A 144,179-nucleotide genomic window follows, 5' to 3' on the forward strand; every position below is an offset into this window, starting at 1 on the left:
CTGGTCAGGGAACTAGATCCCACATGCATGCTGCAACTAGGAGTTCACATGCCACAACTAAGGAGCCCATGTGCCTCAACTAAGGAGCTGGCGAGCCACAACTAAGGAGCCCGCCTGCCACAACTAAGACCCAGCACAACCAAATAAATAAATATTTAAAAAAAGAATGGAATATTCAGTAAACGAACATCCTGTGTCTTCTGATACCATGCACTGAGAAGAATACATCATTTCAGTGATATTCCTGCCAAAAACATGTAACCTGAATCTAGTCATGAGGAAACGTCAGGCAACACCAATTGAAGAATGTTCTACAAAATACAAGAAATTCAGGCAAAAGAAAGGTTGAGGAACCTTTCAGATTAAGGAGACTAAAAAGACATGACAAGTGAACTCAATGTGTGATTCTGGTTGGATCCTGGATCAGGAAAAAACAGTTATAAAGATTTTGTTGAGACAACTGACAAAATTTGAATATGGACTGTGGATTAGAAAATAGTATTGTGTCAATGTTAAGTGTCTATATTTTGAAAATTGTACTATGGTTATGAAAGAGAATGTGTTTGTTGGGAAATGTACAATGAAGTACTCATGATGTCTACCACCCATTCTCAAATGGTTCAGAAAAAAAAAAGCGTTTCAATCTATCCATCTAGGAGTGACAAAGGTAATGGAGCTGCGAATTTCCTGGAATTCTTTTTAAAGACACCAGATCCAGGAATCTCAATAAATTTCTAGCAAGGTAAATGGAAAGATATCCACATTTACATATATCCTACTGGAACACCACTTAAAAAGATCTCTTAAACAGCCGTAAAGAAAAGAAAAATAATGTGTCAAACTGGCAGAGTTACAACTGACTTTTCAAAAGCAATAATGGAAACCAGAGATAAGTAAGGAAGAGTATGTTAGGAATACAGGAGACCCCTGAGGATGTCCTTAGTTTACCTTGCCCTCTGATTAGGGTCAATGGAAAACTATGACAACCCAATCCAGGCAGGCTTAGTAATGGCCAGACCCTTTAGGAATGAAGGCTTGGGTCACCCTACCACATAAAGAACCATGACCAGCTGAGGTGCTTGCCGAAGGCAAAAGGAATACTACAGAATGAATAGTAGAAGAAGGTAGTTATAAATACCAGCTACAGTCATGGGACCAGCTACAGAAATGATGCCTGTAATTATCATGAATTTTGTTACGTTCATTTTTTCCATATGGGAACCATTTGTCCCCAAAGCTTATTTTATTATGAAAAAAATTAATTTTGTTATGAATACATTTGTGTGTATATACACATATATTACACAAATATCTTTGTCTTCTTTCCACTCTTATTTCCTTTTATCATGTAACATAAGATGTATTGACTTTATATCAGTATTATTAATTTCACATCATAGTATCTGAGTTGTAGGATATCAGGAGAAGAATAAACATCACTCAAGGATTTTACCTCCACTTCTGGGGAAGAAATTAGCATGTTTTCAGTTGTACATAGGGGAGTTGTATCATGTCGGCAGAGTTATGATCTCATTATTGTTTTTATTTAGAGATTAAACATAGTTTAAGGAGATGTATATGGGTGCCAAGTTCACAAGGGGTAGACTTGTGATGGTCAATTTTTATGTGTCAACTTGACTGGGATAAGGGATGCTCAGATAGCTGGCAACATAGTATTTCGGATAAGTCTGTGAGGGTGTCTCTGGAGGAGATTAGCATTCGAATCTGTAGACTGAGTAAGGAAGATCACCCTCACCAATAAGGGTGCCATCATCCAGTCCAATGAGGGCTTGTAAAGAACAAAAAGGTGGAGGAAGGGCTAATTCCCTCTCTGCTGCTCTCTGACTTACTCCTGGTTCTCAGGCCTCAGACTGGGATTTAAATTACACCATTGTCCCCACCCCCTTCTCAGGCCTTTGGATTCAGACTGAATTACACTGCAGGCTTTCCTGGGTCTCCAGCTTGCAGACAGCAGATCCTGGGACTTCTCAGCCTCCATAATCATGACAGCCAATTCCCATAATAAATCTCCTCTTATCTCTCCTCTCTCTCTCTCTCTCTTTCTCTCTCTCTCTATATATATACACCCACATATATTTACTTATTTATTTATATTTATATCCCATTGGTTCTGTTTTTCTGGAGAACCCTAATACAGCTAGTTACAACAACTAAGAGTGGAATATTCAATAAATACAATAAATAGCATTTGGGACAAATGGCTCCCCATATGGAAAAATAAAATTGTGTCATATGCCATATATAAACATAAATTCCAGATGGATTAAGGGGCTAATTTTTTTAAAGGTACAAAAGCATTATAAAAACACAAAAATTATTAATTGTGGAGTTTTTCTTAAGCAAGACACAAAATGCAGAAGCCATAGAGGAATAGATTGTGAGATTTATCTAAAATGAAAATCCAAAATTTAAATTAAGTAAAGGACATCATAAGCAAAGTTAAATGACAAGGGATACAGTAAAAGAAAATATCTACAAATCAAGAAAAGAAGGCAAACCACTCACTAGAAAAACAGGCAAAAGCTGTACATTGAATGGGCAATAAATACCTACAAGAAGATGCTCAACCTCACTGGTAATGAGGGGAACCCAGATTAAAGAGTTATTTTTTCTTTCGCCAGACTGTCAAAAGCAAAATGAAAAAACCCTGATATATTACCTTGGCTCTTTCATTTATGCCACTGGTGGAAGGGTACATTGGTAAAGTCTTTTGGAGGGTGATTCAGTGGAATCCATCAACACTAAAAGTTAACTCCCTTTAACTCAGCACTTCACTTCTGAGAATCTGCCCTTCTGAATATCTACGTACGTGCACAAAGATGCACATAAAAGGATGTGTGGTCAATCACCAGAACTGTGAAATCTAGCACTGTCCATCCCAACCAAAATGCCTCTGTGTGTCCTGTCATGCAAGCATCCTCAAGACCTCAATTCATTTTGATCAGGGAAAAAACAAATCATGTCAACAATTACCCATTTCTGTAAAACTGAAAGAAACCACACACGTACAGTTGCATGTATGTGATACGTGTAGGTAAATGTCTAGAGAAAGGGCTATAAGAACATACGCCAATCTGGGAGGTGGTGGAGAGAGATGATGACTTGCGTCAAAGAGGGTGTTCATATTTTCTTCCAGGACTTTGGTGCTGCTTGACTCATTCACACCGCAAGTGGAGGGAGAAGGTTTAAAAAGTAAACTGTTCCATAGTACACAGAGCAGTGTTCCCAACTGCCACTTGCAAAGGAAGGGGGTGTTTTCAGAACTTAGAGCCACCCCTTTCTAGATCCCTCCCCTAGCTGAGTGAGCGCAGTCTGGGTTGGGAGTTGTTCTCAGGGCTCTGTGAACCGGGCATCTATCCTTGTGGACATGAGTGAGCCAGGCTCTGAGTGGGCATAAGACTCCACGCGTGAACACCCCAGTCATTTCCCTTAACCAGGATGTCTCATCCCTTCCCCGCTGGACCCTGACGGCCCAGTGCTTCCACCCACCCACCCTGCTGCATCTCAAACCCAAGGCTGGCCTTTTTTAGGAGCAGTGAAACAAGTCCTGATGATGGTAGTTTCTGGGCCTGAAATTTGTCTCCTGGAGGAGAGTAAGATCAACCAAAGTGACAAGCAAAACCAAGAGCGGGGGCAGTGGGTGGAGCAGGATGACGACTGTGGCCTTCATTTCCTCCAGGCAAAGAAACCTCAGAAGGCTGAGGTCAGGGCTTCCCAGCATTTTCGCACTGAGGCTTATTGGGAAATTTCAAAAGTTGCCACCCACACCCTGACCCAGGAGGGAGAGGGGACTCCTTCTTCAGAGATTGGTTGGGTGTTGTGTGAGACCAAGTACCCTGCAGAGGTAGGAGAGACTGGGAACTGGTTCCCCCTCTGGGCAGTTAAAGTGTCGGGAAGTCAAATTTTTAATCTTCAGAAGTTAACATTTGAGTGTAGATTTGAACAGGTGAAGGATGAAGCCATGTGGATGTCAGAAGGAAGAGCATTCCAGGAACAGCAGTGCAAAGGCCCTGAGGTAGGATCATGTCTGATGTGTTGGAAGTACAGCAAGGAAGCCACTGTGGCTGGAGCTAAGTGAGTAGGGGGAGAGTAGAAGAAGACTAGATAGGACAGGAAGGGAGGAAGGTGAAGAATGAGAACTGCCTTGACATCTTGTAAGGACTTTGCCTTTTATTCTAGATGAATTAGGGAGCCATTGGCAGTCTAAGAGGCAGGGAGTGACTTGATCCAGCTAAGGTTTAACAGGATGGCTCTGGCTGCTGTGCTGAGAACAGACTAAAGGAATAAGGGGAAAGCAGGGGGTCAGTGAAGTGGCAGCTGAAGTAGTCCAAAAGAGAGATGGTAGAGCTGAGATTTTCTTGACAGAGTGGCCAGCATCACTTGGAGGGCCTGTGATACTCTTTGGGGGACAGGGACTCCTTAGAACAAGTGATGCAATGTGCATACCACTTCTCTGTGTGTTGCTACCCCTTGAAGTTGTTACTTCTGTTAGTCTGGGGTGGGGCCTAGGAATTAGCATTTTTGCACATTCCCAGGTGATACTACTATTGGTCTGGGAACATTGACAACCACTAGCTTTTTCTTCCTAGCACTGATGAAAATGTGCAATTGATGTTTATCATACCTCCTCAAGGAAGCTCCTTAGTCACCCCTGCGTCCCAGGGCCAACCATGACGCCTGGCATTAATGTCTTGAGCTTGGCTCTGGGCCAGGCATGGTGCTACCTGGAATGAAGGTCTTGAGGATCCCTGGTCTGAACGGTTGGAGATAACTGGTGATGAAATTTCCAGGAAGTGGTCATTAGAGGGAAGACGTTAATTATAATAACAACAACAATGGATGTGACACCCACCCAGTCCGGTGTCTGCCTAGGTGTTTTACTGACATCTTCTCCAATTAAATCCTGTAAAAGCCCTGTGAATCTGGCATTATCTCCCTTATTTTATAAATGAGGAAACCAGAGGCTCAGAGAGTTTAAGTAATTTTCCCAGGGTCACACCACTAACAAGTACCAGAACCCAGCCAGGCCTGACTGCCAGACAGTTCCATGCTCTGCTGACACCACACTCCACCTCAAGAAGTCACTGATAAGAGGAGATTGCCTTGAAGACAGGGGCTTCCTTACATGGGGACTGTGAGTCATTTAAAAAAATGCCGGGAAGATGCCATCCTTTAAAAAAAACTCCTGTCTGAATTGAGAGCCTGTTCGCACAGCACATCACCAGCCCCAAGCCCTTCTTGACAGAGCCCTGGTCCCCTAATAAGTAGCAGTGGCTGCCCCAAGAGAAGTATTTTTGCTGACCTTTGTGGCTTTTTATCGTTCTCGGGTGGAGCACTTTTCCTCAGCCCTCACCCTCTTCTCAGCCTCCTCCTGTAGAATGATGGGCACAGTATTCTGCGCTGGGGAGTTGAGGCTTGACAAATCAAGGCCGGTTTATCTCTAAACGCAATCCATCCCTCTCAGTAGAGAAGGAGAAAATCGAGTTCCAGGACTTCCCACCTCATCAGCCAGGCTCTTCCCCCACCCACCCCAGAGGATTAAAATAGCAGCCTCCCAGGGCCTCACTGCTCTTGCAGCAACTGTGCACTGAAGCTGGGCCTGGCCGGAAGCAGCTGTTCCCAGAGGCACAGGCCTGGTGGGAGGCACAGGGTCAGGGCAGGGACCTGCCCACAGTGGCTAGGTGACCCGGGCCTGGCCGGGATGCTTGGAAACCTCACGAAGAGAGGCGGTACCTGGAGCAGGTTTGACCGCGACACATCAACAAATACATCACGAGGTGCACCAGCTCGCTGGTCGGCCTTTAAAAGAGACGGTGTATCCGTGATTCTTAACGACTTTCAGGGACAAGGACTCCCTAGAACAAATGAGGAGAGGTACATATCACTTCTCTGTATGTGCTCAAGCGTACACACAGCACACACTGAGAGACAGACACACACTTTTGCACACAACTTCATATGGGGGGGGAGCTGTCAACGTCCAGCATGGACCACGGGTTGACAGCCCCAAATTCAGGTTGATTATAGAGACGCAAAACGATTATTAAAAAAAAAAAATTTGTAACGTGTAGGAATAAGGTTAAAGTTTGCTCAACAAGATCTTCTTGGAAAATAAAAGTATATAATATATATCCATCAAAACAGACACAGAAATGTTAATGTTGACCTCCGTTGGTAGGATAAAAGGTCTTTTCTCTTTTTCTCTCCAAATAAAAAGCATGTTTCTCTTTTGCCATCAGAGCGGCCGCATCCAGGCATTTCCCTGAATCTGGAAGCCTACTCGGCTGCAGGCGCGGCCCGGGCCTGCCTGCCTGGACCCTCCATCCCGGGGTGGGGTGTGTGTGTGTGTGTGTGTGTGTGTGTGTGTGTGTGTGTGTGTGTGTGTGTGTGTGTGTGTGTGTGTGTGTTACAGACAATAGACAAGCAAACATCAGGCTGGTGACAACGTGGGGCGGGGACGGGCTCCTTTACAGGGTGACCAGGAAGCCCTTCGCCTTCGGAGGACCTGGAAACCCAAAGCGCTACTCGCCGGGCTCGGGCCCGCACGGAGGAGGCGGTCCGTGCGTGCGCGCTTTCGAGGCGGCGGCGGCGCGCGCACGCGCGCCACCGCGGCCCGCCTCCCGCAGCGGAAGATGCGGCCGAGGAGGCGGCGGCGGCGGCGGCGCGCTCCGGCGGTCTGAAGCGGCGGTAGGCTGCCACGGGCCGGCGGCGCGATGAGCTGGGCGGCCGCCCCCGGCTCGGGGCTGTGAGGGGCTCGGGGCCGGGGGTGGGCGACGGCGGCGGCGCAGCGGGCGGCCCACGCTTCTCCTCGGCGGCGGCGGCGGTGGCCATGCGCAGGACGGCGCGGCCGGGGCCGCCGGGCCGGGGCCGCCTCCCGTGGACCCGCGGCCTGAGGGCCCCGCCGCCGCCGCTGCTGCTCCTGCTCGCGCTGCTGCCGCTGCTGCTCGCACCAGACGCCGCCGCCGCCCCTGCCCCGAGGCCGCCGGCGCTGCCTCCCGCGTCCGCGGGGCCCAGCGTGAGCCTCTACCTGAGCGAGGACGAGGTGCGCCGGCTCATCGGTGAGTGGGACCGCTTGCGCCGGGGCGGGCAGGTAGGGTCGGGCCCCGGTGCTTCCGGCCGCCGGCGGCCCAGTCCGCGCGACCTGGACCGCGGGCGGGCCGGCCCCAGCGCCCCGGGTCGTCTCCGGGCCCCGGCCTTTGCCTGCCTTGCTGGCCGGGAGGTGTGGTCCCTGCCCGGCCCCCGCCCTGGGCCAGCCTTCCGGCCTCCCCCGCACGCCGCGGAAAGACCCGGGGACCCCTCGGCTCCCGGCGATCTACCCCATTCCATACTGCTTACAGCCTCTTTAGCGTTTCGCCTTATTCCCTAGAGGCAGACTCTTCTTCCCTGCCGCTCCAAGTTTCTTTGACCTTTCCTCAACGTGTCACTCTAGGGCCCTGGATTTTGGATACTCGAAATCCACGTTTTATTTAGGTTAAATCTGCTGTGGTTTTGATGCTGCAGTAGAGGCCACACTACGGTGCTCATACTTTCTGGTTATCGTAGTTTTTTGTTTTGTTTTGTTTTGTTTTGTTTTGTTTTTAAATGAGAGACAGAGATTGGTTATAAGGGCACTACATGTTCGTGGCAGTCTCCAAATCTTGGGACCGATAAGCGTATTTTACAATAGTGAATGAATCTCCAGGTAGCCGACCTTTTAGCTTCTTCAGTACCTTTTTGGTTCTTGTCTTGGATGTGTTGGAGTTTGGACTGATCCTGAATTTCTGGGCCACTCTTCTACTTAGAATACCTTGTAAGAAAAGGAGAACTTGGCTTTGGGTCAGTTGGTGGTTCTGTGCTACCTAATTAGCTTTGTCACTGGGGAATTAATTTGAAAAATGTGACTTTGTGGATTCTGGAAATGACCCCTTAGAGGAAGGTCTGATAGAAATGGCCCCAAATGGGAAGTTTTTGGTAGTTGCAGATAGCTAGACATTCACTTTCTTTTGTGTATTATGGGCCAGAAAACCACATTTTTTTTTCATCTTTATTTCATCTCAGATTTTTGGTGCGTCTAAGTGTTTGAGGGGAAAAATTATTCTTTTAAGCATCCATTAGCTGTCATTTTATTCAATTTTTTTTGTTATAAGACTTTCTTGAGGTCTACTGAAGTCCACTCAGTGTTAAAATGGAACTGCTTTTAAGCAGGCTGTTTAGACATTGTTATATATACGGGTTTGTCCCCTTTAACCAAAGAATGCTGTGTTTTTATAATGTCCTGCCATTCTATAATCCTCCTTTTAGTCTAGCGGAATTAGCTGAATTTAATTTAGCTAAATTAAAACAGCAAATTGGATTAGTACTTGAAACAAGACCAAGGTTTAGGAAAAATAATGAATGCTTATAAATTGACTCATAACATTAATTTTAAAAATATTAATGTATTATGCATGGTTTTGTAAAGGTTTTTTAGTTAAAAGCGTGTATATAATTTGTGACTTTGTTTACATGTAAGAAACTAATTGAGGTAGGGGACATGGCACAACCAGAGGCTGACATTGATTGAGTGCCTGCCATATACTTCCCCCTGCATGTTTTATACACATTATTTCCTCTAATTTTCTTGTGACCCAGTGAGGTGAATATCATTATTCCTCTTTTAGAGATGAGCAAAGTGAGACTTTAACTTGCTCAAGGTCACACATTTAATAATCTTTTTTTAAAAATAATCAAACATAGTGTTGACATAGGCCACAACAAGTTTCAAGTTGCAAGTTTCATTGAATGAAATAAAGGTATTTATTTAGAAGTTTGATTATGGCATGGTGGAAAAGAAATCATTGCTAATTAATACTTGAAATGATGTATTTGTTACCTGATTGATGAGCATCCAGTTTGTGCCCAGGAATGAGCTGTTGGGAAGAGGGGAGGGAGGATTTCCTCACTGATCAACCTGGGTCCACATCTGGGACAAGGGGAACCTTCAGTAGTATTTTCTCTAATGCAAACAGAGTTGACCTGTTACAGTGGGTCTCTTGACTCTCCATCCTGCCAGATCCAGGTCCTCTCCTTCCTTCCATCTTCCTCATCTATTCTGACTTTATTTTTTGGCTGCCCCTGGCTGGGGAAGAACAATTAGGTGGGACTGAGATGTATACCAGGCATACTGATTTCTCAGAGTGCGGTTTCCCACAGGAACTCTTATGCTTATGGTGTTTAAGACTACTTGAAGTACTTTGTACCATGTTTTCATATCATTATGGGTTAAATGCCTTCTGAAAGCTGACTTGGGAAACTAACCATCACTTTATAATATTTCTAAGACAATGAATTTGCAATTCCAAGTGTGAGACTTATAAATGAAGTTGGTAATGACATCTTTATAAATTGAACTGATTGTTCTTGACGTGAGAATAAGTTGTTTTAATCCAATTCGTATATGCACATAGTTAAAAAAAGAAATCAAATAGTGCTAAAAGACCTCAAATGAAAAAACAGCAGTCTTCTGCCTTTGGCCTTTTTATCTTCCAGGCCCTGCTTTCCAGTGGAAGCTACTATCCCAAGCTAGCTCTTTTTTTTTTTTTTTTCCTGTTTTTTTTACTTTTCATATTTTGAAATCAATGTAGAATAAGCATTTCACTTCCTAGTATCATAACTGAGCAGTTGCCCTCTTCTCTTGCCCAAACCCCCCCAATATAGTTACATCATTTTTGGTAAAACCAGCAGTCTGTATTTAGATTATTGTGTATATATTTATATTGTAAATTTTTATTATACATTATTATATGTATACATGTACATATACATACATACATACACACACATATATAAACTCACTTGTGAGTTAAATAGTGACCCATGGTTATGTTTTCTTTTCCTGTATGTTATTGTTTTTCCTGGAGCAAATAAGTGACTTATAAACTTTTTGAGTCTTTGCTGTATCTATGGCTACATTCTCTCATACACTCCAAGAAATATGTTAAATGCCTTTTGATATTTTTTTTCCAGGTAACACATCAAATCATCTATCACTTTCACTTGGTTTCCTCTTAGAGACTCCCTGCTTTGGAGCCTTCCATCCTCTTCTTCCAATCTGGACAGTAGGATTATTTTTCCTGCAGATTCTGTACGCTTCTCTCCTGTCTTGGAGCCTCTGTTCCCTGTATCTTCTGTCTTCCTTTTTCTTTGTTTGCTTCATTTTGCTAAAGTATATCCTCAGTAGCTTACTGAGAAGGGTTGCATGGGAGGTAAATAATTTGAGGCCTTACATGTCTGAAGGTGTCTATCCTATCCTCATGCTTTATAGGTGATTTGGCTGAATTTAGAATATTAGACAGAAAAATATATGTATATTTTCACGATTTTTGGTGGCATTTTTACACAGTTTTCTGGCTTTAAGGGTTTCTGATGAAAAATCCAAAGTCATTCTGATCCCTTTTTTTCCTTGTGTGTTTTGTTTCTTTTTTGGTTGTTGTTGTTTGTTTGTTTTCTGTTTTTTGAGCTTAGGGTCTTTGTCTTTTAAAAAATTCTGTAATTTTACCAGCTTCTGTGTGGGTCCTTCCTTCTGTTTGTGGTCCCTCTAGGCTTAGTGAGCCCTTTCAATCTAGAGACTCATATCCTTCAGTTTTCAAAAATGTCTGTTACTTCTGATAATTTCCTACCCATCACTTTTTTTTGTTTGTTTCTGAGATATCTGTTGGTTTGGTTATTGACTTTTCTGGAATTGATCTTCAGATACTCAACGTATGTTGCCTCTTATTTATATCTCTATGTTTGTAGGTGGGAAGAGGGGGAAATTTTCTCAATTTTGTCTTCCAAGCTCTTTTATTTTTAAAATTTTAATGATGGTGATTTTAAATTTTAGAACTCTTTTTGTTCTCTGTTTCCATTTCCATTTCATTTTATTCTAATTTTATGGATGTATTATCTTCACTTATCTTTGAGGCATGTGTTTGTTGTTTTTAATTTTTTCTGTATGTTTAACATTTTTAAAATATTTCTTCTGCTTCCTCCAATGTGCCTGTTCATTTCAGAGTTCTTTTTCTGTTCATTTAGATAGTATCTGTTGATCCTTGGCTGTCTGTAATTAAGAGTGAGATGCTGAAAAGTTGATTAGGGGAGGGCAAGCTTGTGGGTGGGTAGGTGGGTGGTCTACTGGCCTCCCTTGGAATGTGGGTGAACTTTTCATTGGGAGCCCCCCGGCACACACACATATCAGCACCTTCACGTCTTCTTTGGGACTGGTCAGTGTTTGCAGAGAAGACACCTGCAGTCTGCTGCCTCTGGTGTGCTTGGTGGTACACCAGCCTCCTGCCTTTGTGGTTCAGTTTCTTCAGAAAAACTTTGGGTCTCTTGCTGCTCCTGGGGGCCCAACTGCTTTGAATGCCCCTCATCAGAGGCTACCCCTTTGACAGGCCAGAGCCTCAGGCCAGCCTTTGGTGGCCCTTGTTGCATCCAGGGCTGAGTCCCTCCAGAGGTCCTGAGAGGCAGTGACCACTCCTTCAACTGCTTCCCATCTTGCAAAAGTTTGTTGAAATATATGTTGCGTTGTCTTCTTTCCCTTTCTGTGTTTGTGGTTTAATGTCTTTGTGATTTCATTACTGTCATTTTGGAGGAGTCCTAGGAGGATGGGGGTAAAGGCAAGTGGTCATTCCACAATGTGTAAATGGTTGGGCTTTGACTATTGAAGAGCTGGTGATGTGTAGTTTTTTGGTGCTAACAATATTAGGAAGAGTAGTGGTGGTGGTCACAGAAATGGTTGACACTTGAATTTAGAGTGCTGCTGACGTGTGGCAGTCTTTTACCTGTGTCAGGTACAAAGGTAATCCCTGTTTTGGATGTGTATTGTTACTTCCATAATATAGATGAGGAAACAGATTTGCAGGAAGTATGTAACTAGTTCATTCCTTGGTAGTAGGGCATGCAGTCTTGATGGAAGTCCATCGGTATAGAGACTCCAAAAGCCTCAGAAGCTTTATGTGGCATCCCTGTGTCCCCAGGCCCTGCTTAGGCTGCAGTGTAGGCATCCATTTCTCCATTTTACTGATGAGGACTGATCTGGGGCCCTTTGGGCAGTGAGTAGAGGGCCAGGTCTTGACTCAGTCTGGAATCCATATTGCCTCTTTGTCAGCTCTGGAGGAGCTGTGATTAACCAAAATGCTTAAGGAGTAGAATCGGCAAGCCTGCTGCCACATGTGCTCATTTGCGGTCTTGATTATTATCTGCATTCTCTCCTGTTCTCTATCTACTTGATAATTCTAATAGCTGAGTTCCCTGGAAGTCCAGAGCTGGTGAAATCAGTCTGTGTCTGGGGCAGTACTAGGGGTATGGGAATAAAATGCTGATGGGTGGGGGGTATGATATAAACTGGTCATGGCAGCGGTGATGGTGGTGATAGGGAATCTGTAGGAGTCAGGGGAACTTCTGAGAATAGACTCCGCCTCACACCAGTTAGAAATTCACTTTGGATAACTTGCCTCTCCGTTAAAATAAATATCCTCTGAAAGAGTTAAGCATTGTTCACATCTTTTTTAAAATCAGTTCAATACTAGTTGAGATCATTGCTCCCCAAATCAGTCCAGTAAAAATTTTTGAAGCCCAACCAAGTACCATATATTGTGGTAGAAAATGGCAATTCAAAATTACTGAATTCCTTTTCTTGAAGAACTCAAAATTTCGTAGGGGAGGCTAACAGTTGTATCTACAACTATAACACTGAGATAAGAGTTATACTGCTGATTGATATAAGTTGTTGTGGGAATGATTACGTTTGACTGTAGAAGGAGGGGGAGTGGAGAGGCTTAGGGGCTTTCAGGAATGTGTTCCAGGAAAGGAGACATTTGAGCCTCATCTTGAAGGATGAACTTGAAAGACAGAAAAGAGGAGTATTTCATGTCAGGCAGAGAAAATAGCACGAACAAAGCCATAGCTGTATGGAAGCAGATGTGTGTGAATTCAAGGAGTAGGCTAAGGTGAGAAAATTTGGCAAAACCAGGGAGTGGCAGAATATACAGCTGGGAGGTAGGTTGAAATTGGGTTAGGAATTTGAAGTTTATTTTATAGGTAATGAGGAACTGTTGAACTTAGGAAAGGAGAGTACACAGAGAGGACTGGGTTATAGAAAAGACAGCTTCGGCCCCAGTGAAAAGGGTGGCTTGAAGACTGAAAAGCTGGATCTGGGAAATGGGACAGAGTCAGCCTTGTGCTGGTAAGAGGAATCAACTAGGGCAGTTGAGGGGGGGTGGGATGGATTTGTGAGGAATTTTCTGGGAGTTTGGAGATTTAGTGGAGGACACCTGAGGGCTAAAGAAGAGGGAGGAGTCACAGCGGAATCTGAGTTTCAGATTTGGGCAGCTGAACTGAAGGACTCTTTGGGAAATGGTTGAGGAAAAAGAAAGATGAGATGAGCCACGTGTTCCTCTCCTCCCAGCACCTCTCTTCCTCTTCAACCTCAGGCCAAGTGTCTGGGGGAGGACAGTGAGGGTGTCCTCTCTGCTGGTGTCTGGCATATCGTGCCACTGCCCAGACTTTGAGGAGGTGGGTGCTGGTGGAGGTGGGTTAGCACCTTGCAGCACGCTCTTAATCCTGGGCGTTTGGGTAGGGTTCGTGGCATTGATGCAGCATTAATCTGAATCCATGTGTTCTTCACTGGGAGAGCAAGACTGAGACATTGTGCAATTGTGGGTTTTGAGGGTTTTTTTTCCGTCTTCATGCTACACATGTGGGAGAACTCTGTCCAGTTATGGCTAACCTGTCCCCTATGAGTCATATCCTGAGTTGACTAGTCAGTTCTGAAGGTGCTGCCTGAAACACTGTTTGGATTTTAAGGATCATTTTAGAAACAAATGAAACATGTGGGTATTTTTTTGAGCATCACAAATTGAGAAGTTCCACAGCATTACTTTTGGGGTTTTAACACAGTTATGCCAGCGTTCTGAAAAAACTTGCCAGCTATACATACTAAAACAAAACAAAACAAAAACTTGACATGAAGCAGAGCCATTAGCTACTCTGAAATTATATTATGCTTAAAAGTATGCTTTTTTGTGTTATTGATGTACATCAAGTACAGTGTTTTCTAATCAAGATGTTATTAAACAGCTTTCATTTATGTAGGACCTCTAAAAATGTGGTGTGCCAAAACAAATGTGTGTATTGCTGAATTAAGTAATAAACACTTATTAATTGATTCTTCTTAACTGTGCCCAACAAGTGACAGTGCTGAATGGTAGAATATTTCTGAAAAGTAATTTAATAGGTCCCATTCTTGTTCATAAGACCAGATATGTTGTGTCTTGTTCATAAATAATGAACATGTTCTTATATAAATATGTCTTGCTCTGTGTCAAGTATTTCACATATTTTCTTTTATTTTATCAACCACTGGAAGTAGATGGCATTGGCATTTTTCTATAGATAAAGCTGAGGCTCTGGGAAATTACAGAATTTGCTGGAGGTCACAGAGATGTCTAGGGCTATATGACTCTAAAGTGCATGCCTTCTCTACTCTGCTGTCTCTGAAAGTTAACAGTTTAGTCTTTATCTAACCAGATCATCTGAGGGGCTTAAACAAAGTACAGATTCCTATACCTACTCTGAGCAATTTGTTTAGGAGATCTGAGATGGGGCCCAGCCAGTGAGGTTTTTGAATGGCATGTTGCATGAATTGTAAGATGTACGGCTTTTTCACATTTGAACATCTCTGAAATTGGAACCATTTTACAATCAGTGGTGAATCATCAGTTAATTGACAGCTTTTTTTCTTTCTTAGTGGCATAAAAAATAATGGTACATTTTAGATTAAATGAAATATAGTATTGTAACAAGGTTTTTTTTTTTTTTTAATACATTTATTTATTTATTTTTGGCCACATTGGGTCTTCGTTGCTGTGCGCGGGCTTTCTCTAGTTGTGGCGAGCGGGGGCTACTCTTCATTATGGTGCGCAGGCTTCTCATTGCAGTGGCTTCTCTTGTTGCAAAGCACGGGCTCTAGGTGCGTGGGCTTCAGTAGTTGTGGCACGCGGGTTCAGTAGTTGTGGCTCGCGTGCTCTAGAGAGCAGGCTCAGTAGTTGTGGCGCATGGGCTTAGTTGCTCCGCGGCATGTGGGATCTTCCCGGCCCAGGGCTCAAACCCGTGTCCCCTGCATTGGCAGGCGGATTCTTAACCACTACGCCACCAGGGAAGTCCCAACAAGGTGATACTGTGAAGGAGACAGACATAATTTGCCACCTTTCCTTTTTTTTGGGTACCTGTCACAACTTTCTTTCAGAATTGTAAAATTCACTGGTGGTAAATTATTTACTTATGGTAATGGCTGTGTAGTAATGTCCTTGCAGGGAAGGCAAATGATGGCAGTGAGATATTACGTTAGGTTTAAGAACAATGGCAACTCACTTTTCAGCTAGGAAGTTGCTGGCAAGAGAAATATCAGTGGTTCTCAACCTTATTTTGTGAAAGCCTTAGGGCCTTTTCCTAGACAAGGGTGTGGATCCCACACATACTAAGTTTTGCACACTGTGATGGGGGTTCTTAGACTTTGAGGACCTTACAGGACCCCCTGATGAAAGCTTATGGGTACATCTGAATCCCTCAAAAGCTGGTTCTGGAAGGGGGCATCTATTAACATTCTGTATTTCATCCTAGGATTCTTTGACCTCCTACGTGATTTTCTTTCCTTCCAGTTTTATTGAGATTTAATTGACATAAAGCACTGTGTAAGTTTAAGGTGTCCAGCATAATGATTTGACTTACATACATCATGAAATAATTAACCACAGTAGGTTTAGTGAACATCATCATCTCATATAGATAAAATACTAAAGAAAGAGAAAAAAAATTTCATTCCTTGTGACGAGAACTCTTAGATTTCCTCTCTTAACAGGGTTCATATATAACATATAGCAGTGTTAATTATCTTTATCATGTACATTATATCCCTAGTACTTATTTATCTTATAACTGGAAGTTTGTACTTTTTGATTACCTTCATCCAACTCCCCCTGCCCCCTGAATTTAAAAAAAATTTGCATACATTAAGGTTTATTCTGTTGCAGTTATATGGGTTTTGACAAATGCATCCACTATAGTATCATATAGAATAATTTTGCAGCCCTAATAAGTCCCCTGTGAAGGGGGGCATTTATATTTATTAATACCTTTCCTTATATTTTAAATAAGTTTGCTTTTAAAAATGTATTTATTATGTAAAATTTCAAACATTCAAAAATAGACAGAATAGTATAATGAACCTCTATGTATCCATCATCCTGCTTCAACAATTATCAGCTCATGGCCAGTTTTGTTTGGTCTATACCTCTCCACTCCCCAATCTGCTCCCTTGTCCTACTCCCCCTCATCTTCTGCTGGGATTATTTTGAAGCAAACTCAGACATAAAATTTTGTAAAAAATTTTTTGGTGTGTATCTCTAAAAGATAGGAATTCTTTAAAATTTTGTAATAACTATTATCGCACCTAAGAAATTAACAGTAATTCATAAATACCAAATATCTAGGCTTAGATCTTCCTGATTTCTAAATGAATGTTTATGTAGAGACTCTTGCCTGCCACCTGTTTCTTGTCCCTGCTCCCCACCATACCACCATTCAGTTCCTTTGGTGCCAAGCTTTTCTCACCCTAGGGTCTGCATTCGATGGTTGCTCTGCCTTATGTACTTTTCCTAGATCTTTACATAGCTGGAGCCTTCTAGATCTCAGCTTAATGTTACTTCCTCAGAGAGCCTTACCTTCCTAGGGTTGACCCTCAGTGCCACTCTGTTCTGTCACCCTGTTTTCTTTTTTTTTTTTAATTAATTAATTAATTAATTTGTGGCTACATTGGGTCTTCGTTGTTGCATGCGGCCTTTCTCTAGTTGCGGCGAGCAGGGGCTACTCTTCGTTGCGGTGCACAGGCTTCTTATTGAGGTGGCTTCTCTTGTTGCAGAGCACGGGCTCTAGGCGCACGGGCTTCAGTAGCTGTGGCACACAGGCTCAGTAGTTGTGGCTCGCGGGCTCTAGAGTGCAGGCTCAGTAGTTGTGGCACAAGGGCTTAGTTGCTCCGCGGCATGTGAAATCTTCCCGGACCAGGCCTTGAACCCATGTCCCCTGCATTGGCAGGCGGATTCTTAACCACTGTGCCACCAGGGAAGCCCCCACCCTGTTTTCTTTTAAGTACCTGATACTTTTGTTGTTTCCATCTCCCTCTGTAGGAAGGCTAATTCTGTTTGAGCAGAGACCTTTTATATTGTTCCACTCCGTATGCCCAGCACCTAAATCAGTACCTGGCATATAGTAAGATATTCAGTAAAAGTTCAGTGAATGAATAAATGAATGAATCATATTTTCTTTTTTTTTGTTGTTTTTTTGGATTCACTATCTTGTGCCTTACTGGGGTCATCATTCTCTTGATCATTTCCCATTGCCCACTAAGTTATTATCCAAAAGGGGATTGGACTGAACTTATGAATGTAAGTTTAAATAAATTAGTTTTAATAGCTTATTTCCTTTGAAGTTGCCTAATTTTCCCAAGTCTCTGTCCCCTGAACCCCACCTCTGGATAAGGTGCCCCCCATCTTGGCTTCCATAGCTCTATACCATGTACAAACACATCTGTATCACTGTACCCATCATGTTCTATAGTTTACCTACTACATTAAGGCTACCTCATGGCTTGGCACGTAGCTGTCTCTCAGCAGACTGCTGGTCCACACTACAGTTGAAGGATGTAAAATATTCAAGAGAGATTCTAGCAAAATAATTAAAAGCTGGAAAACAGAATTTCTAATCTTTTCTTCTGAAATGCTAACCTGCTGTTAATCCTAGCCAGTGTATTTTTTCATCTCCTACATTGTAGTTTTCATCTCTAGGAATTTGATTTGGGTCTTTTTATATCTTCCATGTTTCTACTTAACTTTTTGTGGGGTACAGTTACAATAGTTGTTTTAATGTCTGCTGATTCTAACATCTGCCAGTTCTGGATTGGTTTCAGTTGATCTGTCATCTATTTGTCTATCTACTTATTTTGCTTTTTTACATGCCTGGTAGTTTTTGACTAGATGGCAGACATTATGAATTTTACCCTGTTAGGTGCTGGATATTTTTGTATTCCTGTAATTATTCTTACATTTTGTTCTGGGACTCAGTTAAGTTACTTGGAAGCAGTTTGATCTTTTCAGGTCTTGCTTTTAAGACTTGTTAGATAAGACAGGAGCAGTGCTCAGTGTAGGTCCAATTATTCCCCACTACTGAGTCAAGACCCTTCCATGTACTTTCTCCATTGACCTGTGACTCATGAGGTTTTCCAGTCTGGCTGGTGGGAATAGGTGATATTCCAAAATGTATGAAGTGCTATGCACTGTTAACCTTTTATTTTTTCTCTGTCCTTGTGTAGTTTCCTTATGCATGATCAGTACTCAGCTGAAGGCTCGAGGGGCAACCCTCTGCAGATCTTGGAAATTCTCTCTCTGTGTAGCTCTCTGTTCTCTGGTACTTTGTCCTACGTACTCTAGCTGTCTTTGTCTTTCTGAACTCTCATATTTTGTCTGTTTTTTGATTATTTCAGATGAGAGGGTTAATCTGGTCCTGTTATTCTATCTTGTCCAGAAGTGGAAATGGTCAAGTATTATCTTTTTGATTGTTTGCATCTTTTCTAAAGTTGTTTAACTCCTTAGATTATTTGTTAAAGGAGAGAATTTAGTCTAATTTCAAGAAAAAGCTCTAAGGTTGTATACCTACGCATGCATGCACATGTGCACAAATGTGGGTTTATAGTAGATAACATGGTGTGGGAAAATATTGGATTTGGAATCTGCATATTTGAGTTTTAAGTCCATCTCCTCCTTCTGTTATATGTGGGTAGGCAAGTAATTAATGTTTCTGAGTGTTGGTTTCCTCATATATGAGATGTATAGCAGGATGTCTGTTATCATATTGCCGTAATGTATATGAAAATGCTACTTAATCCTCAAAATAATTTATTTTAGTTATTGGTGGGGGATTTGTATGTTTTTGGATAAAAACTCAAATCGTAGAATGTTAGAAAGAGAGGTCACTTAGCCATCATCTGGTTGATTGCCTTGGGTAGCAACATTTATCACTCGCTGAGCAATTACTTATTGAATGTACACTAGGCCTTATTTTAGGGGCTTGACATGTTTTGGTGAATAAAGCAGATATAGATCCCTGGCCTCATGGCACTAACTTCTAGCAGAGAGCTAAGTGACTTGCCTTAGAAAAGAATTCAGGTAGCTTTGGAACTGGACTCCAAGTTAGCACTTGGAGTTGCTGGCAGGGAGGAACGATGTTTGTGAGTTCTCCATTGTGCTTTGAGCCCCTGGCCATAATAGCCAACTCTAAGTTACTAATGGCCTCCACGGCTGACTGAGAGTGTGTGCTCCTATTAGGAGTTGGCTATGAAAGAAATTGAATGGTGGTTATGTCAAACTGTGAGTAAATTACTCCGTCTCTACTCTAGAGCTGTACTTGCAATGCATGCATGAGCTTGGTGAGATCATTTTCTTCTTTAAATAGTGCAGGAACCAATGATAAATTATTTTCCAGAGTATCATTTTACCAGATACTAGAACATTCTCACGCTATGGCAGGGCATGCTTCATATTTTATGTTATAGTGCTAGAGATTATGGGTTATGTTTATGTTACTTACTATTCTTACATAGGAATTGGGGAGCACCTTTAACATCTCTGCAGTTGTGGTACAAATCACATCTTTGGGAGAATTCTTTTATGGATTTTTTTTTTAAGATGACAGCTATATTAATTGAATGTGAAATCTTGTTCCCTGATCCTGTGTTTTAGTGTCAGCCCTCTTTATAATTTCTTATCCATCTGCTGTAGTATTTTCAGATGGGGAAGGTGATGGTATTATTTGAGTCATCCATTTGAAATCAAAAGTGACAATACTCATGAAGAGAAAAAAGAGTGACCACACTCTCCCTTTGATTCCACACAACTTCTCTCAAAGGTCATATCATCACAGGTACTAGAGAGGCAAACCTGAGCACAGCATTTGTGATGGAGAGCTTTGGGTTTCCATTTTCAGGGATCACTGAATTACAGTCAAAAGTTATGTACTGAAATGGAAGATACGGGAGGGGAGATGCTTGGTACTGGAATAGTTGTATCCTGTAGCCTGATCTGTTAAAGCAGTGGCAACTAATAGCCATTCCAGTGGATTGTTTTAAGTGAGCTGTTGATTTTGATCACACATCATGTATTCTTCCTAAAGTGGCAAAGTGAGGAAAGGTGCTCAGTGATTGCAGATGCTGGCTTTTCCTTGAGAGGATCAGGAGGTTCCCTTCCTTGACGCTGACCCCCTAGCCACTTCTTAGGGACCAAAGGATGGACCACTTGCCTTTCCTTTGAAGAGGCCAGTTTTAGGCATGGGATGAGGAAGCAGCCTGTAGGAAGGGGGTGGAGGGGAGGGGCATATTTACTTTGTCTTCCATTGTTGATGTCTTCTTTCTCTTAAAAGCTCACTTTAATTCTTTTTATACTCTCTGTGTGTACATGTGTACTCTCAGCCCATTTCTATCCAGACACTTATGGTTGCAGGAGAAATGTAGGAGGAAAATCTGAATGGGCAGAGATCACATGAAACATCTCATTTAATCTACAAGAATATCATTTAAACAGCTATGGGGATTGAAGATTTATGTGCTTTTTCATTTTTAATTATGAAGATAGGATGCCCCTTTCCTATAGTCTAACATTTGTAAATTCCCTTCTTATGATGTAGTTAAATATTAGGTCTCAGCTAATTTTCTAGGTATAATTTGACTATAGCTAGGTTTATGAGATTTTGATGGACAAATTGTTACTTTATTATATTTATTTCAGTTTGTTAGTTTCCATAAACCAGGAAAATTTGAAGTAAGAGCTCTGTATTTATTTAATTTCAGCATTGATTAAAATACAGAGTATTTAGTGGTTTCATACATAGTAAGTGATTTTGGCTTTTTTCCTCTGGCTTGTATACCACACTGTCCTCAGAACCTAGAAGATTATTTTGACTAAATAAAATTTTAACTTAAGCTTTGACTAGCATTTGGAAACCATTGATGATATCATAGAATAATAGAGTTTTGGCTGACATTTGGAAACCATGGATGATATCATAGAATAATAGAATTTTGGGGCTGAGGAGGGACTTGAACTTTATCTGGTTTAACTCCCTTGTTTTATAGTTGAGAAAATTGATGCCTGGAGAAGGTGGTTAAATAATTGATTGCCAGAGGTCACTCAGCTGCTCATTAGCAAAAACTCTGCTTTAGTTCTGTTTCTACAACATCACTTTTGTTTTTCTACCTTAACTGATTCCTGATGTTTTCTTTAAAACATCATTTCCCTTAAAATCTGTCTTTGATGTAGTTGATTTTTATCTACAGCCAGCCATTCATGCATCTAACATTTGAGTACCTACAAATACCCTAAGACCCCAGCCTTCCTTGTGAGGTGTGCAAGGTAGTGGGGAAGACAGACATGTGAACAGCTCCTGGAATGTATTTTGTTATGTGCTGTAAGGTGGCTCTTTTTTAAAGGGAGGTGGTTTGGTCATTGGCACTAATCGACCATTGTTGTGGCCTTAGGAAACCAATAGTTAACTTTTAAAATCGTTTAGAATAATTTTTAAACTACTGTGTTATTTGAACTTGAGCTACACAGGCCAGGTCATGTAGAACACAGGCCTTGAATTAAGCTTGAGCTTTTTTTTAATATTGTTTAGGGGAAAATGAATATTCCTTGATGGATGTTGAGAGTTTTGCAGAAATAACTTTGGATTTTCACCTTGGAATTTGGGTTGTTTAAAAATAACTTATGAACAAATGTCATATTTTCTAACAATAGAGTAACATTCCTACTTTGCTGGAATTGGCAGTGAGAAATTTAAGTCTGATTATTATAGGCGAAGAACTGAAATGTTTTTCATCTTAGGTTCGAAGAGAAAAATTCTATACATTCTAATAACAAAATGCTACCTCTTCAATCCAGGGGTGTTCACCCTTGTTCCTGCCTGCCTTCCCGCAGAGCCCCTTTCCACCTACCACCCACTCTAGTTTGCCTGCTCTGTCCTCTGTTCTGCTGGTCCTTTCAGTTTTATCTTGTAGAGCTCCAGTTTTGTTTTGAGGTCTCCTCTGACTCTTTCGTAGTGCTGCTTTATCTCTTGAGCTTAACTGAAACCTGATTTCTTCTTGCTAGTGAAATTTTCCTCATAATACTTTCTAGTCACTGGAAGTCAGTTTTAGTACACTCCCTCCCCATTTATGGGGCAAGGGTCAGCTTTTTTTCTTTTCTTTTTTAAAAATAATAATTTATTGGGTGAAATTCACATGACATAAAATTAACCATTGTAAAGTGAACAAATTATTCAGTGACATTTAGTACATATACCATGTTGTGCGACCACCAACCCTGTCTAGTTCCAAAACATTTCCATTGCTCCAGAGTAAAACTCCTCACCCGTTAAGCAGTTTTTTCTCACCTCCCTCTTCCCTCAGCCTCTGGCAAGCACCAATTTGTGTTCTGTTTCTGTGGGTTTATCTATCCTGGATATTTTATATAAATGGACTAATACAATATGAGACCTTTTCTATCTGGCTTCTTTTATTTAGCATAATGTTTTGGGGGTTCATTCACATTGTAGCATGTATCAATACTTCACTCCTTTCTGAGACTGAATAGTATTCCATTTCTATGTATATACCACAGTTTGTTTTCTTCATTCATCTGTTGATGGACATTTGGGCTGTTTTCACATCTTTACTATTGTGAATAATGCTGCTATGAACATGTGTGTTAAGTACTTGATTGAGTACCTGTTTTCAGTTTTGGATATATACCTAGGAGTGGAATTGTGGGTCATGTGGTAATTCCATGTTTAACTTTTGAGGAACCACCAAACTTTTTTACAGTGGCTGAGCCATTTTGCAGTCCCACCAGCAATGTACAGAAGTTCCAATTTTTCCATGTCCTTGATAACACTTGCTGTTTTCTGTTTGTTTGTTTGTTTTTTAATAATGCTATCCTAGTGAGTATAAAGTTTTACCTCATTGTGGTTTTGATTTGTATTTCCCTAATGACTGCTGGTGTTCATGTGTTTGTTGGCTATTTGTGTGTCTTCTTTGGAGAAATGTCTTTTCAAGTCCCTTGACCATTTTTAAATTGTCTTTTTGTTGTTGAGTTGTAAGAGTTCTTTATATATTGTGGATAGTAGACACTTATCAGATACATAACTTGCAATATTTTCCTCCATTTTCTAGGTTGTCTTCACCTTGATAATGACTTTCAATGTGCAGTTTTTTTGTTTTTTTTTTAACGTCTTTATTGGAGTATAATTGCTTTACAATGGTGTGTTAGTTCCTGCTTTATAACAAAGCAAGTCAGCTATACATATATATATCCCCCATATCTCCTCCCTCTTGCGTCTCCCTCCCACCCTCCTTATCCCACCCCTCTAGGTGGTCACATAGCACCGAGCTGATCTCCCCGTGCTATGCGGCTGCTTCCCACTAGCTATCTGTTTTACATTTGGTAGCGTATATATGTCCATGCCACTCTCTCACTTCATCCCAGCTTACCCTTCCCCCTCCCCGTGTTTTCAAGTCCATTCTCTACGTCTGCATCTTTATTCCTGTCCTGCCCCTAGGTTCTTCAGAACCATTTTTTTAATATATGTTAGCATACGGTATTTGTTTTTCTCTTTCTGACTTACTTCACTCTATATGACAGACTCTAGGTCCATCCACCTCACTACAAATAACTCAATTTCATTTCTTTTTATGGCTGAGTAATATTCCATTGTATATATGTGCCACATCTTCTTTATCCATTCATCTGTCGATGGATACTGAGGTTTCTTCCATGTCCTGGCTATTGTAAATAGAGCTGCAATGAACATTGTGGTACATGACTCTTTTTGAATTATGGTTTTCTCAGGGTATATGCCCAGTAGTGGGATTGCTGGGGCATATGGTAGTTCTATTTTTAGTTTTTTAAGGAACCTCTATACTGTTCTCCATAGTGGCTGTATCAATTTACATTCCCACCAACAGTGCAAGAGGGTTCCCTTTTCTCCACACCCTCTTCAGCATTTATTGTTTGTAGATTTTTTGATGATGGCCATTCTGGCTGGTGTGAGGTGATACCTCATTGTAGATTTGATTTGCATTTCTCTAATGATTAGTGATGTTGAGCATCCTTTCATGTGTTTGTTGGCAATCTGTATATCTTCTTTGGAGAAATGTCTGTTTAGGTCTTCTGCCCATTTTTGGATTGGGTTGTTTGTTTTTTTGTTATTGAGCTGCATGAGCTGCTTGTAAATTTTGGAGATTAATCCTTTGTCAGTTGCTTTGTTTGTAAATATTTTCTCCCATTCTGAAGGTTGTCTTTTCGTCTTGTTTATGTTTTCCTTTGCTGTGCAAAAGCTTTTAAGTTTCATTAGGTCCCATTTGTTTATTTTTGTTTTTATTTCCATTTCTCTAGGAGGTGGGTCAAAAAGGATCTTGCTGTGATTTCTGTCATAGAGTGTTCTTCCTATGCTTTCCTTTAAGAGTTTTATAGTGTCTGGCCTTACATTTAGGTCTTTAGTCCATTTTGAGTTTATTTTTGTGTATGGTGTTAGGGAGTGTTCTAATTTTATGAAGTCCAGTTTATCTAGTTTTCTTCTGTTGCTCTTGCTTTTATTGACATATCTAAGGATCCATTGCTAAATCCAAGGTCATGAAAATTTATCCCTATGTTTTTTTCTAAGAGTTTTATAGTTTTAGGTCTTATATTTAGGTTGTTGATATATTTTGAATTAGTTTTTGTATATGGTGTGAAGTAGGGGTCTAATTTTTATTCTTTTTGCATGTGGATATCCAGTTGTCCCAGCACCATTTGTTGAAGAGGCTGTTTTTTCTCCATTAAGTGGTCTTGGCGCTCTTGTCAGAAATCAGTTGGCTAGGGACTTGCCTGGTGTTCCAGTGGTTAAGACTCCACACTCCCAATGCAGGGGTTCGATCCTGCAGGGAACTAGATCCTGCATGCCGCAACTAAGAGTCCGCATGCTGCAACTAAAAAAAAAAAAAAAAAAGATCCCACATGGCTCAACTAAAGATGCCGCAACTAAAGATCCCACACATGGCAACGAAGATCCTGTGTGCCACAACTAAAACCCAGCACAACCAAATAAATAAATAAATAATTATTTTTTAAAAAAATCAATTGGCTAGGAATATATAGGCTTATTTCTGCACTCTCAGTTCTATTTCATCAATTTAGCTGTCTATCATTATGCCAGTACCACACTGTTTTGGTTTCTGTGGCTTTGTGGTAAGTTTTGAAATTGGAAAGTGTGACTCAGCTATGTTCTTTTTCAAGACTGTTTTGGCTATTGGAGGCCACTTGCAATTCCATATTAATTTGAGAATCTGCCTTTCCATTTCTGCAAAAAAAGGGGTTAGAATTTTGATAGGGATTACACTGATATATCCCTTTGGGTAGTATTTCGACCTTAACAGTAGTAATAGTAAGTCTTCCAATCCATGAAGATGGGATGTCTTTCCATTTATTTAGGTCTTTCTTAATTTCAGCAATGTTTTGTAGTTTTTATTGGATAAACCTTTTATCTTCTTAAATTTATTGTAAGGTATTTTATTCTTTTGGGTGCTATTATAAATGGAGTTGTTTTCTTAATTTCCTTTTTGGATTGTTTATTAAGGGACTAGCTTTTATCATGCATTATATCCTTTCTTTCTTACTTTGATTTTTGATTGTTTTGCCCCAGGACAGTGATTCAGCATCCTCGTCTCTTTTGATATCATTGAGATTTATTGATGCTTGTATGACCTTTGACCCATTAGGGTTGTTGCAGCCACTCAGTTGCAAGATGATCCTCAGTGACTATACCCTGACTTGTTTTCATTATTTCTCTCCCTTTATCCCAAAGGATATTAAAATCTACTGTGATTTTTTTTTTTTTTTTCTCAGCTGTTACTCCTTTGACCATGCTGGTGTCCCGGTTCTCAGGTCTCTTTTCTAAATAAGGCACTCATTGAAATGGCCACTTTGGACTTGGTCCTTTTCTCAGCCCTTGGAACTTCCTTGTTCTGATCAGGACACCCCAACCTACTTTCTCAGTCACTCCCCTCTACTAGAACCAGGCTCTGTTTCCTGGTCTCTTAAGGAGTTACCCTTTTCCTGTCTTGTGCCCAGCTGGCTCAATAAAGCATCACTGAATAAACTGTTTCCCTCATTGCCTCTCTAACCATTCCTCACTGCCCACTTCTCCTCTGCGGAGCCTACCACACCACTCCCAGACAATGGTAAGCCCTGCTGTCTACTACCCCTGCTTTGAGATTGCATTTAATTGTTATTGTCATATTTGAAACACTAATAATTAGAAGCAATTAGAAAGAAGTAGATTATCTAGATTCTGTCTTCATTGTCTTTCACTTTTACTTAAAAATTGTTTTGAGCGTGATGGGGAAGGAAAGAAAAAAGATTACATTCAGAAATAAATGTATGATAGTCTCTACAGATTTCATCTTTTTCTAAAAATCAATTTGTTTAAAATTCTTTTTATTTTATTAACTTTATTTCCTGATTATCAGAGTAAAAACATACTGATAGGCCATTTGGAAAGTGTGCAGGACCATAAAGAAGAAGAAAAGTATATGTTATTTAACTGTGCATTGGCAGTCTTTGGTAAGTATCTTTGCAGTATTTTTTCCATGTGCTCATTTTTCTTTATGTAGTTGAAATCTTAGAACATAGGTAACTCTTTGAGATAGATGGTACTTCACAATCTGTAATGTTATGTTTTCCCTCACTCTCTGTCTTCTTACCTGTGGTCAGATTGTGGCCTATACATTTTCTACTCTACGAAACTGACTGTGCTTTTCATTATAGCTGATCACTTTTTCTAAATCTCTTATTGATGCTTTGAAAGAATTGAGTTTCCTTTAGAGTACGGTCTTGGTGTGTTTGCATGTCCACTCAGCCATATTAATTATGGATGGAGATACACATATCAACATGCTAAGATCAGTCATAGACTGATAGTTTTGTACCATGATTATACTTACATTGGGTTCTCTTCATATTTCTATTATTTTGGGAGGATTGTACTTACATTGGGTTCTCTTTGCGTTTCTAATATTTGGGGAATTTTTTGGACTCCTTACATTTTGATTTAGAGCTATATTCATGATGATTATACTTGAATTATTATGTATTATGTAAACCTCAGTATAAAATGATTACCTCACGTTAGAAATAAAAGTGTTATTAATCTTTCAGTATGTTTTGGAGTAACTTTTTTGGGGAAGGATACATAATTGGTGTATTTTTTGAGAATCTGTTGTCTTCGCGTATGATGAGAATTTGTCTGGGAATGTAATTCTTGGCCCGTTTCTGATTTCCCTGAAACCTATAGCTTTATTACCTTCCCTGTCATCTTCAGGATTTCCCATGTTATCCTTATTCAGACAGTGAGCATGGGTAGTCCAGGGATTTTCTTCTCATTTCAGCCCCATTGTCACTGTTGCATGGTGAAGTTCTTTCTGAGCTTTGAACTTTTCACTATGAGCTTTTCAGTTCATAGTGCTTTGCCAAATTTTACGTTTTGGTTGGGTATTTTAAGGGAAAGTTGAAGGAAGGTGTTTTAGTCATTAGTAAATTATTATTACTAGTGTTAATCTTGATATATCAAAGATATTATCTTTACCAATGTGATTTTTTAAAATTGAATTTTGTTGTTTGAGGGCTTTCTCTCTAGCTTTTACTGGCCTTCATGGATTATTCTAGGCAGTATTTGGGTTTTTGTTTAGTGAATTGCTGTAGCTGTATGCATATTTCTTTAAACATGTTTTTGAAAGCTAATTTTTATTTTTCCCAGGTTAACTTAACTTTCATAGGAAATTTAAGAAAAAGAATAAAAGCATAACCCATAATCCACCATTTATAATCAATCACTGTTCATACTTTTTGGTATTCTTTTTTGAGAAATGGAACATACACATTGTGCGTATACATGTACAGTTTTTTTTTAAATGCAGGTCCTCTTTTTTTTTAACCTTTTTATAAATTGAAGTATAGTTAATTTACAGTGTTGTGTCGGTTTCAGATGTATCGCAAAGTGATTCAGTTATATATATAACTGAATATATACTCTGAATGTATATATATTCTTTTTTAGATTCTTTTTCCATTATAGGTTATTACAAGGTATTGAATGTAGCTTTCTGTGCTATATAATAGGTCCTTGTTGTTTATTTATTTTATATATAGTAGTGTGTATATGTTAATCCCAAATTCTTAATTTATCTCCACCCCCCATCCCCTTTGGTAACCATAAGTTTGTTTTCTATGTCTGTGAGTCTATTTCTGTTTTGTAAATAGGTTCATTTGTATCACATATAAGTGATATCATATGATATTTGTCTTTGTCTGGCTTACTTCACTTAATATGATAATCTCTGGGTCCATCCATGTTGCTGCAAATGGCATTATTTCATTCTTTTTTTATGGCTGGGTAATATTCCATTGTACATACATACCACATCTTCTTTATCCATTCATCTGTTGATGAACATTTAGGTTGCTTCCATGTCTTGGCTGTTGTAAGTAGTGCTACTGTGAACACTGAGGGTGCATATACATGTACATTTAACTTTAATTCACCAGACATTTACTGAACACCTATTTTATTCAAGGGAACTATTCTAGATGCCAGACATTATTAAAATTTTGCTGTATATAGTTTGTATCTTGCCTGTTCTTATTTAATGTTACATTCTAAGCAAAACTCAATTCATTAAAATTTATTTGTGACAGTCCTGTTCATGGCTTCATAGTCTTTTTCAGTGTTTTTTTAGTCATTAAAACCTGTCTTCAAAGGGGAAGCTCAATATGTCACATGGATGAACAGGAGAGATTTGACTGAAGGGGTATAATGGCTTAGAGTACCACCTCTCTCCTCCAAAGAAAGAGAAATTGTTGAAAACTGTTGTTCTCTGTTATGGATATGTTATAGTTTATTGATCACTGCTCTATTGCTGTAGTTCATATTGTTATTTTTCTTCAATTTTAAATATTATTTTGATTAATATCTTTATACATAAACATTTGGATCTATATTTGGTTTCCTTAGGATGAATTTTTCGAATTGGACTTACTGGGTCAGAGTATAAATATTTATAAAACATTGATATATATGTTCACAAATTGCTTGCTTGCCACACCCTGCCTAACATTCAGTATTGTATTTAAAGAACGTAAGCATTTCTGTTACAACATCAAATACATTCAAAAAAAAAAAAAAGTTTAAGGTTTTCAAGTCACTGAAAATAACAGGACTTATGGGAAGAAGAAGGTTAAGGGCAAACCATTCAAGACCTCTGCAGTTTTCAAACCAGTTACTAACAAAAGCATAATTGGTACCTTATGAGATAACTTGGACAGCCTGGTCAAACCACTTAGGGTGGCTGAGGCTGCTTCAGAGGAGAGTTTAAGATGTTAAAACATGATAGGTTGGAAATCGCTGGCTTGCATGTTCTTGAGATAGTGCAGATGAGAGCAGCTTTCCAAGCTATTGGGGCTGCCACAGAGTTGGACACAAGAGAAAGTGCAGCTTCCTAGGTCCAGGAACCATGCAGAGACTGGTGGTGCTCCTCTGAGGAGAGAGCCCTGCGTGCAGGTGCTTATTTTTAGTTTTCTTAAAATAGGGCTGAGAGGGCTCCTGCCTGGCGGTAGCTGAGTTGAATGAGGGTCTTTTCCTTTTCCACTGAAAGTTATAATTCTTTACCTGCTCTTCCAGTTCCCCTTGCCTGGGAAAATTCAAATGTAAACTGACAATTTCTGTGTTGTACTGGTATTGTTATTTTATTTACTAACCACTTATAAGCTAATTGGTGTTCAGGAACCTGTCTTATGACAGAACAGACTGTATTTGCTAATTTGATAGGTGAAAATTTGAACCTAATTTTAATGGCTTCTTTGAAGAAATTCAAACCCTTCCAAACTAGGAATAACTACCTGAGTTAATAAAGAATGGCTATTTCAAAACAAATGCTTTCAAAATCTAGTCAGGAAACAGCAACTCTGTTTAACGGTTGTATTTCAGTTTCAATACCTCAATCTAAGGTAGTGAATTTAAAATTTTCAGTTTATTTTGGTGGCCATTAAGATATGGATCACAGGGCTCCAAACTGTCAACAGCTTATGTATATTACTTTATTTGTTGAGCATAGAAGTCATGGTTTTGTAGTGACTCACTTGTGGGAATGACTTCATTCAGGATTATGCAGCATTCAGTTATAACACCAGAGAAGACAAGGAGTAGGGGTGTCAAGTCAAGTTCAAGATTGGCTGTTTTCAGGGTAGGGTATGCATGTCTTGATATAGGCTGTGGGAGAAAGTTGAGGGTACTGGTAAGAAAGTAATTGCGGTAATTGGCGTTGAGGCCAGTAAGAAGAAAATAAGGAAATAATTGCTGTAATCAAATGGGAGAAACAAGAGGATTATGGACACTGGAGATATTATGAGCCCACAGAACAGCTGTTGTAACAATAAAGGGAAGGAGCTGAGGAGCTACTAACTATTGAGATAATTACAGTTTAAGATTTTGGAGGTAGAGCAATTTATATATTGTCACTGTCCATAGAAATGGATTGCTTTGGTATGGATGAAGGTTGTTGGAGTTGAGGAATAAAAGGATCATTGAAGGTTGGGTTGAGAGTGGGTTGGTCTCAAGTACATTGGGAGTCTGCCATAATAAGTCACAGGATAAGGGTGTATAGAAATTTCATAAACTGGTTCCAGAATCCTCAATGAATGAGGTAGCTAAGATACTGGGAAGGAGCTTTATGTGGAGTTGAATTTATAGAACTCCTAGATGTTCTTGACACTTTGAACTGTGTCTGGAAAATTTAAATATTTATACATCGTTGTTATTACCAGTAATAACATTATAACTGTTATTTATTAGAAACAGAATTCTTCATTTCCCTGCAAATGATGTTTGAAATTTAAATTTGGAAGTTGTTGATCACTTAAGATTAATTCTTTTTTTTCTGAAACTTTTTATGTTGGTGATAGTAACATTCTATGGTATGCAAGCTTTTTGAGACTGGAAAAGAGAGGTAAAAACTTGTTGACTTTTTTTCCATCTTTAAAAAAATTTAGGTAAACTTTACATACAATGAAACGTGCAGATACAGTTGGTCGAGTTTTGAAAAATGCATACACCTATGTAACCACACCCCCGTTAGATGCAGAACATTTCCATCACCCCAGGAGGTTCCCTTTGTAATCAGTTCACCAATCTCCCTCCCAACCCCCTCCCAAGCAACCACACTGATCTGATTTCTGTCACCACAGATTAGTTTTGCCTGCTCTAGAACGTTATATAAATGGAATTATATAGGATGTACTCTGTGTACAGCTTCTTTGACTCATATTGTCTGTGAGATTCATCCCTTTTGTTACAGAGTCTCAACAGTTTATTTTCATTGCTGAGTAGTATTCTATGGTATGAATATACACAATTGGTTATTCATTTATCTGCTGATGGACATTTGTGTTGTTTCCAGTTTTGGCTATTCTGAATAAAAGTGCTATCAATGTTCACATACAAGTTTTTTTGTGGAATCATATGTTTTCATTTCTTTTGGATAATTACCTAGGAGTGGAATTACTGGGTCTGAGTAGACATATGCTTAACTTTATAAGAAACTGCCTGTTTTCCAAAGTAGTTGGACGTTTTTACCTTCCCAGCAATGTGTGAGGGTTGCAGTTGCTCCACATCCTTGCCAACATTTAGTCATTCTTGTGAGTGGAAATGGTATCTCATTGTGGTTTTAATTTGTATTTCGCTGATAAGTAATAATGTTTAGCACCTTTTCATATGCTCATTGTCTGTTTACATATCTTTTCTTACAAAATGTATGTTCACATCTTTTGCCTATTTTATTTAATTGGGTTGTCTTTTTATTTTTGGTTCATAAGAGATCTTTATTTATTCTAGAAACAAGTCCTTTTAGGTATATGAGTTGTGAATATTTTCTCCCAGTTTGTGACTTGAATTTCATTTTCTTAATATCTTTTAAGGAGCAGAAGTTTTTAATTTTAATGATGACCAACTCATCAATTTTTTCTCTTTGGGTTCGTGGTTTATGTGGCCAGTCCAAGAAATCTTTGCTTAACCCAGGTTGTGAAGATAATCATTTTCTTCTAGAAGCTTTATAGTTTTAGCCTTTACATTTAGGTCTGTAATCAATTTCAGATCAGGTTTTGTGTGATATGTAAGATAGGGCTCAAGATTTTTTCCCCCATACCTTTATCCATTTGGTTTAGCATCACTTTAATTGAGTTGCCATTGTGCCTTTGTTGAAATTCCATTGACCCTTACTTGTGGGTTTATTTTTGGATTCTGTTTTGTTCCATTAATATATCTATCCTTATACCAATACCACACTGTCTTGATTACTCTAGTTCTTCATCCTGTTGTGAAATAGGATGATAACTGGAATCCTTACATTACCTATGAGGTAGTGTGAGTCTTCCAACATTGTCTTTTTCTTTTCTTTTCTTCCAGATTATTTTGGCATTTAAATTTCATTTTAGAGTTAATTTGTTTCTTCAGAAAATCTGTTAGGATTTTGATTAAGATTACTTTAAAGCTATAGATCAATTTAAGAAACTTGACATCTTAACAGTGTTGAGGCTTATCTAAGAGAATGGTATCTCTCCACTTACTTAGGTCATCTGTAATTTTTCTTAGTCATGTTCTGTAGTTTCCAAGTAAAGAGGTCTTATCTTTAGTTAGAATTATTTCTAGATACTGTTTTCTTTTATGTTATGGTATTGATTTTTAAATTTTATTTTCCAATTGTTGCTAGTATATAGAGATACAAGTAACTTTTTGAATATTGGCCTTGTATTCTGAGGCTTTGCCAAATTCATGAATTGGTTTTAGTAGTATTTTATTAATAATAGATTTCATAGTGTTTTCTCTGCACATGTAATCCTATCATCTGTGAATAATGAACTATAGTTCATCCTCTCTAACTTTTATACTTTTTGTCTTATAAATTGGCTATGACATCCAGTGCAAGGTTGACTAGAAGTGTTGGAAGTGGACATCCTTGCCTTGTTTCTCATCTTAGAAATAAGAATTTAAATTCACCATTGAGTATGATGTTAGCTATAGTGTTTTTGTAGATACTCTTTACCAGACCGAGAAGGTTTATTTCTCTTCCTAGTTTGCCCAGTTTTTTTTAATCATTATTAGGCTTTGAATTTTACCAAATGAATTTTCTGCATCTATTGAGATGATCTGGGTTTTTGCCTTTTATTCATTAATGTGTTTAATTATATTGATTTTTAAAGGTTTACCTTTTATAAACACTTGGTCATGATGTATTAACCTTTTTCCATATTGCTGGACTCAGTTTGCTAATGTTTGATAGAGAATGTGTCTGTGTTCACGAGGGAAGTCAGTCTAATTTTCTTACAACGTTTTAGTCAGGTTTTAATATCAGTGTAACATAAAGTGAGTTAGGAAGTTCTTTCTTTGATTATTTTCTGAAAGAGTTTGTGCAAGATTGGTATTATATCTTCCTTAAATGTTTTGGTAGAATTCATCTGGACATGGAGCTTTGAGGGAAGATTTTTAATTATTTGGATTTTTAATTTCTTCTTGTCAGTTTTGGTAAATTCAAGGATTTTTTTATCTTATCTAAATTACTGAATTGTCATTAGGGTGTTCATAATATTCTTTTTTTAACATCTATAGGATTTGTAACGTTGCCTCTTCCTAAATATTGTTAATCTGGGTCTCCTTTGTTCTTATTTATTTATTTATTTATTTATGGCTGCGTCAGGTCTCAGTTGTGGCATGCGGGATCCTTTGTTGTGGTACGCGGGATCCTTTGTTGCAGTGCGCAGGCTCTTCGTTGCGGTGCGCGGGCTTCTCTCTAGTTGTGGCGCATGGGCTCCAGAGCACTTGGGCTCTGCAGTTGCGGAACGCGGGCTCTGTAGTTGTGGCGCGCGGGCTTAGTTGCCCTGCAGCGTGTGGGATCTTAGTTCACCAGCCAGGGATCAAACCCGAGTCTCCTGCATTGGAAGTCCGCGTCACACTCTTAACCACTGGACTACCAGGGAAGTCCCTACTAATCTTTTCAAGTAATCATCTTTTGACTTTATCCTTATGGTTAATTTCTTTATTGTGGTATTTGATCAGAGAAGGTAGCCTGCATTATTTCAAGTTAGAATCCATTTTAAAAAATGTGTATGGGTCTAATTCATGATGAACCTCCCTTGTTTCATGTTTCATAATTACATTGTTCAAATTATATGTCCACACTAAATTTTTATCTGTTTTGATCTTTTGTTTTCTGAAGGATGTTAGTTTCCAACTATGATTGTGGATTTATTTCTTCTTGATTTTTTTTTTTTTTGGCTTTCTATATTTGAAGCTCGTTTGTTAGTTGTACTGCTGTATCTTATGTTTTTATGAATATGAACTTTTTCTTACTAATAAATTCATATTAATTAATGAATTTATTAATATAAAGTCTTTCTACCTTGAGTTCTAATTTGTCTCATGTCAGTACTGCCATATTTACTTCTTTGTTTTTCTCCCCCTTTTAACCTGGCATATATTTTAAAATTTTGTTCTAGGTATTGTATATCTCTTGTGAACAGCATCAATCTAGACTAGAGTAAAAAAACATTTTTAAAAACAAGCAAAATATAAGCTATTTACAATTATTGTGTTTGCTGATGGCCTTCTTTGTACCCAGCTTTCTTGTTGCATTTCCCTCCTACCTCTCTCCCACCTTCTTACTTTCTTTCCCCTACCCTCCTTTCTCCAGCCCCACCAGTCCTCCCTCCCCAGTTGTTTGCTAGCACTTCCTATTCTGCTGGCAGGGAGAGCCTTTTGCAGACGGCCTCTAACTTTCTCTCATTGCATTTGGTTTCCTCTATAGGATCAATAAAGCAGTGCTACTCAACCAGTGCAGCAGCTTTCCCCTGTGTAAGCCTCAAATCTCATTTCTGAATTAATGATTGTATTAGATTCAGTTCAGAAATGAGAAAACTAATTTTACAGGAGAAATGCCTATAACAGAGTTATTCATTTCTATATCTGTATCTTAGGAGGTGTGAGAGCCTCACCTTGACCTCTTTGCATACCACAAGGTGTTTTAGACTCATGGTATAAGGCTCAGTAAGTATGAAATTTACATTTCAGTTGGCCTCCCCTGTACCTTTTTCCCTCCCATGTGTGGAATATGTGTCATGCATTACTAGAGGGACACCTAGTCACAACTTTAAACAACAGTAAATCAATTGAGAGAACTTACTCCCTGCTTTCATTCTTTCAGTTCTTTTGGGTTATCATAGAGAAAACCTCTGATTCTTTACCTCTTTCAAGCACTTGCTCTTATCCCCTTTCTCCCTTTTTGTAAAGGATGAGCTGGGCTCAGGCTCACTGCCTTGGTGTAGACCACAGTATTTAGTTAGCATTTAGTAATGTTTTGTTTTCCTTTTAATTGATTTTTTTTTTTTTGGTTACCTTGTATTTTTTCACAATAATTACTGGTTTTCCACTCAAGATGGTGATTAAATTTTGCCTTTAAAATTTTTATTTTAAGAAGGGGTATCACAAAATTGAGAAATGTGATGTGTGTTGGAGGTTGGATGTGACCTTGGGCAAGAAAGTGGTATGGGACTTCCCTGGTGGTGCAGTGGTTAAGAATCCACCTGCCAATGCAGGGGACATGGGTTTGAGCCATGGTCCAGGAAGATCCCACATGCCACGGAGCAACTAAGTCCGTGTGCCACAACTACTGAGCCTGCGTGCCTAGAGCCCGTGCTCTGCAACAAGAGAAGCCACCGTAATGAGAAGACTGAGCACCGCAATGAAGAGTAGCCCCCGCTCGTCACAACTAGAAAAAGCCCGCATGCAGCAACGAAGACCCAACGCAGCCAAATAAATAAATAAATTAATTAATTAAAAAAAAAAAAAAAAAAAAGTGGTATGGCAATGAGTGAGATTTGAAATCTCCAGCTTTCTCAGGCATCTCGATTATTTCTCTTTTTATCTGCAGTGCTAACTTGTCTAACAAGTGTTTACTGAGCATCTGCTTTGTGCAGAGGACTGTCCCAAGAATACGAGAAGTATGGTGTTCTCCACCTTGTAGTTCAGGTTGGGAAGAGGATGTGTGTCTGTGTGGCAGTGGTGTGAGTGTACCTTGGTAACATGCCCTCCAAGCAGCCAGCACGTCGTACTGAGAGAAGCCAAGGTCATCTCTGGCTGGGGTCTTGAGGCCTTGGTTCACACTAATATTTTCACCCAGGTGCCTATCTCTCTTCCTAAATCCTCATCAGTTTTGTGGGGTTAAGGGGCTTTTGTTTGTAGGCATTTCTCTGAGAAGGTCTGTTTCCAAAAGGAAGTGTACCACATTGGTGGTTCTCGGAAGACAGCGTGGCTCCCAGAGTTCTGGCTCCAGCACCCCTGTGCTTAGCTGGAGGACCACTTAATTGTCCTGAGTCTCAGTTTCTTAATCCTTGTTGGTGATGATGAAATCCCGTGTTCTTCCTACTTTGTAAGGCAGCACATGTGGGATATGTTTGTGATGTGCATTTGTACATCAATGTTATTTTTATAATAATCAGTATTTGGAATACTGATGGTTAATGCTTTTGAGGGTTTATGGGCATTTAATTTTTTTCTCTATTTTTTTTCTAGGTCTTGATGCAGAACTTTATTATGTGAGAAATGATCTTATTAGTCACTACGCCCTATCCTTTAACCTGTTAGTACCCAGCGAGACAAATTTCCTGCACTTCACTTGGCATGCAAAGTCCAAGGTAAGAGAGCAGTCAACCAAAGATGCCAAGACAGGACCACCCAGGCCCAGAGGCTGAGGCAAGGACTGTATCTGAGGAATGGGCTGCCAACCGCACAAGGGGGTCAGTGGGTGGTGGGCTGTAGCAGTACTGGATCTTTTCAGATTTCTATTTTAAATCTTGAGCCTAGTTCTCTAGACTTTCTCAAATCCTTGAAAATGAAGGTAGTCATCATTTATGTGACTAACTTATGGCAGAACACTTACATCTGTTCAAGCTTTTCAAATAGGGATGTAGCTCTAGCTTGAAGAGGGGACAGTTGGACCTGTTAATGACTATGCTGTTATGATGAAGTGATATGAGTGAGGGGTGGGGGAATTTGTAAGTTAGGTGTTTCAGACATGTTTGAGGTATTGGATACAGTTCTCCCATTTATGGAGAAGTGGTAAAAGTCAGGTACAGCAGACGTAAGCACCTGTGTGTAACTATGACGAACCTCTTGCCTGGTTTGCTTGTTGCTGAATTCTTCACATTTCTTCTGACTGTCTGGGCTTCTCTAACATGATAAGTTTTCTCTTAGGTCAGAGAGTGAGAGGCTGAATGTAGAGCCCACCTCCCCCGATCAACTTCAGTTTCTTTTGGCAGCATTATATGTAAGCTTCTAAGTAGAGTTTTATTTGGGAAATAAAAATAGTTTTTGCTACTAAAAACAAATAAGAATACCTTCTGTACAGTTTATCTTAAAATTATTATAAAGTGGTATTTGTCCTTATATTTGTTGCAAGTCATTTAAGTTCGATCACTTTAATATAGATCTTTTTTTGTCTACTTAGAAAACAATAATGGTTATTGGGAAAATTCAAATATTATAGAATTGTTTTAAGAACTGTTAAGACTTTGTACCTCTGAACCAAGAAGTCATCATTGTTTATAATTTGGTATACTTCAAAGCTCATTTCTTTTTCCTTTTTAAACAAAAAGGGGATTTTCTAACACATGTGTTGTACGGTGTTTTCCCCCCTACCTGATACTATGTCTTGGCATCTTTCCATTTCTCTACTTTCAGATTTAACTCAGTCTCTTTAATGGCTTTATAATATGATATCATATGGATGTACGATGTATTGTTATTTGTTAAGTGCCTCATTGGCACATGGATTTTTAATAGCATTTTACTATTTCAAACAATGTTTCCTTTCACTATTACAAATAGTTTCTTCACTTCATTTGGCAGGCAAAATCCATGGTAAATGGATGGTAAAAACAATTGGTAGTTCATCTTTTGTTGCTGTTTCTAACTTTATTATTGATGAATATAGAAACAAAAAATATGTGTGTGTGTGAATGTTTATGAGTATGTATGTATACATACATTAAGACCATCTTAATTTGTTCAGAAATTTTTGTGTACTTTTGGCATTATTTCTGAGTAGTACATTGTGACCAGGAAGTGAAATGACTGGGTCAGAGACTGTGCATGATTAACATTTTGATTGATATCGCCAAATTCTTTCTCCCTTCCCTCTCCCAAGATGGTACCAATAAGCCAACATTCCTTACAAAGTGAATAAGAGTGCTTATTTCAATTCACCATTTAATGTTAAATATTTTAAGTATATTTGTTTGCCAGTCAGATAAGTAAAAATGATTATATAAATATGCATATATCCACATTATTATATATACTCACATGTACATTAGAGGAACGTACACACATACACATACATGCATTAAAACATAGCTGCAGGAATGCTGTGATTAAAGTTGAATTAGCTTGGATCCTGGGTAAAGCATATGTGCCTTGCTGTCTAGAGCACCTCACCTGTCCAACATTATTGCCTTGGGGTATCCAAATAGGGGGGTGTTCTTTTAGGAGTGGATAGATCTCTTTCGGGTGAAATCTGCAAAAACAGAGGGAGAAAATTCATGTGAACTAAGAACATATAGTAGATGGTAACTTGAATATACTGAAGTGCCAGCATAAGTGATATAGGTAATTCAGAAAAGGTTCACCTGAGACATTTTAATCTGTTAGGTCTGTTAGTTTGAATGGGTAGGCACCTGGACTCTTCAAGGAAACAGCTAACACATTTTTCAGTATTCTTATATAACATTGTGTGACATTATTATTTGGGGCAGGTAACTTTTAATTTTGATATAATTTCAAACGTAGAGAAAATTATAAGAACAGTACAAAGAATTCTCAAAGAATATCCTTTACCCAGGTTCACTAATTGTTACTGGTTTGCTCCATTTACTTACTTTATCATTCATTCGCTCATTCTCCCCATCCTCATGCACACACACTTTTTTCCGTTGAACTGTGTGCAAGTGAATTGCGCGCATTGTGCCCCTTTACCCCTAAATATATCAGTGTACATTTTCTAAGAACAGGGTTAGGAACTTAATATTAACACAATACTATTATCTAATCTACAGAACTCATATTTCATCAGTTATCCCAATCATGTTCTTTATAGCCCTTTTTTCTCCTGTGGCCTTTCTTTGTGTTTCTTGACTTTGACATTTAGGAACATACAGGCCAGTGGACTGTCCCTCAGTTTGAGTTGTCTGTCTGAGGTTTCCTTATGGTTAGATTCCGGAATGTCTCCTTGGTGGTAACACTACAACATTGCTGTCCTCCACAGTGCACACGATGTCAGTTTGTCCCCATACTGTTGATGTTAACTGTGATCACACAATTCACCAGGTTTCTCCACTGTAAAGTTCTCTCCTTTATAATGAACAGGTAATCGTGGGGAAATAATTTGAAATTATATATTAAAATCCCATAATGCAACACCCTTTCAACCACTAATTTTTGCACCTGTGTTTAGAACTAGGTTTCACTTTTAGCCAGTGTGATTGTTTCCTCTCACTGGAAGAGGTGATCTGCACTAGGTAGCCATTTGGTGGTAGTGCTGTAGAAGGAATTTAAACATTTGTGGAGTGGCAGTCTTGAATTTTAAGTTCCCTTGCAACTCTGAGATCCATCGTTTCTGTGAATCTTTCAGGCAGAGAAGCTTTTTATATTCTCAAAAAAATTGATGGTTAGTCCTTTGTTACTTTTCCTATCTTTAATGTTGGTGAATATGAAAACAAATAATACATATATTTTAAAATAGTGAAAAATCTAATGAAATAGTAGAGATTCTATTCTGGGTAAGCTGCTGACTTTGAACAGGATGTGATTGTTTCTGGGACCACTTGGGAAAAAAAAATGCTGATATACCATGAGAATATTTTCTGGGCAAGTGTATGAGTAGTGACTTATGAATAAAAAGGCAGTGTAGGATGTGGCAGTTAGAATTGAACAGAATTAAACATCCTCTTATTCATTCGTTTTTAAAAATATACACTAACTTTTTTTTTTTTTTTAATTTGGAGTGAGTTTCAGGGGTCTGACTGCTGATAGTGGGTGCCTGAGGAGTTTTAGGAGCCTGTCACAAGGAGGAAGTAGGAGTGGAGGAGAGTAGATAGAAGAAGGGGCTCAGATGGATATATATGTTTGAATGGGAAGCAGTGTTGGTGTGGGTACATGTTGGATTAGGAGGAGCCTTGGTATAGCTCTACTGTACTTTCATGTTCTTCACATTATCTTGTAGAGCATAATTTCTAAACTACTTCTGTGGCGGGTATTAAATACCATCATTAGTGCACATTTGGACTGCTCTTGCTGGTATGATAGTCCTCGTAAGGCAGAAGCTCCCTGACTTGTTGGAGGCCATCACATTTATTTACACATCGAGGCCAGAAGCCTAGAAGGGATCCTAGACTCCTCCTTCACCTTCCCAGTCCAGATTATTCTCTCTCATAATTACACCTTAAATTCGTTTCCTATCTCTCTCGAGACTAATGCCTCATCCTTAGTTTGGGCTTTCATTGTTTCTTAACTAGATACAGAAATAGTCTTCTAACTGGTCTTGCCTCTGGACTGACCTCTTGCTGTACCCCCCTGCTGCAAACCTGCCCTAGGGCTCTCGGTTGCCACCAGAATAAAGTTCTATTTCTTAGGGAGCCTTCATGATCTCATCCCTGCCTTTTCTTTTTCTGCCTGCCCTCCTGCTAATTGTTTACTGCCATTTTTTTGGGGGGGGGGTCTGGCAATTTCTGGAATGCCCTGTGCCCTGTTACATTGCCGCTGTTTGCTCTGCTAGAAATGCCCTTTCCCCATTCTTTACCTCATTAACTCTTTTTATCTCACACTTGGTGTCACCTCTCTTTTCATCTATGTCAGGTGCCCTTTTCTGTACCCACAGTGACCTTCTCTTTCCTCCCTCATAGCCCTTATCATACTCTAAGAATATTTTAGTAGTTGAGTTTCTTGTCTGTCTCCCTCCAAGGTGCTGAGCATGTTAAGGGTAGGAACCTCTTTTTGTCCTTCTCTGTGGCCCTTGTGCCTGGTGTAGCACCTGGTAGTTAGTTACAGGTATTCCTTAACCGACTATGGAAGAGATGCACAGGTAGAAGCCACAGGGCACAGCTCAGCAAATGGGGAACTTCTGAGCAGTTAGAGCTTTTCAAAGTTAGAATGTGCTGCTTTAGGAGTGGTGGATTCCTGTATCTAGAAGTGTGAAAACATAGGTTGGGTACACTTGACAAGCTAGTTGACAAACTAGTTGCACACCTGGGATTTTCCAGATATTTTACTCTGAATAAAGTTGTAAATTTGGAAAAATGAATGGAATTCATAGTTTGAATATATAGCTAAACTTATTTCACAGTTCATCTGTAGCAGGTGTAAGAATTTAGAGGAAAGTGCTAATCATGTTATATCTTAAAGTGTTTTATAGTAAAAAACTAAGGAATGTGTGTATGTTAAATCTAATTTCATGTTCGGCCTCCATTGCAGCTCCTAATTCCAGTTTTAGGTCATAATCTCTTCAGTGATTTTAGCACAGTTGTTTAATTGAAGTTTGTCTATTTTAAAAGTTAATCTTCTGAGTATTTCATTTATGCATATGGTACGAAATGCAAAAGGCATAGGGGTATACAGTGAAAAATAAATCCCCTACACCTTCCTAGTACCATCCCCAAGCAATCTAGCCACCTAGTTCACCTTCCATTGGCAACCACTGTTACCTGGTTCTAGTCTCCCCTTCTAAAGATAGTCTGTGCATAGATAAGCATCTCTGTGTGTGTGTGTGTGTGTGTGTGTGTGTGTGTATTTTTTTGAAATGGGAAAATCATGCAAGGGGCTAGGAGAGACATGTTGGAGAGTCCTTCAACTGATCATGTTGGCTCTGGGATGCAATCAGGAACTTTCAAAAGGAGGGCCATGGCTCCCAGGCTCCAACACTTTGTAGTTCTTGCTTTTTGAGAATTGCCAGAAGATGAGGTATTTGCTTCCAGAGATCTCCAGGCTTCTTGGTATTTCACTTCACATTGTAGATATTTTAACATTAGTTTTAACACATCAAAGCTTTTGATCATAGTGTTCTCCAGTGTATACGTGATTCTGTTTTATCTTGCCAAACAGGTTGTGGTCTTCTCAGAGGCTGGAGCTGTGTCTTATTCATGACATTGTGTCACACTGCCTTAGTGAGTGGTTGGTAAATATGATGGGTTAATTGCATTTCCAGATGGGATGAGAACTCTGGTGTTGCTTCTCTTTCACAAGGCCACACACTCAAAAAAAAAAAAAAAAACTACTGGTGGCTTTAACGAATAATTAGTTTCTTCTGTATTCCAGAACATTCTCCAATATCCAGAAAAAAACATGCAACTGCATCTGTTAAGTGTCAGTAGATATTTTAGATAGCTGAAAGGCAAAAATATACCAAAATGTAGCAGAATACAATCCCCACTCACTCCCATCCCATAGCTGTTCTCTGGTTTCAGGAATTCATCATTGTCAGGAGGGTCTGCAGGGAACTTGTCCAGAGTTCCTACAGCAGCCCTGGGGCTCAGCCTGCTGTATCGCCTGCAGAGTGGGGTTTCTATGAGAAATGCAGCACTTCTGGTAATTTCAGAGAAATTAAAAGCCTATTTGGCTGTAAGCAAGTGTATTCACTTTAAATCTGTACTGTGTTCCAAAAGGAAGTGGCTTTACTCAGCAGCTGCCTCTTTGCAATTGCCATTTGTTTCCAAGTAAGGGAAGATTACCAAAAATGTTTATTTCTTAGCTTATTCAAATATTTATATATTCTCTAGTTTCTTTTCTGAAGTATTTTGGCTCATTCTTTTTTCTGATAAACAACTGCTGTTCAGATTTCCTTTGTTCCAGTAGATTATAAATGTTAGCTTTAGAGCAAATCTGTTTCTTCAAAGGATCATTGGCAAGTGAGATTCGATATAGATCGATACATGCCAAAATAGGAAAAAACTGGCCTTTAATAATTGGCAGTTTCTAACCCCAGAAACTGCAATTTAAAATTTTATATTCTGAAGGTTCCTGAGGGAGAAGAGAACTGCTTTGGAATGCCTTTCATGTTTAGGCAGTGCATCAGAAAGGGAGGAAGCAAAGGGCAGGCATGGTGCTTTCACACTTCTTAGTGTTCCAGGCTGCTGTTGGCCAAAGGTTTGGGCTTTTCAGAAATCTTACTCAGCCCCTTCATCACCTCTCTCCGTGCCCCTGACTCTACCCAGCTCCACTCACAAGCTTACTTCTCTCCCTCCTGCCCTTCTCCGCCTCCAACCCCTGGCTGCACTGAGACTCTCCAGAGCTAGTCTTGTTCCCGCCCTCAGCACTGCAGTTAGGGCCTTTGACCCTGTTTGCCGCTGGCTTTGTCTGCTGCCCCAGGGGTTCTGGTCCCTGGCTAGCTGTGCCTCTGCTTGCAATAACTGAGACCTAGAATAAAGGAGACAGCAAGTGTGGGGAAGCATAATAAGTTTGGTTTTGAATCTGCTACATTTGAGAGCTGTAAGATTATTAGGTAGATATGTCTAGTAGGTAATTGGGCATATGGGAGAAAATGAAGATATAGGAGAGAGAGAGATGAGTTGATGATACAAAATCCCATCAGTGGTGAAGTGGGCTAGAGCTAGTATACTAGGAGAGAAGGGTTTATCATTTGGAGAGGAGAACAGATCTCTCCTTGGGACTGGTGTGCAAAGGTTGAGGGTTCTAACAGATCTGCCTGGAGCTGAAAAGAAAGGCAGAAAGGGGGTTCCTGTGTGCCAGCCGAAGGGGACAAGAGCATTGTCTGAGAGAAGGGAAGTGGGGAGGGCAGCAGGTGGTGAAGCTGTGGATCCTGTGAGATTTGGAGTGAGAAGACTAGGGAGAGAGGGATGATTGGGGAAGGGATTGCTGAGCAGGATTAACGGCCTACCCTGAACCTGGGAATCATCTTTGTGTAGGAGCAACTTTCTCTTCCAGGTGTGATTTCCCCCAGCAGTGCTGGGCAGCAGAAGTAGAGTGAGAGGTGGTCAGAGTCCTGATGGCAATACGACTGTGTCGGTAACTAGTCTTCTTTGGGGCACAGTCTGGGGGAAAGTGAAACCAGGTCACTAGCTGGACTGGAGAGGATGGAAATAGCTTTATTGGCTTTTGCATCCCAACTATGAGCATAGCCCTTGGCTTACAAATGTGCTTCATAAATGTTGGTTGAATCAGAGTGTTGGAGACAAAGAACCGGTTTTATAGGAATCAGATGTTATGATGGGATCTTTGATAGAGTGGGATTTTTGCATTTGTTTTGGTTATGGGACAATTCTTCAGTACATAGGAATACTGAATGTTAATATTGAAGCCATCAGGAAGATGGCAGGAGACAGAGTGAGCCAAGCGCCCAGGCCTCTGCAAAGTCCCTGTGTGTCACTGATGATGATGGCGTGAGAAATAGCCGTTATGAGTAGAAGTTGGGAGCTTCAGAGTATAGCGGGTTTTGCATGAGGAAGAGGTGTGTAGGACCTAATGATCCTGAAAGAATGCTGACTCTACTGTCTAGGCCTGAGGGTTGAGGGTTAGGAAAGCCAGGCTGGGGGAGAAGGTGGGGAAGATACCTGTGAAGAGGCTGAGAGTATGGGAGGCCGTGTAGAATAGTGGCGTTCCCAAGATGGGGGACAAAACAGAAGGGCTGCAATATTGTTCTTGGCAGGGCATAGGAAAGCTTGTGTCAGAATCTGGGGTCAGGAGTAGGCTGGTGCTTACGGGGAAGTGCAGCAGGGCATAGGGTAGCTACTCTGGAATGACTGCTGATGCCACTGGGGTCTACGTTTATTAGAGGGGACCTGTGCCAGACTGACAGGTGTGTCATATTAATTATTTTATTTGATCCTCATAACATGGTTGTACTAACCTCATTTTATAAAAACTGAAACTCGGAAAAGTTAGTAATTTACCTAATGGTCACACAGTCTCATGGTTCTAATCCAGTTCTTGCTGACTGTGCTTAATTTTTTTTTCATGCACTTGCCCTTCATGTATTGCCCTGTTTAGAGGTAGCATGGATATAGGGATATAGTCAATGCATTCTCTTAGTCAGTGAGTACTGCTGGGAAAGCCTGCTCATTCTTGGCCCAGACTTGCTAGGCTGCAGCTCTCTCGCACCCCCTGGCGGCAGTGACGGTATTTCGGCATGCTAAGATGAGAGAGAACACTTCTAGCCTAGGTGCAACTAAGTCACTGATGTGCAGCAGCAAGAACATTCCCTTTGTTATGAAAATGGCACTTACCAAATACAGCCTTTAACAATTGTTTGTATACCTATCTTAACTGTAAAGCAATACTTTAATATTTGTATACCCCCTACAGCGTTCTGGGACTTTCAAGTAGAGTGTGAAAAGAGAAACCCAGAGGGGGAGTTACAGTCATTGGATTGAGCCCTTCTTATCCATGGTTTAAACACCTCCTGACCCAGGTGTCCATCCGTTCTTTTATAATCTGGAAGGTTACTCTTTCCCTGTTTCCTTTCCTCTTTGTTAAGTCCTTTTTTGTTGGTTTTTTTCATTAGCATATAAACATGTTTGAGTATCTCCCATCGAAAAAAGAAGAAAGGCTTTGAAATCTACCCCACCACCCACCCCCAGCCCTGCTCCCCACCTATTACCTGATTACATTCTTCCTAGTTGAGTTTCTTGAAGAATGGTTTCTTGAACCTCTTTCCTACTACTGTTTTCCTAACCCACTGCCCTTTGGCTTCTGCCAGTCCCAGCCTCCACCAAAAAGCCCTTGTGACCACTGAATGGGAGAGGGGTATCATTCTTATTGAGTCCCCAAGGGCAGGACAAAGAGTAACGTGAAATATAACGCCTCATTGAAGGTCTTGAAGGTGGCAGCCGTTCTGAATTCCACCTGTTGCTTTGCAGTTTGAGCTCTTTCTTTCATGAACATCTCTCTAGCAACAGGACTATATTTATTGATTGATGCTGATTGGTTCTATTAAGCCACCTATGTAGGCCAGGTATTGATAGAGAATATTGGTGTTCCCAGGACATCTTCCTAGTCACCCCTCTTCCTTTCCTGATTCTGAATCACTTGAGAAGTAGATCCAGAGGTTAGATGGGCATCCAAACATAAACTTTCTCAGTGGTGAAAGCTGGACTAGAGAATGTGGCTTAGATATTCTATGAGAAATTTGTACCTTGGAATCTGCTTGTGAGGTGAGTGGGTCTGTAGAACAGACCTTCATCCACCAGTCACATGCAGGCCCTCAGAGCTTGGCTTTTATCAGATAGAGAAGACATTGGTGACTAGTCATGGTCTGTAAGTTATACATCTCAGCTCCTTGGCCCTTCATATCTATCTGCCTCTCCAGGGCTTCTCTGTCAGTGGCTGTGGTCCTCAGCAGAATTTCTGAATCCTAGATGGCACGTTGTACAGGAGAGTGGTGGTACTGTTCTGAGCATGAAATAGAGGGTGGCTTACTGGATTGAATTTCTATCCAATTGAAAATTCCTAGGAACAAATGAACAAACATAACAAGACAGAAACTGAGTCATAAATACAGAGAACAAGCAGATGGTTACCAGAGGAGAGAGGGTAGAGAGGGAGGAAAGAGATGGGTGAGGGAGATTAAGAGGTGCAAACTTCCAGTTGCAAAATAAAAGAGTCAAGGATATGAAATTTACAGTGTGGGGAGTATAGTCAATAACTAAACAATATCTTTGTGGTGACGTATCGTAACTAGACTTATTTTGGTGATCATTTTGAAATGTATAGAAAAAAATCACTGTGTTGCATAAACGGAACTAATATAGTGTTGTAGGTCACTTATACTTCAAAACAAACATACAAACAAACACATGGGAAAAGAGATCAGATTTGTGGTTACCAGAGGAGGTGGGCAGGGGGAATTGGATGAAGGCAGTGAAAAGGTACTACAAACTTCCAGTTATAAGATAAATAAGTGCTAGAGATATAATGTACAACCTTATAAATAGAATTAACACTGCTGTATGTTATATATGAACATTGTTAAGAGAGTAAATTCTAAGAGTTCTTATCACAAGGAAAAATTTTTTTCTATTTCTTTAATTTTGTATCTATATGAGACGATAGATGTTCCCTAAACTTATGGTGATAAGCATTTCATCATGTATGTAAGTCAAATCATTATGCTGTAACCCTTTTAAACTTATATAGTGATATATGTCAATTATATCTCAAAACTGGAAGAAAAAAATAAACACACCCCCAAGACAGTAGTAATCTAATGGGTCATGTAAGAGGCAACGCAGCCTGGTGGGGAAAAGTCTTAGAATCAGACGCAGCTGAGCTGGATTCCCACTCTAGCTACTTTGCATATATTCAACTTCCCTGGCGTGGTTTCTTCAACTGTTTAAAAAAAAAGGAACATTCCTAGCACTGTTTCTGACAATTTGGACTTTTTAAAAAATAGCTAGATTATTTATTCTTATGAAAGGCTCATGCATTCATTAGTTAATGACCTAAATCAGTGAGGTCAGGCTGTTGGTGCCCTTTCTGTTATCATGGATCCAGTTTGTTTATTTCTCCATTTTACAGGTTGAATATAAGCTGGGATTCCAAGTAGACAATTTCGTGGCTATGGACATGCCCCAGGTCAACATTTCTGCTCAGGGGGAAGTTCCACGCACTTTATCAGGTGAGTCTCAGTGACAGAGTTTAACATACTGTTTTTAACTGTGTCCCATGTACTCTCAAAGAACAGTTAAACTACTGATAATGTAGTGTTCTACGCACACACGTAGGTATCAGACGCGTAAGTACTTTGAAAAGTAATTTTTTAAAATAGGGATTATTTGGACTGTTTAAACCATTTCCTCTTTTCCGTCCCCTCCAGAACTGTCTGCACTCAGCTCTCCTCTGTCTCCTTATATGCATTGTTGGCCCCCAGCTGGGTCCCTTTGTCTGGTCTTGTTTCTCTTCCGTTAGTTCCCACACTGCAGCCCTGATAATCACTGAACACTCACTTCTGACCATGTGATATCCAGCCCCTCAGTGCCCCCACCCCAATGAGCTGAGTACATTGCAGACTCCCCAGCCAGTGTGCTGTGTTTACCATCTGCCCCTGCCTGCCTGTCTAAACGTTATTGCTGCGTTTGCCCCAGTGTTCCAGCAGTGCCGTGCTACATGTAGTTCTCAGAGCCATGCCTTTGCACATGCTGGTCTCTGTATTTCGAACCATGTTTTCATCTTTCCTGCTTGTGAATTTCTATTCATACTAAATTTTCTGCAAGACTCAAAATCTGTACTCTCCTTTTCCTGCCTCCTCTCCCTCCATTTGTTAACTCTTCTGTATTTAACTGTTTTGAACTGATCACATTATCTTGTAATTCTTTGTCTTTGTCTCTCCCTCTAGCCTGTGCCACCCTGAGGGCAGGAGCTGTCTTTCAGCTATCTAGCCTTGGTGCCTAGCATAACATCTGGAACAGGGTAGGCACTCAGGACATGTCTGAGTAAATCATTTAAGTGTCATATTTACACCAATTTAACTACTTTTGAGCCAGCCTTTTGAGAGAGGCTCCTGAAGATGTGAGATTTAAAGAAAATGAAAAATTTTAAAACTTGACAGTATAAGCCCCAGTGTTATGGAACTTTTTTAACAGTCTTACTCACTGTTATTAGTGACATTCATTAATCTAAGCTTTAAGAAAACATGGGAAGGCTGGTTAGTTTTTATGGGCCAGTAAAGAAATTCAAAAATGCCCATATTGTTCATACGCTGATATAGATGGTAGAATGATGTATTCTAAATTTGTAGAAAAAGAGTCTTAAACTGAAAGATTGAAGAAAAAAAAAAAAAAAAAAAGGATGTGCACCAAAGTCTGTTAACCCCTTGCTACATTAATTGATTAAAGCCAATTTCTGTTTAGAAAGGTGTTTTTTTTTTTCTTTTTAATTCATAGTTGAGAATTTATCAGTTTCATTTACAGGTTTATTTTTAATCTCTTCATTAAGAATAATACATAATTGCATTTTGGTGGTGAATTGTCTTTCCTTTTTATCAAGTAATTTTTGTTGTTACTGTTGATTGTGACTGGTGAGGTAGTAGGGTTTGCCTTATGATTCTGTAGCTTTACTATATTATAATAAGAGAACTTATGAGACAAATTGATACATTAAAAATCATGAGCAAATTTGAAAATAATTCTCTTCCTTTATGTCTTGGTTTGTTCTTTAATGCTAACTTTTATATCTATAATGAATGAAGTACTTAATGTCCAAAGCTGTGTAGTCTAAAGATAAGTTCTCTGAAAGTTTCTGCTTAGTATGTTATGTAAATGTATTATTTTTAGTTTTATTGCAACAAAAATAAATTCTAAGTTGTTCAATGGGCATTAATGTTGATTTTTAGAAAATTAAAATATTTTTTCTTTTTTTAAACAGTGTTTCGGGTCGAGCTTTCCTGTACTGGCAAAGTAGATTCTGAGGTTATGATACTAATGCAGCTCAACTTGACAGTAAATTCTTCAAAAAACTTTACAGTCTTAAATTTTAAACGAAGGAAAATGTGCTACAAAAGTAAGGAATTTATTTACCAAAGTATGTGTTTTGTATAAATGTGAGAAGTTCAAAAATAGATTTTGTCACCTTTTTACAGATTTGTGATCAAATCTTGATTATAGTTGCAAGTGAGAAAAGAGAGCACTAACTGATGAAATTCCGAAATAATCACCGAGATAGCTTGTAGCCAGGAATCTCATTCAGGCCCCACTCAGTTCCTGCTTTCTCAAAATCTTTATCAGAATTGCTAAGGACGTTTTCCTTTAGGAGTGTGAAATAGCACTAGTGGCTGAAGAGGTAAAGAAATCAGGTAATTTTGATAGGGACCCCTGAGTAATGGGGTGTTAATTATGAATTACTGTTATGTAGAAGCATTGCCCTGGGGCCAGAAAGACCTGCGTTAGAATTACAGCTCTGCTATTGACAGGATATTGTAACAGGTTTCTTAACCTAAGTCTCAGTTTTTTTCATCTGTAAAATGGCATAATAACCTGTTTCAAGAGGTTGGTTGGTTGATTTTAGATTAATTGAAGCTACTAACCTTAGAATACCATATGTGGGTACTTAATACATGTTGGTAGTTTTTGAATAATCTGTTACTCAAGAAATTACAGTGGATATGAAAGAGCTCCAGCATACTAGGTCATAGATCAAAGAATTTTAGAATTCTCCTTAAAGGTTATCTAGTCCAACCCACTCACTTTAAGTTCCAGAGAGATTAAAGTGACCTGAATTTACAAAGTCACATTGGTAGAGCTGGTTAGTATCTAAGGTAGGGGGGAAAAAAAGCTAAAGAAAACCCCGCTAAACTTGCTGAGTGCCTGCTGTGTTCCAAGTGCTTTACACACATTAAACCCATTTAATGCTTATAGCAGCCCTAGGCAGTAGGTTCTCTCCTTATCTCCATTTTCTGAGGAGGAAGCTGAGGCTCAGAGAATCCAACCAACTTGCCAAGGCCGGACAGTTCAGTGGTGGAGCTGGGTTGCAAACCCGTGCTCTTGCTTCTTTGGCTTCTTTGGCAAACTGTCTCTTAACACATTTCCTAGTCAAAGTTAGTGCTGAGTGTTAGAGAACGCCTGAGGCCAGCACATGAGTTATAATGGCTAATGTCCGGGTAACATGCCAGTAAAAAAGCTGTACTGCATGAGAACGGGCATTTTTTAAGCTCTAATTTAATCTTTTAATTAGAGTAAATATAAAGTAAACAGTTACTCTCCATGTGTATTTTTCCCAGTTTTATTGAAATATAATTGACATACATCACTGTATAAGTTTAAGGTGTACAGCATAATGGTTTGATTTACATACATTGTGAAATGATTATCATAATAAATTTACTTAGCATCCATCATTTCATATGGATACAATAGAAAGAGAGAGCAAAAAAATAAAAAAATTTTTTCCTTGTGATGAGACCTCTTAGGATTTACTTTCTTAACAACTCTCACGTATATCATACAGTTAACATATTGTGTTAAATAAGATATAATGTACACCGTGCTGTACGTTATATCCCTAGTGTTTATCTTATAACTGGAAGTTTGTACCTTTTGACTACCTCCTCCAGTTCCTCCTCCCTCCTGCCTCTGATAATAACAAATCTGATCTCTTTTCTTATGATTTTTAAAAAAATTTTAATTCTTTAGATTCTATATACATATAAGTGAGATCATAGAATATCTCATAGTCTTTCTCTGTCTGATTTATTTCACTTAGTGTAAGACCCTCAAAGTCTATCCATGTTGTTGCAAATGGCAGGATTTCCTTATTTTTTATGGCTAAATGGTATTCCATTATGTGTGTGGTGTGTGTGTGTGTGCGCGTGCACGTGTATTTTCACCACTTCTTTATCCAAAATGGACATTTTTAGTCTACGGCCACACCACCCTGAATGCGCGATCTCGTCAGAATGGAAATTTTTAAAATGAAAAGTTAGTCCCTTGTTAGCTTTGGTATTTTGATACATTTGTCAGTTCTTGCATATCCAGTTATACCTTCATGTAATTTTAAAGCCAAAGAAGACTTTAGAGACTCTAGTTCAACCTAGTCGTTATATAATGTGAGGAGACTGGGACCCGGAGTGGTCACCTAAGCTTGCATAGGCAGTCAGTGAGGAATGCAGAACAGGTGGCTCCTGGCCCCTAGGGAGGTGGCGCTGCCTATACCACGGTGCTTCATCTGTTAGTGCTTAAAGGCAGAATGTTGGACAAGTGTGATGGGGGTCTGTGGAGCCCACTAAGGTTAATGATCAGCCGATATTCAGAATAATCCCATACCTTCTCCATTTTCTTTAATATGTACATGAAAATTAACAGTTGATGTAATTTTCTATTCTGTTTTAGACTTAAGTTTAATATAGTACCACCCTTTTTATTTGGTGGTCATACTTCTGGCCACCCTAATCATCCGGTTTACATTCATGACTCTTTAATATGTGATCCTAATATATTTATATGGCTTTCCAGCTTACTACATTTTGAAAACTGTCTGCCACAGAAAGCATACATGTACTGTATAGAATGTTAATGGGTGTTACTGGGAAGAAAATTTTCCTTTATGAGGGTGTAAATTATTGGATCAGACAGGTTTTGTTACTCTCAAACTCCTTAGAGCCTTTGCACTCTGCTAATGTGCACTGTGAACCTCCACAGAGGTTATAGTATGTAGCTTTCCCCAGACTTCTTGACCACAGAAACCCTTTTTCATTGAGCATCTATCTGTAAGTAATACCCATTGGCTAATATAGGCATAGACTGTTGATTGATGAATATAGTGATGATTATCAGAATAGTAATGTAGCATTTATTATATATATATTTTTTAACATCTTTATTGGAGTATAATTGCTTTACAATGTTGTGTTAGTTTCTTCTGTATAACAAACTGAATCAGCTATATGTATACATATATCTCCATATCCCCTCCCTCTTGCATCTCCCTCCCACCCTCCCTATCCCGCCTCGCTAGGTGGTCGCAAAGCACTGATCTGATCTCCCTGCGCTATGCAGTTTCTTCCCACTAGCTATCTATATATTTATTATCTTGCAACAAATACCTTGTTACCTAGTTCAGGGACTTCTGTTAGAACATAAAGCTATGTTAGAAAAAATTCAGAAAATATTATTTGGTATTTAAGGATTTTCATGGAAAAGAAAGAATTTCTAAAGCATCTTTTATCTCCTTTTTAATTCAGAACTTGAAGAAGTAAAAACTTCATCCTTGGACAAAAACACTAGCAGAACTATTTGTAAGTGTTACTGTATTATCTTTTTCCATCATTAGGGATGAAAAATGATGGATTGCAAATGAACATGGTTTTGTGTAGCTTGGATGTTTTGTGGTTTCCAGTTTGTCAAAAGATTAAATGACGCCATGCTGCTTATTTCACTGATGTTTTGTAGATTGGTATGTCCAGATGAAACTATTAGAATATTGAAAATTTTGTAAAGCAAAATTCTTACATATTTCATGTGATGTAAAAACTTTTATAAGCAAGAATTTATATCATCATTTCAAATGGTCATAATTAAAGTATGAACGTGAAATATGTGTAAGATCTTCATCTGTTTAACAGAAGGATAGAAAATCTAATTCATGGCCTGGATGTAACCCTCAGCTAGTTTCATCCAGGTGAAAATACAGGCTTAAATATCCACATTGTTTAAACCTACAGAGCAGAAACTTGAAGGAGATTTTTATTTTTTGATAATGGTTGTGTAAGGTAGTATAACTTAGACTTCTTTTTCCTTTTCTGACATGGGTACATCATTAACTCTTACTCTTCCTGAAATCATTTTAATAGCAGTATCTTAAAATGTTACTAGATTCTTCTTATGGAAGTAAACTAAAACAAAACCGGGGGAGGGAATTTCAAGTATGCAGAAGTCAAGAGAATGTTTTGATGAACCCCCATGTGACCATCACCCTGCTTCAGTAATGATCAACATTTGCCAGTCCTGTACCGTTGATTCCTTCCTCCTTTTTCAGTTGGGTGCGTGGGTGGGGAAGGATAGAGTAGTACTTTAAAGCACATCCTAGGCATCGTATCATTTCACCCCATAAATGTTTCAGGGTAGGTAACTTTTTAAAAGGCCATTAAAAAAAAAAGCCACAATCACCCAACACCTATTCACTTGTATTTGATTTATCACATGTAACAAAATTAAGTCCTTAATATCTTCTGATAGCCAGTCCATGTTCAGATTAACCTGATTGTCTCAAATATAGTTTCTTCCCTGAATCAGGATCCAAATGAAGCCTACACACACTGTATTTGGTTGACATGTATTTTATATTAATCAGAAACCACCCCCTTCCCTTCACTGTCATTTATTTGTTGAAGAAATTGAATCATTTGTCTCATAGAATTTTCCACATCTGCATTTTTGTGGTGTCATTTAACATGTTTTTCTCTCTTCTAAACTGGTAGTTAGATTTTGTACTTCGTTAGGTTGAGGACCAACTCTTTTGGCTAGAATAGTTCATAGATGGTAGTATGTGCTTCCTATTTTATCTTTTTCATTGCCTCAAGAGGCACAGAGTATCTGGTTGTCTCAAAGTAGACCATTTTTGAAGGTAAAATAATATGAGATTTGTCTGCCTTTTAGAAATATTTCATTTGGGTTTGTCTTTGAGAAGAAAATAAAACTTTTTTAAAATATTGCTGCTCTCCAACTTTACTTGTAAAATTCTGGTGATTTTATCCGTTTCTTTTATGCTAGTAGGGTTATTATTTCTGACAAGCAGAATACAGTATTGCATATCCTTGGTCTCTGTCTGTCTCTTCCTTGCTCCCTCTCTCCTCCCCTCCCTTTCTGTGTATTCATCCATCTAACGTTTACCGAGAGGCTATGATGTGCCAGGTGGTATGATTGAGGCAGAGGATTAAACTGTGAATAAAGCAGACTCTGTAAGCCCCCAGGGGTTTCTAATGTAGCAGAAGAAATGGAGTTGCAGTACCAGTGACGACAGTATCTTATGGCAGGCTGTGACAAGGCCAGCACAAGGGGCTCTGGAAATCCTGAGGAGAGGGGCAAGTAACCTCCTCTGGGAATGAGGCTGAGCTTCCTGAGGAGGGTGGCATCTCGTCTGAGACCTGAAGGGTGACTAGGTGGTGGCAGGTGAAATGTCAAAGTGAGGGAATGGGAACAGTGCATACACAAGCCTTGGAATTTGGAGGTAATCAGGCGGGGTGCATTTGGTGATCTGCCCAGCAGAGCTGTACCCTCTCCTCTGCCTTGGAGTGTGCTGAGATGGATACTGCCAACATCAGCCTTTGGGACCTTCCTTTCCCACCCCTTCAAGGTTGAACGGCCTGTGGCATTCTTAAGGAAAGTCATACCTTCATTCAGGCTGCTGTCAAGTGTAGCTGCCCTAGAAGCCATTCGGTCTCTCTGCATTGATCTGTTCTGGTTTATTATTTGTTGATTCAAAGTTTAACTTTTAGAAAGCAATCTTATTTTTAAGTTTTTGAAAGCTATGACTTTTATCTTTTGTCCTGACCTATCCCCATAACTCCACATTTGTATTTCTGTCAATTTGACATCTCCACGTAGATGTGTACTAGGTACTCTTGGACAAAACAAAACTCTTGATTCTCTGTTTCCCCAACCTGGTTCTTTTTTCTCCTTGTAAAGGTACCTTATCCACCTAATTCTTTAAGCCAAAGCTTTGCTTCCTCTTTTTCTTTCTACCCCGGTTCAGTGCATTAGCAAACTCTGTTGACTGCTTCCCAATCCATGAACTTCTCCCCTTCACCGTAACACTCTTGTCCAAGCCGCTGCTCCCTCTTTCTGGGACTGCTGTAGTAACCTGATCTGTGCCTGCTTCTGCTTTTGCTCCTCCCCACAGTATTCTTTATACAGCATGCAGAGTCATCTGTGTTTCTTGTGTTTTCAAGTATGATCGTGTGTATCATTCCTTTGGCTGAAGCCTTGCAGTGACTTCCCATATCATTTAGGATAAAACCCAAATTCTTCACTAGAATTCTGATGTGAGTACTCATCAAAACTTACATGAATCTCCAGTTACACCAGTTCTGTTTCTATTTCTCTGTCTTCCATTCTGCTGGCTCTTATCATGTGGATCTTTGTTTCTGTGTGTCTCTTTCTCAGTTGCTCCTGTGTGTATGTGTATACATGTGTCTCTGTGTCTTTGAATTATTTCCCCTATTGCTGAGGCTTTCTTTCTTTTTGAATAATATTAAGGTGACTGTTATTTTATTTCATGAGTATAGTCTTGTTTTCCTGCTTTTATCTTTAAAAACAGATAAGCAAAATAATTTCTGTTACTCTCAAAAGCGAAAAAGATGAAAGGTTGGTTTGTTTGTTTTACCTGTGGGTTGCTCTACTGTATATCCCTCCCCCTGTGAGTTAGTGGTCATCGGCAACAAAGATGTCTGATCTCTCCGTACCAGGCGTCACTGTTGAGGAAGGGTCTGTAGAGCTTGCTGTCCAGTATGGTAATTACTAGCCACGTGTGGCTATTTAACATTAAATTAATTGAAATGAAATAAAATTAAAACTTCGGTTCCTGCATTGTACTAGCTACATTTCAAGTGCTTAATAGCCACAGGTGGCCAGTGGCTGCTGTATTGGAATGCACCCTATAGAGCATTCCCCTATTGGACAGCACTGCTATAGATGGTTTATTATATGTATACCACTTGTGAATTTTACTCATTAACCAAAATTTCTATTTAAAATCCCTTTTTTACTACAACAAAAACACTTTTTAAATTGTGTGAATTTACATCAACAGGCTGCTGGTAACTGATCTTATCAAAGAATGGACACGTGAAATGAAAGTCTTTTACAAAGAACAGGGTGCTCGTTGTGTATATTGGGTCACAAAGCAATAGATGATATTTGTTTAAAAAGCTTAATGTGCTGTTCATTTTTATTTCAGATGATCCTGTACATGCAGCTCCAACCACTTCTACGCGTGTGTTTTATATCAGCGTAGGGGTTTGCTGTGCAGTAATATTTCTTGTAGCAATAATATTAGCTGTTTTGCACCTTCATAGTATGAAAAGGATTGAACTGGATGACAGGTATCGTATATATTTTGGGAAAGGAAAAAAATAAAAGCAGTTGTTTGCATTTACATGGGAGCCCACACACACCCATGCCCACTGGTGCACAGTGGTGCAGGGGAAGAAGGGTGGTTAAGCCCTAGCCAAGGGAAAAAAATACTGTCTTTGTGTTTCTCTGATTTTATTTTTAAAAATTTGTGAAGTCAGAAATTAGTTTATTAGTTGGTGGAGAAGTAGTAGAGATCAATTTTTTCCCCATCCCCTTTGACATGACTCTCTTCTAGACTCCTAATACCTTTTTGAAATAGCCCTGTTTCTTCCTCCTAGTTTGTCCCTCCATCACTATCCATCCTTCTGTCCATCCATCCATCCATCCATCCATCCATCCATCCATCCAATTTATTAACATTTATTGAGAACCTGCTATGATTTAAATCATTAGTTCTCAACCTGGTCGCACATTAGAGTCATGGGTAAGCTTTTAAAATACATCAGCACTTAGGTACCCCCTTCCAGAAATTCTGATGTCATTGGTCTAGGGTGGTGTTTGAGCATCAGTATTTTTCTTAAAGCTTTCTGGATGAGTCTAATGTGTAGGCTTTGAGATACACTGGGTTAGAGACTATGCTAAGTGCTAGGAATAAAAAAAAATAATGATATACTTCATGACTTCAAGTATTTAATCTTTGACATTAACCCATAATTACAAAAGTTTGTAAATTTGATGATTGTGGTATGTGTATTATAGTGTGGGAATAAAACAAGTGCTTGTCCCAGCCTGGGTGAGTCAAGATGACCAGGAGGACATTATAGCCAGGATAGGGTGAGAGGTAAAGATGGAATGATAGACAGGTTTATTTTCCTAGTGCACAGTTCTCATTTCCCTCCTCAGTGATTCCCAGTTGCTGACTGAAGACATTCTCAGCTTCGTGACTTGGCTTTCAAGGCGCCCTCCTTTACAGTCTGGAGATGAGCCTGCCTTGTCTCTCATCCTTACTTCACGCTCCAGTTAAATGATTATTTGTTCCTCACTTTTGCCCTACACTTTGCCCGCCAGGACTTTTGTTCATGCTTTCCTTTGCCCACAGGGCTCCCTGCATTTTCCACTGGTTCAAACCGTTCTTCACATTTCAACTCCATTGCCATCTCTTTCATGAACTCTTTTTTAAGCCTCCCAACCATCAAGTTCTCCCTCCTCTCTTTGTCTCTCTCTCCTTCCCTCTCTGTTTCTCTGTCTCTCTCTCTTTTTGGTAGCAATTATTTACTTTTTCCTTCTAAAATCAGTTTTTTTGTACTTGTCTCTCCTGCTAGAATGTAAGCTTTTCCCAGTTAGGGAGCAGTGCATCTTACTGCTGACTCCCCAGTCCTACATGGTGCCGTACATACAGCGGGTAAGCATATGTGTGGCAGAAACAAAAGCACAAGGGGATGGGGATCCTGGTTGGATTAATTCCTGCCCCTAAGTACTCTCTGTTCCCTCTGTTACACTTTCTTTATCTGAGTAGAGAAAGAGAGAGGAGGTCAGAGTGAGAAGGGAAATTCACGGGTGGGGTGTTTCAGAGTATGTTTTGTATATATGGTTGTGTTAGGTAGAATCAGGTTTTGTAGAGAAAGAACTGAGGGGGAAGTGAAGTAACAGGAACATTTTGATGGGACTCTGAGAGGATATGGCAGAGTTAGAGGTCACTGGAAGGCATGGCATTTAGTAGTCTGTCTTGATAAACACATTCTCCTTGAATGCTTGCTTGTGTGGGGGGGGCTCTGAACCCACAGAGATCAGAGTTGTGTAAGAACTTCAGAATCCATGGGGCTTATACCTTTGCTGCTGAAATAATTTGTTACCACCCATGAATTGGTGTTCCAGTTCTCTAGTTTTCAGGCAGATGTTTCCAGACATTGCCTGAATAGAAGCAGCTTTCATCATCACTTGTTTTCAGAGTACAGCCTAGTGGTTAAGAGCATGGACATCTCTGAATTCTGGCTGTGCTACTTACTAGCTTTGTGGCCCAGATAGAGGAAGTTTTGTAGCTGCTTTATGTCTCAGTTTTCCTCATCTCTAAAGCAGAGATGATCATGGCACATACCTTGTAGGCATGTTGTGAAGTTTTAGTGAAAAGTGTAAGCTCTTAGAACAAGCCCGGCATATAGTAAGTGCCATTATTATGATTTTTCTTTTCAGAAAGTTGCAGTGTGTTGGTAGTGATGGACTAATTTCTTCTTCAACTCTTTCCTATTCTACTAGCTGTTATTTATTACATGCCAGGCGAGCTAATAGTGGTGACTAGAAAGTTCCCATCCAGTAATCTAATAGCATTTAAGGGACACTGCTTCTTCCCTCTGCACTAGGGCCACTGAGATAACAATGGCTACCATTTCATTGAGTGCTATTTACCAGTACTGTACCAAGCACTTTACATGTATTATCTTATTTGACGCTCACAGCCACTTATGGGTATGGTACTGTCCTTGTTTTAAAGATAAAGAAACAGGCTTGAAGAGATTAAATAACTTTTTCAGGGTTGCACTGCTAGGACCAGGGCCGAGCAACAGGAGGGACTCATTATTGTTGTAATAGCTGTATTGTAATAACTCAGTATTGTAATTGTATAAAGCACTTGTTATATGCCAGGCACTGTTCCATGTGCTTTACATCCATTAATCCTCTTAATCCTCACAGCAGCCCTGTGAGGTTTGATGGAACCCATGGCTCCATGGAATTGCTTGCACAGGGATGGTAAAGAGTTCTTCCATTCCTGACACTCAGGAGCCAGAGTCCTCTTGTACACAGAGCTTATTTAGAGGCAGAGAATAAAACTGCCTGAGGTGTGCTCATGCCAGGGGCAGTTGGAGCCCATGTGTGTGACTTTCCCTCTCCTGACACTATAAGCTCATCTTTTCAGTCTCTGTGTTGTGCCAGATGCGTGTATTCTGGAGATGCAGAGCTTTTGTAAAGTCCTTCCACAGAGGGATTGGTCTGCACCCTGTCTGTACTGTAGTCTTTCCCTGTTAGCTTGCAACTATAGGAGAGTTCACTCCTTTGTGGGATACTTGAACTTGTTATTTGGCAATATCTTCATTTTCCATTATCTGCATTGCCCCATCACCCTTGCCATTACTGGTGACAGGGTCCCTTTTATTTCCCCTTATTCATTTCTGTATTCCCCTTATTCAGTGTCTAACAGGGATCACTGAATGAATGTTGCATGAAGAATCTGTTGAATGAGGAATGAGTAGAGAGAGACAGGAAACCATTCTGTTAGAGCAATAATTCTTTCCCTCTTTCAGTATATATCAGTAGCTCATGTCAGCAGCAACTCTTCTATGTGGTTTATAGCTTTCTATTCCAAGGAAGGGTGTTTTACTCTGTTTATTGATTGATTGATTCAGTAAGTGTTAATTGAGCTCTCACTAAGAGTTCGGCCCACTTGAGGCCTCTTGTGCCAGGCCCTGGCTTAAGTTCTGGGAAGGGAGGAGTGAACAAATAGGTACTTTTCCTGCCCTCATGGAGTTTACAGTCTGCTTGGGCAAGATAGACATTAAACCAGAAATCCCTGCTAGAATGTAGGCTTCATGAGGGTAGGGATCTTTGTTTCTTATGTTCACTGCTGTATCCCCAGCACCTGGCACAGTATCTAGCATCTAGTATACACTTAGTAAATAGTTTTTGAATGAATAATTAAATAAATGAATTACACAGAAAAATAGAGAAATATAAATTATAATAAGCACTCTGAAGGAAAATGATGACCTTTGCCCTAAGTTCTAACTTCAACGCTAAAGCAGGGTTAATGTCTTCATAACTAATCTTACTTGCTTATGAAAGTCAAATGAGATAATTTATTTAGACTGGTGTTAAACTATTAAGTGCTAGCAAGCGTACATTTTTATCTCATTTTTTACCTCATGTGATGTAGCTATGTAGATATTGAATTTAATGGGTATCAGGGGTCGATCCCCAACTGCTCCGTGCTTCTCACATAACAGTAAGTCTGGGCTTTCAAAGGTTTGTTCTGATCGCTTAACATTAGTGCTATACTCATTGTAGGGACCACTAAATATGGATGAGCGCATAACATCTTTGTATGCCCAGGCTTTTCAGGAATTCTGAGGTGGTACAAGAGTGCCACCTACTGTTGAGCTGCTGAAGAGAAACACAATAACTAGTAAATAATTTGGGGTCTGTGCATATTTATTCAACCTGTACGTTGGTTGCAGGTAATATTTAAATTGTACTTTCACGTATATTATACAACTTGAGCCTCACAAAAATCCTGGGAGGTAGATTTTCTTAGTCCCATTTTATGGGTAAGTAAATTGTATTCTATTATTTCCCCCCTCTTTGGGGATGATAATGCTTCTCTTCTCTCCCCATTATTGAATCCTGGACTTTTAACAGATTTGATTTCCGACGTGGTCTTTGAGTAGTATGTACTCAGAACTCCAAAAACAGGTGCCTGGTGGTTCCAGTAATTAAGGATGCATAATATTGGTAATAATATGCATAATTAGTAATAATAACTTGTAAGTATATGTTTGAGGGCAGGGCACTGCCCTAAAAGGATTATATTTTTCATGTAATCCTTTTAGCAACCTTTTCAGGAGGTAGTATTATGGTCATTTTATCCACGAGGCATTTGAGGCTCCAAAAGCATTTTGCCTAAGGTCATACAGCTAGTTAATAAATGGTGGTGCTGGCAGTTTTGATTTCAAGGTTATGCTCTACATCTCTTCACTGTACTGTCCCATACCCACTATATGTGTAGACCTATATAGATCAATTTTTGAGTAGCAGCTTTTTATCATTATGTGTTTTTTTAATCATCAGGTTATGAAAATACAGAACTATTTTGTGGGGTGTGGTCATTTAAACGATTTTCATATTTAGGAAATTTGGGAGCCTCTTATGGGACTCTGCTGATCCTATAGCTAAGGGAGGCATGGAAAGTAGACCTTCCTCCTGAGGGGATGACATCCTGCCTGTGATTTCACTCTTCATGCTGAATTTCTATGCTTTACTTCTCCACTGCTGCAAAAGTACAAGGGCTGAGGCAGTGAAATTGGAATGTGTGCAAGGGTGACCCTGGGATAAGGTCGTCATCCACTGACAAGACAAAAGGACATTAATCTGTAGTAGTCTTGAGTATGGGGTTCACATTTATTTGAGCCTACCATTTTTTGGGTCTCCTCATTGCTTAAAGAATATGGCATAATAGAATGCTTCACGTGCTAGAGATTTCTAATAAGTTCTGTAAATTCTAAAAAGGTGGGATTGGGGAAGTAGAAGAAGCAAAATGTATATGATTAAACAGATTTGAACCAGGTCGGAAGTCCCTTCCCAAGCTTTGAGCACGTTGGCATGTTTGATTTGCTTTCATACTCCATCATCTGTAGGCCATTTGATTTTGGACCATCATTAAAAGAGGCCTGTCTTTATACTCCTTTTCTTAAAAGCAATCTCATTGAGCGGCATGAGCTCTTTTCCTAAGAGATGGTTCCCTAGCATAACATTTTGTGAGGTTCAGGACTGTTATCTATGGTGTCTGAGGAGTACCACATTTGTGAATGACTATGATATGATGAACCTGCCTGGTGGTTGTGGAGATAGAAAGGAAGGAAAAAAATAGAGCTCTACGTTATGAGGCAGATTAAAATTTCAATATGGAACATTTGTGATAGAGATCCATAAATTATTGTGATCTCTGTTAGGGTTTTAAGCTGGTTATAATGGCTACATGCGTTTTGTATGTATGGAAAAAGGAAATTTCTCATTGAAGCTGACTTGCCAAGTATTTCTCTCAAAAATTGTTTGCAGCATCAGTGCCAGCAGTAGTTCCCAAGGGCTGTCTCAGCCATCTACCCAGACGACTCAGTATCTGAGAGCTGACACACCCAACAATGCAACTCCTATCACCAGTAAGAGTTAATTTAATTCTAAAGATGGTTTACTAAAATTGTCTATGGTCTGTCTTTCCTTGGTCCTGTGTGGTTAGTTACTTGTGGGACGTGGGCCATGCTGTGTACATAGTATATAACATGTACAGAATTAAGCTTTAACTTTTGCTTTCTAGAGCATTGAATGAAACATTCCAAAATTGGAGTATTAAAATTTTAGGTTTAATTGCTAGAATTAGTTTTGGGGAGGTTTCTATAGATTATAATAAGAGGGCTGCTGAATCATCTCTATACAAATTCAGAAGGGGGATTTTCAGGTAGTTAGATAGAATAAGCCACTGATCTCTATGAAGGCAGAGACTTGGATTTTAATGAATTATTTGATGGTCTCATGGGCTGTGGTTAGGACTTTACATTGTTTTCTGATCATGATGGGAAACTAGCTGCCATTAGAGTTGAGAATGGGGTCTGATTTCCTTTTTTTGAACAGATTTTAATGAAAGTTTTTATACTGTAACATGTAGATGTTTGGGGGAAAATAATCATTCTTAGAGTATAATTTAGACATAATGAGGACTCAGTCACCATACAAATAAGAAACTACACAATCATCAGGATAGACAGTGGACCACAAGTCAGGGCTCAACTCAGTGGTGCCATTGATTAATGAGGTTCTTGTAGGCGATTAACTATTATCTCCCCTGGGCTGACATTTACTCTCTAGTAAACTAAAATTAAAGAGTATCTGTTCTTCACCCAGTGCCCTCTTGTGGTCTTTCAGTACTGTTTCTCATTAAGAAGTACCAGGATTCTTTGGAGAAACGGATGATTCCAGGACTGGGTCGGGAATGTGTAAGATAAACCTGGGACATGTGCTGAGCCAAAATTCCAGGAAGCTACTAAAGACAAGAGCTCCCCAAAATGGGACCATTGAGCATCAGAAAGAATAATGACTGCAGTGGATTGATGAAGTGATGTAAATGTGAAATGTAAAAATGTGTAAAAATCCACAAGTTGGTAATGATACTTTTTAGAAAAATTGGTCATTATGGGAGTTAACTAAGGCACCAATAATGCCTTACTCTGACAACTGGCTACGTGAACTATTTCACAGTAACTAGATAGTGCTGGTTTATGAAGGAAAATGTTTTTTTACAGAAGAATCCCAGCTAATAACTGTGGAAGGAATGATAGAATTAGAAAATCATACTTGCATCCCGTAATAAAATATTTGATTCAGGAAAAGATCGTCAGTGTTTTAAACTATACAAACAAAGGGAAGTAGGGAACTTTACCATTTGAGGGATCAGAGTGTCACTGCCTGAATCCACTACTGAAACTTAGCATCATTAAAAGTAGGACAGCTAAGTATTTTGTGCTCCCAGATGGAATATTCTTGTCTCCCCTCCCCCTCCAAGAGTTAACCTGGATCTAATCAAGGCTGTAAAACTGACTTGCAGTTTACAAGAAATACAGGGATAGAGAAACAAGTTAGATGACACTAGAAGAGGCAGATGCTGGACATTCTCCAGGATAATTGACGCAGTTTCTTTAATAAGATGTGGCAAGAAAAACGAAAGGGAAGGAGGGGGCACTCTAGCTTAAAAGAAATCTAAGGGAAATCATAACAGCAGTTAACATCTCCACCAAGGAAAGAAAGACATATGTTCCTCAGGAAATATAATGATAGATGTGAGAGTAGTCCAAACTATTTATAAGAAACACATCATTGCTTTTAATGTCTAGCTGTCAAGATTTGCTCATTACAGTCAATTCTTGATTGTGGATATAACCTTAAAGAGGTAGATAAGTAATTTATTATATATGCTAAAAGCAAAATGCATTTTAAAAAGTCAGTGGAAATACATTTATTTGTTGACAAATTTTTGTATTTACCACCAGTAAGTTTGTTTTGTAGACATTACCTTAAGGAGATAGATACTTCATTTCTTATGTATGATAAAAACAATTAGTGCTTTTACGAAAACCCAATGGAAATATATTTGTCTATAAATTAAAAAAAGAAAGGAGCGGAAAAAATACTTGAAGACAAAATAGCTGAGAGTTTTCCAAAATAACAAAACACAACAGTCCACAGATGCAAGAAACTCAGAGAACTCCAGGAAGGACTAAACACTCACAAATGCACTCATAAATGCTCACATATGCACACGCACCTAGACATATCATGGTCACAGTGCTGACCAGTGGAATCAGGCTTTGTCAGCCGAATCCATCCATTACAAAGTTCTCCAGAGCCGTTCATGTGGTTCTTCTCGCAGCCACTGATGACCATTGTCCAGGTCCACCCATTCGTGAGTGATTCTTCTTCCCCAAAATACTATTCCAGTGGGGATACCAGTCCAATTTCTGCTTGCTAACACTAACTTTTATTCTGACTTTTTTTCTTGCAATGAGAATTTTAATTTATGGCCAGAAATTCTGTTTTGCTGTCATCATATTAAGAATGAATGGGAATTAAGGGAACCGAAAAACAAATATGACTCTCACAGTGGTATGACTAGGCTGTATGGATGCCAGAATGATTAAATCAATTATATATTTTTTTAGAAAATATATTTTTACAAACATCTCTTCATTCGAAAAGGTTTTTTTTGTTAGAAGACTATATTAGAAAATCTTTGGAGAGAAAAGCAGTCCATATGAGGGATTAAATTAAATTTCATGAATCAAAGCTTGTTTCATTTGGCTGAAGAACAATTGAACTGGTAGTAATATAATATTATTTTTAGTGTTTCTTGTTTTAATTCTGCATTTTAAGATTTTGGGATAGGTGGGAAAGTGTTCCTTTAAAATTTAGTATGGCCTTCATAAGTAATTCTCCCTGTTCGTGTGTGTGCCTTTTTCCATTTATGATTCTTACATTGATTCATTCCTGTGACTTGAGTCCTGAGGTTCTAACTGAACTAGTTGACCCTGATGCCATAATAAGGGTATTTATATTTCTTGGTTTGGCTTTGTTGGCTCCTCAGGTTATCCTACCTTGCGGATAGAGAAGAATGACCTGAGAAGTGTCACTCTTTTGGAGGCCAAAGCTAAGGTGAAGGATATCGCAATATCCAGGGAGAGGATAACTCTAAAAGATGTACTCCAAGAAGGTATCTATTATCTCAAAATCAGGTTTTCAAGCAAGATTTAATGTTAGTAGTATAAAAATTTTTTTGTTTCAGAATTTAAGAATTTCATCTCATTTTGAGTTTAAGGATAGAAAGCCGTGCACAATTTGTTTCCTCTATAACACTGATTTTTATTTTCCCTTTCTTTAGATTTTCAATTTGCCTTAATATGGACAGCTTTGGTGCAAGTGTTGATTTTCAAGTATATTAAGGCATGATTATTAGTGTTTGTCACCTTTAAAGTATATTTTCTGTTTAGTTCTTGTCTGAGATGATCACTACCTAGCAGGCCTCTTTGAAACATTCTAAGTAATTCTCTCTGTGATGGAAAGTGTATGGGTTCTAGCAGAAGGCGCATGCATGGGGATTGGAGTTATGCCCAACTTCCAATCCCAGTCCCACAATTTATTACCTATGTGACCTTGGAGAAATCATTTCCTGTTTTCCATGTCCAGTTTCCTCTTCTCTAAATTTGGACTCCGTTGTCTACTCTTAGACATTTATGAAGATTAGATGAACTGATGTTCATTAAATGAACTAACACATGATAGGTGTTTGAGAGATAGTACCCTGCCCTTCCCCTCTTGCTGGTCCTGGCTTTCTTTTTTGAGTTTCAGGGTATTGACTGGGGAGAATGCTGAAAGAAGAAGAGAGAAATTAATAATAAAATACTTTATTGAGCTCTTCAAGTTGTTAAATAGAGAATTACTTTTTCCCCCTTTCCATAACTCAGTTTGGAATGTTTTGGATGCATGTGAGTCATTCTAAATTCATCTGTTTGGTTGAGATGCTTGTAGGTCAGTCACAGCCAAGGGAGGGGCTTGAACTGTCTCCAGTGGCAAATAGTAATTAATGGAAGCAGATTTTTTTGGTGTTTTTGAATGTATGAGGAGAGTCCATTTTTCTCCTTTGTCGTTGCTCTGAGGCTAAGCCTAGAAACTCATAAATGTCTCTATGGATACCCCATTACTGAGCTCCAGTGCTCCTGTCTGTATCATTAGTTTATTTAGGATATTTCAGAATGAATTCTCATATATAGTTTCAATTTAGTATTTCAAAAGGCAAGTTAAGATATTTTGTAGTTAAAAAGAGCCTTTAACAGTCATTAAAAAACAAAGATTTGAGTCTTTTTATGCTAGGGCTGGAGTAATGTTGACCACATTTTCCCTTGTTATGTTTAAGTTGTATTGTGCCAGAAAGTTTTGTACTTATAATTTTATGAACGTTATCATATGATCTCAATAATTATTATTTTTCCTTTTAGGTACTTTTGGGCGTATTTTCCATGGGATTTTAGTAGATGAAAAAGATCCAAATAAGGAAAAACAAGCATTTGTAAAAACAGTTAAAGGTAGGATTTTATTTCCCATTCTGTTTCCATACTGCTTTTCTGTCTAAGGTGGCTTATGTCAGCGAAATTGTTTCAGATTTTCAGTGTGTGCCAGACCTTAATCAGTCCATGTTAATTTAGCTTATACAGTCTAACCTTTTAGGAGATTTGTGTTGTTTTCATTAAGGTATAGAAAATAGAAGCTAATAAATTAAGACATTATATATTTATTATATTATTTTATTATTATTATATTATTATAATTATATATTTATTAGATATTAGGCTTCTAATTAAACTGCATCCACTTGACTTCATTTTTGCTACATCTAATATTATGTTTTTCCTAGGTTAAAATTCTTTGGTTTTTCCTTCTTAAAAAACATTGATAGCAGTTTTCCCTCCATCTCAGCACCCCCCCACCCCCAATACTGAGGACTTATAAAAAAAAAAAATGACCCCCAGACCCACTGTACCTTATGTGAATAGCTGCTATTTGCCTTTCTCTCACTCCCTCTCCTCCCTTTTTTTTGCTGTTATATATAATTTGCAGAAAATCTCTCTGTGTGTGTGTGTGTGTGTGTGTGTGTGTGTGTGTGTGTGTGTGTGTTATTTCTTGGTAGAGTTTTGCAGGTATAGCTGTAGTTGGAATTGCTGCCCCACAAGGTGTTTACATTTAAAATATTGATAGTTGTTGCCAGATTGTTTTCTAAAAGGTAGTGATAGTTTATATTTTCATGAACAGAATACCTGTTTTCACATATTCTCCTTTTGGAGAAATGTGATGCTTAATTTTTCACTTACTGATTTCACTTACTGATTTATATAAAATTTTCAGTTAGAGATTCCCTATCAACATATACTAGAATATGTTTTTATATGGCTTATTGCCTAATACTGGTAAATTAGCAAGACCTTTTATAATATTAGAATTTTAATGATTTATAATTGATTTGTATATTTAAGCTTTGTAAAAGCTTAAATAATTCTTAGGTAAGTCTGTTTGTTCATTTTAAGAGAGAAAATGTAATTTAAAGAGTGCTTAATGTCTGACAGTGTCTGATGTAAGTTGAAATAACTAGTTATTAATTTTGGAAAAACAAATTTAGCATTCCAAATGCAGAAATTGAGGGCAAAATTAAATTCAGTTTTATGAGTAGGAGGTGACAGTTTTATGAAGTTCACAAAGTTAATTTATAAGAACTTATGTTTCTAAATTTAGTTAAAGGAATTCTTAGGAAGTATGAAAGGTTTATGTTTATTGTTTCTAAAAAGTTGGGTTGTACTAATCTAACAAAAAAACTTTGGAATTTGATTTCTTTTAATTTAGCAAAATTGCTTGTTTAAGGATGCTACAAACACACACTTTCTTCTTTCTAAACAGATGGTTTAACTTACTGTTAAGTGAGTAAGTTAACAGTTAATAAAATGAATTTAGTTTATTCATTCACTTCTCCTAACCCCAAAACACTTCTAAAGATTGATTTTTACGTTTGGTCCCACTAGGTTTTCTGACTAGTTTTGAAGGATACTTTACATATTACTCTTTGTAAATGTAAAATTTGAGCCCTAAGTTTAATAATGTCTGCCTTTTGTTACAGTTTCTCCATTTTTTAAAGGAAACATTCCCCCTTAATTGTAATATTTCTTCTGGGGTTTGTAAATATTCTATGGATAATTTAGAACTGGGCTATTATTAATTTGTTCTGAAGGAATGTTGAATTAACAAAAGAGGTTTCTGTATAGAATTGGGTTGATTTAGGATCGGAGGTGGAGGGAAAGGAAATAATAGTGATAAGAAAACACAATGCAGATACTGGGACTGTTTCACAAGATAAGATTTCTCTTTCCGTGTACCTTTGAATTGTAGTCACTTGCTTGTTTCTGTGTCTTACCACTGTAATTATAATGTTCTCTCTGAGCTAGACGGAAACAAGAGAAAGCATAGTGAGTCCTTAGCCAAGATATGGTCATGATTTGCATGGGAAACACAGAGGAAGTGTACTGACCACGGTATTTGCTTTAAAATTGTTAGATAACTCCACATGATTGAGTGTCTCTGAGATTTATTCTTTTGGAATGTTATTTTTATTTTTTAATTGAAGCTACGTAGAGTTGACAAAGTTCTTTCACAAATATGTATGCTTTGTTACATGCTATACAATTAGAAGTACAGCTAAAAATGCAAAAATAAGTTTTTAAAAGATCAGTTACTTTACCTTTATTTATTTATTTATTTATTTATATATTTATTTTATTTATTTATTTGGTTGTACCAGGTCTTAGTTGCAGCAGGCGGGCTCCTTAGTTGCAGCTCACCTGCTCCTTAGTTGCAGCTCGCCAACTCCTTAGTTGCGGCATGCGAACTCTAAGTTACGGCATGTGAACTCTTAGTTGTGGCATGCATGTGGGCTCTAGTTCCCTGATGGAGATCGAACCCGGGCCCCCTGCGTTGGGAGTGTGGAGTCTTAACCACTGCACCACCAGGGAAGTCCCTACCTTTGCCTTTAGGCATAAGCAGGAAATTGGAGTTTGGCTTCTTAAAAGTTATCATTTTTCACAGAGACTTAATGGATATTCCAATATAAATTTCCAGAGATTGAAATTAGGAATCTGAATTTCACACAGTGAATATTGTGAAATTGAATTCCATGAAATAAATCAATTAATTTGAGGTTATTGGTATTAAGTTCTTGTTTTCTTTTATAGCTTCTAATTTTTTACAAATTAGAAATAAGTAGGGTTTTTTAAAAATCATTTTGTTCTTGTAACTTTTAGAATGTAAATTATTGTATAATATTCTTTTCAAATGTATACATCTTAAAGGTAGACCTTTCAGTATTTAAAATTATAAGACTAGGACCAGACTGGGTAAGGAATCCAGGAAAATGATTTTTTCTTACTAAATGTATAAAATTATTTTTTCTCCAAAGTTTCCTTAGCTCATTATCCAGCTCAAGTGTCCCTTGCTTAATAGAACATGCTTATCAAAGTTAAAACCTTAAAAAATTATGCAAAAAATGACACATCCTGAAATTACCTTTCATTTTACTTGGATCTCTGTACCAGTTGACAAGAAGGTAAACTCTTACCAAATGGGTACAGACCTCCAACTATTACTAGTTTTCAGTTCTAAAAAGATCCTTCCAGCCCCCAAATAGTTCTGGCCATAATTTTATTAACAGTTGTTTAGATTACAGAAAGAGTAAAAAGGCGTATTCTGCCATTTACTAAATGTTCCTAAATTTTAAGCAGTTTTTAAACAATTAGAGTTTATTTCAGCAGACATTGAGGTAAAGTGCTTTTTCAAAGAAGTAGCAAGTATTCCAAGTCCTTGGCTTTTTGTCTACCCATTTTGTATTCCTACAAAAGTTTTAACTAAGTGAAGCTGTCTGGAAAGGGAACACTAATATCAAGTAATGAGAGAGGGAGTGATTCCAGGGGTTAGTCTTGGAAGTAAATGAAATTTACTATTTCTCAGCTTTGACAGCTCCACTTTTAAGGAATGAGTGTATAATCGTCGTGCCTGAGTTTAGTGGTCTGGATTTTACTGTTGGTTTAGCATTTTACTAGGTAGGGCTGGGAGGTGTATCTTGGCTTTGCCCATCTTTCTATCTTCTTCTCCCTCTTACTGCATTGATCAGAAGATCTATAAATTATTATTACTGTTTTTTTTTATTGTTGACATACAAATCTATTATTGGCTTCTTTGAAAGTATTTTTAAGGGTATACTGTTAATTTTGTTTTTGATATTTAAAACCCATTTTTAAAAAAATTAAAACTCATTTTCAATTTTATAATGAAAATATACTATTCACTTAATGGAAATGTTCTTTTCAGACAGGGGAGAAAATCCTCTATATTTATTAAAGTAGTGGTCCCTATAAGAGGAGGCATCCTTGTAGATTTGTGCAAATATTTAATGGCTTCAAATTCTTTTGAAGGTGCAGAGTAAAGATATTGGTAAATTGCATTATCATGTTTTATTTCAAAAACATTGAACTAAAAGCCAATTTTAGTTCTGTTTGTTACCTGGACCAAAAACCATGAGTTCAGAAGCTAAAAATAAAATGGAATAATCATGCTAATTTGGGCTGTTATATGAAAATTAAATCTTTTTCTACTAATATAATAGTAGTTCTTTTTGTTTGTTTAACCACGTAGAGGTAAGAAGAAGAAAACAGTAAAATGCACCACAATCTCCAGTCAGAACTCCTGTGGTCATTTTTTTCTAATTTTATGTTTGTAAGGTTAGAAAGTTTAAACAGGACAGAAAGGTGCAAAATATAAATTCTCGCATCCCTAAAAGTAACTCCCGTAAACAATTTCTTACGATTCCCTCTGTGAGTAAGAAGAAAAACACACCCAAATATATCTAATTTTCCAAATAAATTTGATTTTGAAATATAACTGATCGCACAAACACAGTTTTTCACCTTGCTTTTAAAATTTAATATGTCTTGCAGATTTTCCTCTGTCAGTACATGTAAATCTGACTTTTTTTCTTAAGGTAGCTGCATAGTATTCTTACGTGCTAATTTAACTAGCTCTCTGTGATGGGCACTTTGGTCTTTGGTCGTTTTGAGTTTTTTTGCTGTTATAATTGAACACTATTCTTGTTATGGTCTATATAGATGAGCTTTTGTGAGTAGACTCTTAGCAGTGGGATTGATGATGGTAAAAGGTATTAAAAATTGTGTTAGCTGTTGTTTCACCCACCTGTTGATAAGCCTGTTTCCTCACACTCCTGCCCAAACTGGCAGGTGGCTGACTTTTGTGTCTCTTCCAGTCTGATGAGGAAGATGGCATCTCCTAGTTTAATTTGCATTTTTTTACTGAGGAGTGAGGCAGAAAGTCGTTTTTTTAATTTTGCTGGTCATTTGTGTTGTTTTTTTAGTAAACTATATGTTTATATCCTTTGCCTCTTTTTCAGTTTTTTTTCTTATCGTATGAGTTCTTTAAAGAAGGGGGGAAAAGACAAAATCAGCCCTTTATATGCCTTATGTGTTACAGATATTTTTCCAGTCTGTTATTACTTTCTCTACTTTGTTTCTGGAACCTTACTTAATTTCTGATTTTTATGTAGTCAAACTTATCCTTAATGGCATCTGTAAATGTTGACCTTGTCAGTGAGACTCCACCTACTACAATAGAATTTTAGGCTAGACCTATTTAGATTTGCCTGTAACTTTTAATGAAATTTACCATACAGTCTGAGATAGTTACTTACTAATACCAGAAAATATTGATGTCATATGTATAATATTATCATAGTATATATGACAGTGTCTTTTTCTTTATGTAGATCAAGCTTCTGAAATTCAGGTGACAATGATGCTCACTGAAAGTTGTAAGCTACGAGGTCTTCATCACAGGTGAGAGGAGAAACCACCCAGCATTTAAGTGTTAAGCATGGTAGCATTGTATGCTACACTTTTAAGAATGTTGTAATGTGCTCTTAATAGAAAGCATTTCTGGAATAACTTAATTTATTTTTTCCTGAATATAAAAGTGAAATGCATGCTCATTGCACAAAATTTAAAAACACAGTAAAATATAAAGAAGAGTATGTAAGCCCACATCTGGATAATTATAGCTGAGCTTTCAGGAAAGAGTTTATATTTATGTGCATCTTTCCCTTTAAAAAGTAGGATAATGATATACATATGCTAAAAAATATTTGTTATGAAATGTTGAACATGTAGAGTACCAAAGAAAAGAATAATAAACACCAATAAGCCCACCTCCTAAATTCATTGGTGGTTAACATTTGCCATTTTTGCTGTGCATGTTTATGTATCTATCATCTATTTAGGTAGATATAGATAGATATTTGCAAGTGTGGAAGTATTTTAAACTAAATTGGATATCTCAGCACTTTCAATGCATTTTCAGCATGCATTTTCCAAAAAGTTGAGGACATTTTTCTATATAATCACAATACCATTATCTTTAACAAGGTTAACACACTTCTTGATATGGCAAAACAATGTATCTAACTTTTCATGTAAGTAACTATAAATTCACATCCACATTTAAAAAGACTACATAGTAGTTCATTGAATGGATGCACCACATTTTATTTAACCAGTCTCTTATCATTAGTTTGCAGTATGATTTTTAAAAAATATTTACAGTTCTGTATATGAAGAACTTTTTTTAAAAGCTTATTATCAGTCCTTTTCACAGAGCTATAACAAGAGATTCTTCTGAGCCAAAAAGGGCGTAATTATAGTATCACAATGTGCAGTATCAATGTTTGGGCAAGGTTTTTGTTGTTGTTGTTTTAAAGCACTATACAGAGTCAGCTTAATTTGTGTGCCTACTGAAAATTTGATCACATATGTTTAAAAAATGGAATGGTGACCATCATTGTTGGAAGATATTTATGGACTTCCAGGAAAAAAAAAAGATAGAAAGTCATGTGCAAAAGGCATTATGCATTGTAATTTCTGTGTACTTTGAGCAGTTACTTGAGTTCTGCCAAAAAATAAGATGACTATGCAGAGTTTTATTTTTGAATTTTATTTATACTTTGGTTCATAGTCAAAAGAATTTGAGAACCTAAAAAGAAGGCAGCTATAGTAAGATCAATAAAATGGTAATGAAAATGAAATTGAGTTTTTTGGCATTGTGAAGGTGGAAAAGAAGACAAATAAGCCAACATTAAGGAGACAGTTATTTTTATGTAATTGAACATAAAACAACTCTTAGCTTCTGGGCAAGCAAGGCTGAAGGAAACATTAAAGTTTGATACATCTCAGTATTAGAAGGGAAGGAAATGTACATGTTTCTTGGGGGAGAAAACTTTTTCTGGTTTCACATTCTGAGACACATGTCATTAGCTTTATCATATACTTGGGACATTGATTAAGATAATGAACAGATATACTTTTTAGTTTCATTGAAAATAAAAAAGCCAGAGACCTTTGAAAAAAATTGACCACACAGTAATGAGGGACTAAAAATGTTCTTTTGAAGGGTTTAAGTCATGTGATTTAAGAATGTTACCTTCCATTGACCTGATTCACTGATTCATTCCAAGAATAGAACTCATTTGCAGAGGAGTGGATAGATAACTTACCCTTTAGACTATATTTTCTAAAAAAAAAAAAAACATTTTGTTTCCTCTGAGTAACAAAGCAAGAACTGGGTAATGATCAATTGGGAATGTCCTTTTTGACAATGTTAGGAGTACTTGATTTATTATGCTGACCCTAGCGGGAAGAACCAGAGTGTTTAATACTAGTATGTAATGTTAACCTAGTACTTAGGTACTTAGCTAGTATTCTTACCTTGATGAAAGGTCTGTACCACATCAGCACAGAAGTGGGTGGCAGGGATAAATATAGACAAAGCCAGGATTTTCTCAAGAAGCAGTTTTATATCCACAGTAGCCCAAAGGTGCTTTGGCTGAAAAATGTTCAGAGCAAGCATTTGCAGCATTTTCTCAGGCAGCTTTAAGCTATAGGATTTTCCAGCATCCAACTAGGATGAATTAGTAGCCCCAGGATACCCTTAGGTGGTGGAATGGGATGACACACTGAATTAGGGTTATTTGTTACTGTACATTCAGTGATTAGGGAATGTCTTCTAAAGGCAGGTTATGGTTTGATCCTGGTTAATTGTTCTTCCTCATCATAAAGTGATACCAGGACTCCTGGTTTTTAATGAGCAAAACACATTGTCGATATGTAGAAAGTATATGGTTCTTTCTACTCACTGTAGCAATTTATTTCATTTTTAAGGGGACTAGGGCCTATAACACATTTCTTTTGACCCCTGATGTCTAGACTGTTCATGGCTCTGTGTATGCATACGTTCTCATTCATTAAGTGCCCATTTTGCACTTGGAACACTGCTAGGCATGAGGGTTAAAAATGAAATAATGATATTCAGTGATCATATTATAGAATTTATCAAGCAAACTCAATACACTCAGCAAGAAATGACACCTGGTTTCTGATTTTACCTTTTTTAAAAAACTAGTTTTGGTATGTAATTCATCATGTTTACTTCATGTTTTAACATTCCATGATTAAGAGTTTTAAAGTGTTGAAATATTTTAAAGCATCTTGAAATTCTTTCTTTTCATTCCTTTTTCCACTGGAATTTTTGAGAATAATTTTTATTATAAGTTAAAATAGCTGTATAAATAAAAGATAGCTGTCGATCTATTTAAATTCCATCAGACGTGCTTCATAAAAAGTACTCAATCTATTTCTGCTTGTAGTTTGACTCTCCATTGGCCCAAGGGTGCCTGATGACGGGCACTTTGCTGAATGCCTCATGGCTCTCACTCTGCAGGCACGCTCGGCAAGACTGAGAACTGGACCAGTTCTTGCCTCAAGTCCCTGCAGAACCTGCCTTTCCTCTATAGCACCTGCTTCTGCCTCATCCACTCTTCTTATAGATCCCAGATCTTCCTCTTTATCTTCCTTTCCTTTATAAACTGGGCAGAACGAAGAGCAGCCATTTGTTCTTTGAAACATTTTCATGCAGCTTGTTACTTCTCCCGGAGGGCTTTTAATCCTCTGGTGACAGAATAAATGATTTGATCTCATCCAGCAAACTTCCTGTGTTTGGGTCAGATTCCTTAAACTTTGCTCAGTGAATTTCAGTCATGAGGAAAGGTGCAGAGAAATAATTTTGGGAGGGTTAAAGAGATTGGGCAGCTCTTCACATTACTCCTGAAATCATGGTAGGTTCAGTTAAACCTGAGTGCACACCTGCTGTAGTCATTTTTTCCCACTTTTATTGAGAAATAATTGACATACCTCACTGTATAAGTTTAAAACATACAGCATGATGGTTTGATTTACATATATTGTGAAATGATTACCATAGTAGGTTCAGCTAACATCCATCTTCTCATATAGATACAATAAAAGGGAAAGAAAGAAGAAAGAAAATTATCTCCTTGTGATGAGAGCTCTTAGAATTTACTCTCTTACCCACTGTTTTGTATATCACACAGCAGTGTTAGCTATAGTCGTCAGGTTGTACAGTACATCCCTAGTACTTATTTATAACTGGAAGTTTGTACCTTTGACTGCCTTCCTCCAGTTCCCCCTCCCTCCATCCTCCTGCTGTAGTCATTTTAGTATGTGTGGGACTTGGTGTGAAAAGAGGCTCTGTCTTGCTCCCCTGGGAGGGAATGTCCAGTGATCCAGTGGAAAACACAAGGTTTTTAGAATCAGATGAAGATTTGAATTTTTTCTCTATGTGCTTGCTGTTTGTCATTGGCAGATTACTTACCCCTTACCCCCTTCATGGATTCCCTCACCTGTAAAGTGGGACTAATCATCACTGCCACCCTTGGGCTGTAAAGCAAGCAGAAGCCTTACAGGGAAGTTGCCGCATACAGGTTTACTGATCTCTGAGTCCTCATTTTCCCGGCTCCTCAGGGTCAGTGCTTTCCCTGTTAGTAACTCCTGCACAGCAGGAGGGGGGCCCACAGCTTTCACTTCTGCACTGTTAGGCCAGAGTTGTGTGACTGTGGTTTTAAAAGAGATACATACTCAATTGAGACAATTTAGGAAATACAGAAAAGCAAGGTAGAAATGATCTAAAGTCTCACAACTCAAAAACAACAACTCTTGGCATACTTCTGTGCAGAGTTGTATTTGCCACCATATTTGTAATTATCCTGCAAACATATGTGAATTTTGTATCTTGCTTTCCTATAAGTAAGCTTTTACTCATATTCTTGTAACATCCCTTTGTGACTATTTGTTATATACTGTCCTATTATTTGGCTGTACTTCCTTACTTTTGGACAATCTTGTTGTTTGCAGCTTTTACTAGTAATACTGCATTAACTATCCTTGTTCATATAGCTTTCATATGTTTAATAATATTTCCTTATTAATATCCTTAGAGGCAGAATTTTCCAAGTTAAGGAGGAGGAATGTTTTTCAGGTTGTTGTTTGGTGTTACTTATCAAATATTTATTAAATGCTTATTTCTGTGGCACAGAATACAAAGCATTGGGTGTAAAAAAGGAGTTCACTTTAGTTTTTGCCATCTAGGAATTTTCAGCTTAGTGGGGGAAATGAGGTAATTACGTAAAAAGTTACATAGCCTTGGGAAAAATTAACAGTTATTTCCAGGTACCAATGGAAGAGGTGTCATTAGGCAATAAGATGAAAGTATTTATGTGTGCCATGGAGATTTTAAAAGGAACAAGATTTTTTTTTACTGCATGCTTGGCCTTATTTGTATATCACAGCAACATTGTATGGCTGGTGGGATCCCCATGTTAGAGGTATGGAAACTAAGGCCAAGAGAGATGGTCACACAGACAGTAAATGGTAAATTTAGGATTTAGAAATCCCGTGTGACCTGCTAAGAACTTCTTGGCTTTCTGTGACAGTTTCAAGCTCTTGATTATCATATTCTTTTCTGCAGACTTGCGTTGGGGCCCTTTTTTTTTTTTAAAGCGTGATAATGAACCAAATGGGCTGTTATCATGTGCTCATGCTCAAGTCATTTTTTAGGTCCCTTTGATCACCCTTTAGAGTAGAGATTTAGTGTGGCTAGAGTGTGTCTTAAGAGAATCTAGTCCACAGGAAACAACTTCTGAGTTTATAATTTTTCCCTGTCAAGAAAGTGGATATGTGGAAAACATTAAAATCTAGTCTAAAAGAGCATTTATAATTTTACATTTTTAATGGTTATATGTTTTTAAGTAAGTTTGAGATTTTCTTGTTTTGTTTTAGGTTATCTTTATTTTATTACTTTTTATTAAAAATAACCCCCTGAAGTTTCAGATTTCACTTGTGTTTCTCCTGATTTCTTATTATTTTATAGAAATCTTCTTCCTATTACCCATGTCTGTATAGAAGAAGGAGAAAAGCCGATGGTGATATTGCCTTACATGAATTGGGGGAATCTTAAATTGTTTTTACGGCAGTGCAAATTAGTAGAGGCCAATAATCCACAGGTGAGAAATATTTGCCCAAATACCAATTATTTACCAGTAGCTTCTAACAATATCTTTGAAGGTAGATGTTAACATTCCTATATATAAACTGTTTAGAAGTCTGTAAAAAGAAACTCAAGTTGAACCAGAAGATATTGCTAACCTGTTGATTTAGAGGGAGATGGTTTGTGATTCCTGTCTTGAGGCTTACACTCTGCTGATGCTGAAGGTTTTCCGTGTATAACCATTGTGTATTATTCATAATCACCTCAAACCCTCTGTGACACCATCTCAGTCATTTTCCTCCTAACTCTTTGAAGGTACTTGTACTAGATCTCCCTTCTAGGAATGGAAATAGACCTTACAGAGCCATTTGGTCCATGTTGTACAAAAAAAAAGAAAAAAAGCTGGTGGTAGCTGGAGGTGTAGATTGTGGGTGATAATTTGGTAGCCAGGGTTTCCAGCTAGTGGTTGGCAGCCATAGCCCACCAGCATCACCTGGGGAAGAATTTCATTCCTCAACCTACAGTCCTGGCACACTAGCTCTAGAGGAGCACATCAGAGAGAGCTGTAAACTAACATTAGTTTGAAAATGGTCCCCGGGGGATAACCTCCTAATAAAAGCTTAACATTGGAAAAGAAAAGAACAAGTTATTGAATAATAAACATTTGAAATATTACCCTTAGAGTTCAGCATTCATTGAACAGATGTTTATTGAGCCGCTACTGTATATGCTGGATGTTGGGGAGATACACCTAACAGATGAGAGTGAAGTAAATGGTAAATTACAGTACAGAATGATAAGGACTGTAGTAGGTATAAGTATAGGAAGCTATGGGAACATGTTCTTGGTCAAGAAGTAGCTTTTTAAAACTTAGTGTGTAGGTGTATTTTGGGATGGAGTAAGATTGTGGAATAAAATAACTACCATCAAAGTTTTTGTGCTAACTGCAAACATTGTCATTTTCTGTTACCACAGGCAATTTCTCAACAAGACCTGGTCCACATGGCTATTCAGATTGCCTGTGGAATGAGCTATCTGGCCAGAAGGGAAGTCATCCACAAAGACCTGGCTGCTAGGAACTGTGTGTAGGTGCCATGAGCTTGTCACTATCATTTGATATTTAGTGTTCCCTGAATTTGGGTTCTCTCCATGAGTCACAGTGGGAACTGTGTTGTATTTATGAGTGATTGTGGTCCATATTTTTTCAGTATTCAATTGTATTTGATGTTCATGTCTACTTTTCAGCATTGATGACACACTTCAAGTTAAGATCACAGACAATGCCCTCTCCAGAGACTTGTTCCCTATGGACTATCATTGTCTGGGGGACAACGAAAACAGGCCGGTTCGGTGGATGGCTCTTGAAAGTCTGGTTAATAATGAGTTCTCCAGTGCTAGTGATGTGGTAAGTGCTGGGACCCCGGGATATCAGCAGAATGGAGGAGGCTCCAAATGCTTTTAAAATGTTTTTCAATTTTTAAAATCTGATAACTGTTCCCTGAAATTTTTTATTCAGAAAGCAAGTATAGTTAGCTTTCTAACTGTCAGCTAGTTTGTGGAGATAAGCTGTGACCCAAACCATGGCCCATCACTGTGTAATTTCATTTCATCCTCATGATAACCTGTGAGGGGGCTATTAACACTATGAGATAGGTAGACACTATCCCAGTTTTAAAGGTGATGATATTGAAGTTAGGTTTTTTAAGTCTCAGAATGACCAAGTGGCTGTCAGATAGTGAAGATTTATTGTTTTCTTTTTTTCAAATGACCTCTTCCAAGTTTTATGGCCTGTGTAACTTACAGTTCCCCAGATGTCACTCTCTTCCTTTTTGTCAGTTTCTGGGTGGTTCTGTCTATTCAAGCAGATCATATAGTGGGATCCTTTAAACTTAGTGATGTATAGTTTCAGAAGCCACAGTTACTCGCGTGTATTTTGTAGGCATTTTAATTGTTTTTAATTTCTGCCACTTTTTAGTTTGATTTGGAAAATTAATTTATTTCCCTATCTCTTGCTTAATGCACTTTATTATTATAGCTGAATATTTAGAGATTAGGTAAAACTTCTGCTTATAAGGTCCCCCTGTATCACTCAGTATCTGTTAGTGTTACATGTAAAATTTTATAGAGTAATTTGCTTCAAAGTTTCAGCTATAAAAATTGGGCTTACCATATCATTGTATCTTGTGTCTCAGTGATATATTTTATTTATAATATAGGATTTCCCTTTTACTAAGTTTGTGTGGGTTAAGGACTACTCTTTTAATACACAGTTTCCCTCAGTGTATTAGTGTCCTGTGGCTGCTGTAACAGATTGCAACAACCTTGGTGGTAAAACAGCAGAGGCTTATTCTCTCACAGTTGAATTCTGGAAGCCACATGTTTGAAATCAGGGTGTAGGCAGGGCCGTGCTCCCTCCAGAGACCCTAAGGGAGAAACCGTCCTTGCCTCTCCCAACTTCTGATGGCTCTTGGCACTCCTTGGCTTGTGGCTGCATCTCTCTCCATCTCTCTCCATCTCTCTCTCTGCTCCATGTTCATATCACCTTATCCTCCATGTGTCTGTCTCTCGAAACTCCCTCTACATCTCTCTTACAGTGATACATATGATTGCATTTAGGATTTATCTCATAATCCAGGATATGTTTCTACTCTCAAGGTCCTTAACTTAATCACATCTTTTGTCATATAAGGTAATATCTATAGGTTTCAGGGATTAGAATGTGGACATATCTTTGGGGCCACCATTCAATCCACTACACTCAGTAATTGAAATTACCTAAGATTTCCTTATTGAAAAACTAATCTTCCAATTTAAAATCCTTGAAATGATTTGTTAAGGGAGGAACGCTCTCTTGTTATTATAGTCTTTTAATTTAAATTTTTTTTTCTTTTTCAGGAGCTAGGTTAGCTATTTGATATATTGTGCCTTTCTGCATACCAAGTGTTTTGATGAGATGTGCTCACTTGATGTGAATGAACAAGTTACATATATAGTTTTTAAACTTTTTTCCTGTAAGTGAAGGTCTTTCATTATGCATATCTTCAAAATACTTTGTTTTAACTTAATTTAAAATCAACTACTCTCTGAAAAGAAAAAAAAAAAGCTTATCTGACACTTGTGAGATGGGCAGAATAGATATGAGTGATGATGCGAAGGATGTTTTCTGCTTCATGGAGCAGCTGCAAAGGTTAATAGTGGATGGAAACTTGTTGCCACAGTCTTTCCCAGCCAGAGGCATGGGGCCTTTTGGAGAATGGGTGGAGGTGGGAGGAATAAATCCTGATTCTTAGACACAGAGCCCTGAGGGTTCAGCTTGTATAGCAGTGGGAAACTAGGCCTAGTCTGTTCTTCCAGAGCTGTGATAATAAAATAAAACTTCTCTAACATTAATGTCAAGAAGTTAAAATTCCAAGTAAAGCAATACAAATACGCAAAGCAACTTACATAGTTCTCATAGCTATCTAAAGAGAACCTGGACTTCTTTGGGGGGGAAGGAGGGGTTGCTTGTTTTGTTTTTGATGTTTTTTTTTCTCAAATGATGTTTAAAAAAAAGGAAAGCAGAGCTTGATTTAGGCTAGCAAACAGCTGCTGTATTGAATGACAGTAAGGACCAGTTATACTCAGGTGCTTGTTTTTCAGGTTGCCAAATCTTTATTCAGAAGTTCTGAATTGTAGGTGGGATTCTTTACCAGTTACTACATTAAGCAAAGCTGTTTTCATGGGGGAAAAAATTGAGTTTAACTTTGGTTTTAGAACATAGTTCTAAAACATAATATCAGTTGAATTAGAGCTACATGGTTCTCAAATCCACCCCTTTAGTAGAAAAGCCTGCATCTGAACATTTTTGAATGCAGAAAAGTAAAAGAAACTTTCCTCACATCTTCTTTGAAAATATCATTCCATATTTGATTTAAAAGATTAATTCACTCATCTCTTTGGGATGTTAATATTCTTTTTAATGGTTGATTTTAAAATTTTATGATTTTATTACTCATTGAAATATAGCATGGTTGCCTTAACAGAAATGAAGTGGCAGTTGTGGTGAACCCAAAACTAGTCTAACGGGCAGGAAATAGAAGATGTTTCTTAGATGGCAGTCTGTAATACAAAGATGCCATGTAACTTCAAGGAGATTGGGAATTGTTTGATTATTCTCTTAGAAAAAGGAATATTGATAAGTAATATTTCAGAGGGGTATGCAAGATGGCCAGTAGTACTGTTAGCTTGCACAGTGGAAGCCCCCAAAATATGCATGCTTAATTTAATGTATTTGCTTATTTCTATGTAAGTATTCCATTGTATATTTAAGCAGTAATAGGAAATTTTTTTAGGAATTATTTTTTATAACACTTATGATCACATATTTCACAGGAACTCCAGAGTGAAAATTAGATGATACACTTCAACTAATGAGACTATAGTTAATAATACATTTCTAAGCAATGTGATCTACATCTCTTCAGCTGGGTACACTGTGCTTATTAGCTGGTAAAGTCCATGTAGAGGATATATGGCTTGGTTAAGCAAATATTTCAAAATCATACTTAGAATTAGTTTTTCTTACAATTATGATATTTTACAAATTTTGCAACAGTTCACATATTTTATGTAAGAACTTGACTTAACAGGAGAATTACTTTAAAATCATCACCACTTTTAGCATGTATTGGCATAAACTTACTTGAAATGTCTGTGTGACCCAAGTTCTTCTGAGCTGTACTTAGAATGTGTTGGTGAGAATACCCACATTGATTTACGTTTAACATGGTCAGCTCCTAAAATGTTCAGATATTTCTTCTTTAGATTCTTATAAATTCATTTCCTTTAAAATGTATTTTTCCCCAAAATATCTTTTGCCTTGGATAATTGAGATTGAAAGGAATGGGAATACTGTTCTGTTTCCTATGACTGTGATGGGGCTATTTAGTGTAAAAATCCTGCCTTTCTGTTTTGTGGGATTGAGTATTTTTTGAATTCTTATGTTAAAGCACACATGTTAAATTGCTTTTTAACATTTGTATTGAAATGTGTATACATAATCATTATGCTGTGTTTCCACTTTTCATTTATGGATTAAGTTGGGGTTTTAAAAAGCTACATTTAATATTCTACTTTCGGGCTGTAAAACTTCATTCAGAGTCAAATGCAAAATAAGTAATGTAACCCCATTCCCCCCAGAATATCTACACATGTAAAGTACATATTTTAGCTATTAATGTAGCATCTAACAAATGATATTACTGCCTTGGAGGGAACATTTTCCCTGCCCTTTAAAAGACCCTTAACATTTTTGCATTCCTTTATAGTTAAAAATTCTCCCTGATTTATTTGGAAATACATTAATGTTTTCTGTCTTAAAAATAATACATTGCATTTCTGGGTTGTGTTTTAATAGTTTTTACTGGAAGGATTCAATATTTTACTATGTCAAGATTATTATAATGTTAATATCAGCTTTTAACTGTTGAACTTAGGAAATATGCACAACCAGATTTGACTAGTTATAAATCTCTAATATTATTCTAAGATATGACATCATCATAGCCATTATTAAGAATTTCTGGATATTGTTTTTATTCTGTTTTCATCAGATGTGGTACTGCCATAGATCTTTTTTGGTGACTTTCTTTTCCTTTATTTGAAAATAGATTTCTTGATTTATGTCTTCTTTGAATTATTTAGCTAGTTATAGTAGCTAACAATTCTGTAAGAGGCTACCTTCTATTAAGAGACTGAATGCAATCAGGAATACACAATTAAGAGTTTTTTCTTGGTGGTTTTCTTGCCTTTATGGTATTACATTGTGTTTACAAAGCATTTTCTTGGGAAAAAAACAAGTCAAGGAAATGATTTCCATGTGAGTCTTATCAGCGTGGTTTATGGCAATGAGGAGATCCTTTAAGGTATTCGAACAGTTTTTAGGGTGCAGGGCATATGAAAATGTGTTCCTTGACATTATTTCTTTTGTGAACATTAGAGATTATCTCCAGAAGAAGGAGAGAAATCTGTAGTTATGCAGATACTCTGCTTGCTGCAGAGTGCTTCTTATTGCTCCTCTTTGCCCAGTGCCATGGAAAGTCACTGCCACAACCCTGAACAGACTTGTGCAGGAGAAACTCACATTCATAATATGCCCATGAAGAGTGGTCTTCTGAACTACTGTGGTATCAGAGAGAGCTATAGTTTTCAGAGAATGCTTATTATTTTTAAAAGAATAGAAAACTTTCTATTTTACTCCCTTTCTTCATTATTAATTTTAGAATAATACTTAGAGTCCCATTATTTAATTTGTTTCCATTATGGTTGCACATTTTACACATCAACTATCTTAGACGTACTATTTAAATATTCATGTTAAGATGAATTGATTAAAAGACATTAGAAAAAAGCTGGAGAGGTGAAAAAATCATTCAGACATTACTTTAGGAAATAAAGATTTAAAGTTTAATATTATTAACATTAAGAAAATATTTAGTTTTATGAAATAGTCCTAATATTTCCTGGGAATGAGGAATAAATGGATTTACTTTAGGAACAGTTAATATATTTTCAGAGTGACCAGTTCCTGTCTTGTGATCAAGTAGTTGCACTCAATTTATTTTCTGTATTTGGCTCTCCTTGAGAATAGATATTTTCCTTAAGAGATCTTGTGAACATATCCTTCCTTTCCTTTCCTGCCTTGTCCTTATCATTCTATTTAATATCCCCTTCAAATAGCCCCAGTGTTCTGATAGAGCAATGTCTAAGCATCTGATACAGTGGAGGAAAGTACCATATATAGCAGATATGTGTGATGGCTTGGTAGGCATCCGATATTAGATCCTAGGACAGATTTGGTCTCTTTTCAGTCATGTAGGACACTCTGTGCCTAAAGATTGCTGATTTTTGAAGTAGAGTTAGCAACATGTACTAAATTCGATACCTGATGCAGTCAAAATACACTTTCTATATAGTCATTGTACACTTGGGTACATTTGTTTAGCTGGAATAGAAAAGTATAAGCCACAGTGATAAGTATAAAGGATTATTAAGATTTTTAGGTGATAGTTTACACTGAAGAATTGTTTAAAAGAACCCTTTAAAGGTCACTTGTGTAAATTTATTAATTGGATCCTGGCTCCTGGCCCTTGCCTCCACTCAGTGTGCCAGGGGCCTGGCCCACCACTGTGCATCCAGTAAAGCTTTTTAAAGTAACATAATTCTATAGATATATATTTCCGCTGTGGTTATTGGAAAGGCCTGGAAAATATGTGTCTGAAAAATTAAAATTCGTAGAATAGTATAGCTTCAAAAATTGGATATTCAGAAAGGGGTATATACTAATAAAGCCTGTACCTCGAGTACGGCATAGTGTTAGTTTTGGAAACTTGTGAAAATTGTTTAGTTAATGTTAATGAAAGTCGACTGGACTCAAGCTTCCACTGCTTGGAATGTTACTTCATGATACTTTGATCTTCAGAGTGAACTCTTAATTAAAGGAATTGGTAAAGAGAAATCCAAACTCCTTCGCCTTGGTTTTCAGAACTTCTGTTCCTTATCTTCTTGTTTCAGTTTTATATTTTCTACTGTACGTTTCCTTATATTCTGCATTTCAGCCAATCCGGAATTCCTGCTGAGTCCAAACTCACCAGGTGCTTCTATGCCATTTAATTTGATCATCTTTGGATCCCAGAGAATTGTATCTACTTAATGACACCCATAAAGAATTCTTTGTCTACCTAATAATGGCACCTATCACACGCTGCCTTATATTTTCTGGCACAAGTCATTTTTCCCAGAACAGGCAGTGGGGAACTCTGCCTTTAGAAGAGTTTAATTATTTTCCTTTAGAAGGTTTTCCGTATTTACAGAATTAAAGTTGTGTGTGTGTTTGTGTGTGTGTGTGTGTGTTTGTGTGTGTGTGTGTGTGTGTGTGCACGTAGCAGTGTTAATCTTATCCTTAGAGAGCTGTGTACTTGACCGTGTAAAAGAATCTTGGAGGGCCTCACACTGTCCTCTTCTCCCCTCTGTTTCCATGTTGAATCCTCATTTTTCTCCTTGTCTCACTCCTACAGACTTCAATTCAGAGACTCCATGTGTTCTTTTGACTACAGTTGTTATTTATGAGTAAATGATTTATTAATTGACCTTTGTGGCCTAAGGTCTCCCTCTGAAGTATTAGATATATTGCATAGATACCTACTCTGCTTTTGTGCCCAGGGCCCATGTTTCTGAAAACATAAGTGCAATCTTTGCACTGTAAAGATGCAACACAATTGAGGACAACAGGTAGACTGTCTGGTTTGAGGGGAAAACATGATTGATTTGCTATGGGGCATGTTGAGTTCAGGATACTGATGGGTGGAATGTAGGTCTGGAATTCTGGACAGACATAGAAGCAGGATATTAGAAATTGTACATCAGCTTCGTAAAAGTGTGTGATTGAATAAACAGAGTTTGTTGATCTCAGAGGTAGCAAATATAAAGAGAGAAGAAAGCCAAGAGAAAATGTAGGGAATATTTACTTTAGTTAGTGAGAAAGGAAAGATGAACAATGAATAAAACAGAAGGGTAAGAACAGAATCCAGAGAATGCTGTGTCTTAGAAACCAAGGAAGAAAATAGTTTCAAGGAGAGTCTAGTCTCTAAACATATCTGCAGTAGTCAGAAAGGATGAGGAAATCTTTGAGGGCTTTTGAACAGGCAGGTTTAGTAAATCATTAAAGATGGATATGATTGTTAAGGGCTCTGTGGGAGGTGAGAAAGTGGAGACAATAAATAGATTACACTTTGAAGAAGTTTAGCTATGAAAAGGAGTGGAAGGATTGTAGCTTGATGGGATGGCAGGATCAAGAGAGGTTTTATTGTGTTAATGTTGTGTTTTATTTTATTGGGTTTGTTTGGTGTGGCTTTTAGGCAGGGAAGCAATAGGGAGAAAGAGACGGACTTGTGATTATTGGACTGGAGGTCCAAGAGATGATAGGTGAACGGGCTCAGAAACCCACGTAAAGGTATAGTTTGGCATAGGAGGAGGTATACCTCTTGTCTGAGATGGGAATAAAGCAAGAGATAGGAGAGAGAAGGTACAGAAAATTCTTGAAGAAGGATCTCTCATTGACCTATGGGACAACTTCAGGTTGCTGAATATAGTTGTAATCGGGGTCCACAAAAGCATGCATTGGAGTTGCGGGGCAGTGGGGGACTAAAAGAATAATGAAGAAATAACTGAAATGTTTCCAAATTTGATTAAAACTATAAATCCACAGATCTAAGAGCTCAACAAACCCCAAACACAATAAGCACGAAGAAACTAATGCATTACACATTATAATCAAATTGTGCAAGACTAGCGATAAAGAGAAAATCTTAAAAGCAGCCATAAAAAAAGAATGTCAATATACAGAGGAACCAGGAAAATTTCTCATTGGAAGCCATGCAAGGGAGAAGACAGTGAAGCAACATCTTTAACATCTACTGTAAGAAAAAACTTATGTAGAATTTTATACCCAGATAAAATATCTTTCAAAAACTGAAGGGGGAATAAAGACTTTTCCAGAAATAGAAGAGCTGAAAGAATTCATAACTAGCAGATGCACACTATAAGAAATGTTAAAGGAAGTCCTTTAGGAACCAGTAATACCAGATGGAAATATGGGTCTGACAAAGGAACAGAGAGTACCAGAAATGGTAACTGCATGGGTAAATGTATACAGTTTTTTTTTCTCATTACTTAAATCCTTTAAAAAGATAATTGAACACATTTTTATGCCCCTTGTGTAGTAATTGGTAAAATAGACAGAAAATCAGTAAGGATATAGATTTGAATGACAGTACCAACCAACTTGATCTAGTTAACAGTTATAGAACACACCATTCAACAACAGCAGAATGCATATCTGCAGATTCACATGGAATATTTACTAAGGTAGACCACATTCTGGATCATGATCAAGTCAATACATTTAAAAGGATTTAATTCACACAAAGTAGGGTTTTGTGAACACAATGGAATTAAATTAGAAATCAAAAATAGGAATCTAGGACTTCCCTGCTGGCAGAGTGGTTAAGAATCCGCCTGCCAATGCAGGGAACACGGGTTCAATCCCTGGTCCAGGAAGATCCCACATGCCACGGAGCAACTAAGCCCGTGTGCCACAACTACTGAGCCTGTGCTGTAGAGCCCACGAGCCACAACTACTGAAGCCCGTGCTCTGCAACAAGAGAAGCCACCACAGTGAGAAGCCCGCGCACTGCAATGAAGAGTAGCCCCCACTCACCACAACTAGAGAAAGCCCGCGAGCAGCAACAAAGACCCAGTGCACTCAAAAATAAAAATAAATGAACAACAACAACAAAAAGGAATCTAGAAAATCCTCAAATATTTAGAAACTAAATAATACACATTCAAATAACCCATGTGTCAAGGAAGTAATCAAAAGGGAAATTATAAAGTACTTAGAATTGAATGAAAGTAGAAACACATTTCAAAATTTGGGGGATGCTGCTCAAGGGCGACATGTATACTATTAAACATCAATATTAGAAAAGAAGAAAAGTCTCAAATTAGTGACCTTAGTTTTCACCTTAAGAAACTAGAACAAGAGCAGATTAAATCCCAAGTAAGTAGGTGAAAGGAAATAATAAAGATTAGATGGAAGTCAGTGAAATATGAAACAGAAAAACAGTAGAGAAAAATCAAGTGAAACCAGTGCTTAACTCTGAGAATATCATTAATGATGACTCTTTCGCCAGACTAATCAGGAAAAGAAGAAGTTGCAAATTAATGATATAATGAATGAGAGAGATGATATCATTAAAGATTCTCACAGGTATTAACAGTAAAGGAATATTATGAACAACTTTTTCCCAATAAATTTAGACACTTAGGTGAAATGGACAAATTCTTTGGAAGATAAGAATTTTCAAAGCTCACTCAAGAAGTAGATAATCTGAATAGCCATATAAAAATTGAATTTTTTTTTTTTTGGCCTTGCTGAGTGGCTTGTGGGATCTTAGTTCCCCAACCAGGGATTGAACCCACTCCCTCAGCAGTGAAAGTGTGGAGTCCTAACCACTGGACTGCCAGGTAATTCCCCCAAAATTTAATATTTAGTTAAAAACCTGCCCCAAAAGAAAATTTTAGGTCTAGATTAAACTCTAGGGCACTGCTGAATGCCTTCAAACATTTAAGGAAGAAATAATAAAAATTCTATACAATTTCAGAAAGTTGAGAGAATACTTTCTAACTCATTCTGTGAAGTCAACATTACCTTGAAACTGATCTACAGATCATTATCACTCATGATCACAGATGCAAAAATTAAACAGAAGTTTAGAACCCATGAATATATTTAAAAATAATATTATGACCACATAGGCTTTATCCCAAGAATACAAGCTTTTTCAATCATTTGAAAAATCAAGCAGTGCAGTTTACTGTATTACATATTAAAAAAGAAAAACCATATGATCATCTCAGTAGATGCAGAAAAAGTATTAGAAAAAAATCCAAAATTCATTTCTAGTAAAAATTCCTAGCAGTCTGATAAAGGGCATCTACAAAAAACAAAAACAAAACCCTATAGCTATTATCATACTTAATGCTAAAAGGCTGAATTCTTTTTACCTAATAACAGTAACAAGACAAGGGCACCCACTCTCATCAGTATTGTTCTCAAGGTTCTAGCCAGTGCACTAAGGCAAGAAAAGGAAATAAAAGGCAAGAAAATATTGCATAGGAAAAAGTAACTCTTTATTTGTGGGCAACTTGATCGTCTATGAAGAAAATCCAATGTGATATACAAAATAGCTACTAGAACTAATAAATGAGTTTAGAAAGATTACAGGATATAAGATCAATGTAGAAAAGTCAGTTGTATTTCTACATACTAATAAAAATCAGAAATTAAAGTTTTTTTAAAACATAAAAGCATCATAAAATATGAAATTCTTAGGAATAAATATGACAAAAATTGTGAAAGACCTATATGATGAACGCTATGAAACACTGTTGAGAGAAATTAAAGCCCTACATAAGTGGAGTGGTGTACCTTGTTTGTTGACCAGAAAACTCAATATTGAGATGTTAATTCTCTCCAAGTTGACCTATAGATTCAACACATTTCCGAAGAAAATCTTTGCAGGCTTTTAATTTTTTTTTTTTTTTTTTGTAGAAGTTGACAGATTGATAAAATTGATATGGAAAGGCAAAGAACCATAGCCAAAACAGCTTTGAAAAAAGAAAGTTACGGGTCTGATTTCAAATTACAGTAATCAAGACAGTTGTGGTATTGGCATTAAGGTAGATCGGTAGATCAGTGGAACAGAATAGAGTATGTAAAATTTGACCCACATATGTATGGACAACTAATTTGCAACAAAAGTGCAAAGGCAAGTCAATGGAGAAAGGATTCTCTTTTAAACAAATGGTCCTGGAGCAACTGGATATCCAGCTACAAAAAAAATGAACTTCAATTTATACCTTGCTCCATGTACAAAAATTAACTCAAAATAAATCACAGACCTAAGTGCACGACCTAAAACTATAAAACTTCTAGAAGAGAATAATAGAAGAAAATCTTTGGAGCTTTGCCTTAAGCAAAGATTTCCTAGACAAGACACCAACTCAAGATCTGTAAAAGAACAAATTAGACTTTATCAAAATTTGAAGCTTGTACTTTTTGAAATAGTGTTAAGAGAATGAGAAGACAAGTCACACTCAGAGGATATATTTGCAAATCATATATCTGGTAAAGGACATACTTGCAGAATATATAAAGAACTCTAAAAATTCAGTACAGGTATTCCCCACTTTTCAAAAGTTTGCTTTATGCCACTTCGTTTTTACAAAAGACCTATGTTAGTACCTGTTCTCACAAACCAAGAGAAATCCAAAGAGGATTTTTGGTTTTACAAAAAAAAGGTAAAAAGCAAAAATAGCATTCAAGTGTTTGTTTTGTAGCAGCCATTATAGAGGCATCTTGCACCCCAGGCAGTGAGAGTGGCCCCGCCAAGCTCATTCCCCAGACATTACACTCAGCATCTCAGCATCAAGCCACCATGGCTTTGAACTATGCTTGTGAGCATCTGTGATTTATCTCGATTTATATTGTGCATGTGTTAGTAAGATGTGTTCTAGAGTAATTGCTGCCTCACTTTATGGCATTTCTGTTTACAAAAGGTTTCATAGGAATGCTCTACTTTCAGATAGCAGGGGAAACCTGTAATAAAAAAGCAACCCAATATAAAAATGGGCAAAATATTTGAACAGACACTTCACCAGTGAAGATATATAAATGGCAAATAAGCACATGAAAATATGATTAACATCATTAGTCATTAGGAAAACGCAAACTAAAACCACAACAAAATACCATTCCTCACCCATTACTATGGCTAAAATTGAAGACCGAAGTCTTTGCAAGGATATGGAAGAACGGTAGCTCTCTTACACTGCTGATGGTAATGTAATATGGTACATACACTTCGGAAAACAGTTTGGCAGTTTCTTTCTTTCTTTTTTTTTTTTCAAGTATGAGATATTTTATCCTTAATAAATTTTTTAAAATTTATTTATTTTTGGCTGCGTTGGGTCTTAGTTGCGGCACGCAGGATCTTCATTGTGGCCCATGGGCTTCTCTCTAGTTGTGGCACGAGGGCTCTTTGTTGTGGCACGTGGGCTCTGAAGTTGTGGCGTGTGGGCTGTCTAGTTGAGGCCTGTGGGCTCAGCAGTTGGGGCACGTGGGCTTAGTTGCCCCATGGCATGTGGGATCTTAGTTCCCTGACCAGGGATCAAACCTGCATCCTCTGCATTGGAAAGCAGATTCCTAACCACTGGACCACCAGGGACCATTCCCAGTGTGGCAGTTTCTTAAAAAGTTAAACATGTACATACCATATCCAGGTAAATGAAAGCATATGTCCTTACCCATACTTGGGCATAGATGTTCATAGCAGCCTTATTTTTAGTAGCTAAACCTGGAAATAATTCAGTGTCCATCAACAGGTAAATGGGTAAACTGCTGTATTCATACAATGGACTACTGTTCAGCAGTGAAAAGGGATGAACTGTCGATATATCATGGATGAATCTCAGAATCATTATTCTGAGTGAAAGAAGCTAGACAAAATGTACAGTTTTAATAATTCCATTTATGTGAAATTCTAGAAAATGCAAACTAATGTTAGTGGCAGAGAGCAGATTAATGGTTATTTGGAGATAGTGGGGCGGTGGTGGGAGGACTGGGAGGAAAGGATTAGAGCTGTACGAATCTTTTGGAAGTGATGAATATGTTCATTATCTTGATTGTGGCAGTTGTTTCAGAGGTGTATACATATGTGAGAATATATCAAATCGAACAGTTTATTGTATGTTGACCATACTACAATAAAAATACATAAAAACTGTTTTCTGTCTTTGCTGTCTGACCACTGCTGCTAACACATCTAAGACTAGTTCCTAAGTTTGCAGGATCTTAAGACCCAGCTAGGACTCTTAAAAATATTGAGTTCCAGGTCTCAGAATTACTAGGATGGGGCTAGGGAATCTGTAATTTTAACAAACACTCCAGGTGATTTTTCTTATTATCCAAGCTTGGAAAGCACTTGTCCCACATTAAGTTAATTCCACTTTGGTCATCTGAACCCATTTCCATATATGAGAAAGGGATGTTAGGTTTCTAGTGTTAACAGAAAGACCTAGCCATAGAACACTTGATTATGCTTTTACTGTGGTCAGATGAGATCATTTAGAATTGGACAAAATTTTTTTCTCATCATATGTAATATATTGAGGTCAGCCTGAAGTAACAGAATGGAAATCTCTGAATAGTCCCAACATTAGTGAACATTACATCAAAGGGTAAAAAAGAATTATTATATACTTTTTTTTTTATAAATTTATTTTTAAATTTTCATTTATTTATTTTTGGCTGCGTTGGGTCTTCGTTGCTGCGCATGGGCTTTCTCTAGTTGCGGCGAGCGGGGGGCTACTCTTCGTTGCAGTGCGCGGGCTTCTCGTTGTGGTGGCTTCTCTTGCTGCAGAGCATGGGCTGTAGGTGTGCAGGCTCAGTAGTTTTGGCTCACGGGCTCTAGAGCGCAGGCTCAGTAGTTGTGGTACACAGGCTTAGCTGTTCTGCAGCATGTGGGATCTTCCCGGACCAGGGATCAAACCCGTGTCCCATGCACTGGCAGGCGGATTCTTAACCACTGCACCACCAGGGAAGTCCCGAGTATTATATACTTTTTGACAAGTCACATCTGTATATGTTGTTAGTGAAAAAAAAATTTTGTATCCTATATATTAAAAAGCTGTAAAATAACACAAGTTGGGAGAAGAGAAATAAGATGAATAGAAGAACACTGTTATTCTCTACATATTCTTTAAATGGATGTAGCAGGAGCCTTTTATAAAAGTTTTATAAAACTCTGGAAAAAACAGGCTGACCTTCTCATTGCCCCCTTTCCAAAGACGTCAAACAAGAGGAAATTATAGAATAAGTCTGTCTAAATTTTAAATGGTTCAGTTATCAGAAGACTTTAGAGAGCAAGTTTTCCACAAATTATCCTTGTGCTATTTGGTCTTGATTTTTTTTTAGAGGGTTGGTGAGCCAACATGTAATTAATCACTTTTTTTGGTTGTTGGCTTGTAAGGAAATGAAACTGCAACTTTCCCTTTGGCTTTATTGTTCTCTTTTTGGTGTTTATTAGTGCTGCAATATGTAACATAAGAAACTTAGATGGGTGCTTAGTGATAATGTGGATACAACAATGTGAAAGAAGTATTTTTTTAAAGTCATCTTATATATTTTGTACTGTTATGGTACCTGTGTACACTCCAGGTCTCAGATACCACCAGCATTACTATGAAAGTCTTACAGTCAGAAGTTGTTAGAACATCCCTTGTCAGTGGATGGGGTTACCCATCAAGTGGCAGTATCCACTTCTTACCAATTCTCATTGTTTCTTCCTCCAAAATCTAGTTTGGATTGATTATTCCTTCCCCGAAGCTGCTACCACAATCAGTGAATAAGAACAGACCCATCTCATCTTGTAAATAAGGGGTAGGAACACCCTTCCAACTAGCTTCACTTCTTTGGGCTCTGTTCCATCTGTGTAGTGAACTACCTTCCCTGTGGCAGTTGGACACTATTTTATTTATTTATTTATTTAAAAATTTTATTTTATTTATTTTTTGGGTGCTTTATAAATAAATAAAGATTTTATTTATTCTTCTTTGCTGCACGTGGGCTTTCTCTAGTTGCGGCCAGCGGGGGCTACTCTTTATTGAGGTGCGCGGGCTTCTCATTGCAGTGGCTTCTCTTGTTTCGGAGCACGGGCTCTAGGCAGGCGGTCTTCAGTAGTTGTGACTCGCGGGCTCTAGAGCGCAGGCTCAGTAGTTGTGGTGCACAGGCTTAGTTGCTCCGCGTCATGTAGGATCTTACTGGACCAGGGCTCGAACCCGTGTCCCCTGCATCGGCAGGCGGATTCTTAACCACTGCGCCACCAGGGAAGCCCTGGACAGTATTTTAAAAATTAAGCATTACATTGACTAATTACTGTCATTATTAAAAGTTCATATAAAGTTTAAAGACAAACACCTGTATGTCAGCAGGCACCTTCCTTTAACTTTTATTAATTTGAAATCGTTTTTCCATCTTTAAGCAGAATAGAAGATTCCCCTTAAACCAATAGGTTTAGGGAAATTCCAGTAGACTCTGTCTCTATGAAGATTTTAAAAATATACATCCATCTGCATCTGATCCCTGTCTCTTCCCTCCTCCCAAAGCACAGACCTCAAGGATGGCCATTGTTCTACCTTAATGGTAACAATTAATAAAAAAGATATTAAGTTCCAAAAAGCTAAACTCTTTGGTTTTGGTATTTAGGATAATGCTGGCCTAAAAATGAGTCAAGAAGTGTTCCATCCTCCCCTGTTTTCTGAAAGAGTTTGTGTAGGATTGTACTGTGGTTTGAATTGTGTTCCCCCAAAAGATAGGTTGAAGTTCTAACCCCTATACCTCAGAATGTGACCTTCTTTGGAAACAGGGTTATTAGAGATATAATGTTGAGATGAAGTCATAATTAAGGTAGACCTTAATCCAATATGACTAATATCATTATAAGAAGAGACACTGGCATACAAGGGGAGAATGTTGTGTGAAAACAGAGGCAGAGATTGAAGTACTACAGCTGCAAACCAAGGAACACCAAGGATTGCTGGCAAAGCACCAGAAGGTAGGATTAGGCAAGGAAGGATTCTCCCCTGTGGGTTTCAGAGTGAGTGTAGCCCTGCCAACACCCTGATTTTGGACTTCTAGCCTCCAGAGCTGTGAGGCAAATTCCATTGTTTAAGTCACCCAGTTTGTGGTACTTTGTTACGGCAGCCCTAGGAAACTAACATTGTATTAGGAAACTAATATTGTATTTTTTTCTTTCAAGTTTGATAGAATTCATCCAGTGAAATTGGATGCAGAGTTTTCTTTGTGGAAAGATTTTAAATTATGAATTCAATTTCTCTAAGAAATATTGGGCTGTATAGATTTTCTGTTTATTCTTGTATCTATTTTGGTAACTTGTATATATCAAGGAATTTGTTCATTTCATCTAAGTTATTGAATTTATTGGCATAAAGTTGAGTTGCTTATAATATTTTTTGATGTCTATAGGATCTGTAATGATGTTTCCTCTTTTCTTCCTCATATTGGTTATTTGTGTCTTTTTATTTTCTTTCATCAGTCTGGCTTAGGGTTTCTCAACTGGGGGCAGTTTTGCACCCTCCCTCCTTGGGGTGTGGAGCATTTGGCAATATCTGGCGACATTTTCAGTTATTACAACTTGGGGCATCCAGTGGGTGGAGGCCAGGGATGCTGCTGAACTAAACATCCTGCCATGCACAAGACAGCCTCTCACAACAGAGACTCATCCAGTCCACAGTGTCACTAGTGCTGAAGTTGAGAAACCTGTTCTAGGGCTTACAGTGTACACCTTCTACTTTCGAATATTATGCCACTTCATGTTTAATATAAGCAGCTTACAATACAGTATTTCCACTCATCCCTTTCCATCCTTTATGCTATTATGGACATACATTTTACTTCCATTTATATTATAAACCCCACAGTGCATGGGGTTTTGCTTTAAACAGTCTATTAAGGAAATTTTTAAATGAGGAAAAAATACCTAGTTGTTGTTCGTATATTTTTAGCACTCTTCATTTTTGGTGTAGATCCAGATTGCCATTGGTGTTTTTCCTTTCCACATAGAAGAACTGCTCTAACGTGTCTTGAAGTGTAGGTCTGCCAGTGACATATTCTCTCAGCTTTTGTTTGAAAAACTGTATTTTGTCTTCATTTTTCAAGTACATTTTGGCTTAGTATAGAATTCTTCATTGACAGTTTTAAAAAATATTCTAAGATGTCATTCCATTGTTTCCTTGTTTGCCTAGATTATAATAAGAAATAAAACTATTGTTCACAAATATAAGGCTTTAAAAAATCTGTATACTTTAGATAGTATTTCATTATTATTGAACAAAATAACTTAGAATTTGATGCAATGTGCTTAGATTTTATAAACAGACCTGTTCTTGTGTTTTTTTCCTCTTTTTCCCTTTCCTTTTTTCCCCCTTCACTTATAAAAAGTGTTTTTGGGGGCAAGTTATTTCTCTGAACCTGTTTCCTCATCTGTAAAATTGGGCTACCAGTGATTCTCATAGGTTCGTTGTGAAAGTTAAATTAAAAAAATGAAAAATGAAAAAAAAATGTCTAGAACTTGAAGGTATTCATAAACGTGATAGCATGGTACACCGGTATCTTCCTCCTCACCCACCTTCAGCTCTCCTGACCTCAAGGCCTACGCGTGGCAGCAGATCAGTGGGAGCCCCCAGTCTGAGTCCTGCCCTGCCTCATGGCAGCAGCTTTGTGGAGACATATTCCTGCTGTCCACACACTGCCCAGAAGCCACAGGCAAACTGAGGAGCCCTGGCTGGACCATGACTGAGCACTGTTGCCACTGCTTATGATTTCTGCTCCTACCAATAGTTTACATGTTGATTTTAAATAAATCTGATATTTTACCCAAGCAAGGTTAGAAGATATTCTTTCAGAATACTTTCATCTGTTAATTTAAATTATCTGAATATAGTAAAAATCCATGACATTATATTTTACATGATTTGCATTTTCCACTTCTCAACTATGCAGACTAGCTATGGTATTTAAAGTAACACATTTACATATTAGGAAAATTTTAGACATAATTAACAGTTTTGGGTGGTGGGGCTTGTAATCAACAGTAAAAATAATTCTTTCCAACGGCTCTAATTACCTTAGAATATACAATAATGATATTCACATTAAAGGATGCATTCATTAAAATGTTCCTTTCTATCCAACAAGAGAATCTAACTGGGTATGGTAGACTTCTTTTTATAAATAACATTTTGCTTTCATTAAGAGTTGATTGATCTGCTGGGACTTCCCTGGTGGTCCAGTGGTTAGGACTCCACGCTTTCAATGCAGGGGGTGCGGGTTCGATCCCTGGTCGGGGAACTAAGATCCCACATGCCATGCCTAAGAATCCCACATGCCACAAAAAAAAAAAGAAAAAAAAAAATTGATCTGTCTGCATTTTTGGTCCCTACCTGGCCACAGGCAGCAGCACTCTGACAGCTGTTTTAAATATCCCCTCACGATGTTGCCGTTCTTCTCAGTGGGCCTTTGGAGTGACGCTGTGGGAGCTCATGACTCTGGGCCAAACGCCCTATGTGGACATCGACCCGTTTGAGATGGCCGCGTACCTGAAAGACGGTTACCGAATAGCCCAGCCGATCAACTGTCCTGATGAACTGTAAGTTTTTTCTGAGCTTGAAGACATGGATTTCATTCCATTTACAACGTTTGGATAAAAGAAAAAGAACAGGTGTCCATACTCGTACAGAGACTTCCCTTTTGAGAATAATGCCTCTTTGGACTTGAATTATACTCTTGTAGAGAAACTACAAAGTCAGCCAGACTCATTCATTCTTTTTAATGCATTTGACATTAGGACTTTTTGCATCTCATATTTGTAGTGATTAATCTAATCCAAGAGACTTATGTACATAGTGAGAAAACACTGAACACTGTCGGTTTTCCTGTGTAGAGTGAGGACCTACACAGCCTTAAGGACATCCTTAGTTATAAAGAGCCTTTCTCATTGCTGTTGTGCCTTGCCAGCTGGTGTGAACTGATACACGTATAAGGAAGATGTTCTGGTCTGGTGAGTGGGATAGTTCCTGTTTCCTGCTTTTATCACATAGTTCGTCTTCCCATATAATGGGATCGGAGTGGGCAGGAGGCTGTTCAGGGGTGATTGAGTCTCAGTTCCAGAATCCCCCGAAGGTTTTTATACTGTGGCAAGGTGGCAGCTTTTGCACAGATTTTACTGTAGATCCAGGATTCTTACAGTTTAGTTAAAGGTTCCTCTTCTTCCAGGTTCTTTTTTCAGAACTTAAATACAGTTGACCCTTGAACAATGCGGGTTTGAACTATGTGGGTCCACTTACGTGTGGATTTTTTTCCGTGGTAAATACTACAGTACTACATAGTCCATGGCTGGTTGAATATGCGGATGAGGGGGAACTGGGTGTACGGAGGGCTAACTATAAGCTATGCGCAGATTTTTATGCAGAGAGTTGGCGCCCCTCACCCCTGTGTTGTTTAAGAGTCAACTGTACAGGATAACACAGGTTATTATTTTGACTGTGTTTTAGGTAGTTATATACAATCTCTATTTGCTGATATATTTTGACATGTTTCAGAATTGAAATCCACAAATATCATCCAGATAACTCATTTTAGCTCTGCCAACAGATAGTAATATTGATTGATTTTTTTTAATATATCGTCCTCTCCACACCCACATTTAGATAGACAACGTAACTGGTATCATATTGACCAAAAGGTTAGGAGTACTATATCATCACTAGCCAAATTTTCTGGTCTTGTCACTCTGCAGATTTGCTGTGATGGCTTGTTGCTGGGCTTTAGATCCGGAAGAGAGGCCCAAGTTCCAGCAGCTGGTCCAGTGTCTCACAGAGTTCCATGCAGCCCTGGGGGCCTACGTCTGACTCCTCTCACAGTCCCCCAGCGTCAGGAGGAAGGAGCCTGCCAGGGCTCACTTGCAGCCAGTCACGGATGCCGCATACGCCACGCAGCGCCGCAGAAGCACATTTGTCTTCCAGAACACCGTGCCTTAGGAATGCTTTAGAATCGGAACTATCTAAGGCAGACTTAATGATGTCAAATATTTTCTAGATATCACTTTCATTAGGTTGAACTGAAAATGTTTTTGTAAATTTTTTGGCCAAAAATTTTTTTACACATAGTTAACTTTGGACTAGGGGTACATTCTTACAAAATAAATAAACAGTTTTTAAAATTGTTTAAACACAGATATTTGGAATAGCTACCTTAGTGCAACTGCTTTTTATTTTTTTACTTCATCAAGGTAATGTAGGTGATTCACCTTTAAAGTTTTTTTTGTTTGTTTTAATATTTATCACTAGTCTTGGGAATGGTTTGTCTTCAAGATGCAGTACTTTTTCTTAGGAAAAGCAAAACAGAAAAAGATGTCAGTTTGCCTTGTACAGGAAAAGGCAATATTGGAGGAAGAAAACTTAAAGAAAAGCTAGAGGGGAAAAAAAGAGAAAAATACTCACTAGAAACAGAAACTGCCCTTCCATGGAGAATTGTTTTTTATTTTTTTAATGAAAAGGAGTTCTCCTTTCTTATTTTGGGGGAAGTAGGAGCTGAGTTCATTGAAACATCTTAATTTTGGCAGAACCTAGCATTTCTGTGAGCCAGAAGTGGGTTTGGGGCAGGTCAATAGTAAACAGTGGCGATCTTATTTATTTTTACTCTCTGGAAAAGGAGATAACACAATTCCAGAAAGTGAAATCTTGTTTCTAAGGTTAGGAATTCCTTTTATTGCACCTAGAATAGTGCCATGCACAGAATGGGTGCTTGAGTTGTTTGAGTAAAAAAATGTAAACAGGTAGATTTTATACCTATCTTCAAGGCTGGCTTAACTATAAAATGGTTTTTTAAAAACACCTGAGAAATTAAAGGATTTGTTTTATATTATGACAGTATTGAAAATATTGTTCATAGTGAATGATTGGTTGTATCTGGTTAGTCTTTGAACACACAACAGCTAGATAGCCCTGTTTCATTTCATGGGTGTCTCACTCAGACTCCCAAGCCCTAACACAAGTGCAGCTGACTCTGCTCAGCCTCCAGGTTCTAATAAAAAGTTGAGATTATTATTACAAGGAAGTATTACAGCACTGAAACTTTTCTCCAGAGCCGTTAAATTCAGGGTACGTATGTATTTATACTTGGCTAGAGTTGGCCTAAGACAGAGTTGAATGGACCTCTTAAATAGCTAGGCGTGCATGTGCCTGCCTCTGCTCCCATTCTCACAGGTACATAGGAGAGAATGCGTAGCAGTTGGAGGCTTTTGCTGTTCTTAAAGGAGCTTTATGAATCAGCAGCACATCTGGGAAAACAGCTCACATGGTACGTGCTCTGTCACAAGCAGGCCAAGAGCATGATCTTTCTGTATGCCATTTATTAACACTGGTTCTTTGGTTTTATGAAATACTCAGCCCCCTAAGGGGCCAGCTTTTTCAAAGCTCTTTGAACTTTGTAAGTTACAGAAGTTTTGGTTGACAACCTGCAATCTTAGAAGGCATTCAGTCAACAAATATTTATTTATAGCGTTTATTATGTATTATTATGCACATGAAGTGAGTGGTTCCGCTCTAGCATCCCTTCCAACATTCAGTGCATTTTTTAATGTGTTCAGGTTAGTGCATTGTTTATATATCACAGTTCTGTGCACAAGATCGGTTCAAAGAAAAAAGTGCTGTCATTGACTTCTGTCCCAAATTAGCATGTAGTAAGAGGTGCTCTCAGTTTGCTTGGATGTGTGGTGCCTTTAACCGTATCTCTGTTTGTAAGCTGTTTTATTTTATGTATGTATATTTGTTTTAGAGGTGGTTTAAGACTTTAAATAGATTTTTCTTGCGGAACTACTTGGAGTCACTGACTTCAGTGAAAAGAGCAGTTACGAGATTTCCATGGCTGGCGTTGTTCCAGTGGTTTGTGAATATTACTGAATAGATTTTGTAGAAAATGTAATTTTTATAGGAAAGAAGCAAATTAGCAAAGCACTGATGTGGTATAAGCTGGCTCTAGTGACCAAGAGCTCTATTATATTCTCTCCTTTCTCGTAACACCCCCATTGTAAGAAAATTTTATTTATAGAAGTAAGGAGGATTAGGTTATTCATTCATTATGTATTTATTGAGCACCCACTGTATATCTGGCCTTCAAGGTATGCAGGGAACAAGACATGATGTTCCTCCCTTTCTAGATCTCACATTCTGGTTAGAAGAAGCAGATAATGAACATAAGTAAGATTTTGGTAAGTGCTATAAAAAAAAATACAGAGTGGTATCATAGAGAATAACTTTACATGTCTTTAGTCAGGCTTCTCTGAGCAGATGGTATTTGAGCTGAGATCTGAGTAACAAAAAGCCACCTATGAGAAGATCCAGGCAGAAGGGACATAACTGCAGAAGCATTGAAGCAGGAATGAGCTGTTGGCCTCCAGTGTCAGCCCTTCCTGTTCATCCTCCAGCTGCTGCCACTGGAAGAAGAGAACAGGGGCCAGTGTGGCTAGAATGTAGTTAGGGAAGAGGTCTGGGAGATGCAGGAACAGACACTGGAGCAGGGCTGGGGGTGGTTGTAAGCCATGGGACACATTTATATTCTGAGTACAGTGGGATTTCATTCAAGGAGTTTTTAAAATTTTTTTTAATTTTATTTTATTTTTTAACATCTTTATTGGATTATAATTGCTTTACAATGGTGTGTTAGTTTCTGCTGTACAACAAAGTGAATCAGCTATATGTATACATATATCCCCATGTCCCCTCCCTCTTGCGTCTCCCTCCCACCCTCCCTATCCCACCCCTCTAGGTGGACACAAAGCACCGAGCTGATCTCCCTGTGCTATGCGGCTGTCAAGGAGTTTTTAAATAAGGGAGTGACGTGATCTGATTTGCAATTTACAGAAGATTATGCCAACATTTTTGTGAAGATTAGACTGTAGAGAGGCAAGGGTGGAGGCAATGAGACTATAAGAAACTTGCATAGTTTAGGAGAGAAAAGATAGTGGTTTTGGACTAATTTGAGTAAGTAGTGCAGGAGATTGGGAGGGGCAGATTGGACCTGGATCCATTGGATGCTGGAGGGTGGGGTGGAGAAGGAAAGAGAGTGATCAGGAATAACTAGTTGGTTTGGAGCTTGAACACATAGTCTGGCTGCATGGCCAAACTATATACTGAGATGGAAAAAAAAAAAACTCTAGGAGGAACAGGATTTTGCTTTGGCAGGGGGAATCAGTAATTTGTTGTAAGCCATGTTCGAGATGCCAGTTGGTCATCTAAGTGGAGATTTTGAGTAGATAGATGAGAACCTGCAGCTCAGGGAGGTCTCATTGAACATATAAATGTAGGAGTGTAACATACAGACCATATTTAAAGCCATGATATTGGATGAACTTGCTTCGGGAGCCAGTGTAGATGGAGAGGAGGTCTTGGGACAGGGTCCTGGTAACTCCAACTTTTAATGATCTAGTGAAGGAAGAAGAAATAACAGAAAAAGAGAAGAAACCACTACAGTTGGAAAAAGCAACAACAAAAAAACAGGAAAAAAGGAAAGGAAGTATTTCAAAGTGGAAGAAGAAGCCTGTGTGGGTTTTGGCATTATGCAATTATTGACAGAAGCAGTAGGGATTGGAGCAAGTGGAAGTGTAAATACTAGGTGGGACAGAGGAGACCCTACTTGAAAGTTTTGCTGTGAAGGGAAATGGAACAGAACTAGAGGAGGTCAAAGAAGTATTGGGGCGGGGGGTTGCGGGGGCAGGCACGGGCCATGTTTGTTTTCCAGGAAATGTTTCACTGGTGATGGGAATGAGCGAGCAGAGGGAGAAAAATCCCTTTGGGTGTGGAATACTCTTCGTTCTTTTCATTTGATCTGCAAGCATGAAAGCCTGTCCACTCTAGCCACCAGCCTCTCGTGGTAAAGGTTGTGTTTTTATTGGGGGAAAATGCGAGGGTGAAGGGAAGTGGTGCACAGAACTTTAAACATTTCCATTATATGAAAACCTGCCTTTGTTGAGGTTGCTTCCTTAGGACCTGAGACCTGCCATCGTCTTGCTCACCATCATCATCTTTTGGCCTCTTGTCCTGAAACTGCTGGACTGGCCTTGGTCTGTATCCCACCCAGCCAGCCTCTGCCAGAGTAATGCTTCCTAAAACTAAGCTGTCCCTGCTCAGAACCGTTCAGCCCCTTCCCAGAGCCTTCAGAGTAGAGTTCAGAGCACCTAGGTGTACACAGGCTCCACTCATCTCTGCTGTGTCCCCTCCTGCTTCACCAGCTTACCACTTTCCTGCCTGAGCGTGGTGCTGTTTCATGTGTCCTTTCCTCTGCCTGTGCCACACTCTACTCCAGACTGCCTGGTGCCCAAGAGACTCCCCTGACGCCTCACCCCTCTACTCCAGGCTCTGCCATAGTTGCTCTTCAGCCTTGTTCCCTGGGTTTACATTCTGACAAAGCTAAGATGGGGGCTTATTTTTACCACTTGGCTGTTTATATTTCTTGAGGATAGGAACTTGTGTTTCACTCAGGTCTGAATCTCCACTGCTTACTTAGTGCTTGAGACATGGTAGGGTTGAATATTTAGTGAATTGGTAAGTAAAAACATCTAAATTTGCACATGAGAGCAGTTAGGCTTTAAAAAAAATGGTAACTTTGTAAAACATCTCATTTAAAATACTGTTCTATTATAATGTGATATTTATATTCAAATTTAAAGAGTTTAAGTTTTATGCAATATAAACCAATACAGCATGAAATAAAAAGAGACAGATTGGTAGGGAAGACCATATCCCACCCCAGTGCTGGCTTAAGCACCCCCCAGCCCCACCCCCAGCCACCTTTTCATTGATCCTTCATTTTCCCTTCTTTTTCTTTGGTCACAGAAACAATTAGCCTGATTGCAAATTCTGTATCATACTTCTATAAGGTCAACTTTATTTGGAGTTGTACATGAAATAATCATCTCAAATGAAGTAATTCATTGACTTGAGTGGAAGATTCTTTTCGAGGTGTTACTCTCCCATGCCCTTCACCCCCACCCATACAATAAAAAGGTGATATAATTTATGGGGCTAGAAAAGAAAAATGTAAACAGTTGCTTGTTAATAATTTTTGTTTCTACGTTCATTTTTGCCCTTAATAGTTCAGAATAACATTGAACTTAATCCTCTGGGACACATGAACATCATGCATAAGTGTACTGAGAACATACACTTTATACATAAGTAGACTGAAACTCTGGGCCTTTGTTTTCTCTCTCAGAGTACTGTTCTTTAAGCATTAAGGCTGACCAGGCCTAAAGGGTTTAATGGGCGATGTCTTCTAACCCTTCAAAGAACAGATGTTAGAAACGTATTTAAAAAAAAAAAATTGGGAATCAATTATAGTTGAAATGATTCCTCTTTGAGCAAATAATAATATGCCATTTGCGGAGAAGCGACCGCAGCTCCAGGCAGAGGAGGCAGGAACTGGAAGGCGAGCAGGGGCCGGGCGGCACCATGGCCAGGGTCACCACCACCGAGGTGGTGAAGCGCGAGACCCGGTTCTGCCGCTGCAGGCCGGTGACGCGGAGAGGGCCGAGCGCCTCCTGCGGAAGTGGAGGAGAAAGGCGGCCCAGGAACAGGCTGAGGCGGCCTCCTTGAACCATAGGGGCCAGCTGGTTGAACAGCTGGACCGCGCTCAAGAACGCCTGGCCACTGCCCTGAAAACGCTGGAGGAAGCTGAGAAAGCTGCTGATGACAGCGAGAGAGCCATGAAGGTTACTGAAAACCGAGCCTTGGAAGAGGAAGAAAAAATGGAGCTCCAGGAAATCCAACTCAAAGAAGCTAAGCACATTGCAGAAGAGCAGATAGGAAGTATGAAGAGGTGGCTCTTAGGTTGGTGATTATTGAGGGAGACTTGGAACGCACAGAGGAGTGAGCTGAGCTGGCAGAGTCCCATTGCCGAGAGATGGATGAGCAGGTCAGACTGATGGACCAGAACCGGAAGTGTCTGAGTGCTGCTGAAGAAAAGTACTCTCAAAAAGAAGACATATGAGGAAGAGAGAATTCTTACTGATAAACTCAAGGAGACAGAGACCCGTGCTGAGTTTGCTGAGAGATTGGTAGCCAAGCTGGAAAAGACAATTGGTGATTTGGAAGATGAACTGATATGCACCAAAGAGGAGCACCTCTGTACACAAAGGATGCTGGACCAGACTCTGCTTGACCTGGATGAGATGCGGAGCACCCGAGTCCCGCCCTGCGCTGTTCCTCCCTCTGACCCCGACTCTGCTGAGGCCACCCTGCCCGAAGCTGACCTTTAAGCTGAGGGCTGATCTTTAACTGGAAGGCCTGCTTTCTCCTTTTGCCACCTCTCCCACCCCCACCCCTGGGTCCTTTTCGCCAAACTGTCTCTGCCTCTCCCCAGAGATCCCATGTGGGCTAGAGGCTGAGCACCTTTGGGAACAACGTTTAAGGGAATGTGAGCACAAGCTAAGTGTCTTGAAAAGCCTGCTGTGATGGACACATTCTGTAATTGCCTTTTTTGCTGTTGATGTAGCAGCCATTTGTAAAACATTCCAGATAATTCCATAGTTCTGAAGCAGCAGTCTAATCCCTTTCTCACTTTTGGAAGGTAACTTTTCAGCTTAATGCATATTGCACTCTCCATAGAGGAGGGAAAAAGGTATGGGCCTGCCTTCCTGAGAGCCAGACAGCCCAGAGAAGGACTCCATTTTGGGAAACCTCATTGCTGTACAAAAAGTCCCCGCCAAACCAGAAAGGTGATTCCAGAAGGAGTTAGCCAAAAAAACGAAGACAAAAAACACTGTTCAGGTTTTCAGCTTTACAGTATTTTGGGGCAACTTTATTTTTTTTTCCATCAGAAGTGACCAAACGAAATTAAGATGGTGAGACCTCTGAGACCAAATCCTTGTCCCAGCTCTACCCCTTTCCCAACCGCCCACAGAATGGATCATGTGCCCCTTATTTTGAGGTGACCACTTATTTGCTCTCCTGCCTCCTTGAAAGAAAGGAAAGAAAATTATGTTTTACCACTGATTTAGCCATATGAAACTCATCACCCTTTTCGGGGTCTGAAGCTGCTGTCTCTAAAAGTGCCATCTCATTGTACGTTGTATCAGTTAGTGCTGGAGAAATCTTGAATAGCTTGTGTACAAAATTGTTCTTAAATTTTATATTATTTTGAAACTTTGCTTCTTTGGGGTTGGGGCACACTGGTCACCCCATCTGGCTGTAAGAGCTCTCTACAGTCTGGGCTGGCAGTGTGCTGATCTTTTAAAGTTTCTTTCCCTACCCAATCCCCCCTTTTTGGAGAGGTTTCGGTGAGGTCAGTTAGGTGTGCATCCTACAGCAAAACTGGCTTAAAATGTACTTTCCTTTGGCGTCTTCTCTTTGGGGGCCGACTGGGAGAAAGAAAAAGCAATAGTGTAACTGTTTTGGTACTGAACATTGATAAATGTCTTTTTGAAATAAAGAACCAGGCCCTCCAAAAATAATAATAATAATAATAATAATAATATGCCATTTGCTCGTATTTGGTTCATCAGTATTTTAAAACTAAAGCATTTTTTAGTGATTTGTTATCAGAGAGGGGTAAGCACTCCCTTGGGGGTATACAAAAATTGGGAAAAACATGTATAGTTTGAAAGTAAAATAACTATTTACCCTTTAAAAAAAAATTAACGCTGACTCCATGATGTCTGAATGTTACATTTGGAATCAACTTTTTTGTGTCTTTCTGAGTCTACTTTTTTTTCCTTTTCCTTCTTGGCTCTAAGAATCAGCCCAGGCTGATATTAGATAGGCGTGCATCATTAGGGATAGCCTTTGGCTGCAAGTGATAGAAATACAACTATAATCACTTAATGAAGTACAGGTTTATTTCTCTCCCATAACAATTCCAGAGAGAGACAAACCAGGGCTCGTGCAGTGATCCCAGGATATCATCCATTACCCGCTACCTCCATTTTTGCTGCTCTGTCATCTTTAACATGTTTTTGTTCTGAGGGAACCCCCAGGGCCTAGACTTTTAGTAGGCAGGAAGATGAGAAAAAGATGAAAGGCAAAAGGCATGAGTTACTTGAGTCTTTTTTTTGAGGAGACAACTTTCCCATAGTATACTTCCACCAGCACCTTACTGGACAGAACTGTAGCACATGGGCACCCCTAGCAGTCCAGCATCTTGGGAAATCGGTTTTGTTGGATTTTTTTCAACAGCTTTACTGAGATTTAATTCACGTGTCACCCATTTAAAGTGTACAACTCTGATTTTCAGTATATTCATAGAGTTGTGCAATCATCACCACAATTGAATTCATTTTTACCAACACAAAAAGAAAGCAACCCCATGCCCGTTAGCAGTCACTCCTAGTTCCATCCCCACCCCTGCCCTCGGCAACCACAAATCCATTTTCTGTCTCTCTAGATTTGCCTATCCTAGACCTTTCATGTAAATGGTATCATACAATATGTGACTTTTTATGTCTAGCTGCTTTCACTTAGCATAACATTTTTGAGGTTCATTCATATTGTAGCATGTATCAGGGTTTCATTCCTTTTTATTGCCAAATTTTCCATTGTAATGTGTGTGTATATATATATATATATACTATTCATTCATCAGTTTATGCACATTTGAGGAAAGTTTTTAGTTGAGCACATTCTTACCTTGAACAAAACTTGGCTTCCGTTGGTAGGAAAGTAGGGATGGCTGTTGGTGGGCAACTAGCAGTGTCTGCCACTGTGCAGAAACGGGGTAAGGGGCTGGTATCTGGCCTCCTTTAGCAGTATATCACTGCTTCAGAGTACTGTCAGTATGAGAGGAAGTGCAGTGGTTATGAAGTCTTTGCCAATGTAGAGAGTGCCCAGTCAGCTTGTTTTCAGGTTGGTAAGTACTGCCATTATTTGAGGAGAAAGCCTGGTAGGGATTACTAGGGAACATTTTAGCCTCTATGTCCAGAAAACCCTACTATTCCATCGTGATTGCTGTTACTTTGGCTTCGGCCCTACTATTTTCCACGAGTCCATAATTCTGCCACCACTTTATAGATTTGGCCTGGCAGGGATATTTTTGTTCTCCTCAGTGTTTGGCCTGCAGTATCTCCCACCAGGTGCCTTTCCTCTAGCTTCATGGTCTGACTACCTAGGGCCTTTGGAAGTAAGCTAGAGATTAGCTATCTGTCTCCATAAAAATTCTTATTAAAAGATCTTAAACATTTGTTTATTCATTTAATGAAATATCACATGAATTTATTGGACTATATTTTATATGCCTTTTTAAAGACTATTTGCATTCATATAAGGTTTGTTAATTTTGAATTGGAACTATTTGGTGATAGCATTACTTACTATATATCTAAAGAACACCTTAGATGTTGTCTACATAACTCAGAGAACAGGACATTCTGGACACTGGTAGACTTGAGGAGGAATTGGTCATAGGCCCTGGCCCCAGAAAAGTACTAGAGTTCATATTTCTGAATAAAGTTCCTCTAACTCTGACTTGCTCAGGCCAGAATGGGTTTGACTTGACCGTAATCTCTTCGTCAGGAAGTGCAATGTCTTAATAAACTTGTGTTTAAGTTTTGTGTTGGGATCTCTAGGCAGCGTCCCTCTGGCCGTTGCTCTTTTTTTCCCCTTAGAAAGACCCACAGGTGACCCGACTGAAAGGAGGGCAGCTTTATTTGACCTGACAGGCATTCTTGGTCAGCTAAGCAGACTCTTGTCTCATGGAAAGTACTCCCTAGGGTCCTTCTTGCCTGTTCTGGGAAGGCAGGAAGAGGAAGAGACAGGAGGCTGCAGCCAGGTGCTGTGCGCTTTGTGAAAATCCGGGACTGGCTCTGCCCTGAGGGCCTGCCCCTATCTCCACTGTCCTTGCTGGCCACCTTGGCCGTCTTCCTACTCTTCAACATCCTGTGTTGCCAGCCTCACCATCTGGCTCATGTGTCAAATGTCCCTCTGAAAGGAACCTCCTTCCCTTTCCATGGGATACAACATTTCACATGCATTAAACAAGATTTAAAAGTAGATATAAAGATTGCTTTTTTCCCCATAACCATCTTAGCGTAGCATCGCATTTTAAAGCTGAAAGAAGGGTAACCTAACTTTTATTTTAGGAAACTGAATTCAGTATCACTTCCCAGACACAGGATGAAAAATAGGCTTTTTCTCATGGTGATTTTTAGGGAGGTGGGTGGTTTTTTCCAGGAAGGGGAATTAATTTATTGGAGTAGTCACTAATGCTCCAAAAGTGGGCACTTTAATATATATTTGTCTAATCAGTGAATGGGTTTTTTTTTTGTTTTTTGTTTTTTTAGATCTGTGGGCAGCTTGGTATTAGAACATAGTGTTCAAGGCAGAGAGTGGCAAGAGAGAAGATTCCAGGGGTAAACGGCAGATGTGTCATGAAGGGCCTAACATACTGAGAGGTTTAGACTATGTTCTGTAGGTGACAGAGATTCAGTGGGGGGCCTCCATCAGGTAGTGATGTGGTCACATTTGTTTCAGTGATGTTAGTGGCAGGTGCCCATTGCTGACTATATGCCAGGCATTGTACCAGTTGCTTTTCATGCATTATCTCCTTTAATCCTCACAGTCCTGTTAAGTAGTATTGTCACCTCCATTTTGCGGTTGAGGAAAGGAAGGCTGAGGTGGGTTGCACAGGTAGTATGTAGCGGAGCTGTGAATTTAATCCAGGGAGTCTAATCAGAGCACAGAGGAAAGGACGCCAACCATTGAGCTAAGAGGAGAGGACCGCAGGGGTGTGTAGAACATGGTGGGAGACCCTGCTTGGTGGTCTCCACATTTGTTGTGCCACAAGACAGGATTGTTGAGAGTGAGAGGTTGGATGGGGGCCTGCTAAACATGAGAGTTGGAAGCTTTGATAGGGGAAATTTGCAAGGGAGCTGATCAGGATCAAGTGCAGGTGGACCTCAGCTGAGGCCTGGAGACGGGACTGCCCTGATGGGTTGCGGCATTGTTCTCCACACATTTGACAGTAGTAGAATCTGCTGTAACAAGGAGTGGGTTAAATATGATAAATGTTTATTTCTCTCTCATGTTACAGTGCAAAGGGAGGAGGGTGGAGTGGCTCCTTTTTCAGAACTGCTCAGGGTCCTCGGTCCCTTCCATCTTGTTCCACCTTTCCATAGACTATGCTAATGTGGCTGCATGGCCAGAGCTGGGTCTCTGCACATCAGTGTTCCAGCTCCTGAAAGGGGGTAGGAGCAGAAGTGGAAAGCAAATAATTTCCTCTTAGGTAAGACAGAGGGAAGTTGTACACATCACTTCTGCTCACATTCCATTGGTGGGAACTTAGGCACCTGGCTGCAAAGAAGCCTGGGAAATGGGTCTAGCTGGGCAGCCATGTCACCAGCTAAAACTCTAGTGTTGTGGAAGAAGAGGAGAATAGATCTGGGGCCCAGCTAGGAGCCCACCACAGGAGAGAAGGCTGACTGGGGGGCTGATGGAGGATTGTGGGTTTTCTGGACAGGTGTGAGGACAGCAGTGCAAGAGAGTTTAGGGTGTTGGTGAGATGTAGTTCAGGTGGTCAGCTGTGAGCTCCAGCTGGGCAAGGTAGTTAGACCAGAATATTGAAGGCCTGGAGCCTTGGGTCTAAGAGGTTGCAGCGTAGATGTGAGATGAAAGGAGTCAGTGGTTTGTGGGTAGAGTGGGATCTGGCGTTGGGTCTAGAGGTGGCTTAGTCCTGGGAGATGGTGGAGCCGTGGGTTTGGGAGGGCGACATGGTGAGATGGAGGTGTCCAGAGGTGAGGCCTTCCCAGAGTGTATTCAACGTTCCCTGCAGGGGCCAGACTTGCCACCGTAGCACACAGTTCCCTCCACCATCTGGCCCTGCTGTCCCCCTCACACGCACCTTCTTCCCCTCCCTTGCTCTCTACTCACTCACGAAGCCAGTGGTTCTTAGACACACATCCCTTTTGTGCCTTCACATGTAATCTCCCTTCCTGTAAATGCTGCACCATACCCCCACTTCCCATCCATCTAGGTAACCCCTCACCTGCAGAAACCACCATGCACGTCGTCTCTCCCAAGAGACTGTCCTTTTAAAATTTAATTTTTAAACTCTTTTTTCAGCTTTATTGAGGTATAATTGACAAAAGTTGTATATATTTAAGGTGTACAACGTGATGGTTTCATATAAATATACATTTTGAAATGATCACTACAGTTAAGCTAATTAGCATTCATCACCTCACATAGTTACCTTTTTTTTTTTCACTAACTCCCCTCCCCCTCCCTTCTGGCAACCACCTGTTTGTTCTCTGTAGTCTATTTCTGTTTTGTTTGTTCTTTTGTTTTTCAGATTCCACATATAAGTGAAATTATACAGTATTTGTCTTTGTCTGAATTATTTCACTTAATATAATCTATATTGTTGCAAATGGCAAGATTTCATTCTTTTTTATGGCCGAGTAGTATTTGTGTGTTTGTGTATGTGTGTGTGTGTGTGTGTGTGTGTGTGTATACACCACATCTTCTTTATCTGTCCATCTATGGATGGACATTTCAATTGCTTCCATATCGTGGCTATTGTGAATAATGCTGCAGTGAACATAGGGATGCATATATGTTTTCAGATTAGTGTTTTCCTTTTCTTTGGAAAAATACCAGAAGTGGAATTGCTGGTTTGGATGGTAGTTTTATTTTTAATTTCTTTGAGGAAACTTCATACTCTTTTACATAGTGACTGCTATACCAATTTACATTCCCAGCAATAGTGCATGACAGGTTCCCTTTTCTCCACATCCTTGCCAAAACTTATTTGTGGTCTTTATGATAATAGCCATTCTGACAGGTGTGAGGTACTATCTCATTGTGGTTTTGATTTGCATTTCCCTGATGATTAGTGATGTTGAACATCTTTTCATGTGTACGTTGCCTATCTATATGCCTTTGGAAAATGTCAACTCTATTCAGGTCCTCTGCCCATTTTGTAATTGGGTCGTTTTTTTTTGATGTTGACTTGTATGAGTTATTTATATATGTTGGATATTAACCCCTTATCATATATATGGTTTACAAATATCCTCTCCCATTCATAGGCTGCCTTTTTGTTTTGTTAATAGTTTCCTTTGCTGTGCAAAAGCTTTTTAGTTTGATGTAGTCCCATTTGTTTATTTTTTCTTTTGTTTCCCTTGTCCAAGAGGCTGTCCTTGATCCCTAGCCTTATAAAGCCTCCTCTTGGCTTCTCTCTGGGTACCAGCTAGCTTCTTCCTCTGCTTATTTATAGTTTGTAACTGAAGCTTACATATGGCCAGTTTGGCCTTTCTAATCCTCTATGAACACACTACGTATCTGCAACTAACCGGCCGTTTCTTTGCTTATATTCATATCAAATTTCTGAGACAGGCCATCTCATTGGCCCAGCTCATCTCATCCTTTCATACCAGAGCATAGCTAACCTGTGTATCACCTACTGTCGGCCGATCAGTCATGTGCAGGAGAGCAGAATGAGCAGGTCTAGGGCTTGCCCAGCTGCTTCCCACGCTGGGTTCAGTGCTGTGGCTGTGACGTGTGGGCACGAGGCACCCCATCATGGCTTTATCTTCCTGCCAGGCCTTGGGTATAGGAGGGGTTTTTAGGGAGATACAATTTGGCTGTTTGTCCTCACCACTCAGGAATAAATTTATATTGTACCAAAGGGATTCGATCAGCTGGTTGAATATTTGGTCATTGGTCTGTTTATTCAACTAGAACACTGAGAAGCTCTGCCAGGCCCTGGGAATGGAGAAGGCTAGAAAGCCACCCTGTTCTCACAGTCTAGTGGGGGTAGCAGGGGAGGACAGAAGAGGGGGCTTAGGGTGTATAACCAGCCAGTTATGGTACAATGAGTATGGGAGGAAAGGCTCTGAAACTGTGGGCGCCCCCAGGGTTCCAGCCCCAGAGAGCCTTCCTCGAGGGCCCGGTAAAAACCTGCGAAGCCTAAACACTTGGGGAGGGCATCTCCAGCATCTCCAAAGACGTGGGGTGGTCCCTGGAGGAGCAGTGGCCCCCGTTCTAAGGGGAGCGGCTCGAGCCACTGTCTGTGGGATTGTGTGTGGGTTACGTGCACACGCGTGACCCTTGTTCATCTGAGTGGCCATCACTTGTCCTGCAGTTTGGTTTTCTAATTGGTGTGAGGAGAGCCTATGTCTGTGAACTTCTGCTCCCCACCCCCCCTGCCCCCCCAAACCCAGTGGCTCAGACCACTTTGGCCCCAGGGTATGACTGCAGCTTTGCACACACCCTGAGGCTGAGCCTCATCCTGACAGTAAGGAAATCATTTGTGGCATCAGCTGGAAACCATCTGGCTGCCCTCCTCCCCTGCTCCCCCCATTTTTATTAAAACTTTTATTTGCAAATCCAGTTCTTTCTATCCAAGAATTTGTTTGTTGGAAAACAAATACTCCATTTCCCAGAGATAAAAGCCAAAAATGTCCATCTTGTGGAAAGCTGCATCACGGGGACTTCTCTTTTCAGGATGGTGAAAGCAGTCTGGCCTGGTCTCCCAGCCCACACTTCCATGGTTGCACCCAGGGCAGGAGCTGGGGAGAAGTTGGGGGATCAGGCCTGAGGTGGTGCCACGAGGCTGGACCTCCCCCAGGAGCTTCAGGTTTGACCCTGAACCTTTTGGGGAAGTCTCCGCAGAGGCTGGGCAGGAGAAGCGGCCCCTCTCATGCTCCCATCCGGAGGCCCTGCCCACCCTCTGCCCCGTCTCAGGAAAACAGACACCTGCTGTCTTTGCGGAGGTTTCCCAGGCTTGGAGAAAACCCTCTGGGCCATCACACGCTCACTGAGTACATGGCTCACTGGGAAGTCTGCTGTTCAGGTGACAACGTTCAGTGTCCCTTGGTCTGAGAGACCAGCCTTGGTTCTTTCTCTCAGCCCCTTGCTCAATCCCCTACTTCTAAAACGCGTCCCTGCACCTCCACTTCTCTTCACCGTGTCACCAGCCCTCTGGTCCAGGCCCCCATCACTCCTGCCCGGACACCTCAAGCCCTTCCTAACCAAGCTACCCACCAGCCTCCCCGACTCCCGGCCACTCTCCTCACAGCTGCCTGAGCCATCCTGTGACGGGGGACCCTCACGACCAAAGGCTCGTCTGGATCATCACAGTGGATGAGTGTGGCACAGCTTGATTCTCCAGAACAGCTGCAGACCCCAGAAGCCTGGGCAGGAATTCCAGAAGGAATTGCACAGGAAGTATCGCCTCCCTCCCCTGGAAGCTGTGGGTGAAGGGAGGAAACCACAGGAAACAGAGCAAGGCCAGGGTGGTTATACTAGAGAGAGGACTTCTTGGGCTGGGGAGTGTTCCCAGAAAAGAAGCCACCACTGGCTGGGTGGTCACCTGGAGGCCTCGAGGTCCCTGGGGCTCAGGAAAAAGGAAGGCTGGCCCCAGCATGACCTCGGGCTCCTTTTCTAAGCTGCAGGCCAGGCCAGGGACCCTCTCAGAAGCCCAGCTGTACTTTGTCCCGAGTCACTGTGCTGTGGTCCGTCCAACTGGTATCCCACGGACTGTCCTCACTGCCCTCTCCCTCACTCTGGCCCTTCCTGTCCCCCTCATCCTCATCTTAGCCCCCTCCCCCCTGCTGGCCCCTCCCTTCCCTACCCCCTCCCTGACTCAGCCCCAGTCAGCAGCTCCCCTTTCTTTCTCGAAAAAGTCCATCTCGTGTTCCTGGGACACCCCTCCCCTCTCTCAAAAGACCTTTCTTATCTCTCCCTCTTACCAACACTACTGTCCCCTCCCACCCTGGGTCCCCTCCCAGGATGGTCTTCATTCCCTGTGATTTTCCTGTCTCTGGTGGTCCCTCCTCGATCCAGGACTTCCCTCCACTCTCCATTCAGTCTCCCCTGCCTGGTACCATCGCACTGCCTGGAAGAGGAGGGCTCAAGCACCCCTGGGGCATCTCTTGGCTTGCTCGGGTGTCAGCACCCTGACCTGGGACTAGTGTCCTTACTCTCTGGGATGCCTTCCTCTGCAGGTCCCAAGACTCCCAAGGCGACCAGATTCAGTGTCCTCAGTCCTCCTCCTCCTGACCCTACCAACCACATCACCCTGCTTGAGACCCTCTCTTCCCTCAGTGCTTCTCTCCTGGGTCTTTTCTTCCTCTTACCTTCTACACAGACTTCTTTCTCCCCCATCGCCCCTAATGTGAGGGCTTCCTGAGGCTCCTAGCCCAGTCTTCGTTCTCCATCGTGTCCCTCCCTGAGGCTCCTAGCCCAGTCTTCTTTCTCCATCTTGGCCATAAAATTTTTATAAATTTTTTTTTTTTTAAGGTGTTCCATCTATGCTCAGATTCCTGCTCTGTGCCAAGCACCTCCACACCTGGGGCTCTGGTCCAGGCCTTTTTGAATATCTCTTCCTGGACATCCCCACCTGGCTGTCACACAGCTACCTCAAACCCAACACAGACAACACAAAACTCGTCCTCTCCATTTTCGGTCCTCCATCAGGGCCTCCCCAGGGAGCTACCTTCACTCCTTCTGTTGTTGTTCTTACTGAGTCATCCAGGGGCAGAATTTTGGGTCTCTCTGGCAAGCCCTCTCCAGCCCCCCATCCTCCTGAGAGAGTCTTGCCTGTAGGCCAACCTCTCCTATGCCCTCTGCTCCCTCCCCCAGTGTTTGGCAATAACAACTTGTTTGGGTCTCCTGTTCCCATTTTCTTCCCAGTGCTACCCTGGTTACCAGAGTTACCTTCTTTTTCCCTTTTTGAAAATCACTCAAGCATTTATTTTAAGCATTCTGAAAAATTGGTATGAGAAATATTTTCCTTCAACAAGTATGGATGCATAGCTTCACGTGAACATCAAAGATGTGTATTTTGGAGTCTGTTAGCATTGTAAGCTCCCTAAGCAATGAAGAACCAGTCCACCCTCTCCTCTGCAACTTCTTCTAGCACTTAGGGCTTATGAAATATAGTGATTTCTTGGGGCAAAGAGTAATTTTACTGACCAAATAAAGGTAATCGTCCCACTTCCCACTGAGAAATATACACATATGGAATTCATTATTCCAAGAGTTCCTACTGGCAGGAAAAAAATCTAAATGTATTCAAAAGCCCTGGAGAAAGGTATGCCGGAGACAAGGTTGGTTTCTAAGACACACACTCCTGAAAAAAAAGAGAGAGAAGGATGGACTTAATTCTTAATGCTGATCTACAGGTTAAGATGTCCATGTGTAGGAAGTTTTTACATGAGACCAACTGATGGGGTGCCTTTCCCACAGCATAACATAGTGCTGGCTCATATGTTTATGCATTCACTCAACCTGTATTTAAGCATGTACATGACCCAGCTAGAGTTCCTGGAGTTGCTTTTCTAGTAGTGATAACAACTTCAGCCCAACAGCCCTGACCTCTGGACCCAGACCTGAGACCACAAGGCGCCTACTGGGGTTGGGCTGCTGCCTGTGGCCGTGAGCCACTAAGGAAATGACCCATGACCTAGACATCATCGACTCCCTGCTCTAATTCACCAGCACAAACATCACTTAGAATGTCATTCTGAAGAGCTGACACTGTTGGCTGACCTACCATGGAAGGGAGGCATCAGCAACTGCCACGGTGACTTCATGACAAATGCCTTCCCTCACTCCTTCTTGCCCCAAGAATTAGGTTCCTTGATTTATTTTCAAAAATTTTTATGCAGCAAAATTAGAAAGTGCACAGTACCTTTGTTACAAATATACTTTCTCATCTAGGCACAGAATACCAGGAAGCGGCCTTGAAATTATTTTCGAAGATCTAAGGAAAATATATTTTTGTGCAAGTGTACTTGCTACAGTAAGCATTTGATTAACTTCCTGTTGTCTGGGAGGAAATGCCAAGTGTGGATATAGGACTAGAGTATAGTGTTGGGTTAATTAATCTTTAACAATAAGAGGGAGAAAAAAATATTTTGAAGTCTAATGTTGCCTCTTCCTACCTTCCATGTCTCTTAACCTCTCTTTAATATTTTTCCTCATTTTAACTTTCTGTACTGCATTCTGGGTAGCTTTTTGTAACCTAGCTTCTGATTCACCAATTCTTTTTTTTTTTTTTTTTCCAGTTGTGGTTCTTCTGCTCTTTAATGGAATTTGGGTTTTAAAGTTCAGTGTCTGTATTTTTCATTTCTAAAAGCTCTCTTTTTTTTTCCTGTAAAAATATATCTCTTTTTACCTAAGTAGTTGTTTATGTTTTTCATTGCACCTTTTGTTTCTTTAATTATTGTACACATTCCTTTTTAATAATCTGGATCTATTAATTCCATTTCTTGAAGTTCTTAGAAATTTGAAGCTGTTCATGCTTTTGCTGACTTTCGTTCGCAGTGGATTCTTTTCGCATGTGGGCCATAAATTTGGATTGTGACCTCATGTTCTGCCTGGCCTTATTTGTCAAAATCTCATGGGACAGTAAGACATGAATAAGAAATAATACAGGGAGGGGGGCGGGTGGTGGTGCAGGAAGGATGACAAAAATTGTAATTATTTCCAGATTATTTCATTATGTACCTAGAAAATGCAGGAGACTCAACTGACAATTAAAACTAATAAAGCTATCAGGCAAACTATTGGAACTAATAAAAAAGCAAAAACAACAAAAAACAAAGGAAAGAGGCCTAGTAAAGAATAACTTACTAAAACCATTAGCATTCCAAGAAGCCAACAATACCCAATAAGGGTACCTGATTTTTTTTAAAGGATTTTATAAAAAATAACTTTAAAAACAACTATATAATATGCTTAGGAATAAACAGGCCAAAAAATGTGCAAGACGTATAAAAGCCTATCAAACATTACTGAAGTTATTGAACTTTTTAAAAAGGAACCCTGAATTAATGGAGATGTCAAACATATTCCTGGATACAGAGATGCAAAATTATAAACATGTCAGTTCTTCCCAAATTAGCTAATAGGTTCAATACAGTTATAAATGAGCACTTTTTAAATGAATGTAGGAGGAATTCCAGTGGGACAGAATGGCTAGAGGGGGCTAGAGTTGGGAATTTCCCTTCTACCAGGTGGAAGGCTAGAGCTGACTAGAGTTGGGTATTTCAAGAGAAAAATTACAAGGTATACTAAAAGGCAAAAAACAATTTGAAAATACAGAGCAAACATCAAAACTGGACATGGGAGGGATATTGGAATTATCACACCACAAATTTAAAACAACTGTGATTAATATGCTAAGGGCAGTAATGGATAGAGTAGTCAGCATGGAAAAACAGATGAGCAGTGTAAGCAGAGGAAGAAATGCTAGAGATCAGAAGCATGACAGAAATGAAGAATTCCTTTGATGAGTTTATTAGTAGACTGGAACAGCTGAGGAAAGAATCTGAGCTGAAGATATCTCAATACAAACCTCCAAAACAGAAAAGCAAATCGAACAAAGACTAAAAGACAAAACAAACAATCAAAAAAGAGCAGAATATTCAAGGTCTGTGAGACAACACAAAATGTGTAACATACATGTAATGGGAGTACCAGAAGGAGAAGAAAGAAAGGAACATAGAAATACTTGAGCCAGTAATTACTGGAAATTTTTCTAAGTTAGTGTCAGACAAGCCGCAGATCTAGGAAGGAGCTCAGAGAACATCGAGCAGGATAAATGCCAAAAAAGAAAGAAGGAAATAAAGGAAGGAAGGGAGGGAGGAAGGAAGGAGGGAGGGAAGGAAGAGAGGAGGGAGGGAGGGAGGAAGGGAGGAAGGGAAGGAAAGCAGGAAGGAAGGAGGGAAGAAAGACTAGGCATATCATTTTCAATCTACAGCAAATCAAAAATAAAGAAAAGAATTCTGAAAGAAGCCAGAGGGAAAAAACACCTTACCTACAGAGGAACAAAGGTAAGAATTAACATCTGACTTCACCTCAGAAAACATGCAAACAAGAAGACCGTGGAGTGAAATTAAGATGTAGGGAGAAAAAAACTCACCAACCTAGAATTCTTTACCCTGCAAAATTTCCTTCATAAGTGAAAGCGAAATAAAGACTTACTCTGACAAACAAAAATTGAGGGAATTTGTTGCCATTGGCCTTTCTATTTTTACAGGAAATGTTAAAGGAAGTTCTCTAGAGGGAAGGAAAGTAATATAAGTTGGGAACTTGGATCTACACAAAGGAAGAATGTTGAAAAAGTAGTAAGTGAATGTAAAATAAAATGAACTTAGCAGGCTTATTATAAAATTTATCTGGAAGAAAAAATGTTCAAGAATAGATAAGAATATTTTGGGGCTTCCCTGGTGGCGCAGTGGTTGAGAGTCTGCCTGCCGGTGCAGGGGACGTGGGTTCGGGCCCTGGTCTGGGAGGATCCCACGTGCCGCGGAGCAAATGGGCCCGTGAGCCACAATTGCTGAGCCTGCGCGTCTGGAGCCTGTGCTCCACAACAGGCCGCGATGGTGAGGGGCCCGTGCACCGCGATGAGGAGTGGCCCCCGCTTGCCACAACTAGGGAGGCCCCTCGCGCAGAAACGAAGATCCAACACAGCCATAAATAAATAAATAAATTAATTAATTAAAAAAAAAAGAATAGATAAGAATATTTTGAAAAACGTAGACAATGATGGTGATTGGTAGTAGTGATGATGGTTGGGGGGGTAGATTACTAAGGATTTGAAAAATGTATCACTGGAACAGAATAGAGAGGCCAGAATTGGGCACATTTACATGTGAAAATGGGGGAATGATTTTTATTTTTATAAATTTTTTTTTTTTTAATTTTTGGCTGTGTTGGGTCTTCGTTGTTGTACGTGGGCTTTCTCTAGTTGCGGCTAGTGGGGGTTACTCTTTGTTGTGGTGCACAGGCTTCTCTTGCGATGCCTCCTCTTGTTGAGGAACATGGGATCTAGGTGCGTGGGCTTCAGTAGTTGTGGCACATGGGCTCAGTAGTTGTGGCTCACGGGCCCTAGAGTGTAGGCTCAGTAGTTGTGGTGCACGGGCTTAGTTGCTCCGCGGCATGTGTGATCTTCCCGGGCCAGGGCTTGAACCCGTGTCCCCTGCACTGGCAGGTGGATTCTTAACCACTGCACCACCAGGGAAGTCCCTGGGGGAATGATTTAAACCATATTTTCTTAAGAAAACTATTCAAATCCTGGTTTTGAAAAATTATCTATTTGGAGAAAAATTAAATTAGAAAGTCATCTTACAACCTTCTCAAAAATTGGTATTAAACAACCTTATGCTACAAATTTAAATGTGTTAAATACACAATAGAAAAAAAATTAATTTTCAGACCATATAAAACAATAAGTGAAAGATAAACAACCTGATATGAAAAAAACTAGACAAAGGATATGAATGTAAAATTTACGGAGGCGAACATAAATATGTTCAACAAACACAAGAAAGAGGTCACCACGTCTGAAGTCAGGGAGATGCAGTGAAATGCAGCAAGGGGATCTTTTCTTTTTAATAACATGTATCAAGAATTAAACTCACTTTTAATATCAAGTGTTGACGGTGAAGGAATTTGGTACCTTCACATACTGTTGGTAGACCTGAAACTTAGTAGAGCATTATTTATAACTGTAGCAAAAATAGACACAAACTTATCAACAAGAGGCAGGTGAAGTGTGGATACTGCCTAGTAATTAAAGTAAATCTGGAGGAACTGACCTGGGAGAACATCCTGTTTGTTAAATGCAAAAAAACGAAGTTGCAAAACACTATGTACAGTAAGATGAACTTTATGAAAAAAATAAACTACAAGCAGGACTCTGTAAAGGTGTAGAGAGAGGTCTGGAAGGGTACATGCCAAGCACCCAAGGAGTGAGAAGGGAGTAATGGTTACTGAGTGTTTGCTTTGTGCTATGAGATCCTTTACATGATTCTTTACAGATTCTTTACATGTACTAGCTCTAATCTTCCCAGCAATTCTGAGGGGATAAAACCCTGGAGACTCTTAAATCTAAAGATTTGTATCTTTCTTCAGTTCAAGAACATTTTCTGAAATTATGTATTTGATTGTGTACTCCCCAGAAGTCTGTTTTCCTTTTCTATAACTCTTCCTGCATTGATTCTCTAGATCTTTTAATTTTTCTCTCATGTTTCTCACCTCTTTGTCTTTTTGTTCTATGTTTTAGGTCTCAGTGGTTATCAAACTTGAGGTGCACCCCAATCTCCTGGAAGGCTTGTGAAAACACAGATTGCTGGGCCCCACTCCCAGTTTCTGATTTAGTAAGTCTGGACTGGAACCCAGAAACTTTCATGTTAAAAAGTTCCCTGGTGATACTGATGCTGGTGGCTGGTTATCACATTTTGAGAACTACTGTTCTCAGGTATTTCTTTCACTTTGCATTTTTTTAGTTTGACAATTACATTTTTAATTTTCATGGACATTTTTATTGTTTTCAATTTTCTCTTTTTGGATGACTTTTTTCCTTTGTCTATGGAAGAAAAACCTCCTAAAACCTCACTGAGGATACTAAGTAGATTTTTTTTTAATGTTATTTCCTATTCCCCACACTATCCCCATTTCTCCTGGGTTCATAGCTCTGTTTATTTACCCTGGTTCTTTTTTATGGGTTGTTGGTTTTACTCAAAGATCTGGGGATCCTTGGCTATCCATTTATATCTGTGATGAAGGATTTGTGTTTTAATATAGGTGGCTCTTATTGGTCTTCTCTACCATCATAGGATCCATTTTTTCAACAGCCCTCTCCTCCAAGTTGGAGCCTTGAGCATGTTGACTGGCAAGATTCCATTTAGAGGTCATGACCAGGACTACTTCTCTCCCAGCCCCCAATAAAATGGGGAAGTCTTTTCTTGGGATGGCAGCACTGGCACGAGGAACCCCAGGCTTCCCCCCAAATCCTGTCTAGTTTCTTTTATAGGGCACCCTCTGGTTCAGCCTGGGTGGGTGCCATCTTGGCTTACTGTTGTGTCTACTCAAGACAGAGGCAAGCATAGGGTGGATGTTCTCTTGGACACAATTCTTTCCAGGTGGACCTAAGACTCGCCATGATTTCTCCTCCCCACTGTCTGCTGCCCTCTGTGCCTGTACCTTCTGACAACAGAGTCTTCCCAGACCCCCGTGAGCAGTGTTTCTTACTTTCTAGGCATCTACCTCTGTGGCTGCTTCCTCTGCTCTGCCCATCAGGATGGTCCCATCTGATTTTCTTCAAATTCTTCTGGTGGCCCCCTCTCCCGTTCTTAGTGCTGTACTTTTTATTTCCTTTTGCCATTTTTTAAACTAGTGTAAGCAATGTTAAAATGGGACTCTTCAGTTTGTCTGAGTCACCGATGTGATAGACAATCAGATTCCACCAAGTCTGAGACAGACCACCACATGAAGAACTTATAAAGAAAATGTCCAAGGAATGTTCCATTTCAAGAATACAAGGGAAGAGCAAGGAAGAAGAAATTGGGAGAACTTCTTTGGAGACAGTCTTATTCTAAATCCCCCCCACCTGCCTATAGGCCACCCACAGGAGGGCTGGGCCACAGTGAGCACAAGGGAGAGCGGGGAGCAGGTAGAGAGAAGCTGACCAGCCTCCTAACCCTGCTCCCTCCTCTTTCCTCCAGCTGCTCTGTAGGAGATTGGGAAGAGCTGGCCCCACTCCCTTTGCCCCCTACACTCTCACAAGAAGCCTGTGAGTCTGGGTAGCTGCTCTGTCTCTGGTCCTCACTCTCCTTTCTCTCCTACCCTGCCTCTTCCCTCTTCCTGCTTTCATTCCTCGCCTGCCTCTCCCCTCTCTCATTTATTGCTAATAATACCAACCTCACATTGCTAAGTTCTCATCGCCGCTTATCAAGGACTATTACACTCCTCCCTTCTGCTCTCTTTCTGTTTATTCAACAAACACCACTGCAGACTGTGGTGGTGGATCTTAGAGGACAATAAGAACACACAAGCACAAACAGTGCAATCAATCTCCAAGAGAGGGCAATGTGAGGGAGGGGCCCCAAATTCAGCCGGGGGTGTCAGGAAGGCTTCCCAGGAGCCAAGTTTTGAGGAAGAGTAGAGCTGGCCAGGAGAAGCGGATTTGGGAGGAGTCTTCCTGGCCAGAAAGAGCATCGTATGCAGAGTTCTAGAGACACACCAGAGGGTCACACATTCAGGAAGTGACATGCTCTGCCACTTTATTCCCTTTATTGTACACCTCAACCCTGAGAGGTAAGCAATGCAGTGTAAAATACCTCTATTTTACATATCAGGAAACTGAGGCTCAGAGAATCCATTCCACAAGCACTTCCAGACCAGCAATGTTTGCCAGGCAGTGCAGGAGAAGCTGACAGTGAAGAGAGAAGGATTTGATTGTTGCACTGGACTAGTCATATTAATTATAGGATTCTTGAGACTGGAAGATTTTTATTATTCAAGAGTGATCAGAAAGCCATGGAACCTGCTGGAAATTTTACTAGGGGCAGGAATAAAGGCGTTTTCTGCTTATACTCTCTGTAGTCCTACTTGTTCAAAGTAAGGGGTAAATTCATTACAATGATTAATGAATTTACCCCTTACTTTTCTTTCTTTCTTTCTTTCTTTCTTTCTTTCTTTCTTTCTTTCTTTCTTTCTTTCTTTCTTTCTTTCTTTCTTTCTTTCTTTCTTTCTTTCTTTCTTTCTTTCTTTCTTTCTTTCTTTCTTTCTTTCTTTCTTTCTTTCTTTCTTTCTTTCTTTCTTTCTTTCTTTCTTTCTTTCTTTCTTTCTTTCTCTCTTTCTTTCTGTCTTTCTTTCTCTCTCTCTCCTTCCCTCCCTCCCTCCTTTCCTTCCTCTCTCCCTTCCTTCCTTCCTTCCTTCACTCTTTTTCTCTTTGCTTTTCAATTTAGGAAGTTTCTTTTTTTAATTAATTTTTATTGGTGTATAGTTGCTTTATTAGGAAGTTTCTATTCACATATTTTCAGGCTCATTAATTCTTTTCTCTGTCATGTCCAATCTACTGACAAGCCCATCAAAGGCATTTTTCATTACTGTTAAGAGTGTTTTTCATTTCTAGCATTTCCTTTTGATTCTACCTCAGAGTTTTTATCTCTCTGATTACACTACCCATGTTTCTACATGCTGTCCATTTTTTTTTCCCATTAAAGCCTCCAGTGTATTAATCATAGTTATTTTAAATTCCTAGTCTGATAATTCCAAAATCTCTGCCATATTTGAATCTGGTTCTGATACTTTGTCTCTTCAGATTGGGTGTGTTGTTGTTTGTTTGTTTGCTGTTGTTTTTTGCCTTTTAGCATGCCTTGGAATTTTTTGTTGAAAGCTGGACATGATATATTGTGTAAAATGAACCAATAGGGCATTAATGTGAGGTTTTATATTTATCTGTCTAGGAATTAGGATGTGTTTACTACTTGCTGTAGCTGTGGTGTCAGAGGCTAAAATTTCTTTTAGTGTTCTTGTTTTTGTCTGCCCTGTTGTCATTAAGTTTCCTGAGAGACTCCTTCTTAAATAGGACCTGAGGTTTGCAACCTTTTAGCTATAAGTAATCCCCTGTTGTTGTACAGGAGTTCTGTAGACGTGGAGACGAGGTGAGGGGAAGGGGACGCACTCTATGGTACTATGATTGGATCTCAATCTTTTAGTAGGCCTGTGTCCCTAAGCATCATAAGTGCTTCTTAGCTCCCTCACCCCTTAAGTGAGACAGGAAAGCTATAGGGGACTGGAGTTGAATATTTTCCTTTCCTCAGGTTGGTTAGTCTTGGGCAAAACTCAAGTCAGTCAGGCTATGGTAAAATAGTTTCTCTTGAGGGCAGGCCATGTTAAGGAGAACAGAATGCTCTGGGCATATTCTAAATTGGTTACTCTCTCCCTCCTCTGCCAGAAGCAAAAGGGGAACCTTCTCCAATCTTCACATGAGATGCTGAGGGGCTCCTGGAAGTAATAAAATTGTTGGGAATCCCCACAACTGTCCCCTCCAGAGTTTTTTGCTCTCAAGCTTGTCTATGCTGAGCTTCCAGCAATTTGTCAATTATGGTTTGTGTTCCTATCAGTACTGGCTCCAGCTGCAAGCTTCTGGTCCTGGGATTCTCCTGGTAAGATATGGTTCTCTGTATCCATCTGTTTCTCTAGTTTTCAGGGAAACAGTTTGCCCTATGATGTCAATTCTCTGTGGATCTAAAAAGAGTTGTTGATTTCCAGTTCGTTTAGCTTTTTTCTTGTGTGAGAATGAGGGTGATGACTTCTAAACTCTCTACATAATATCCCAAAGTGCAAATAACCCAAATGTCCATCATATGATGACTGGATAAACAAAATATGGTATATCCATATGACAAAATATTATTCAGCTATAAAAAGGAATGCAATACTGATATATGCTACAACAAGTATGAACCATGAAAACATTGTGCTAAGTGACAGAAGCCAGTCACAGAAGACCACATGTTATATGATTTCATTTATATGAAATGTCCAGAATAGGTAAATATGTAGAGACTATAAATGTTATTGTTTATTTCTGGACTCTCAAGTCTATTCCATTGATCCATATGCCTATCCTTATGCCAGCACCACACTGTCTTGATTACTGTAGCTTTGTAGTAAGTTTTGGAATCAGAAAGTTTAAGTCCTCCAACTTTGTTCTTCTTTTTTGAGATTGTTTTGGATATTCTGGGTCCCTTATATTTCCGCATGAATTTTAGGTCCAGCTTGTCATTTCTGGAAAAAAAAAGAAAGAAAAAACCCCAGCTAGGATTTTGATTAGGATTGCATTGAATCTGTAGGTCAATTTAGGGAGTATTGCCATCTGAACAATAAGTCTTCCAATCCATGAACATGGGATGACTTTCCAAAGCTTCTTTAATTTCTTTCAACAATGTTTTGTAGTTTTCTGTGTACAAGTCTTGCACTTATTTTGTCAAATTTATTCTTAAGTATCTTTATTCCTAAGTATTTATTCTTTCTGATGGTATTGTATATTGAATTGTTTTCTTAATTTCATTTTCCGATTGTTTATTGCAAGTATATAGAAATACAGTTGATTCTTGTATGTTGATATTGTATCCAGTAACCTTGCTGAAGGAATATAATTGATTTTTTATATTGATTTTGTACCCAGCAAATGCACTAAACTCTCTTATTAATTCTAATACCTTATATTGTTGTGCAACCATCACAACAACACAGTACAAAATGTATTGATGGACCTCACAGTCTTTAATCTGTTATGTGGCAAACTAATTGATTGATTGATTTTCTAATAATATACCAATCTTGTATTACTTGAATGATGCAACTTGATGATGATGTAGCATTCTTTTTATATCTTGCTGTACAGTATCTGATATAATAGCATTTTTAAAAATGATTTTTAAAATCTATGTTCATGAGTGATAATAGTTTCTAATTTTCTGTTCTTATACGTTCTGTGTCAGATTATGGCATCAGGGTTTTGATGCCAACCCCCAAAAGGAAAAATGGATTGGGGATATTCCTTCTTTTCTATTCCCTGGGAGAGTTCATGCACGGTTGCAATTATTTATTTTTGATTAATTGTGGACACTGTTGAAGTGGCTTGGATCTGGAGTTCTCTTTGTGCCAAGATCTTTGACTACTGATTCAATTTCTTTGGAAGCCTATGAATATTTAGTTTTCTATCATCCTTGTGTTATATTTTCCCTAGCAACTTCCCTATAAATTTTAAATGTATACGTAATATTTACAAAACTATTTTGTTATATTTTTAATGTCTATAGTGTTGGTAGTTATTTCACTTTTTTATTCATGATATTGGATACTGTGCCTTCTTCTTTTAATGACAGGTCTTATCAGAGTTCAATTTTCAAAATCTTTTCAAATAATAAACTTCTAACTTTGCTGATCCTCTCTATTGCATCTGTATTTCATAAATTCCTTTATTCCTCTGCATTTATTTGGATTTGTTTTGCACTTTCTCTACTTCAAATATTTATTTTAAGTGTTTTTTCTTTTCTAATATATGCATTGCAGCCACTACCTTTTCTTCTAAATACTGCTTCAGCTGGATCACATGAGTTTTTTTAAAATATATTTTTGGCTGCGTTGGGTCTTCATTGCTGTGCGTGGGCTTTCTCTAGTTGCAGCGAGCGGGAGCTACTCTTCATTGTGGTGTGTGCTCCACATTGCAGTGGCTTCTCTTGTGTGGAGCACAGGCTGTAGGCGTGTGGGCTTCAGTAGTTGTGGCTCGTGGGCTCTAGAGCGCAGGCTCAGTAGTTGTGGCACATGGGCTTAGTTGATCTGCGGCATGTGGGATCTTCCTGGACCAGGGATCAAACTCGTGTCCCCTGCATTGGCAGGCAGATTCCCAACCACTGCGCCACCAGGGAAGTCCCTGGATCACATGAGTTTTGTTATTTACCATTTTCATTATTATTCAGTTCAAAATACCTTCTGATTTCCATTATGATTCCTTAACCCACTGGTTATTTAGGAGTGTATTCACTAATATCAAAATATACAAAAATTTTCTAGTTATCTTTTTTGTTGTTGTCAATTTCTAGAGTAATGGCATAGTGGTCACAGAACATGCTCTATGTGTTTTCATTCTTTTCAAATTTGTTTTATAGCTTTATGGTAAATTTTTCTAAATGTTCCACATGTGCTTGCAATGAACGTGTATCTATAAGTTGTCAGGTACAACAATGTGTCCGTAGGTCAAGTTTCTTAATAGCATTGCTCAAATGAGCTCAAAAATATTGCTGATTTTAGTATACTTTTTCTATCAGTTACATATAGAGATATGTTAAATTGGCTAAGCCAGCTTTCTTTTAGTTAATATTTACATGATATATTTCCTTCCTCCTTTTTACTTTAAACCTTGCTGCTTCTTTATAACATATAGCTTGTAAATAACATCACTTTTGTTTTGATTTTATGTAGTTAGATAATTAATTACTAGTATATTTCAATTTAATTCAAATCCATGTGCTTACTGTTTGTCTCATAGGTCTCATACTTTTCTCTCCTTTCTTTTCTTATTTTTGAGTAGGTATATATTTTAATAATTTCATTTCCCCTCAATTAGCTTCTAAGTACACTAAGTATACACTCTATTTTCATTCTTTTAGTATTTACTCAGAAAATTATAACATTCATCTTTGATTTACCAAAGATCAGTATTAGTCAATACCTTTACTTACCTCTTGGGCAAAAATGACCTTAGAACACTTTAACTTCGTGTAATATTTTCCCATTGTTATCAAATACAGTCTGTTCCATTACAATGTTTCTTTAATGATTAGCTCACACATGATTGATAAACAATGATGTCAGCATAACTCAGAAACTCTGCTAGTTTGCATGTGATTTTCTCCAGCATGTTAGTGTTTTGAAGCCATGAAAGGCAAGCTTTCTTATAAAGACAAAGCCTTAGTGTGATGTGAAGACCTTGGAAAAAAAAGCTAAAAATTCTGCAGAAGTGCTTAACTGTAGTGCAAGCAGAGGCTGTTTTAGTGGCTTTAAGAACATCTAACACACTTGGTAATTTTAACCATCTTGGTAGCTGAGAGTGCAAATGAAGAAGCTGCAAAGAAACTACTTCTGTGTAGAAGTAAGCTTTAATTGATGAAGTCTACTCCTGAACTGTATTTTTTTTTTTTTTGCAACTTGTTTTTGTTGTTTAACATATGAAAATTTGGCTGTTTTTAGTGTATAGTTCTATGAGTTTTGACACAGGTATAGATTTTTATAACCACTACCATAATCAGAACACTTTTTTTTTTTTTCCCAGCACTTTCAAACTGTTGTTCCACTTCCTTCTGGCCTCTTTGGTTTCTGATAAGAAATCCATAGTCATTTGACTCTTTGTTCTTCTAGAAGAAATGATGCATCATTGTTTTTTTAATTCTTCCTGCTTTCAAGATTTTTTTCCCTTCTCTTTATTTTGCAGCAGTTTAATTATGAAGTGTCTAGCATGAATTTCTCTGGGTTTATTATCTTTGGGGTTAATTTAACTTCTTGACTCTATAAGCTTATATTTTTCACCAAATTTGGGAAGTTTTTTGGCTTTTTTTCTTCATGTATTTTTTTTCTACACTACACTTTTTCTCTTCTCCTTCTGCAACTGTGTTGACAAAAAAGTTTGACAGTTTCATATTGTCCCACAGGCTTCTTAGGCTCTGTCCATTTTTTTTCCCCAATCTTTTTCTCTCTGTTGTTTAGATTGGATAATTTCTTCTGATCTATCTTCAGATTCACAACTTTTTCCTCTGTCATCTCCATTCTATTACTAAAAGTCCATCCAATGAGGTTTTTGTTTCAGTTATTGTATTAGTTCTAAAATTTCCATGTGGTTCTTCTTTATAGCTTCTATTTCTTTGTTGAGACTTTCTATCTTTCCATTCATTTTAACAGTTTCATCCTTATTTTATAATAGCTGCTTTAAAGTCTTTATCAGATAATCCCAATATTTATGTCATGTTGATGTTCGCATCTGTTGATTGTCTTTTCCCATGAGAGTTGAGGTTTTCCTAGTTTTTTGTATGCCAGGTAATTTTGGATTGCGTCCTGGCCATTGTGATTATTATGGGTTACTGGGTCTTGCTTAAATTCTATATAAAATGTTGAAATTTTGTTTGTAGAGGCAATCGACTCACTTCAGTTCTGACTGCAAACTCCAATCAGCCTTCTGTCATTTGTGGTTTTAAATAAGTTCCATTTTCAAGCCTTTGCAGTGCTATTCAGATCTGTCCTGCATGTATGCCACCTAGTGGTCAGTCTAGGTCCTGGAAAGCAGTCTATCTCTTAGTTTAGTTCTCAAAACCTTTGGTATGCTGTATAGAATTAGATCTATGCATGCACAATTCAGAGGTGAGCCCAGGATTTCATAAATAAGTTCATGGGTTTGTTCTCCCAAGCTCCCTCTTCTCTGCAACCTTCTGTATACTTTTTATTTCCCTGTGGCTCCCCATTGTGGTCCTCTGGCTAGAAAACTAAAGCTGGAGCTCTAGTTACCCCACTTCCCACAATTTCACCCATGTCTTGGGCCAAGTGGCAGAAGGATAGAGGGAAAAAAACAGCAATGCGGGTTTGCCTCACCCTCTTGGGGTGCTCTTTTGACTACAGATAACTCTGATAAAAGAGTAAGGGTCCCTCCCTTAAAGTTTTAGGCCCATCCGTATATCCTTTCCTGGAAATTGTCAGTTTATAGCCTTTGCCCATTTTCTAGGCAGGTGGCTTGTCTCTTTTGTCTCTTCTTTTCACTGTAGTTCATTATATATTCTGGATATTATTTATTAGCTGATATGTTTTATGCAAACATTTTCTCCCAGTCTATCACTAATTTTTTCTCCTTTGTTTTTATATAATCAAATTCATTAGTTTTTATCCAGTTGCAATTAAAAAAAATTATGTCTTAAGAACGCCTTCTTATCTGCTAATTATAATAAATATATTAGCCTCAATTTTCTCCTAGTACTTTTATAGATGAGTTCATATTTGTGAAGGGATAAGGCAACTTTGTTTCCACTTCCACATTATATAGTTAATTGTTCCCAAATCATTGATTGAATATTCTATACTTTTAAAAACTCTTTTGCAATGCAACTTTCAATATATTTAATTCCTATGCATCCATAGGTTTCATTCTGTATTCTCTATTCTGTTTAATTATCTACTTGTTTATACCTGAATCAACACCATGCAGTTATAATTTTTATAGCTTTTCAGTATGCTTTGTTATATTAAAGACCACATTCCTCCCTTATCACTTTTTTCTTGTCTTTTCAAATCATATTCTATATTCTTGAAATCCTCTGTTTCAGATGAATTTTGGAATCTCTCATAAAATCCCTTTAAATATTTCTATTGTAATTGCAGTTAATAATTACATCTTAGTGAATTGACATGTTAACAGAGTCATCCCATCCACTATCACAGTATATTTTCCAACTATAATCTATTATTTGTATGTCTTCCAAAATTTTGTAATTTGCTTCATATATGTCTTTCACAATTCAAAATTATTATTATTATTATTACACATTACAAAAGTAGAAATAGAAGTTTTATAGATTTTTGAAAAAATGAATGGGAATTTTTCTATTATAGTTTTAAAATGTTTTTTGCTGGTAAAAGAAAGTTACTTGCTATACTCTCTTACTTGTTCTGACAATTTATCAATTGGTATGTTATGAAATTTTCTATGTATTTGATTATATTACCGACAGTTAGACAATTTTGTCTGTTTATATTTTTTCTGGGTTTATATGTTATTTGTTTTTTTCTCCCTTGGAAAAAGCCTTTAGGACAATCTTCAATATTTGTAGTTGCCTTGTCATTTTACATTAATGAAAATACTTCCAGTGTTTCATCACTTACTCTGATGTCTTCTGTAGCTTTCTGAGAGATACTTTAAAAGAATGCTTTTATAGCATCAATTAAGAAGGTCATTTTCCCTTTCTCCTTAATCTGTTAATGTAGTAAGTTTATTTTTAAATTATCTAATGTTGAACCACCTATACATTTCTGAGGTAACTCTACTTGGTTATAACATATTGTTCTTTTGATATGATCCAGATTTGATTTTCTAATAATTATAAAAGTTAAATGTAAGTTTATAAGTGCAGCTACTCTATAGTCTCATTTCATTGTACTACACTTGCCATTTTTTGGTTTCAGAGTTATACTGAGAAATTGTCTACAAGTTTTTAGGCTCATAGCTATTGTCATCTGTTCTTTGAAAGTCTGATAGATTTCCTATGCACAGTATATGATCCTAGTGCTTTATGTAGAGGGAAATCATTGAAGGATAAACAATTTTTATTATCTATGTTTTAAAATTAAGTTATAATTTATATGCAACAAAATGCACAAGTCTTAAGTGTTTATTTTAATGAATGTTGACTATTATATATATTGTGTAATCCTCACTCAAATATTTTCCAAGAAACTCATCCATAAATTCAGGTTTCCCCCAGAAATAAACCCGTGCACCTATCTATGGTCAATTAATCTATGACAAAGGAGGCAAGAGTATACAATAGAGAAAAGACAGTCTCTTCAATAAGTGGTGCTGGGAAAACTGGACAGCTACATGTAAAAGAATGAAATTAGAACATTCTCTAACACCATACACAAAAATAAACTCAAAATGGATTAAAGACCTAAATGGAAGACCAGATACTATATAACTCCTAGGAGAAAACATAGGCAGAACACTCTTTGACATAAATCGCAACAGTATCTTTTGGATCCATCTTCTAGAATAATGAAAATAAAAACAAAATTAAACAAATGGGGCCTAATTAAACTTAAAAGCTTTTGCACAGCAAAGGAAACCATAAACAAAATGAAAAGATAACATATAGAATGGGAGAAAATATTTGCAAACGATGAGAATGATGAGGAATTAAACTCCAAAGTGTACAAACAACTCATACAGCTCAATATTTTAAAAAAAATCTAATAAAAAATGGGCAGAAGATCTAAATAGACATTTCTCCAAAGAAGACATATAGATGGCCAAGAGACACATGAAAATATGCTCAACATCGCTAATTATTAGAGAAATGCAAATCAAAACTACAGTGGCCACACTGGTCAGAATGGCCATCATCAAAAGGTCTACAAATAATAAATGCTGGAGAGGATGCAGAGAAAAAGGAACCCTCCTACACTGTTGGTGGCAATGTAAATCAGTACAGCCACTATGGAGAACAGTATGGAGATTCCTTAAAAAACTAAAATAGAGCTACCATATGATCCTGCAATCCCACACCTGGGCATATATATGGAGAAAACCACAATTCTAAAAGATACATGCACCCAATGTTCATAGCAGCACTATTTACAATAGCCAAGACATGGAAGCAACCTAAATGTCTATCGACAGAGGAATGGATAAAGAAAATGTGGTATACAATGGAATATTACTCAGCTATAAAAAAGAATGAAATAATGCCATTTGCAGCAACATGGGTAGACCTAGAGGTTATCATACTAAGTGAATTAAGCCAGACAGAGAAAGACAAATATCATATGATATTGCTTATATGTGGAATCTAAAAAAAAAAAATGATAAAAATGAACTTACATACAAAACAGAAACAGACCCACAGACATAGAAAACAAATTTATGATTACCAAAGGGGAAAGAGGAAGGAGGGGTAAATTAGGAGTTTGGGATTAACATATACACACTATTATATATAAAATGGATAACAAACAATGACCTACTGTATAGCACAGGGAACTATACCCAATATTTTGTAATAACCTGTGAGAAAAGAATCTGGTATATGGAAATTCTTTCATAATTGAAAAATATTCTTCTCCAAAAATTATGTCTTATTTCATGTTCTCGATATTGGGTTTTTTTCTAAACAGTTTTTTTGTCATTTTTTTCTCTTGATCACACTTGCCAAAGATTTGTCTTTTTTATTGATTTTTTTCAAATAACCAGTTTTTAGTTGTATTGATCACTTCTGTTTTAAAATTTTTTATTTTTATTTTCTGTTTTTATTGACTTTGACATGTTTCTTCTATTATCTTTGGTCTATAGTTTTTAATATGTTTGTTGAACTTATTGAGTTTAAAATTTATTTCATTAATTTTTAACCTTTCTTTCTAATAAATGCATTTAAGGCTATAAGTTTTTCTCTGAGTGTGTGTTTGGCTACAAATCACAGGGTTTGAAATTTAGTGGCCTCATTTTTATTTATTCCTACACATATTTTTAAAATAGTGGTTTTAAAAGACCCACTTAATGTAAAATTTGCCCTCTTAACCATTTTTAAGTGTACATTTCAGTACTGTTAAGTATATTAACATATTGTGAAATAGATCTCCAGAATTTTATCATCTTGCAAATCTGAAACTCTATACCCATTAAACAACTCCTCTTTCCCTCTCTCTTCAGCCTCTAGTAACCACCACTCTACTTTTTTTTCCTATGAATTTGACTAATTTAGATACCTCATATAAGTGGAATCATACAGTATTTGTCTTTTTGTGATGACTTATTTCACTTAGCATAATGTCCTCAAGATTCATCCATGTTGTACATGTTGACAGGACTTTCTTCCTTTTTAAGGCTGAATAACATTGTATGTATGCACCACACTTTTTTTTCCCATTCATCCATCAATGGACATGTGGATTGTTTCCACTTCTTGACTATTGTGAATAGTGCTTCTATAAACATGGGTGTGAAAAAATCTCTTCAACACCCTGGTTTCAATTATTTTGGATATATACCCAGAAGTAGGATTGCTAGATCGTATGGCAGTTCTATTTTGAATTTTTTGAAGAAACTTCATACTGTTTTCCATAGCAGTTATACCACTTTACAAATCCACTTACGGTGCACAAGAGTGCCAATTTCTATGCATCCTTGCTAATACTCGTTATTTTCTACTTCTTTCTTTTTTTAGTAATTGTCATCCTAATGGCTCTGAGGTGGTATTTCACTGTGGTTTTGCTTTGCATTTTTATGATGATTAATGATGTTGAGCATCTTTTCATATGCTTTTTTGGCCATGGTATATCATCTTTGGAGAAATGTTTATTCAAATTCTTTGCCCGTTTTTAATTGGGTCATTATATTTTTTTCTTGTTGAGTTGTAGAACTTCTTTTTATATTCTGAATACTAGACCCTCATCACATATATGACTTGAAAATGTTTTCTTCCATTCTTTATGTTCTCTTTTTACTCTGTTGATTATGTCCTTTGATGCACCAAAGTTTTAAACCTTGAGGTAATCCCATATGTCTATTTTTGCTTTTGTTGCCTATGCTTTCGGTGTCATATCTGAGAAAACATTCAGCCCAATATTATAAAGATTTTCCCTAATGTTTTCTTCTGAGACTTTTATAGTTTTAAGTCTTACACTTAGGTCTTTCATCCACTTTGAGTAAATTTTTGTATATGGTGTAAAGTAAGGGTTCAACTTCATTCTTTTACATGGGGATATTCAGTTTTCCTACTACTATCTGTTGAAAAGACTATACTTTCCTTACTCACTGGTCTTGACATTCTTGTTGAAGATCACTTGACCATATATGTGAGTATTTATTTCTGGGATTTCTATTCTATTCATTGATCTATGTATTGGTATTGTTGCCAGTATCACACTGTTTTGATTACTGTACCTTTGTAATATGTTTTGAAATCAGGAAGTATGAGACCTTCAGATTTGTTTCTCTTTTTCAAAATTGTTTGGCTATTCAGGGTCTCTTGGGGTACCATATGAATTTTAGGATGTATTTTTCTAAGTCTACAAAGAATGTCACTGAGATTTTGATAGTGATCACATTGAAACTGTAGATCACTTTAAGTAGTACAAACATTTTAACAATTTCCAATCCATGAACATGGGATGCCTTTCCATTTATTTGTATCTTCTTTAATTTTTTTCACAGTGTTTTGTAGTTTACAGTGTACAAATCTTTCATCTCTCTGGTTAGGTTTATTACTAGATATGATTCCTTTTGATGCCATTGTAAATGGATTTATTTTCTTAATTTTCTTTTTTTATTGAAGTATAGTTGATTTACAGTACTATATTATTTTCAGGTGTATAGCATAGTGATTCAGTATTTTTATAGATTAAACTCCATTTAATGGTTTTATAAAATATTGGCTATATTCCCTGTGTTGTACAATATATCCTTGTAGCTTATTTATTTTATACATAGTAGTTTTACCTCATATTTCCCTTCCCCTATCTTGTCTCTCCCCACTTTCCTCTCCCACTGTTAACCATTAGTTTGTTTGCTATATCTGTGAATCTATTTCTGTTTCAGTATATTTATTTATTTGTTTATTTTTTATATTACATATATAAGTTAAATTGTATGGTATTTGTCTTTCTCCACCTGACTTATTTCACTAAGCATAATAGCCTCCATGTTGCAAAAAGCAAAACTTTCTTTATTATGGCTGAGTAGTATTCTGATGTATACATATATACATATGGAATACATATATATGTATATATTGAATATATATATCTTCTTCTGTATCCATTCATCTGTTGATGGACACTTAGGTTTCTTCCTTATCTTGGCTATGGTAAATAAGCTGCTATAAACATTGGGGTGCATGTGTCTCTTTGAATTAGTGTTTTCATTTTCTTCGGATATATATCCCTGAGTGGAATTGCTTGGTCATATGGTAGTTCTATTTTTCTTTTTTTGAGGAATCTGCATACTGTTTTCCATAGCAGCTACACCAATTAACCTTCCCACCAACAGTGTACTAGGGTTCCTTTTCCTCCACATCCTTGCCAACATTTGTTATCTGTGGTCTTTTTGATGACAGCCATCAAATAGACAGCTGTGTGGTGATATCACATTGTGGTTTTGATTTTCATTTCTATGGTGATTAGCCATGTTGAGCATCTTTTCACGTGCCTGTTGACCATCTGTCTGTTTTCTTTGGGAAAATGTCTATTCAGGTCTTCTGCCCAATTTTTAATTGGGTTGTTTGGTGTTTTTTTGATATTGAGTTATACGAGCTGTTCATATATTTTGGATTAACCCCTATCAGATGTATCATTTTCAAATATTTTCTCCCCTTCAGTAGATTGTCTTTTCATTTTGTTGATGGTTTCCTTTGCTGTACAAAAGCTTTTAAGTTTAATTAGGTCCCATTTGTTCATTTTTTCTTTTGTTTCCTTTGCCTGAGGAGACAGATCCAAAAATATATTGCTACAATCTATGTCAAAGAGTGTTCTGCCTATGTTTTCTTCTAGGATTTTTATGGTTTCTGGTCTTACATTTAGATCTTTAATCCATTTTGAGTTTATTTGTATATGTGGTATGAGAAAATTTTCTAATTACATTCTTTTACATGTAGCTGTCCAGTTTTCCCAGCACCACTTATTGAAGAGACTGTCTTTTCTCTATTGTATATTCTTTCCTCCTTTGTCATAGATTAATTGACCATAAGTGCTTGGGTTTACTTATGGGCTCTCTATTCTGTTCCTTTGTTTTATAGCTTTGTGTCTGAAGTCAAAGAGTGTGATGGCGGGAGGTGGGGCTGGAGATGGATGGGCTAAAGCCAGAGCCAGGTATGAATCAGTGTCTAGTTCTCCTATTCTCAGTGTCTGTCACTCCCCTATTGGGGGCAGTGTCAGATCCCAAGATGCTGGAGGAGGAGCCCTGAGGGTCAGGTCTGAGCTGGTTTCATTACATATAGGTACACCCTCTCCCTCTTCTCAGCAATGGCAGCTTTTTGATTACTTATTCAATCTCCTTACTCATTATTAGTCTGCTCAAATTTTCTGTTTCTTCATGATTCAGACTTGGTATGTTGTGTGTTTCAAGAAATTAATCCATTTCTTCCAATTTATGTATATAATTGTTCATAGTATTCTTTTTTTATATAAAAAATGAATTGTTTCTATTTCTGTGGCATCATTTGTAATATCTCCTCTTTCATTTCTGATTTTAGTTATTTGAGTATTCTCTTTTATTCTTAGTTAATCTAGCTAAGATTTTGTCAATTTTATCAATCTTTCAAAAATTTATCTCAATTTTATTGATTTTTTCTATTGTTTTTCTCTTCTCTATTTCATTTATCTCTTCTCTCATCTTTATATTTCCTTGCTTCTGCTAGCTTTGGGTTTAGTTTTTTACCCCTAGTTTCTGTAGGTGTAAATTTAAGATGTTAAATTGAGATCTTCTTTTTTAATGTACACATTTACAGCTATAAAATTCCCTCTTAGCACTGCTTTCATTGTATCCCATAAGTGTTGGTATATTGTATTTTAATTTTCATTTATCTCTAATTTCTCTTGTGATTTATTCTTTGGTGCATTGGTAGTTTAAGGGTGTGCTGTTTAATTTTCACATATTCATGAATTTTTCTGTTTCCCATGTGCTTTTGATTTCCAATTTCATTCCATTTGTAATCAGAAAAGATACTTTGTATAATTTCAATCTTGAATTTGTTAAGACTTGTTTTATGGCCTGACACGTGGTCTGTCATGGAGAATGTTCCAAGTGCACTTGAGAAGAATGTATATTCTGTTGTTATTAGGTGGAGTGCTCTATTAGGTCCAATTGCTATATTGTTCAAGTTCAGGTTCTCTATTTTCTTATTGATCTTCTGTCTGTTTGTTCTATTCATTATTGAAAATAGGGGTATTGAAGTCTCCAGCTATTATTGTGTTGCTGTCTATTTCTCCCTTCAATTCTGCAGTTTGTTTCATATATTTAGGAGCTCTGAGGTTTGGTACATAAATATTTATAATTGTTATATCTTCTTGGTGAATTATCTCTTGTAACAGTTTTTGATTTAAAGTATATTTTTATTTTTGATATTAGTACTCCTTCTCTCTTTTGGTTACCATTTGTAGAATATCTTTTCATCCTTTCACCTTCAGCCTATAATGTGTCCTGAGATCTAAAGTAAGTCACTTATAGACAACCTTTTGTTGATTTTGTTTTTAAAATCCATTCAGCCAATCTATGTCTTTTGGTTGAGTTTATCTATTTACATTTAAAGTAACTAATGAGAGGGAAGGACTTACTGTTACCATTTTGTTAACTGTTTTCTGTATGTCTTGTAGCTTTTTTGTCCCTCCTTTCCTTTCTTACTTTCTTCCTTTGTATTTCTTTACTTTTCTCTTGTAGTAATATACTTTGGTTCCTTTCTCATTTCCCTTTGTGTATGTTCTATGGATGTTTTCTTTGTGGATGCCATTGCAATTGCATAAAACCTCCTAAAAATATAACATTCTATTTTAAACTGATAACAATTTTACTTCAGTTGCATACAGAAATCTCTACTCCATTACAGCTCCCCACTTCCTCTATTTTATATTATTGATGTCTCAAATTACATTGTATTCCCATAACATAGGTTTTTTGGTTTAAAATTGCTTTTTGTCATATGTGTATATAAGTTCCATGCATCAAGATTACTATATTTATTCATGTATTTACTATTATTGGAGATCATTATTTTTTTTTACTTTTAAAAAAATTGAGATATAGTTGATGTACGGTATTATATAAGTTACAGATGTACAGCATAGTGATTCATAATTTTTAAAGTTTATACTCCATTTATAGTTATTATAAAATATTGACTATATCCCCTGTGTTATATAATGTATCCTTGTAGCTTATTTATTTTATGCATAATAGTTTGTACCTCTTAACCCCCCCTCCTCTATCTTGCCCCTCTCCCTTCCCTCTCCCTACTGATAAGCACTAGTTCTCTATATATGTGAATCTGATTCTTTTTTGTTATATTCACTAGCTTGTTGTATTTTTTAGGTTCCACATATAAGTGATATTATACAGTATTTGTCTTTCTCTGTCTGACTTATTTCACTTAGTATAATGCCCTCCAAGTCCATCCATGTTGTTGTAAATGGCAAATTTTCATTCTTTTTATGGCTGAGTAGTATTCTATTGTATATATACATACCACATCTTCTTTATCCATTCATCTGTTGATGGACACTTAGGTTGTTTCCATATCTTGGCAATTGTGAATAATGCTGCTATGAACATTGGTTTCCCTTTTCTCCACAACCTTGCCAACATTTGTTGTCTGTGGTCTTTTTGAGGATGGCTATCAAGTAGACAGGTGTGAGGTGATATCACATTGTAGTTTTGATTTGCATTTCTCTGATGATTAACGATGTTGAGCATCTTTTCATGTACCTGTTGACCATCTCTCGTTCTTTGGTCTTCTGCCCATTTTTTAATCTGGTTGTTTGGATTTTTTGATATTGGGTTGTATGAGCTGTTTATATATTTTGGATATTAACCACTTATTGGTCATATCATTAGCAAATATTTTCTCCTATTCTTTAGGTTGTCTTTTCATTTTGCTGATGGTTTCCTTTGCTGTGCAAAAGCAAGATTATTATATTTTAAAATGGCTTCATGTTGCTAACATTCTTTCGTTTCAACTTGAAGAACTCTCTTTAGCATTTCTTCTAGAGCAGGTCTAGTGGTAATAAGCTCTCTCAGCTTCTGTTCATCTGAGAAAGTCTTAATTTCTCCTTCATTTTTTGAAGGACAGTTTTGCCAGATATAGTATCCTTGGCCAACAGTTTTTTCTTTCAGCAATTTGAATATATCATCCCACTTCCTTTTGACCTGCAAAGTTTCTGTTGAGAAATTCACTGAAAATCTTTTGTGTGTGTGTGTGTGTGTATCTATTGTTTAATTCAATTTATATAAAATTATAAAAATGCAAACGAATCTATAGGAAGAAAAAGCAAATCGCTGGTTGCCTGGGGACTGGGAACGGGGAGGAAGAATAAGGGAGGGAGAAGTTACAGAGACACAAGAAACTTTGGAGGTGACAGGTATCTTCACTATTTTCATGTGGTCACGGTTTCATGAGTTTAGACTGTGTCAAAACTGATCAGGCTACAAATGAACTTATCTACAAAACAGAAATGGAGTGACAGATGTAAAAAAATAAATTCATGGTTACTGGGGAGTAAGCGGGGGAGGGATAAATTGGAAGATTGGGATTAACACATACACAGTACTATATATAAAGTAGATAACTAATACGGACCTACTGTGTAGCACAGGGAACTCTACTTAATACTCTGTAATGGCCTATATGGGAAAGGAATCTAAAAAAGAGTGGATATATGTATATATATAACCGATTCACCCTGCTGTACACCTAAAACTAATACAACATTGTAAATTATACCCCAACAAAAAATTTTTTTAAAACTGATCAAATTGTTTAAATATATGCAGTTTATTATATGTCAACTATATATCCATAAAGCTGTTAATAAACAAAACAAAACAAAACAGAAAATGTTTTTAGGAGTTGGTAGTGTGGTTACTCACACGTTCCACAAACCCACATTTGTCAAGATTTAAAAAGTAATAATTTTTATATCTGTTGATGACATTAGCCATTTTCAGTAATGTGTGTGGCAAAGATTTCCTTAATTTTGTTCCTTTTTTAAAAAAAACTATATGTGATTTTTAGCCAGATAGAAACCTTACATTTTTATCAAATTAAATGCATGTCTTCTATGTTTTTTTGTTTTTTAAACATCTTTATTGGAGTATAATTGCTTTACAATGGTGCGTTAGTTTCTGCTTTATAACAAAGTGAATCAGCTATATGTATACATATATCCCCATATCTCCTCCCTCATGCGTCTCCCTCCCACCCTCCCTATCCCACCCCTCTAGGTGGTCACAAAGCACTGAGCTGATCTCCCTGTGCTATGCGGCTGCTTCCCACTAGCCATCTATTTTACATTTGGTAGTGTATATATGTCCATGCCACTCTCTCACCCTGTCACATCTCACCCCTCCCCCTCCCCATATCCTCAAGTCCATTCTCTAGTAGGTCTGTGTCTTTATTCCTTTCTTGCCACTAGGTTCTTCCTGACCTTTTTTTTTCTTTTCCTTAGATTCCATATATGTGTGTTAGCATACTGTATTTGTTTTTCTCTTTCTGACTTACTTCACTCTGTATGACAGACTCTAACTCCATCCACCTCACTACAAATACCTCCATTTCATTTCTTTTTATGGCTGAGTAATATTCCATTGTATATATGTGCCACATCTTCTTTATCCATTCATCCGATGATGGACACTTAGGTTGCTTCCATGTCCTGGCTATTGTAAATAAAGCTGCAATGAACATTTTGGTACATGACTTTTTTTTTTTTTTTCACACACACACACTGTATTTTAGTTTTACAAGAGATAAATAGACTGACACCAAGCATTGTACATGGATGACCACAACAAAAGCAACAATGATTGCAATTACCAAACATGAAACACACTCATACTATGTCATAATATTGACATTCAGTCCAGTAATCCTCCACTGTAACAGCTCCTTTACTTTGCAGTGAAAATTGATTTGTATATTCTTTGCCTCTGAGTCCTTGTGGGATTTTTTTTTTTTAATTCAGACAGAAAGTCACAAAAATTATACTCATCCTCATCAGTTCACTCAGTCCCATGTAATTAATTTTTTTTTTATCTTGATCTTTTGTTAGCACTTTTATGAGTTCATCAGTTTTTCATTAGAGTTCTGAAAATGCTTATGCATTCAGTTTAGCAGTACAGTCAGTTACCAGAAACCTGTACTTGTCAGAGTCTTTTCCATGAATTTCTTGAAGATGAAACCCTTTTATAGGAACATATTTGCAAAAGCATCAGAGTACACTCAGAACTGTCTGTAAATGACAAAAGACTTAAAAATGACCACAGTTAAAGATTTGATGAAAGTTCATAATAATGCAGTTGACAAGAAAATTAGTTATTTCTGAGATATACATTTTAAAGTAATAACTAGGATTATGACTTATAACATTATACCAGAACATATAAGATTTTTAGAAATTTCATGTAATGTCTGAAACATTTATATTAACATATTGCCATACAAATAACCCAATGAAAGTTTAGTATTAGTTGTTTTGTTTGTTTGTTGTTTTATACTGCAGGTTCTTATTAGGCATCAATTTTATACACATCAGTGTATACATGTCAATCCCAATCGCCCAATAGAGCACACCACCATCCCCACCTCACCGCAGTTTTCCCCCCTTGGTGTCCATATGTCCGTTCTCTACATCTGTGTCTCAACTTCTGCCCTGCAAACCGGCTCATCTGTACCATTTTTCTAGGTTCCACATACATGCGTTAATATACGATATTTGTTTTTCTCTTTCTGACTTACTTCACTCTGTATGACAGTCTCCAGATCCATCCACGTCTCAACAAATGACTCAATTTCGTTCCTTTTTATGGCTGAGTAATATTCCATTGTATATATGTACCATATCTTCTTTATCCATTCGTCTGTTGATGGGCATTTAGGTTGCTTCCATGACCTGGCTATTGTAAATAGTGCTGCAATGAACATTCGGGTGCATGTGTCTTTTTGAATTACGGTTTTCTCTGGGTATATGCCCAGTAGTGGGATTGCTGGGGCATATGGTAGTCCTATTTTTAGTTTTTTAACAAACCTCCATACTGTTCTCCATAGTGGCTGTATCAATTTACATTCCCACCAACAGTGCAAGAGGGTTCCCTTTTCTCCACACCCTCTCCAGCATTTATTGTTTCTAGATTTTTTGATGATGGCCATTCTGACAGGTGTGAGATGATATCTCATTGTAGTTTTGATTTGCATTTCTCTAATGATTAATGATGTTGAGCATTCTTTCATGTGTCTGTTGGCAATCTGTATGTCTCCTTTGGAGAAATGTCTATTTAGGTCTTCTGCCCATTTTTGGATTGGGTTGTTTGTTTTTTTGTTATTGAGCTGCATGAGCTGCTTGTAAATCTTGGAGATTAATCCTTTGTCAGTTGCTTCATTTGCAAATATTTTCTCCCATTCTGAGGGTTGTCTTTTCGTCTTGTTTATGTTTTCCTTTGCTGTGCAAAAGCTTTTAAGTTTCATTAGGTCCCATTTGTTTATTTGTGTTTTTATTTCCATTTCTCTAGGAGCTGGGTCAAAAAGGATCTTGCTGTGATTTATGTCATAGAGTGTTCTGCCTATGTTTTCCTCTAAGAGTTTGATAGTGTCTGGCCTTACACTTAGGTCTTTAATCCATTTTGAGTTTATTTTTGTGTATGGTGTCAGGGAGTGTTCTAATTTCATACTTTTACATGTACCTGTCCAGTTTTCCCAGCACCACTTATTGAAGAGGCTGTCTTTTCTCCACTGTATATGCTTGCCTCCTTTATCAAAGATAAGGTGACCGTATGTGCGTGGTTTTATCTCTGGGCTTTCTATCCTGTTCCATTGATCTATGTTTCTGTTTTTGTGCCAATACCAAACTGTCTTGATTACTGTAGCTTTGTAATATTGTCTGAAGTCACAGAGCCTGATTCATCCAGCTCCATTTTTCGTTCTCAAGATTGCTTTGGCTATTCAGGGTCTTTTGTGTTTCCATACAGATTGTGAAATTTTTTGTTCTAGTTCTGTGAAAAATGCCAGTTGTAGTTTGATAGGGATTGCATTGAATCTGTAGATTGCTTTGGGTAGTAGAGTCATTTTCACAATGTTGATTCTTCCAATCCAAGAACATGGTATATCTCTCCATCTATTTGTATCATCTTTGATTTCTTTCCTCAGTGTCTTATAATTTTCTGCATAC

The 144,179-nt window shown here is 38.4% G+C and overlaps 1 protein-coding gene and 1 pseudogene across 2 annotated transcripts; both read left to right on the forward strand.

The window, feature by feature from the left end:
* Positions 1 to 6,651: 6,651 nt before the first annotated feature.
* RYK (receptor like tyrosine kinase) lies at positions 6,652 to 99,417 on the forward strand. 2 transcript variants are annotated; one of them, XM_061193670.1, is made up of 15 exons: positions 6,652 to 7,079; positions 36,745 to 36,866; positions 47,752 to 47,851; positions 49,597 to 49,731; positions 52,907 to 52,960; positions 56,620 to 56,764; positions 62,559 to 62,659; positions 65,623 to 65,757; positions 67,040 to 67,126; positions 72,412 to 72,481; positions 77,919 to 78,051; positions 79,011 to 79,120; positions 79,281 to 79,440; positions 97,725 to 97,861; positions 99,011 to 99,417. In XM_061193670.1, the coding sequence occupies exons 1-15, from the start codon at positions 6,851 to 6,853 to the stop codon at positions 99,120 to 99,122; spliced, it is 1,830 nt and encodes a 609-aa protein (XP_061049653.1). In that variant the 5' UTR covers positions 6,652 to 6,850; the 3' UTR covers positions 99,123 to 99,417. The 2 variants fall into 2 exon arrangements, with proteins under 2 accessions (XP_061049653.1, XP_061049654.1); XM_061193671.1 differs by having other exon boundaries at positions 65,632 to 65,757.
* Positions 99,418 to 104,665: 5,248 nt separating this feature from the next.
* Positions 104,666 to 105,583, forward strand: LOC133093701 (tropomyosin alpha-3 chain-like; annotated as a pseudogene).
* The last annotated feature ends 38,596 nt before the right edge of the window (positions 105,584 to 144,179 follow it).

Source organism: Eubalaena glacialis, chromosome 6, assembly GCF_028564815.1.
Source record: "Eubalaena glacialis isolate mEubGla1 chromosome 6, mEubGla1.1.hap2.+ XY, whole genome shotgun sequence".
NCBI classification, from domain to species: Eukaryota; Metazoa; Chordata; class Mammalia; order Artiodactyla; family Balaenidae; genus Eubalaena; species Eubalaena glacialis.

Coding starts and splice junctions, on each gene's coding strand:
- RYK (XM_061193670.1), top strand. CDS start 6,851: ATGCGCAGGACGGCGCGGCCGGGGCCGCCGGGCCGGGGCCGCCTCCCG. Junction 7,080..36,744: donor CGAGGTGCGCCGGCTCATCG/GTGAGTGGGACC, acceptor TTTTTTTTCTAG/GTCTTGATGCAGAACTTTAT. Junction 65,758..67,039: donor AAAAGATGTACTCCAAGAAG/GTATCTATTATC, acceptor TTTTCCTTTTAG/GTACTTTTGGGCGTATTTTC.